The sequence below is a fragment of the Pyrus communis genome, chromosome 12, assembly GCF_963583255.1.
Source record: "Pyrus communis chromosome 12, drPyrComm1.1, whole genome shotgun sequence".
NCBI lineage: Eukaryota > Viridiplantae > Streptophyta > Magnoliopsida > Rosales > Rosaceae > Pyrus > Pyrus communis.
The window spans coordinates 1265963-1410141 of record NC_084814.1 but is presented as its reverse complement, the minus strand read 5'-3'; the positions used below and the strand labels follow the sequence as shown (position 1 = coordinate 1410141).

Here is a 144179-nt window from a genome sequence, read left to right as displayed (position 1 = left end):
CATGAACCGCGGCCGCAATCGTTCAAGAAAGCTTGTGGAATCACAAACTGCCTCTCAATCTTTGTCAACTGTGACGTCAGACAGTGTGATCGGGAGCTCCAGCCACGGTGGGAGCTTCCAGACCATGCCCTTACACTCAATTGGAAATAGTGGAGGCCTATGCTTTGGAGGCAATGGATCTGAGTTGAAGATGGAGGCTACACCCTATGGGGTGTCTAACAGGGGAACCAGGTATATCCGTTAGGTTACTTTTGTATTGGTAGAATTGTAATGTCTCATGAATTTGCGCTGCATTCCGATTATTTCTCTAGGACAAGAAGTCTTTCTCGTGCATAATCTATGAATAGTTGCTTATTTCCCGAACATCACTGACAAGGCCTAAGACGGGAAAGAGGTTATCCAATACATTTGTAGCTGCAGGTGGGGATTTAGATGGAGAGTGTTTATGATAATCACCTTAGAGATATAGAAAGTAGAAATAGAGGACCAGGAAAGCCTTATATTCTTATTTGGGGAGTGATGGGTTGTATATTTGATTGTTAGGGGCTTTACTTGTTAGTTATTAACATCAAATTTATGCTTGAAAATTGTAAGAAGGTTAAGGTCCGTTTGATCACTGTTTGATTTCACTGTTTTCACTTTTTGTGCTTGAGATATGAGGAAGGTATATATATATGGGGAAAATGAGTGATGAAGAAGGATGGAGCGAGTAAGGGGAAGAAAACGAGATGGATGAAAATAAAATCTTGAAAGTGAAAACAACTTAAAAATAGCTTTTGATTTTTGGTTTTTGTTTTGTTTCCTTTTTCATTTACATTTCTTTACATTCTTCCCTACTCTTCCTCAACTTCACCATATACTTTCCTCACACCTTAAGCACAAGAAGTAAAAACTGAAAACTAAGAACCAAATGGTTATTAAATGGGCCCTTACTTTTTAAGGAAAACTAATGAAAAGGGCTTGAAAATTTTGAGTTTTAATCAAAAGGACAAAAAGGTGTTGGAAGTGAATAGTACGAGGAGTGAATTTTTAGAGTAAAAATGTCCTTTTCGTTAAAAGTGAATAGTACCGGAAGTGTTTCGTTAAAATTCCCTACTTTTTACCATGTTTTTAGCCACGTGCATTTGCATTTCTTTTTTATTTGTTACATGTCTCTCCACAAGTTAGCAAGATAGAAGCGTTGAAGAATGATGCATGCATGCAAAGTGAGGAGCAATGATATTTAAAGTGTGTTTGGGTTAGGAATTTTTCTTCCTCTGAATTGCAAAATGAATGGATTTAAATTGGGTGATTTTTAAAGTTGTTTTGGTTAGCCCGTTGCGAAATGGCATGTGGGTGATATTGGGTGGCTATAACAGCAACTGACTTGTTTTGTGATGTTTGTACCATTTACTCCTGCTCTAACACTGATGCATCTCCAAATTGAATTCCACTGGGAAGTCATTATCCATATTATACAGAATGGTTTACCCATTAGTTTCTTTCCTGTTATTTGATGAAAATCTAGAAAGTGGAGAAGCATCCATATTGTCGTTGATACACTGATTATTAGTAATATGTTCAATGGTTGATTATTAAGGAGTTTAGCCTAACTTAGGTCTGTTAGCTTAAATTAAGGTCTAATTGTTCAATTTGCTAATATGAGGTTTATTGTTGAATAGTTAAATTCTGCATGATTAACTCAGTTTGAGGCGAATCTTTAGGACAGATTTATGTCTTGGTGTCTTATAAACACCCATGTACTCTGTTGATAACGAGTGCAATGCAATGTGTTTCTCTTCTATTTTTCAGTTTCTTGTTACACGAACTTTCCTATCCTACATCAATATATCCACCAATACAAAGATGTCTTGAATGTGTCTTGGACTATGTTCGTAGTATGTTAGAATATGTATTACTACTGGATTCATGCGAGGAACTCATGGGTACATTATAAATTTACCTACAGCACTTTTGGCATAAAGCATCTAGTGAGGTAGATTAGTTTACCTACAAGCTGACTTTACATCGGAGGATCATCCAGTAAGTAACCATCATCATACTATAGAGACCACTCCATTGGATGAGGAGAGCTTATCCAAGATAGCCTGTGCCTCTGGAATGCCCAGGACATATTTCCTTTGAGACAAGTAAAATACTTGTTAAACTGAAAACTCTGTACAAAGCCTCATAAAAGAGTATATACACTACGGTTGCAGTAGCCCTAGCATCCTAGGCCATAATTACTTAAGTAACTGTTAAATTCTATCCCTCCAAAGTACTTAAATGATCATCTACGAAACCAAATGACCAAAAAATAAAAGGAAAATAGGGGAACAACTAAGGCCGTAAACTAGCTAGAAGCGGAGCTAAGAGCCAAGTTGGTTATCTAACCTACTCTCTGAAGCTTTGTAGAAGCTCCTGAACCAATTTGTTGAAGGTAGACTGATGTTGGATGCAGTGTCACTTGCAAATAAATGGCACGGTATAGTGATTGGGATTCTTACATGTTTTTGGCAAGCTAAGGTTTTGGGAGTAGCTAGAGAAGATGTTTCTGAAATCCATCTGCTTTCAGGATGTTTCTTCTAGAGATGCTAAGAGTTATCGTCATGTCTTTTTGAATCGTCTTTTAGCTCATATTTTTCCGTGGTATAATCCAGTAGAATTTGGTCACAATACATTCTGGCAATGGCATGTTATGGTCCTTTGCTTTCTCTTCCTTTTTCTGAGATGGACAAATTCGTTGTTTACTCTACCTTTTTCCATTCTTAAATTTTGTTTCTTATGCAAATAAAATTTATTGAATCAAAACAACAAAATCATTTAATTGAATATGTGATTAAAAGTAAGATATTTGCATCATTATGGTGATTGATGCATATGAAAGGTTTGTGATGGTCATCTTAGGGGGATATAAGAGGAAAGGAATTGAAAGAAATTTACAAGATTGAGTTTAGTTGAAACGGGCCAATGGGCTAGTCCAGACCCACAAGTGGGCTGGTCAATGCCCAATGACTCATGGCCATGGACCTTTTGGTGATGGTGCTTTTTGGCAACGACTGCAGGCATCGTGTAATTCAGTTGCTGATGGGTAATTTTATTTAGACCTGAGCTTGATTATTTCTTAAATTGTATCCATGACATTGCTTTAGGTTTTGATGCACCATGATTGGTTATGATTTTTAATCGTCACTTTTTTGTTGGAACTTAAAAATAGTAGTTTTTGATATGCAGTTAGAGACAGATTTCTTAGGAACCAAAAGGGTGTGCTAATTTTATGCAAATGCAGGGGGTGCAATAGATCTGGATCAGAAGAACACAATTTCATGTCAGAAGCTAAGAGGTGTGTTCAGGCGCACAGTACTGTAGACAGTCCGTGGCGTCTAATGGAGCCTCAAGTTCCCTTAAAATCAGAATTGAGAAATAGTTCTCTTTGGCTAAACAACAGCTCTCAGCTACAGACATTACAAACTATGGAGTCATTGAGCGGTGCTGCTGCAATCACCAAACAGGAGTATGTTGGTGGAGAATTTGGCTTACCAGGATCTCAAAAACATGAACAAAATTCTCTTCAGCCTTTATTTGATGAGTGGCCCAAGTCGAGGGGTCTGGGGTTCCATCTGAATGATCATAGATCAAACACAACTGAGCTGTCAATGTCTAATGCAGGGGCCACCCCTAAATATTGCACAAGGAGTGCTGAGTCACCCAGTGGTACGTTATTTTCATCTAGAACATCTTGCAGATACCCTCCTCCATCCCCATGACCAAGGAAAAGATTGATCGTTCGATTTATGTGTTGATGCAGATGCCTATACTTGAACCTGGGAGCTGATATACGTGCGCTTTCTCGTGCATGTCCGTGTAGTGTACTTTGCCGAGTTCCTGTTTCCCTGTAATCTAGACGTCACCATTTCTGGGGTTTCTTAGGTTTGTATTTTCCACTCGACCATTCTGGTTATACGATTCCTGGAGTGTAATAATGTCTGTGCTATCTACTCTTATATGTCAGCATAGCACACTCCGGAGATATTGCTTTTGTTTGCTGTTGCACTTATGACTGCTATGGATTTCTTGTGATGCTTGGACATGCGCTTTGTCACCCACTATGTTATTTGCTATTGTTGTTTCTTAGGGAACTAGCTTCAGAAGCGCCCGGCTCGGCCGGTGAAAAACCGCTTGCCAGCTCCTTTCCATTCTAACATTTTCCTTGGCTGGCTTGTCATTCCATTTTGAGCACTTTCCGTGAGAGGAACCTGACTACGTACTCTCCCTAGTTTGAATCAGTTTCCCGTCTCTCCTCACTGTTATGCATGCCATTGTCAGGCTCCTCTGAAAGTTGAAACACACACCAACTTCATTCCCATCCCATGCTTCGAATTCAAAGCATTGATCGATAAAATCAAAAATCAGAATATCGCTATCGTTTGTTAAAAAAAAAAAAATAGTATGAAAGACTGACCGCAATGAATAGTTGAGTTCTGCCGAATGAACCGCGTGTATTATCAATGTATGGTAATGTTCGATAGACTAATTGTTTAGGCGTAATTTCATAAATCGTATGACGTGGTTGTCGACGATTAGATTATTATTTAAGTGCCGCGTGTATTATCAATGTATGGTAATGTTCGATAGACTAATTGTTTAGGCGTAATTTCATAAATCGTATGACGTGGTTGTCGACGATTAGATTATTATTTAAGTGCCGATAAACGTGTTTATTTTGTATTAGTGACACATCACATGATTTGCAAACTTGGTTTAAAAAGTTAGTCTACCTAGCATTACCCTTAATTTATCATTAATTATGTACATAGGATTAATTATATACTTAATGATATAACTGATTTTTATTTTCAAACGATAGAAATTTCAATTAAATTCGAAGTGAAACATTTACATCACATGCCAGACTGTTGAACAACCACTTCGGTTCAAACTCATTCCAACTATGAAACCCACCTTCCTTAAACACAAGATACCACTAGATGCGCTGCCCTATTGCAAACACGGAGAGCAAAATGAAATTCTACGAACCTCAGCTATTGTTGTAATTGTCTAATATTCAATAGGATACCTTCAATCATTACCTCCGGTTGCAAAGTACCATTAATCTTCCCTATAAGATTTTTTTTGAGTTAGATTCGACCTATTGTTGGGGCCTAAAAATGTCACGCACCAACCCAACCAAGTCTCAAGGCCCAATTGTCTTGCAAAGCCAACATTCAAGCCCAAACACACGCCAAGGTACGGAATTGATGAGGAATGTATTCACAAACATGCCATGCCACGCCATGCTTATGCCTATTCATTACGCCATGCTTCCTTAGCCACAAATCATGCTAAGCCCAAGTCACATAATCGGGGCTTGCCAAGTGGATTGTGATGTGGATGGTTACGGAAGGTTATCAAGCCTATGTTAAATTAGGGTCATGGAAGACTTTGGGTTGCTTAGGAGCTCAAGGATCCAAGCCCATACCTTTTGTATTTCATACAGGCATCATTGAGAGAGAATTAGCCTAGTTTATCCCTTTCCCTAGTAGGCCAACTCCATTAGTTAGGATTAAACTAGATTCTTGCATTAAATGCATGATAAGCTTAGCAAGCCAGGCATTTAATGCTGAATTTCCCTTCCCAGCTTGCACAGACAGCCAACGCGTAAAAGCCGTGAAGCGCGCTACCAGATTTAGTGCCTGCGGAAGGCCATCCCGGGAAAGCCGCGTCTTGGGAAGAAGCAATTTGCAGGTCTCAACAGTGCATCTAGTTTACACCAAAAGGGGAATAATAGGATAGCTAGGGAGAAAAGGAGGGAATACCAAGCCACAAGGGGATATTCCCTTGAAATCTAGAGAAGAACCCTTCACCTACATAAAGAGGGAGAGAAGTCATTAGAGAGGGATTCAGAGGAACACATAGAGAGAAATAGAGAAAACCCAATAAGATAGAACCACCTAGGAAGAAACCCAAAGAGTTCCATTTTAATCCAAAAGCTTACTCCAAGCCTCAAGCATCATCATCCATGGAACCTTACTAATTCCCACTGCCTTCTATCAAACATCTCGACCATTAGAAGCCTTACTATCACCCTAGGAAAGTCCAAATCAAGTAGCCAAGAAAGTCATGCAACCATGCAAACCTTCTCTTGCATGTAAACTGATAATCTTTTAGCTTCCACATTACGCTTCACTTGAGCAAGTCATTATCTTGATCTTTCATGCTATCTTTGAGCTGTTGATGTTCGGGGTATTTCCTAAGACAAGTTATCTCTTTTGAGATATCCCGGGACTTGTTGCGAACCCACACCAAGGGAGACAAGAGAATGTTCCTAAAGCCCAAGTCCATCTCGACCTAAAAGTCCCCCAACACCTGTACATCCAAAAAACCTCTCTCCATAAAAGCTACAAGGGCCGTCCAAACTGCATCCACTTCCGCCATCAAACTAGATGCGCAAGGATAATTTCCAATCCCACCAGCAGCACGGAAAATCCCGGCAAAGTTCCTTGCCACCCACCCAAAACCACATTTTTCCTTCCTCCATGCACCATCACAATTCATCTTAACAATACGGAAAGGAAGGCGCTCCCACGAGGACTCCACAACAGCCATGGGAGTGGTCACAGGCTGCCGGTGCTCATCAACCCTTGCCTCTACCCATTCCTCCATCTTCCCATACTCCCATCGTTGTTGACGCAGCAGCTCCACAGCCTCAATCGGAAGTATTAATTTTTTCTTAAACACCATGGTATTTCTGTAAGAGATCACATAGCCAAGATCCAGATTAAAGTCACAGTAAACACAATCAAGAAAGCATAAAACTGTTGAGATATGAACAACTGCATTCACACTAACCTGATGAACCTCCATTGGAGAAAGCCATTGCCGCAGCTGTACAGATTCTGTATGCTGCAACTCTTCTCCTCTCTGGTGGAACTCTTAATGCTCTAACTAAGAATAGGGCTTAGTTCTTGACTGAGCGCACGTCCCCGAGAGCAGAGATTACAGCACGTATATATACATATACCTCTCCTAATCCAAAGAGGATTCCCTATTACAATCCACTTAGGAAACAACTCATGTTTCCTAGCCTATATCAGTTCTTCTCCATGACAGATTCCTCTATCAACAAGAACTCACATTCATCTTCCTATAAGGCTTTCTTATATTAATCGGACCAAATAGCTAATGCTAGTTCACCAACCACTCATGTTCATATTCTTACATTCTCCCACTTGAACATGAGACATTGAACGAGCACAGCCTTCACCAATTATAAGAAGTGATCACATAGCCTTATTCAAGATTTTATCATCATGACCAATGTCCCATCGCATTTCAAAGCACAGAAGTCAAGAATCTCAGATTACTATCCAAAACAATCATTGATTCAAGACTCACATGTATCCAATTTGCAATTATGACACATGATTAACAATTCCAATCCAGAACATGCTCCCACTTTTCAAAAGATTACTATCTATATCAATCTTTAATGAAAACAGCATTTCAATAACGGAATAAGATTCACAAAACATATAAACTTTTAAAACAAACACATTGTTCTTGCAAAGCATCATATGAATCTAACTAGTCTATCATCAAAACCTCAGCACTCCATAACGGAAGTCTTAAGTTTCGAAACAAAGACTCTTATCAAAATATAAAATAAAAAATAAAAATTTAACAAACTAAAATATCTCAGTATGCTAGCTCAGACTAAAATGTAATCATAGTCCCAAAACTGAATTACTCACCCAGCAGCAACCTTCAATGTTTTTGAAATGGATCAATTATTCCCACTGATCTAAAGTTTCCAACACTCCCATCCGAGATACATGTTTCTGAAATTCTCCAATAGGTAGTGCTTTAGTCAAAGGATCTGCAACCATTAAAACCGTGCTGATGTGCTGAACTTCAATCATGCCCTTCTTCACTTCCTCTCTCACTTTAAGGAATTTTACATCCATTAACCTTGAGGCAGAAGTTCTTCTATTATTTTTCGCAAAGAACACAGCAGAGTTGTTATCACAAAACATCCTTACTGGTTTCTGAACCGAATTCACAATTTTTAAATCAGTCAAAAAATTCTTCAACCACACAGCTTGTTTCATTCCTTCAAAACAGGCTACGAACTCAGCCTCCATAGTGGATGTGGCTATCACAGTTTGCTTAGCACTCTTCCAAGAAACCGCACCACCATTTAACATGAAGATGTAACCACCGGTTGATTTTCTATCATCTATATCACCAGCCAGATCAGAGTCAGTGTATCCTTCAAGTTCTAAGGATTCGCCCTTTCCATAAACCAACATGAAATTCTTGGTTCTCTGTAAATATCTTAGAACCTTTTTGGCAGATATCCAATGTGCTTCACCTGGATTTGATTGAAACCTTCCCAGCATTCCAGTTATAAAAGCAAGGTCAGGCCGTGTACATATGGTTGCATACATGAGACTTCCCACCAGAGAAGCATAAGGTTTACCCTGCATTTTCTCTGTCTCCAAGTCAGTCCTCGGACATTGACTCTTGGAGAACTTATCCCCTTTATGAACGGGAACTTGTCCACAACTACAATTCTCCATATTGAACCTGTGTAATACTCTATCAATGTACCCTCTTTGTGATAAGCCAAGTAATCTTTTCTGTCTATTCCGTACAATCTCAATCCCTAATACATAGTGTGCCTCTCCTAGATCCTTCATATCAAAACTTTCATTGAGCATCTTCTTAGTTTTCTGTAATAACTGTGGACAGGAACTTGCTAGAAGAATATCATCAACGTAAAGTACCAGAAAGATGAACTGAGAACCAGAAATTTTCAGATAAATGCAATCATCCAATTTGTTTTCTTCAAATCCCTGAGAAGAGACAATCTGATCGAACTTTAAATACCATTGCCTAGAGGCCTGTTTTAACCCATAGATGGACTTATTGAGCTGGCAAACCATGTTTTCCTTCCCCCTTTCAACAAATCCAGGTGGTTGTTTCATATAGATGCATTCCTCTAAGTTGCCATTAAGAAAGGCTGTTTTGACATCCATTTGATGCAGCTCTAAGTCAAAATATGCAACCAATGCCATGACAACTCGCATTGAATCTTTAGAAGAAACTGGGGAAAAAGTATCGTTGTAATCAATGCCTTCTCGTTGAGTGAAGCCTTTTGCAACTAATCTTGCTTTGTGTCTCTCAATTTTACCAAGAGCATCTCTTTTGGTCTTGTATACCCACTTACAACCTATAGGCTTGATTTGAGGGCTAGATGCCACAAGTGTCCACACATTATTTTTATACATTGATTCTAGTTCCTCTTTCATAGCATCCTGCCATAGAGTTGACTGTGAACTTTCAATGGCCTGAGAGTATGAAATCGGATCATCCAAATCACCAATGTCAAAATCTGCTTCTTGCAAGTAAACATAATCACTCATAGCAGTTGATTTCCTGACTCTTGTAGACTTTCTGGATTCAATTGACACTGGTTGTTCAGAATTTGAAGCAGATGCAGGTGCAGGGAGTTGATCATCAATTTCCATAGTTTGGTCAGTGAGAGGATCCAAATCTGCAAGTGTTCTTTCTCTTTCATTACTTGACGGCTGACTGAATAAAGGGACCTGAGTGTAATTAAGGGGTTCTTGGATGTCTTGTAACTGATCCACCTCTTCAAAAATGAAAGTTTCCCGTGATAAATCTGTAACATCTTGATCCTCCAAGAATACTGCATTGTGCGTTTCTTGGATCCGAGTGTGATGTTGAGGAATGTAGAATCTGTAGCCTTTTGACTTCTCAGGATATCCTATGAAGTAACAAGATTGAGTCCTTGAATCTAATTTTCTTTCATTTGGATTGTAGAACCTTGCTTCTGATTTGCAACCCCAAACGTGAAAGTATTTAAAATTAGGTGTTCTACCATGCCATAACTCAAAAGGTGTGGAAATAACAGATTTGCTCGGCACTCTGTTCAAAATGTAATTTGCTGTCTTCAATGCTTCCCCCCACAAGAAACCAGGCAATTTTGATCTAGACATCATGCTCCTCACCATACCTATGAGAGTTCTATTCCTTCGTTCCGAGACTCCATTTTGTTGAGGTGTCCCAGGTGTTGTATACTGAGCTACAATGCCGTTTTGCTCTAAATAGATTGCAAATGGTCCCTTCTGTTGTCCTGATTCAGTGTACCTGCCAAAGTATTCTCCTCCCCTATCCGATCTAACAATTTTAATAACTTTACCTAACTGTTTTTCAACCTCAGTTTTGTAAACAATAAAACATTTAAGGGCATCAGATTTTTCATTAATCAGAAAAGTATAACCCAATCTAGAGAAATCATCGATAAAGTTAACAAAATACTTGTTTCCACATATGGTTTTGACTGGAAAAGGACCACAAATGTCAGTGTGTATGATTTCAAGCAACCCTTTGCTTCTTTTGGCATCTAGTTTTCTAAAGTTTGTCATTTTTCCTTTCAAACAATCAACACATTCTGTTACAGTGTCAGAATCTAGTTTGGGAATTAATTCAGCTTTGCAAAGCTGAAGAATCCTTTCTTTAGAGATGTGCCCTAGCCTCTTATGCCAAAGAATATAAGAGTTGTCAGTTCCTAGCATTCTTTTGAAACCAACATTCAAAACCGAGTGATTACTTGACTCTATTGAACATTCTAAACTCCACAGATTGTCAAATAGAAGGGCAGTACCTAAAACAGAATCCATATAGTTCTTTTTAAAGATTTTCAAACACTCATCATCAGCAAAGAAAGCAAAACCGTCTTTGACAATTTTAGAGGCAGAAATTAAGTTTCTTCTCATCTTTGGCACATAGAGCACATCTTTTAATTTTAAAACAAAACCAGAAGTTAACTTTAAATTCACAATCCCTATCGAATGAACTGCAACCCTTGTCCCTTCCCCTACATAAACATTGTATAAAGCATCATCAACTTCCTTTTGTTTTTGAAAACCATTTAAAGAGTTAGTTATATGTACTGAGCATCCAGTGTCAAACCACCAAGAATCAACAGGTACTTCACAAAGGTTTGATTCAATACAGACAAGTACTTGTTCCTTTTCTTTACTCTTTACATAATCTTTGAAAATTTCACAGTTGACTTTTAAATGCCCTTTAGTCTTGCACCAAAAACATTTTAGTTTAGACACATCTTTAGGTCTAGGTTTAAAGTTGATAGATTTTCTAGGGGAGTTATTTACTTTAGCATACATGTTGAATTTGTTAGAATTCTTAGTGAATTTAGAATTCTTACCAGGACCTGAAGAGCTGCCATTAATGAATGCTCTCTTCTCTCGACCAGATTGCACATAATTTGCTTCTTCGATCTCCTTGCCTTTCTCTTGTTTCTGCCGAGTTTCCTCTTGCACACATTGTGCAATCAATTCATCTATGCCCCAGTTCTTGTCCTGAGTGTTGTAAGAGACCTTTAACTGATTATACTTGGTAGGGAGGGCTTGGAGGATCATGAATACAAGCTGCCTTTCACCAATGTTTATTTCCATAGAGTTTAGCTTCTCGGCAGCATCTGACATTTTCATTATATGGTCCCTTATTGAACCAGTACCTTCAATTTTGTATTGAGTCAACACAGACATATACTGGCTTACTTCTGCCTTCTCGGACTCCTTAAACTTCCTTTCAATTGCAGCCAAATATTCCACAGCAAGCTCTGGTTTCTTAATTCCCCCTCTGATAGTGTCAGTCATTCCAGCTTCTATGATGGAAAGTGCTACTTTATTAGCTCTTGACCACCTCTCAAAATCTGACTTCTCAGCTCTGGTGCTTTGATCACTCATAACAGGCTTGGGATTTTCAATTGCTATATCAAACTCATTGAGAGTCAATAGCAAGTTGATATCCCTCCTCCACTTCTTGTAATTACTACCACCAGTAAGGATCGGAATATTTGCTAAGTTTAAGGTCTTCATAGATATTGCAGACATCGATGAACCTGAAATCACCAAATGAACATTCAAAATTCTGATTTCGTTTCACAGTCTATTGCACATCAAAGCTTTATAACCAATATCCATATATACAATCTTAACAACAACCAGTTGATAGGCGCATATAGGATTATTGATTTTAGAATAGATCATAAACTGATCACCATATATTCAGAACCAACCATCACACTGATTTGTTCCATACATCTCAGTTTATGATCTGATTAGAGACAATAAATTTAACCAGATATAATCATCTTACGAATGACTTCTTTCAATACACAGATCATTTAAGATGCAATATTTCAGAGACTAAATCATATGCTAAGAATGACTTCTTTCATGCTCATCAAAATTATTATACAAAACCTCCATACAAGATTCTTAAATATTCATATTTCTGATCCGAGTTTTGAAGATTACATACCTTTTAAAGAGACAACCATCAATACACAGCAGCGGAAACAATTTTGGACATGTATTGAATACTCAGTAACAAGATTTGATTTACTCAGATTGCAAATAAATGGGTCAGAATGAGAGGGACGAGTTAGAGTTCTCTTTTGCAGAAGAACAAAACTCAGAAAACCCCCAACTGAAAGTCGCATCGTTTCGAATACCAACAGTCATATTAAACTAACCTAATTTTATTAAAACGCGCCGTTTTAAAAGGAATTGTTTTGAGATTCAAAACCGGTTTCGAAACCTGATCATGGTGATTTTCATTGACCCGTGCTTGATTGATTTTAAGAACTTAAATCTAAGGCTCTGATACCACATGTAAGAGATCACATAGCCAAGATCCAGATTAAAGTCACAGTAAACACAATCAAGAAAGCATAAAACTGTTGAGATATGAACAACTGCATTCACACTAACCTGATGAACCTCCATTGGAGAAAGCCATTGCCGCAGCTGTACAGATTCTGTATGCTGCAACTCTTCTCCTCTCTGGTGGAACTCTTAATGCTCTAACTAAGAATAGGGCTTAGTTCTTGACTGAGCGCACGTCCCCGAGAGCAGAGATTACAGCACGTATATATACATATACCTCTCCTAATCCAAAGAGGATTCCCTATTACAATCCACTTAGGAAACAACTCATGTTTCCTAGCCTATATCAGTTCTTCTCCATGACAGATTCCTCTATCAACAAGAACTCACATTCATCTTCCTATAAGGCTTTCTTATATTAATCGGACCAAATAGCTAATGCTAGTTCACCAACCACTCATGTTCATATTCTTACAATTTCTACATTTCCAAGGCCTCCAAAGCCCAAACACTAGCCACCTACTAATCTCATCAGAGTCCTTCTCACGTGCTTATTGTTTAACAAGCCAATTCCAACATTCATAAAAATCTCCACCCTGAACCATGCTAGACTCAAGTTGAATGGGGCTACCAAACCAAAAGACCTTCGCATATGGGCAATGAAAAAATAGATGGCACTGCGACTCCTCCATTTGTAACTGAGGAAGCACCTCTGCCTAGCAGTGAATACGGATGTGGACGCCACCAACAGCACCTTCAGGTTCCTTCTCTTTAGACGCCCATGTTATTCTCCACAGTTGAATCCCTCCTCATGTCTTTTCATCCATCTTCTTCGGTTTTTCTTTTTTTACTTTGGTTTCGTATTAATCGTTGAACATGCGCTACGTGCTTCGTCATCCTAATATTTCTTGTTTATTTCCAAATGCTTACGCGACAACTCGTTGATGCTTAAGCTATAGCATAGCGTATTTAATCTGCTATCGCAATTTAGAACACTGTTTCAGACTGCTGATACGTGTAAGAAATGCATCAAGAGAAGACTTTAAGTTATAAACTCCATGATCGGCTTCAAACGTATTGAGTTTCACAAACCCATATACGGAGCTATTATTGGAACGCCAAAATAATCATCTCGGGCTCCTCTCTAAAGAAAGAATAAGGGAAGGAGGAGTGCAAGATGACTATTTCGGAGTGCTAAACTGAGAATGAAGACCGCAAGACCTGTGGCACATTTGAAGTTGGTACAAGAGATAAATTCGTGTTGGAAACTATTGGAGGTACATTACCTGGTTCGGGAATTTGCACGAGTAATAAAACAAGGTCTTCTGCACAACTACTGAAACAAAGGTTTTCTCGTACTATAGAAGCGCTGCTCCTCTAAAGGCTGCAACCAAAGTATCCTTAAATGGAACCTTCCTCCCAGGTTTCTCATTTACATCAAGGATGATAATAAAAAGAGACGATTCAGTGTAAGAATGCTTAAAATCCTTATAGTATATCCACCAGACAATCCAACTCTCCACGCTGTTAATCTTTTGTACCTGAAAGCAAAGGAACGCGGATATATTATTTTGTTTTTCTTCCAAGAGTGAACAAATAAAATAGAAAGCTGACCAAGCAAATCGAAATCAGGTCTAACGAGACATTTACTGGGCCTACACAAGATACCGACCAAATACATCAGTGATTGAATGAGAACTACATCACAAAGGACAGCTAAATGCAAATGCCATCCCTCTGTATTTCAAGACTTTGTGATCAAAGTGCTGGTGGGAAAATAAGGGGTGTAGAAATCGGAAAAAGGGTGGGCAATTATGTCACTCTTAGCAGGCTTGGTATTAATCCATTGCCATGCTTCTGAAAAATCCTTAAAACTTCTCAAGCAATCAGAATAATCTCAGCTGCAGTATTTTGGAGGGAACCTAAAGGAAAGAATGAGGCGAGAACAATTTGTTATCGACAAAGTTTGTGTATCGGGCATATCTCAGTTTTCTTTGTACGAAAAAAAGCTGATAATGTTTCATCTTAGCTGTCTAAATTCTTACAAGTAAGATGGTTGAAAACGTCTCGAGAGACTATCATTTCCATCCTCTCGTGTGACTTATATAATTCTGTTCCACAATGAAATACGGTTGTCGTTTAGAAATCATCAGGAATTAGCCAAACAGAGGACAGATATTAAGTCCATTCACTCCTATAACATGTGGATCAACCAAAACCTAACACACACATTTTCAAATATAAGGGTTTTCTTTGGCAGATTACATTACATATAAAAAGCCAGTCTGCAAGCAGATCAAACATCTATAGCAGGCCATTCTGTTGGTTTGTGAGAAAATGGCATTGCCCGCTTGCCAGCTAACCAGTAAAATGACTAGACATCAAGCAGCCAATCATCAATTACCACTTTTCGGGTTTGATCGTTTGAACTTAAATCGTTGTACTGACTGAGGTACGATGACAGAGAGAATTTGTTCCTTTTAGAATTTGACAAAACCAATCCTTTGGAGAATATATGGTCGCGTATGGTATAGATGATTGATTGGAATGGATAAGATATTATTTTCAAGGTACGTTGAAGGAAGACCAAGTTGGAGGTAGGAGATGGATTGCTTGAGACGAAAACTTATCCATCCCAATCCTCCCCAAAATGGTAGGATCAAGAGAGAAGTTTCATTCATGTCAAATCCCCTTCTAAATTTCTATCCCCTCAAATTGGAAAATCACTTTCCTCTAACTTTATTATGCCTTGAATTAGAGGCGTATCCATTCCAATCCAACCCTTGATACCAAACAACGCCTATAGGTCCCTTGTAGTCCAGTAAACATGGGACTGTCTTCCCTGCTTCAGACTAAGCTCTCCCGTCCAAGATAGAACTAAACACAGTATAAGACTAAACAAACCCATGCGCTAAACTGGTCCTTAAGGTCCTCCAGTGTATTGTGTAGCCGTAATAACATTGTCATGTGCTATGAAGTCAGACTCTTTCTTTCTTAATTTTTTACTTAATGCAGTTCAAATTGGATGGTTTAACAAAAGAACTACCGCAATGGAGGCATTAATAAAACCAATAACAGAGAGTTACACGTTAACCGTTAACTACAATGCAAGAGGTGTGTGTGGGCATATATACCTTTGGGAAAGTGGAAGAAGCGTCCGCGAAATTCTTCGACACCTTGGGAAAGAGACCTAGTACCGACGCTTAGGCGGCTCTTCAAGTCAGATAAATCAACCCCTTTCTCCAAGGCCAAGAGATGCTGGTCCTTAAAGCTAGAGAATCTTCCACCGGCATCCCTTTGCAGGTTTGTGATGCAAGGTGCAATGCTGTTCCAGGCCTCCCCTGCAATGCTTTTGGGGAAAGGAAAGCCACTAGATTGGCCAATCTCCAGTGCACTACTTCTTGCTGCCATAACAGCTGAAAAAATAAATAAAAAGCTATATCAGTACTGAATCCCGCTCTCCGTAGTTTAGATTAAATTAATTAGAATATCGCTCGAAAACATCCACATCACATCACTAATGAAAAAACAAGCAAATACAGAAGTTAAAAGGGAGTAGCATTAATCACTCTCCTCGTAATTTAGATTAGATTAAATTAGAATATCGCTTGAATCATAAAAATTGCACTCAAAAGAAAAACTAGAGATTGAAAATAAAAGGAGATACCAACCACTATACGGAAGGTGAAAGAGCCAATTGGCAGGGAGACCGATTCCGGCACCGAGCAGAGTGAAACCGACGGAGAAGCCAAGACCGCAGCCAGCTCCGACATAACCAATTACCTCAGGCCCGAAACCAGGACCCCATCCAACCCCACAACCAATGCCTACACCCAATCCCCAAAACGCTCCACTCGTTGGATGCACTGGGTTCCATCTTTCGTACCTCCTGAACACTCCTTTTATGATCATTACCACCCAATCTTCTGGGTATTTTTATGAATTTCTGGGTATTTATGGGTCTCTCTGCGAGAGAGACTGAGCTCTGAGACTGAGATAGATATGGAGGCTACTGCAAATATGGACATATTTGTCAATTTTTAAAATAAAAAGTTTTCAATTAATTTTCGATGATTTAACTTTATGCGTAGCTAAGCTCGCTTAATTCTTCATATCATACCAGCTAGAGGTGTTTTTTTTTATTTTTTGTTTTTTTTTGGTCAAAGATCAATTTTTTTTTTTTTTGATCAAACAATATAAATATTAAATTAAACATTAAATTAAAAAGCTCATAGGGTTTGAATCCACGTTACAATGCAAGAGTAATACTCTTCTTTCACTATTATGGCAGAGGACTACTTCCAGAGATCAACTTTAGTTGACTTTTACTTCAACTTTAGTTGACTTTTACTTTTTCCTATATACTAGAGTCAAATAAGAATTTGATAGTATTTTAATAAATTTAAAGTTTAGTTGTAGTTAATTAAGATTTTAAAGAAGGGTTTTAAAAGATTTAGATATCATGTTCTAGTCTGACATTTAATTTACTAAAAGTTATTGTTTGATAAAAAAATTAAAAAAAAAAATCATATTCTAGTCAAATTAAGATTTTTGAAATCTTTCTGCACCTAGAATCCTGATTAGCGTATCTGTGACCTATTTCATATTGGATTTTAACAAAGAGCAATGTTAGGGAGACAAAATTTGCAAACAAAATTTGCAAACTAAATTATGTGTCACCAATAAAATATGAGCACAAATGCACAGACAGCAGCTCTCCAATAAATAAATAAATGTGAGAGGTTTTGGGTTCGATGTTCTGAACTGGTGAGTCTATTTGATTGTGGTCACGGACAGGTCAAAATTCCCGATAACCTCTCCGAGCACGAAAATGTTGGATAACCGTGCTTGCTACTAGTTGTCTTCCTTTTTGCACAAAATCGTTTATCAGAACACCTTCGTAAAAAAGGAAAGAGAAAAAACAATACAAAAACTTTCTTCTTAATTAATGCTGGCTGAAAATAGGAAGGAATGGAGATTCGGTATCTCTAATTAGATTTTTTGTGGTGATTTTGATCAATTAACAACGTATAAGTAAAGAAAGTAAAACAAAAAAATCATCAGTACGATTTTGTTACCTCTTTGTGATAAGATGAAAGCGCTGTCTCTTCTCTTATATAAAGAACCATAATCCTCCTTTTTATCTGCATTCGATCTAACCTAATCTAAAGAACCCTAAACCTCCCCTTTTTTTTAATCGGTTCTAAGTTCTAACCCTAAATAGTGAGAAGAGACGCCATCAAGATTTCAAGACTAATTAAGGTATTATTCATCCTTAAATGTAGCTATTAGTTCAGTTGATACATAGTGTCTTAGTGTTGTAATTTTTTTCCTAAACTTGATTAAGGGATAATAAGAAGGAAGACTAATCGGTTATGAGATTTGTCCTAAACTTGATTAACGGATTACTGTTCATATTGACTTTATATGTGTCGACCTAAACTTGTTTACTGTTCCTACTTTGATCTTATCTTTTAGTTTTTTTTGTTCTTTACTCTATTGTATGAAAATAAATCTTATTTTCTCAGATTAACTCTTTATCCCATCAGGTTTGAAAAATTACACTATCATGGGTCGACGCAAATCAAAGTTACCTTTAGATCTAATACCGAACGAAAGTTCGCGCAAGGTTACTTTTCGAAAGAGAAGAAATGGATTGTTGAAGAAGGCAGGTGATTTGAAAACACTTTGTGATGTGAAGGTGTGTGCTATCGTTTACGAGAAGAAATCCAAGGGAAAACTGAGCACAGCAGCAACTTTTCCTAAGGAATTTAAAGATGTCAAGGAAATAATTGATAAGTACAAATCGAATTCATCGAAAGTAAAGAGAGTTCAAAGTTTGGGTGACTTCTATGCCACGCAAACGGTTCAAGTGAAGAAAGAGATTGGGAAACTGCGTGGTAAGATTTGTGAAGAGAAGTATCCTGCATGGGATGATCGTTTCAATGCATTTTCAGCAGAGCAAATGCTTGACCTTTTGAGAAATTTGGAGAACAAAATTGTAGCTGCTCATGATATGCATAGCACGATGAAGGAATCAAAGCAAATTGTTGTGCAAGAGATTATACCACCAATGGTGAGTGCCTCTAATTGCCATTTGTATTTCTTTAGGTATTTTTCGACGAATTTCTGTTTTTTTTTTTTTTTTCTGTGCTTAGGGCATCATCTGGTGCATGTTTAGGATTCGATTGAATTTAATTTATGTATTTATTAAATTTAATGTATGCATTGTCGTTAATTTTTTTATTTTGTATGAGTTCAAGATATAAGATGGATTAGCCACAAAGGAAATTAATCATCCTACCAATTGCATGTACATTGGAAGGGTTTCATGACTAATCCACCTTCGACCTCCAACTTACACAAATTTTGAAAGTTGACATCTATTTATCCGTGCAATGTCATACATTTAAATCTACTGTTATCAAATCCAAACCCATCTAATCCTTGGCACCAATGCCTAAGAGTTACTAATCAAAGCTAGCGCAGATAAAAAATTAACAATACATATCTACCTTCCTCAATAATGTGCAGGCCATGTTTCAAAGCAACCAAGAGTATTCCCAGATGCTTGGATTATCTGATCAAAAACCCAGTTATTGTTCAATGATGATGAATGATGATTGGACTCAATTTGCAAGCACATCACAGACCAACAGCAACATTCAGTACACTCCTTCAGCTATTGCTTCGAACTCCAACTGCAAAACATCTACGTGGGAGCATGATCAGATCTTTAACAATAATTATATTTCTGCAGCGTATGGAAATATGGACGACAATGCAACTTTCTATAATCCCACGCAGCAGCAACCATGCATGTACGACTCAATATTTTCAAGTGCTGCATCTCAACAGCAGCAACAACAAGCAGTTGTTCCAAGTGTTGAAAACCCTAACCCCATCGACGCGCTTCCTCTGAGTACTGTTTTGTACGAGTACGATCATCCCCTCTCTGTGACAATGCAGCCGAGTTATCTGGAGTGTCCAATTTCAGCAAGTGCTTCTGCTTCATCATCCGGATACGATCAGCAGTTTGGTGCATCTCAATCACAGAACACGTTCTATGATGACGTATTCTATGATAACTTGTGGCATTTCGAATAAAACAACATTTGGAGGGCTCGGGATACTTGATTGATGCATGTTTTAGGGTTGTAAAGTTGATTCATGTTTAAACATTACTTGGAATCGGATTTCCTGAACGTATGGTTTTCTTATTCCTTTGGTGGCCATTGACTCCTTTATTTATGAGTGGTTTCGTGGATACTAAATAAATGCTTTGGTCTTCTAAAAAAATTAGATGGGAGTTTAATGAAAATGGCTTAGCATAATAAAAATTTAGTGAAAAACACTTAATAGAATTTTATTAACATTAAGGAAAAAAAAAAAAAGTGACATTATCGTAAATAAACTGAAGTTTGTAAAGAAAAAACAATATCATTTTTTAAAACAAGTTAAATTTTGATGACACCGTGACTGTTTTTATGTTAAAAAAATTTATTCATTAATCTAAAGAACTTTTGAAAAACTATTATCGGTACCACCAAAATTCAATTTATTTACCATACTGTCATTGCCTATTTTTTATGTTTTCAGACTTCAAATTGTTCATGAAAATGTAAATGTAATTACGCTGCTATTTTCAGAAAAAAAAAGAAGATGAAAAAAAAAAAAAAAAAAAAAAAACTCATCATCAACGTATTAGATGTTATGTGCGGAATCCAACGGCCTTTAAATCACCACGGACCCGCAAGTGCAATATGGCTAACCTTATCCTTTCTGCAAACCAACATGTTGTCATACTTCGTGGCCCTTCAAATCCCCGCCATGGTAAATGCTCTTTGCTGTTTCTAAACCAGAGCTTCAATTACCAATCCCATGGCTGCAATTGCAGCAGGGCTCGCTTCATGGTCATCATCCAAGCCCTCCCTGATTCCTTCCCAGCACCAAATATCATCACCATCATCATCACCTAATAAGGTATCACCATCTCTCTCTCTCTCTCTCTCTCTCTCTCTCTCTCTCTCTCTCTCTCTCGTGTAGGTACATAATATATGTTCGCTTGATTCAGAAAGAAAAAGAATAAGTGCAGTAGATTATGTAGTTTTTCTTGGATTGTTTGAGGTTCTTATCACTGAAAAATGGCAGTAAATGTTTTATTTTTATGTGCCCCCAACCCCTAATCACTGAAAAAATATATTAGTAAAAATAAAATAAATAGAGAATAAAATAGGAAAGGGAAAATAGTATTTGTATTTCAAAAATATGGAAATTGCAGCTTGTTTTCACCTTGTTTTTGTGTAATTTAACTTAATTATAACAGATTTGTCACTCGCACCTAAGTTTGAATCTTTTTCTGCAATTTATATTGAATTAGAATATCGCTCGAATAAAAGAAGTCTTTTGCTCGTAAAGTTTTGATCTTTAAAATTTCCCTTGCAGGTTGACGCTAAGCCTTGGAGCCTCTCCATCACCAGCAGTTTAAAAGAAGATATAAAAATCCAGTACCCAATCTCCACAACAAAACAATGCCCAAATACTCAGAAACAATTGAATGCCACCTTGAGAAGCCCAAGAGGCTTCGGACCCTCCCCAAGGAAAAAGAAAAAGATTACCGAGAAGCCGAAGAAGACCCGAAACAATGATAGCGACGACGACGACGACGACGACGACGAAGATGAAGATGAGGAGGAAGGAGAGGAAGGAGTGATACCAGAGGTGGTGACCAACAGGATGATTGGAAGGATGGGCTTCACAGTTGGGCTTCCATTATTTTTGGGCCTCTTGTTTTTCCCTTTCTTTTACTATTTGAAAGTTGGTCTGAAAATTGATGTTCCCACGTGGGTGCCCTTCATTGTGTCATTTGTCTTCTTTGGGACAGCCCTATTGGGGGTCAGCTATGGGATTGTGTCCTCCAGCTGGGATCCTATGAGGGAAGGCTCCCTCTTGGGTTGGACTGAAGCTCAAAAAAATTGGCCTGTATTTTGGCAGTCCCTTCGTGGTGGTGGATCGAAAAAGGACTAAGCACACAAGTCCAAGTTACAACTAAATTTAGAGTCATCGTTGTAGCATCGTCTTCTTACTCGTACAGTCAATTTTGAAATATTTTAAATCTGTTCTTATTACAAACTATTGTTTCTTTTGGAACTTGCTTCATAAATTAAGAGACCTACGGGGACGGAGTTGGGATTTTATACGGGATTGAAAAAAAATTGTTGGAATTAACAAAACATGTTATCAATCGAACATATGACATAGATGATTGTCATGTATTCAAATAATATATTGTTGAAACTAATATATTGTTTCAGTGGCACCACATATGACATGGATGATTGTCATGTATTCAAATAATACATCATTCATTCGTTTGGTAGTTGTCAGGTGTGGTCAACGATTGCAGGAGAAAATCTCTCGTCTCAAAAACATTCGACTTCTAATGTATTAACATCAGATTTATTTGCATACCCCATATTTTTTAGGATTTTATATTATTTTTTTCAAATTAAAAAAAAGATTAGGCGAGATTAGCTTTTCGGCAACAGTCACATGCGAAGGCACCTACCCTCCCTCAAAGTTGAGAGGACCATTACACCTGTAAACCCCCCGTCCGTTCCTCCCCCACCAAATTTATTACTAATGAAAGTAAATAGATAAAATACAAACGGGAGACTATACCAAGACCCGTTAATAAAAAAGGATCAACAAAACGATCCAAGCATATTGGAGAGTGATGATATATACATTGGAGTAAGTAATGTTCAAATTCAAAAGAAATGTAGAGTTAATCAATGTAATCAAACATTGGAAATAGGAAAAGGGTTGGGGATTGCGATGGAGATCTACTTTGGGGAGGATCGCTGAATGGCTTTATAATCCCCTTTTCCAAGTACATTATTATAAACTTGAAAACAGAACATTCCTAACGTTAAAGGTGGTCTTGTCCACGACCATGCTTCTCATGTATCCAGTATCATCATATACTTTTCTCCTTATTGTTTTTTCTCCTTTTGTTTTCTTTAATTTTTTGACACAGTGAGAGAGAGAGAGGGGTTTTGAAAAACTCAGTAACCTACTTACCACGTCAGCTATATGTATTGGACAACTAATTGGTTCCTTGTCGTGTCTGAATTACCGGATTTACTCCCTTAACTTGATTTTTAATTTGCATGAATGACATGGAATTGATTTCACTGCTAATAATACCAAGAATCTTTGTTCAAGAGAAAAGTGGTATGGTGTAGAAACTAGCTAGGAAGTCAAGAATGGTTGCCTCATTTGTATGATTCGATGAATTTTTTTGTAGTTGTACTATGCAACAAGAGGTCTCCCATGATTTGGACAATGATAAGTGGTAAACGTGTCGTGTTTTGCTTTACCCTTTTTAATTTGTGTTGTAGTCATTTCAATTCACGATTGAATAACAAGCAAAACAATATGAAAAATATAATATAATAATGCAAAATCTCATACTATTTGGGCTTTTCATTTAAAATGATTCTTGAGATTTAAAATCGATAGAAGTGGCTCTTGAGATTGTCCACCGTCAATCATTTTGGTTCTTCTGTGGAAACACTTGTTAAATTGAGTGTATTTCTGTCAAATCAACATCTTCCCTTGAATTGGTGGTTTCTTCAATTTAAATGAGAGTTTTCACTAACGGATCAAAATGATTGACAATAGACAATCTCAAGGACCACTCCTATCTGATTAAATCTCAAAGACCAAAATGAAGAATTATGACAATTTTACATACCATTTTAGCTAATAAAAACCTTATTTATTAAGTGAAAAAAAAAATCATTTACTAATATTAGTTGCACAGTATTAAATTTGTACACATTCGGCGCCCCAATAATTAACTCACGATGATCATTTGTACATTTCATGAAGATTAAGGAATACTGCCATGAAACAAATGGAATATCATATGTGACAGAATAGCTCTCTTTTACTCCCACACATAGAGAGTAGACAAGGAGTAGTGACAAAATAACAAAGTTGTAATAAAAGTTTGAGACATAGTTTTGAATTTGCTTCCCAGACGACCAAGCCACAGACTCACAGTACAAGTACAAGAAGGATGGACAAGATGAGGCCAGAGAGGAATGGCTAGCTCAGCTGTGTGGTCCGTCAGTGGACCTTGACTATGCTTTTCTTTCTCAACAAGATCTTGGAAGGAGGCAACCTCTTTCTCTTTACTTACTAACTAAAAAGCTTTGATCTCTAAATCATGACACATGGGCATGTAATGCAATACAAAAACTCATTATTTATATAGAGTAACTTATATGGCGCATATATATTATCACGTGACATCCTGTGTCAATGAAATAAGGATATGTAGACAATAACTTATATGACACGGATATATACTGTCACATTCTTTATTTATTGATACAGAACGTTAGTGTGACGGTGTATTCGTGCTCTATATGTTCATTGCTATCAAAAGAGAGAGAGAGAGAGAGAGAGAGAGAGAGAGAGAGAGAGAGAGAGAGAGAGAGAGAGAGAGAGAGAGAGAGAGAGAGAGAGAGAGAGAGAGAGAGTTGGGTTTTGATTGTCCCTATGTATGTTCCAAGCAAGCATTCTTTGCTTAAAGAGAGGTTAGCCCCAGGAATAAAGCAACCGAGTGACAATATACAGCATGCAGAAGCTGGTTAAAGTTAAAGCATATGGCTTCCTTGGCCATATTGCCAAAGCACCAAATATATAGAAACCCTAAAACCAAGGGAACCCAAAACCAACACCCATGCATGCCAGCTGACAACCGACAACAGCCAGTAATATATTATCACTCTCTTCTCCTGGGAGAACTTACTCTGTTCCCAAGACCGATTAGTCACCGGTCCCAGCCGGTTTAGAGTGCTTCATTGTCTCATGTCCGTACTATTTTCCCTCTGACTCAAACGCAGCAGCAGCAGCAGCTGCAGCATGAAAATGCATATACAATGCCGTTTCGGTCAGACCCAGAGAAAAATGAAATAGAGAAAACTCAGTGACTAGGAAATTTTAAGAAGAAGGTCGTTTGAATGAGACAAATACGTAACAGAATCTTTGGTTGGTTGGTTGGTTGGTTGGTTTGTTTGACAAGATTGTAAGATCTTCCAACATTCCAATTTGGATATGTTCGTAACCAAACAGACCACAGTGCTGAATGATCCCTTTCACTCAGCGGCGCATCTCATTGATAACTCACTCACTCGTGCATTCTGATTGGACCATACTGTCTCTCTACGGATTATTTTGTGCTCGTGACCTTAGCTAGCTTCGAATTATAATTCTCTACTTGCTTCTTCATCGTCGTGGTCCTTGTAAAGAGATTCGATACGTCAAATGTAAGTGAGGTTATGAGTTTCTACTCTATGGAACGTGTACAAAACTCCCACTCGAGCTGGGGATATGAAGCGATTACAAGACAATACATGAATACAAAAGATAAATACACAATGATCTTGTGGATTAGGTAGGAGCCTTTATTTACACTGACAGAAGAATAAGCCTTTATTTACACTGATGAAGTCTAACGGACAAGAAGAGTTTAATTCTCATAGTTAACTAACCTCGGATTTGATATCAATGATTCAAATTAAAACACTAAAATTACTTTCACGTAGTCTCTCTACCTTTGATATCAAATTCAATGGTGAGTGATCATACAATCCTTGGTTATAGGGTGACCAAGAGAACATTTCTTAGGACAAGAACGCAAGGGAAATTAGACACCATGTTGGTGAATGGTTAGGGAGGACAAACACTTTGTGTATATATCGGGTAACTGATGTTTAGAAGGAACATATGCAGTCATTAAAACATGTTGAACAACCTTATCTCTAACATAACGGAAATCATTTGACCATGTTATTTGCGAAAATCGAAGATGATATTTGAAGGAATGAAATAGCACTTTGTTTTATAAAAAAAAAAAGAAAAAACAAGGGGAAAAAACCTAGATAACCAAAGACCATATCCAACCGAAGAAGGGTCAAAGGGCTTGGTTTAGCCCTTTGGTCCTCCAAGAAATTAATATTTTAATGAACAGTGCATAGTCATATTTCTTACGGTCTCCAATCGAGGGCCAGGCCAAGCATAACCTTGTCACAAGGGCCAAAGGGATATAGAACCAAACGTAATTTATTATTTTAATTGAATTACTATGGTTACTTAAATCAAATTACCTCAATAATTTTATGTTATGGATTGTCAATAATTTTCATGTTGTTAAATGTTTTTAAAAATGTTATTTAAGTTTCATGTTGTTAAATTTTTTTTTTATGTTGTTTAATATTACTTCATGTATTTTAATATTGTTTAATGTTGTTTCATGTTACTTAATGTAAAAAATAAAAAATAAAAACTATTAAAAAAATAAAATATGACGTCAGGATATGGCCTGGCCGGTTGGCCTTTTGGCCTTTTTTCTAGTGGGGCCCACAAGCCCTTTGGCCTGACCCTCGGTTGGAGATGGTTTTCGGGCTATTTTCGGCCCTTTGGACCCTTCGGTTGGAGATAGTCTAACTAACTCAAAGTATCAGAACAAACATATCTCGTTTTATAAATACCAAGCACATCATTGATAAGAGCAGACGCAATCCAAGCAGAGGATCATGAAAAACAAGGCTGCCCAAATCAATATTGAAACTCCACTTCGCCATCTAATCATCAATACATTTTCACGTCTTGAAAATACGGTTCAATGACATATGACCGAACTATTCATCATCATCATACAATTTGTCACAATTGTATAAAGAGGACGAAATTTATCAGATTGCTTGAGCAAAATAATAGTAGATAGAGAGTCTATTTCAATGATGAGACTAGTTACACCTTTTGCAATCACAAGCTATTTGGCGAGCCACCACTTTCAACCATACTAACTATTTTAGTATCATTTTTCCCTAAACTTAACAATCCAAGTCCTTTTTTTTCTCTTGAGGTCCACAAACAATGCAATCTTATAATTTCTAATATTTAGCTAAAATTAACTTTCTTTCTCATCTTAGCTAAATCTAGCTAGTTACTGTTCACAAAGTAAAGTTAGCTAGTCATTTAGCTAGCCAATTGGAGCTTAATTTTTCTACATTTTTTTTTTAAATAGCAAAAAGATCTCATTTAGCTACGCTACTCTAGTAAAGTTTGTGACCCATTGAGTTGGGCTTAATATTTTTCCTTAAATTAGATAATTTTGTTTCCTAGTACAACCCAAGTCCAACTTAGTATTTGTATTTGATTTAAATTTACCAATTGAGGGTATAATTGGAAATTCAAGAACAAAAAGTTAAGAGGGTTTGGATTCGGTACATTGGGATGTCTATAAAAGACACCCCCCAAAAAATTACAGGAGCCTTTGTTGTTCTCTTTCGTTCTTCGTTTCCCGTTTCTCATTTCCCGTACGCCTCCAAACAGAGAGAAAACAGGGTCTCTCTTTCCATCTCTCTCTCTCTCTCTCTCTCTCTCTCTCTCTGTGAAGCTGAAGGCCAGCCACCAGTCTGCCTGCTGCAACTTGCTCGAGTCATACCATGAGGAGCATGATCAATGCCCATTCCATTGACATGGGGATGAGGATGGGCTGAGACTGAGAGCCGCCAAACGAATTCAGGCTGTGATTGAAGACCCAATCGGCCACAGCGGCAGCCGGTCCGCCCGTTTAGCCTCTGTGGTGCGATCCAGATCCCGCGTCGGAAAGGTAATTGATGAACCATGCAACTCCGGGACGCTGCTAGAATTGTATTCAAAGTTTATTTTGTTTTTGAGAATTTTGAATTCCCTACACCACATTTTTCTAATTGTGTTTCCGGTCCATTCAGACAGGGGAGTGAGATTTCGACTGTTGTTTTTACTTTTCTGTTCGGTAGTGAAGCTGAAGGTTGAAGGGGGACTTGGAAGAAGGAAGAGGGGACAAGATCAAAAAGCAGAGCCGGGTTTTGCTTCGGTAAGTCGCTGTCGAATAATAATGACATTCAAGTTTTTTTATTTATTTCAATTTATTTTCTGTCTCTTGGTCCATGCAACCACCGCTTTCATACCCCAACACCTGTCCCTTCCCCCCCAAAAAATAAAATAAAATAAATAATTCAGAGTGCTGCTCCCTCTCTCTCCTCTTTTTCTCTCTCTCGTTGCCTTTGGAGTTTTGGAGGAACAAAGTTACAAATTGTCGACGAGATTTTACATAAAAGGAAAGAAATTTGGAAAAGAGAGATAAATGGAAGAAATTGATTTGGTTTGTTCTCTATTACAAATGTTGTCGTTACTTTCTTTTTTTGTAATTTATTTGGATTTTTTTATTAAACAAAAAATATTAAGAATGCGGTTTCAAGCTTCATTGCACGTATTACTTCGAGTGTTTTAACGGTTAGATTTGATTTTCTCGATCGTTAGAGCCTCTAAAATCAATCTTATCCATCCAATTTCGTATCACTCGGTGTTCCCCAACACCGAAGGAAAATTGAGTTTTGAGACCACTTTGAAGTTTTTAATTGCGATTTTTACTCCATTTTTCCCCTTTTTTTTTTTTTTTTTGCTTCTTTTCAATTATTGACTCATTATATTTAAGGGATTTTCTCGGTCTTGTTCTCTGATCCCGAGCTCTTTTCCTTTTTCACTTTTTTTGTTCTTCTTTCTCTTTCTTTGGTCCCATTTGTTTCCTGGGGAGAATTCAAGGACCAAAGAATAAACAACTCGAATCCTTGCATTTCACACTTGCTCTCATATTTCTCCCTCTTTTTGTTTTTATTTTTCCTTTGTATTTTCTCACATTTTCTCGCCAACCAAACAAGTTTTGGGCTTTTGGCGGGCAGTGACTCTTTTGGTTTTCGCAACTATTATCTATCTATTCTATTACGAGAAGAGCGCTCGTCAACTTTTTGCCCCCTTCTATTATTTTGTTTAAAACTCTCTGAGGATTGCAGTCCATCCAATTCCAAGGATGTTCCACACAAACAAAAAAACAAAAATAACACTCAGCAGCGCACGCGGACTGTTCTATTTCCCAGTAAATTGTCCCAATTGCCCCCGTTTAAATTCCTTACTTCTAGGGTATTACTGTAATTAGCCACACCTTGTCTTTTTTGTTGCAAAAGATAGAGCTTGGACATTCCATCCCCTTTATCCATCCGTCAAAAAAAGATAGATGAATTTGTTAAGTTTTGTTTTCATGTGAATTTCATGTACTAAACTGAAATTACGTGGTTTGTTCAGGGGTAAAAAGGTAAAAGCGAGGAGCAGGAAGGATGTTTACGTGCATAGCATGTACGAAGCAAACGGACGATGGAGGAGAAGAAGGAGCAGCGCGTGGCAGCGGCACCCCAAATACAAAAGAAGCCGTCAAAAGCCTGACGGCGCAGGTTCCTAATCAATCTCTCTCTCTCTCTTCTGTGTGACTGTGTCTTTCTCTCTCTATCTATCTCTTTCTGTCTCTGGATGTGTGTCGCTTGCTTGCTTCACCAGTTCACCTACACAGCCTTTGCTTTTTCCAGTTTCTTTTTCCTTTGAAAACACTAAAATAATAAAAATTAAATAAAATCATAAGTGCATTGAGAAGGGGGGGGGGCCGGGCGGGTCTGATATCGTGGGGTCTACTTTTGGCATCTTTCCCCCGTATATATGAACATCCTCCACTATTGGTTTGGCTTGCTGTTTTCTTTCAAATGGATGAATAATAATTCGTGTAGTTGGGATAGTGTTGATGGAGTAATCACTTGTGTTGTTGGGAAAATCAAATGCGTCGTTTTGGTGGCGTCATCTTTATGTGTTTAAATATTACTTTAATTATTCGTTAGATATTTAACATGTAATGTTATCGGTTACTGGAGCGTATTTTTGCAAAATCTAATTTTGAATTTATGAAATAAAAATACCTTTTGATACCTATACTCCCATCCTACACCTGCATGGCTATAACCTAATTATCAATAGGCACGGGGACTCAAATTGGCAGTGAGCCCAGTCTAGATTCTGTATTGTGACAAAATAAAAGAGGGGAGAGAGAGGGAGACAACTCTCAGTATGTCACATGTCAACTTTGAGTATGTCATGCAATCAATCATTTTAACCACTTGTTTAGTTACAAACTTCCGATCTTAAACACAACGCATAAATAAACACAAACATGTGAAAATTACTATCCTATTTTTATAGTTCACAAAATATATATTTATTTTGTAAAAACGATATTCACAGATAATGAAATGACAATAATCTCATTTGTAGGAGTCTTACAATCGCTGTTAAATGCAGTAGTGGGTTTATAATATTTTTTTTGGTAGGGTATCTATGCATCCAACTATTAATTTTTTATGGAACAATTCGGAGGAATGCACCAAAAATTTGTTTATTTTTTTTTATGAAAAACAAAGTACCATATGTTATTTATTTTGTTTGAATAAAGAACCAGGTAGACCAAGTCCAAAAAAAAGAACCAGGTAGACACTGGCCTCTAAGTGAGCAATGGTGGGACACGTATACTTTAACTATCATGTCATTAGAATATATAATATATGTAATATCGTATTAATTTATCATACGATGTCTACACACGTGACTATTATATTCATTTCAGAATTTTTTTTTGGTCTGATTTATAATGTTTTTATCTGACTTGATTCAAAAATTCTTGGGTGCTCTATAGTACCCGGTATCCAGGTGTTTACATCGTTAAATCTTGATTTTTTTTTATATTTTAAACATATATTAACGATTAAAACATCATGATACTGACTTTTCAATCTAAATGGCTTCCCATTTGATATTAATCATGGCCTAATATTTTACTTTTCATTTATTTAGTCTGAATTGTTGTGAAAATGATTAATTTAAGCTCTTTTTTTTTTTTTATCAACAAATATATAGGAAATGTATAGTAAAAAGTTGCAATTACATTAAAAATGTCAATTAGTATGAGTTTACACAATAAGTAAATGGATGGGTTGGGATTGGTTGGGGTGTCGAGAAAAGACAAATGGTTACTTAAATTTGGAAAAAGAGAGACTGCTAATTGATGTCCTTTGGTGGTGACCCACCTTTGAATTCTTGTCTAATCACTGCATTTCTAAAGTAATACATAGAAAATACAAATCCAGTAGATGACAGCCCGACCCAGACGGGTCATGTTATAGCAGAAGAAAATAAAGTACATAAAATCATCCAAGATTTTGTTTGATCATCTGCCTTCACTTTGGGGCTTTTTGCTAGCACGACTCACTTTTCTAACACAAGGAATGCTACAGTTCGTTATCCACCTGCTCCAAAGATTCTTTTGTGTCACCGATTGTATGTTATACCCTCATCGAGGGAGGTAGATTGTCTGCTCTCCTGTTTGAGTATCATTTCTATCCCTTCTTATTTTGTGCGGTCACGGTTAAGCTACGTCAATATTTTATATTGATTTTTTTATAGAGGCAATACGATAAAAAGCAATAGAAATATAAAATGTTGACGTGGCTTAACCGTGACCGCACAAATAAGAGGGGATGGGAAGGGCATCCAAACAGGAGGGCAGACAATCTGCCTCCCTCATCCCCTCATCGAGAACCCACATTTTCCCTATCCACACGACATAGTTCTTCTCATGAAAATGAAATTTAGTTTTAGTGGAGACACCGGCTTGTAAATGCTTGCCGTGTATTTAAAAAGTGCATTATTTGTTTAATAAACGATTGACACATAATAAATAAGTGATATGGGAGAATCTCTTTGTGTATGGATGTCTCAGCAAGACCAATCACAAAAATTTGGTTCCAAATAAATACGTACTTTCCATTATTCCACAGTAATTGTTGTTTTGCTTATGAACTATGCATCACATTTCTACACTTTGATAAACTACATGTAAAGAAAGTAAAATGTTTGCTTCTTCACATGGAACTATCACGTATAAACTGTTTTCATCCATTTCTATGTTATGTTTTTGGAGGAAAATTTTCTATTTTTCTGCTAAATATTCAAAACCTACTCTACATTATTGACATGGAAAATTCATAATGATAGAATGGGGTTTGTCTTCGGGCATCCAACCTACCAAGTAGCTTGACTGTTTTAACAATCTTCACCGTTTGATTTCTTAGAGTCAATCTTCACCGTTAATATTTTGGACTACCCAGTAGTCCCAAACTATTGAAAAAAAAATTGGGATAAAATGTATGTTTCAATTAATCATTGTAGAGCTTTCTTGGACGCTTGACCAACCCCATTTATTAACATTTTGTAGATTAAGGATATGGCACTGAAATTCTCTGGTGCGTACAAGCAATGCAAACCATGCACAGGGTCAAGCAATTATAAGAAAGGACGGCCGAGATACCCGGATTTTGATACTGCTTCTGAAGGGATGCCGTACCCCTATATGGGAGGTGCAAGCACAAGTTCTACACCTGCTTGGGACTTCACCTCTAATCATCAGTTGGGTGCAAGATCGGACTCTCGATTTACTAGACCATATGGTGGCGGTGATCGTGCATCAATATCAGCACAGTCTTGTGATGTTGTGCTAGAGGATGAGGATGAGCCTAAGGAGTGGATGGCACAGGTGGAACCCGGCGTACACATTACTTTTGTATCTCTTCCTAATGGGGGAAATGATCTCAAACGAATTCGTTTCAGGTATGCCAATGACCTTCATTTATACAGACAAGCATATCTCTTTGGAGCGTATACGGAACATTTATAATGTTTTGGGACTTTAATTTGATGTGGCTGTGATTCTGAAAATGTCGTAAAATCTAGTTGTTGAATGTTGATTACCTGTGTGCCATAAATTGATTATATATGATTTGAAATTTGAAGCCGAGAGATGTTCAACAAATGGCAAGCGCAGCGATGGTGGGGTGAGAATTATGACCGCATCATGGAGCTCTACAATGTCCAGAGATTCAACCGGCAAGCTCTTCACACTCCCCCAAGATCCGAAGATGAGGTAATGAAAATTAATGTTTTCTTTATCATTTTTTCATGTTTTTGTGATAGAGTTCTCTGCTCTAGACACTAGAAATGAAAAGGGTTTGTGGTGGTTTATGAAGTTTGTGTAGACCAAAATGTTATACTAACCGCTTGTACTCAGCAGCAGAGAGATTCTTCTTACTCAAGGATGGGATCTGCTATGGAAAGCCCTATGGCTCCATCAGTGAACAAAGATTGGACACCGAGGCACAACTATAAACCGTCTGGAACTGGAAGTAGAGGGTATTTCCCCTCTGATGGTTTGGATCATGGTGGTGGCAGTGGTGGTCACTACTATAATGCTGGTGGGTCAAGTGCTTATGGAGCAGGTGGCCACAAGGGAGAGGCATCATCTTTTGATGCATCGCGGACAACAACCTCCTCTCGAGATGAAGCTTCAGTCTCAATTAGCAATGCTAGTGAAGTGGAGTCGGAATGGGTTGAGGAAGATGAGCCTGGGGTGTATATAACCATTAGGCAGCTAGCGGATGGCACTCGGGAGCTCAGGCGTGTCAGATTCAGGTAATGGATCCACTGCCATGTTCATTCACTTTCTAATTTGAGTCATTCATATGGTACTTACAAGTTTTCACTGCATTTACTTCCATTCATCTAGTTCTTTATCTTGCTTAGAAACCTAGTTTTTTCTTGCTCAACATTTACTTCCTTATTCCATACAACCAGTTCTCGATTCTGTTTTCATGATTCATATTTTGTAATTTCTCATTTTGTTGGCGGAGAGGCAGCTCATGACCTTATTTCTGTTATTTGCACAGCCGCGAAAGGTTTGGGGAGATGAATGCGAAGACATGGTGGGAAGAAAACAGAGAGAGAATACAAGCACAATACCTTTAAATTCTAACACTGCATGACCAACATTTCTGGTGGAAGGCATGAAAGATTTTAAGATGCATCTGGATGTCTCAAGAAAGCTGGAAAATAGAAGATTTCAATGGAGTCTCCAATGGAACTAATGATGGTTGGAAATTGAATTGACCTTATATGGTCTAAAAGGGCGACCCCAAATCAACAAGGCTCCCCGGTTTGCGAGGGTTGGGGGGAATGTGTATCTTACACAGCCTTATATGTCTAACACTTTAAATTACAATTTTTTTATTACCTTCCTTATCATATATAGTGATGGCCCATGAGGGTGGTAGTTCATTCACATGGGATGGGAGACCCAGATGTGTCCATTTTTGCCTTCGATTGTCTTTGGGTCTTCTTTTTTGCCCCTTACCATTCCTCCTTGTTATATTTGGAATTTTGGGATTACGTGGCTCACATTTGAGTTTGTTCTTTGTAACACATATAGTTTGAGAAATGGAATTTCATTGATTTGCGGTTATATCTATGGATGTCTTGTACTAATCTGATCGACGTTAAATTTTGAGAACCTATTGATCAAATATCGACAATATAATGACTAAAGATTGTCAACAAAGACAACATATTGAAAAGCTGATAATTTAGAAGTTTATAATTTTATTATTTTGACCATTTTACCTTTATTTTTTCACATAATTTGGCTTCTATTCATCCCTCTTTGTTTTTTAAGAAAAATGATAAACATACCTTTTTTAATTTTCTCACACGCTCATATTTATTTTTTTTATGTTGTTTTCATTTGATTTATTTATCGATGACTAAAATTAGAGAGGGAAAAACTTGTTGAACCCTTACATAAAAGGAGAAGATCCCTCCATGTTGTGTTCACCTGGGAAGTTAATTAGAGTAACTAGGCATGTAAGTTCTCCTAAACAATTTTTGACAATTAAGCAATTTCGTGAATGCGATAAAACTAATAACGACTGCCCCACGTACAATATAGTACCCGTTTTTAGAGAGTTTGGTAGCCAGTATATGTTGGACTCCATTTTGTGTGCACGAATTGTAATATTAAGTGTTATATATAGTCTATTAGTAAATGTATTACGTATAAGAGATCTCTTTTGTTAATATATATGACATATGAACTATGGTTTCGTTTGGTCTTTTAAGTAGAATTAGAATGGATGATTCATCGTGCTCAAAGTATATTGAAGGTAAACGTTATGTTCATTTTGACACTTAATATTGAAGTATCGTCTTTTTGGAAATGAAATGAAATATTGCCTTTATGTTCTTAGTTTGTCAAACTTTGGAAATGAAATGAAATATTGCCTTTTTCCTTATAAAAAAAAGTTGAAGGTAAACGTTATGTTCATTTTGAGGGAGAATGGAACTATACTAGAAAACTCATCCTTTCTAATACTCCCAATTTTTTTTAGGAGGGGGGGGGGGGGGTGGGAATGTATGAAACAAATCGACAGTATTGATACTAAGTAAACCGTATATTTGTTAAATGACTAAATGCTTTTTAATTCAAATGATTTGTTCTACTAATGGTGTTAAAGAAATTAGACGATTCTAATTATAATATTTGTAAAGTAAAAATACGTTATTTGAAAGGGATGAACATGCACGTGCATCCAAATGGAATAGGTGCAAATATTATCCCTATATGTTGATGTCAAGAGCGGATACATTAACATTGTATTTGTTACCTACTCCCATATATCTTTCACGAGTCTTGTTAGAGTAAGGTAGAACGTATGAGACAACAATTTCGATCCGCGCACGATCTGCTAGATTGATCGTTTGACTAAAGAGCGAAGCACTGGCGGATGCAATAGGTGTCAAAGGACCCCTTGAGACTCGGAATATCTCCCATTGAAGCTATATATTGACTCCTTGGAGTCCCCTAAACTTGCCCTCATGTTCGACAAAATATACAGTGTGCTATCTCTTTCGAGTTGGCTAGTGTCTCCTGCATGCATGCTAGATGATGTGCATGCCATATGAGAAACCCAATATTTTAGTATTCATCAAAAGAAGAAATTTTTTATTGTGACCGGAATACGGATGGTACACTATCTGCTTTTATAAGTGGTCAGAAATTTTAATATTTAAGTTTTTAAGTTTTTAACACACATATCCCACAATTTGTATATATAATAATACGTGGTGTACCATCTCGTGTTCCGATCACACTGGAAAATCTCTACATTGAGAGGGAGGTGGTTGTGGAATGTGGCACTTCAAGGACATGGTGTTTTTATCAAATTTAAGTGACACAGATTTTCCTCAAAGAAGTATATTATGACGTTAAAATAATAATTTATTATTTGATTAACTCAACGATCATAGTTGATTATATTTATATGGAGTTTTATTTTGGTTAATTGTTAAGAGTTTTCTGTTTTGATTGATTGGTTGTGCTTTCTTTTGGTTACTTAGTATCAGGTTTGTGTCTTAGCTAGTTAACTTGTCTTGGACAATGTTAGCTTGTTATTTTGTTTTTTTTTTTTTTTAATTATTCTTCGGTAGTTTGGATAATGAACGGTGAAGTTCGACTTTACCAAATTAAAATGTTGATTTTAAGAAATTGAACAGTGAAGATTGTTTCTGACACACCCCGTCCCGAAGGAGGGCATGCTGGCCGTCACGTGAGAGTGACGTAACCATTTACACAGTTCGGAAGCTTTAAAATATACAACTTCTAAGATGAAACACCCGAAGGTGAGTCCTCATTTGGTCCATTCTGTCAGAACACCGTTGAACTTCCTCGTAGTCACCACACATTTGCAATTCTTGAACCTGGAGGGGTGCAAAACAAAGTTGAGTGGGTCAGCAAAACAATTCTTTTCCAAATCCAAACACTTCTCAAAACTTTGTAACCCCTCGCCGTAAAACAAGTATAGTTTCCCAGAAAATAACATATATACGTATGTATGGATATGCCAACATGCTCAAGGGTATATCATTCATGCTCAAGAATATGCCATTCATGCTCGAGAATATGCCACATCAATAGAGCTCCACGCTCAATAAATGCTCAAGCGTAATCCACATCAATAGAGCTCCACGCTCAATAAATGCTCAAGCGTAATTCACATCAATAGAGCTCCACGCTCAATAAATGCTCAAGCGTAATTCACATCAATAGAGCTCCACGCTCAATAAATGCTGAAGCGTAATTCACATCAATAGAGCTCCACGCTCAATAGATGCTTAAGCGTAATTCACATCAATAGAGCTCCACGCTCAATAAATGCTTAAGCGTAATTCACATCAATAGAGCTCCACGCTCAATAAATGTTCAAGCTACTACTGAATACAAACATGAATACCACTTACCTGGCACTTACCTGTGCGTCCACAGCACCAAATACACATATATAAATGTATACTACTACTAATGCATGTGATGATGTATTTCATACGTATATCAAATGTATTTCAAATGTAGCTTACCTGGGCCTCCTCAGCACCATGCAACAGTATGCATAATTATGGTAATGCACATATTAAAATATGATGCATATATGACAGGATATTTAATTCGTATTTCTTTTAAAATACGTCAAGCATACGTATATATATATATACTGAAAAATAACTGCCCACTCACATATCACATCGACGTCTCGTAGGTCCCTGAGCCTCCCCTAGATTGGTTACACTCTTCTTTTGTATAATTTTCACCTATACAAAAAGTAACCAAATTGACGTTAATTAACGCACATACACCAAACATTCGTCCATAACTTTCTCATACGTTGCTCAATTTGGGTGTATGAATATACCACGGTGATCTACACGACGTCACGAACGCGTGACAATTTTTAGAACTCAATTTGGAGCTCTCACGCGCCCCCACGCGCCATGTTCACGCGCTGCCCACGCGCGCGTCTTCTTCCTCGCGTCGCCGGACTGGTTTCGCCGGCGGTGGGTGTTTTGCCGGAATTTCTGGGTAAACTTCAAAGTGTCATAACTTCTTCATTTCTTAACCATTTTCAACGTACTATATATCAAAATGAAGGTATTGACGAGACGAACACATCCATACCTGCCTTGACCCCTAACTTGCCGTGGATTCGCCGGAAAAAGCCTCGAAAGCTCCGGCCAACTTTGACCACGATGATCCCGACGTCCAAACTTCTCCAACGAAGTACTCCGAGGTTCCTTGGGACCTCACTAACACATCTACAAGCTTCAAAAGTCCAAAAACTAACTAGATTAATTTTGCATGAACAGTACTCGAATCGGCCAAAGTCGAAACGACGTGAAAACGAATGATTTCTTACCTGAAAATGGTATGGTTGCACTCGTACGAGCTTCACGAGTTCGATGGTGTCATTGGTTTCTTGATTCGTGAAGGTTTGAGTATATGTGTGTGTTGTCCGTATGTTGAAGAAAGAAGAGGAAGAACTTGGGGAGAGAGAGAGAGACAGACAGAGAAAGACAGAGAGTGAGGGAAAGAGGGAGGGAATCCCGGGAGAGAAAGAGAGTGTATGAGTGTGTGTGTGGTCCTACAACACCACACAACACAAAACTACACGTAAAGTAACGAACTAGGGGGTAAAATGGTAATTTCACACGTACGTTTTAATAATCCCGGGACGGGATGTCACAACCTACCCTCCTTAATAGAATTTCGTCCCGAAATTCAAAACAACCACATATAACCCCTAGTGATCGAAGAACAATCTAGGATACAAATCCCTCATTCGATCTTCTGTCTCCCATGTAGCTTCCTCGACTGAATGATTCCTCCACAAAACTTTCACTAAGTTCACCGTCTTAATTCTCAATACATTCTTTTTCCAATCCAAAGTCGTCCTTGGTTCCTCAACCAGTCTAATCCGGATTAATTCTCAACAGTTGCACCGGAACTTCATGTGACGAATCTGCCACCTAGTGACAACGCATCGAAATATAATACATTATGCACCTTAGCCAATTCTGAAGACATCACCACTTGTATGCAACTTCATCGATTCCTTTAGTGGTAAAAAAACGGTCTGATGTGTTTAAGACTTATTTTGTCTCCTTTCCAAATCTCACTATTTCTCTTCGTGATGAAATTTCTAAAAATGTTGAATCATGAAACACATCATGCTCTTACAATAACTCTGGAAGTAATTCAAGCAACTTCACTTACTCTTCGATGATCACATAAAGTCCGAGGTACTTAGGACTCAATTTGCTTTCCTTTCCAAGCCGAATCATACTTTTCTAAAGCGAAAACTTCAAAATTATAAGATCATCTACGTTAAACACTTGATTAGTGACATGTTCAACTATTAATCTCTTTTGCCAATCCTGGCTACTCTCAGGTTATACTTAATCACCTGAATAATTTGAGAAGACTCATCCATAGTTTCAGGGCCTACCAAAATTCTTTTGTGATCGAATCTTCTCTATCCAGAAGCATTTCTTCCACAAATCAGCCAAAAATCGACACGTTTCATGGTCCTTATGGCGTTACATCGGAAACTGCGCAACCAATATACTTAAGAAACTCAGCAGTTCCGTAACCCAAATTTCTTCTCCATAAAACATATAAGTATTGTTGCACTGTGGTTGTTACTCAACACTGGAGTAAATGTACTAACTTGGTACATTGATCAACTAACACTTCAAGTTCAATCATAACCATCTTATTCTCAAACTCAGCAATCTTTCTTTTTCCCTTCTTTCTTTACCTTGGTTAATTCTTAATTTTCTTCGTTAACCATTTGAGTCTTGAGTACGACCTTACTAAAAAGACTTAATTTGAAAATTAGCAATTACAACTTCTTCTCAAACTTCCATTCTCAACTTTACTTCAGTTGATTTCCAATCCACAAGAAGACAATCTTGGCAAGCGTGCCAGACATTAACTCTTAACACAGTCTTTTCACCAAGTGCATCAGCTAGAACAATTTTACGATCACCCTGGTCGTACAATCATGTTCATTAAACAATTCAATCCACCTTCGCTGCCTTATATCAAAATCCTTCCAAGTAATGGATATTGGAGACTTTTTGGATTCGTAAAAATCTTGCATTCTTACCACAAATAATGTCTTCATAACTTCACAGCAAGAATGGTAATCATGACTTCCAAATCACCAGTAGGGTAATTCATTTCATGAGGTTACTTTCGTCATGAAACGTATGTAATCACCCTAACATTTGCATCAACATGCATCCCATACCATTCAAGAAACATCACTAAAATTTATGATTACCACTATCTTCTGGGAATACTAAAATACGTGCATGAGTGAGGAAATACTTCAGTTGTTGAATTCTTTGCTCACAATTTCCTTCCCACTCATACATAACCTCTTTTCTCAACCATCTCGTCAATGACAAAGCAATGACTGAAAAATCTTTCACGAACCGTCCCTGATAGCTTGTTAAGCTAGGATAACTCCGAATCCCAATCACGATTCGTGGTTGTTCTAAATTCTCAATTTCTGCTACCTTTTATGAATTCACTTGAATACCTGAAGCAGATATAATATATCTCAAAAATGCTACTTGATTCATCCAACATTGGCATTTGCTAAACTTAGCATACAATCGACGTTCCCTCGATCTTTGCAATACCGATTTAAGATGTTTAGCATACTTTGCTCTTGTCTTATCAATCTTTTCAATAGCAACAACAACAAAACGGTCTAGATATCATTGGAATACTTTATTCGTCAAATTCATAAAGTAGTAGATGCATTCGTCACTCCGAATGGCATCACCAAAACTTGAAATGACCTTAACGAGTCCTGAAAGTTATCATAAGGGCATCCTCACCGATAATCTTCAACTAATAATATCCAGACCTCAAGTCAAACTTAGAAAATACACAAATACTTCTGAGCTGATTCATTAAACATCAGTACACCATCATGGATCACGGTTCTCAATCGTTACCCGATTCCATGGTCTATAATCAATGGATAGTCTTTAAAGTCCATTTTCTTTCTCACCAATAAACTGGGGTTCCCCCAACGTAATGTACTAGGTTGAATAAAAACCTTTATCAACCAATTTCCAATTCTCTTAGTTCAAAAGGCACATTCTATAATATATGGTTTGTACCTGGAGACAAATCCATAGTGAACTCTACATCTTTGACTGGTGGCAATCCAGGTAAATTCTCAGGGAAAACGTCAGGTAAATGTTTGACTACTCCCACTTCTTCCACACTACTAGAAGTGACATCACTTAGCACCACATGATATAAATATCCTTGGCAGCCTTTTGATAATAATCTCTTTGCTCTCACAGCATAAATAACGGCCTGCCTCACTCCACTTTGCATACTTACATAAGTAATCTCTAGTCATCCAGACCGATGGAAAATAACTGGTTTCCCGTAGTAATCTATCTTGTCACGATTATAAAGTAACCAATCTATGTCTAGAATAACATCGAATCTACAATCTAATGGAACAAAAGTAGCTAGCAACAATACATACTCTACTAATACTGAGCACTCTGAATAAGTACGATACTAACATAGGATAACCTACCGGTTTACTTGCTTAACGAATCCACGAATAAGTTATTAATATTACGGTCTGCAGCCCGCAATACTGATAAATCATCGTTGTCTCGATAAGTAAGCAACAACTCTTGAGGGTGTAATATTACTATTTTGCCACTCATTAGGAAATACATACCCACGTCTCAACCGCGTTTATTTACTACCTTCAAGGCAATAACATTAATAACGTAAAATTTCTACATTATTAACAAATAGACTCTAGCTAAGTCATTAAGAATAATTATCGTACCCCTAATCAAATCCAAATAATTCTGAGTATCTTGCAGTGATGTGTGGTTAACACATCCCTGGGCTTGTTGTTGTCTCCCACAACCTCTATTAGTGTAAATACTTCTTTCATGTACACCACGACATAACTGACCATAATTAATAGATCCAGGAACTTGCTGGATCGGCGCCAGTTGTGGCAAAGAAAACTGCTAGGGCTTCTGTTGGCTTTGGACATAATTTGCAATTCTATGTCCCATCTATCCACTTGTAAAGCGTCCACTGCTTCCTCGCCTACATTCTCAAAGGTGTCCATTATTGTACCTACAGCCCAAAGGTACATTTCTTTTACCAAAATCACCTTGTCTCTGAGATCTGGGATTACCAATACATCTATCACTTCGCCTCTGGTCAATGGCATTAAAACCTTTGCCAAAAGAACTAGAATTAGCTTCACTTCTTTTGAAGTTCCGAATCTTTCTATATTCTTGTTATGACGAATCATTAACTTTATCGTCCTCTTTTGATTCCCATTCTTTTATCATTCTTCTTTACTCTCGCTGAACATGTTCTCAGAGTCCTTAAGGCTCAACAACATCTTGTATACTCCTGATAAGAATTACAATGGATAGTGGTCACCCAAAATACCATTGCCTTAAGCCACCCAGCCTAAAACAATATAACACTTCAATCAAAATAGCAGCAATATTCAAGTGGGACGAGGCAAGTCTGAGAACTTTCTATAATACTCATTGATCGTCAGCTTTCCTTATCTCACATTTACAAACTCTTGCTTTCTACCATCATAAGATGCCAAAGGAAATAATTCTTTTCTTTAAACAAGTCCTTAAACAATTCTCAATCGGCTGTTTCCTTCGGTGACAACGAATTATACTCCTGTTTCCACCAGGATACAAGTTCATAACTCAAACCAGGTAGTCGTCTCAACCCTTCTGTCAAAAGGAAGATTCCTTTGACTTGCATAATCTAAAACATATTTTCCAATTGGTTAATCCATCACTTTGCTCCCTCAGGTTCATCATTTCATAAGGTGATTCAAATTCAACTCATAACCCATCTTAAAATGTCCCTTTTTGATAATATACTGAATCACCAAAATAATAATTTCCCCCAACAGCTAAATCAGGGAGACTAAGTTCCTCTAACTACGTGGTTTGCTACGAGGCGGTGTAGTTCTGACAGAATTCACTAGAACTTCTCAAGATGTCCAAGATTGAAACTTAGGCTCTGATACCAACTGACACACCCCGTCCCGAAGGAGGGCATGCTGGCCGTCACGTGAGAGTGACGTAACCATTTACACAGTTCGGAAGCTTTAAAATATACAACTTCTAAGATGAAACACCCGAAGGTGAGTCCTCATTTGGTCCATTCTGTCAGAACACCGTTGAACTTCCTCGTAGTCACCGCACATTTGCAATTCTTGAACCTGGAGGGGTGCAAAACAAAGTTGAGTGGGTCAGCAAAACAATTCTTTTCCAAATCCAAACACTTCTCAAAACTTTGTAACCCCTCGCCGTAAAACAAGTATAGTTTCCCAGAAAATAACATATATACGTATGTATGGATATGCCAACATGCTCAAGGGTATATCATTCATGCTCAAGAATATGCCATTCATGCTCGAGAATATGCCACATCAATAGAGCTCCACGCTCAATAAATGCTCAAGCGTAATCCACATCAATAGAGCTCCACGCTCAATAAATGCTCAAGCGTAATTCACATCAATAGAGCTCCACGCTCAATAAATGCTCAAGCGTAATTCACATCAATAGAGCTCCACGCTCAATAAATGCTGAAGCGTAATTCACATCAATAGAGCTCCACGCTCAATAGATGCTTAAGCGTAATTCACATCAATAGAGCTCCACGCTCAATAAATGCTTAAGCGTAATTCACATCAATAGAGCTCCACGCTCAATAAATGTTCAAGCTACTACTGAATACAAACATGAATACCACTTACCTGGCACTTACCTGTGCGTCCACAGCACCAAATACACATATATAAATGTATACTACTACTAATGCATGTGATGATGTATTTCATACGTATATCAAATGTATTTCAAATGTAGCTTACCTGGGCCTCCTCAGCACCATGCAACAGTATGCATAATTATGGTAATGCACATATTAAAATATGATGCATATATGACAGGATATTTAATTCGTATTTCTTTTAAAATACGTCAAGCATACGTATATATATATATACTGAAAAATAACTGCCCACTCACATATCACATCGACGTCTCGTAGGTCCCTGAGCCTCCCCTAGATTGGTTACACTCTTCTTTTGTATAATTTTCACCTATACAAAAAGTAACCAAATTGACGTTAATTAACGCACATACACCAAACATTCGTCCATAACTTTCTCATACGTTGCTCAATTTGGGTGTATGAATATACCACGGTGATCTACACGACGTCACGAACGCGTGACAATTTTTAGAACTCAATTTGGAGCTCTCACGCGCCCCCACGCGCCATGTTCACGCGCTGCCCACGCGCGCGTCTTCTTCCTCGCGTCGCCGGACTGGTTTCGCCGGCGGTGGGTGTTTTGCCGGAATTTCTGGGTAAACTTCAAAGTGTCATAACTTCTTCATTTCTTAACCATTTTCAACGTACTATATATCAAAATGAAGGTATTGACGAGACGAACACATCCATACCTGCCTTGACCCCTAACTTGCCGTGGATTCGCCGGAAAAAGCCTCGAAAGCTCCGGCCAACTTTGACCACGATGATCCCGACGTCCAAACTTCTCCAACGAAGTACTCCGAGGTTCCTTGGGACCTCACTAACACATCTACAAGCTTCAAAAGTCCAAAAACTAACTAGATTAATTTTGCATGAACAGTACTCGAATCGGCCAAAGTCGAAACGACGTGAAAACGAATGATTTCTTACCTGAAAATGGTATGGTTGCACTCGTACGAGCTTCACGAGTTCGATGGTGTCATTGGTTTCTTGATTCGTGAAGGTTTGAGTATATGTGTGTGTTGTCCGTATGTTGAAGAAAGAAGAGGAAGAACTTGGGGAGAGAGAGAGAGACAGACAGAGAAAGACAGAGAGTGAGGGAAAGAGGGAGGGAATCCCGGGAGAGAAAGAGAGTGTATGAGTGTGTGTGTGGTCCTACAACACCACACAACACAAAACTACACGTAAAGTAACGAACTAGGGGGTAAAATGGTAATTTCACACGTACGTTTTAATAATCCCGGGACGGGATGTCACAGTTTCAAAGTCGGACTACTTGGTAATTTGGAACACCCAAAAAATCCCTTAAGTTTATCCTAAATTATGAATGAAAATAGTATTGTTTAATGTTATTTTCGTCTATTTAACATGGGGCCTGTTAATAAGTAGTGTTTTACATGTGAAATAAAATTTCAAAAGACACATTATACATATTAAATAGAAAGTTTCAACGAAACACTCTCGGTATTGTTCACTTTTAAAAAATGACATTTTTACCTTTCCTGATACTATTCACTCACACCTTTATTTGTTATTTTCCATTAAAACTAAAATTTTAGAAGACTTTTCGTTAGTTCTCCTTATTAAATAAGTGTAATCAAACATTTGAAATAGCAAAAAAGTTGTAATTACGACAGAGATCTACTTTAGTGGTGGTGGCTGAATGGCTTTATGATCTGGTTTTTCTAGTATCCATTGTTAACTTGAGAACAAAACATTCCTAACGTTAAAAGGTGGTCATAGTCCACGATCGACCATGCCTCATGTTTCATATACTTTTCTACGTCTTTTTTTCACTTTTGTTATCTTTTTTATTTTCTTTTTCTTGAGGAAGAAAGGTAAGGAGTTCTGAAAAACTTGTTAACCTACTTGCCACGTCAACTCTACGTAACAACTGATTAATTCTTACTTTCAGCATTTGATTCATCTGTTTGTATATTTACAAAACTAATGAGTCATGTTCGGGTTATCCATCTTTCCATTTATAATGAATACAACCAAGTCACAGAGAGAGGGGCTAGGGTTTTGTTTGTCCCTACTAGTGCTAGGAATATACAGTAGGATTATCTCCTCTTATATTCTCATTCTATTCCTTTCTCTCCTCTTACATTTTACTTTTTGTATTTTTATTTTTATAAAAAAAATCAATGTAAAATATTAACGTAACTTATTCGTAATTGTTCAAGAGAGAATAGAAGGAGACTCCCAAGAATATAGCAACCAAGTGACAATATTGCCAAAGCACCAAATATATCAACCCTAAGACCATCTCCAATGGTTGGGCTAAAAGCCAAATTTTTTAGCCCGGAAAATTTAGCTTTTAGCCCAGAAACAACTTTTCTGCTCCAACCATTCTAGCTTAAAATTTTAGCCCGGAATTATTAAAGAATGAATTTAGGCTTTTTTTTTGTTAAATTAATTATTTTTTTAAAAAAAATAAATATGTAAACTATCGTAAATTAATTTTATGAATATTTTAATCTAAAAAAATTTAAATTCCGATAAATATTGGGTAGAGTCCACTCTAATTTCTGGGCTAAATTTTGGGAGGAATTTGGCATTGGTTTAGCATTTAGTATTTAACCCAAAATTTCTCCTTGGATTGGAGTGAGTTTGGGGGGAAATTTTGAGGGGTAATTTGACTTTTAGCCCACCATTGGAGTTGGTCTAAAACCAAAAAACTCAAGCATGCTAGCTAGCTGACAATCGACAACAACCAGTTATATATATATATATATATATCTGTCTGTCTATCTATCTGTCTATCTATCTATCCATCTATATATATATATATATATATCAGTCTGTCTATATGTCTGTCTATCTATCTATCTATATCCTGTGGGTGAAACTTACCCACTGCCAAAGACAGACAGGAGAAAAACCGATTAGTCACTTGCCCTAGCTGGTTTGCAGTGCTTGACTGTCTCCTATCCGTACTATTTTTCCCTCTTGCTCAAACCAGGAAAGGGTATGGCTCCTTTTGGAGACCCTGGGGGGGGTCTGCGTTGCACTCCTGACTCCTGACTCCTGACTCCTGACTCCTGACTCTGACCCCTCAAACCAGGAAAAAAAAAAAAGGAAAATTACAGAGAGTACGTTGAATGTATGACCCCTCAAATCGGAATCTAGTTTTGGTTTGTTTGATAAGATGGAGTATCTTCCTTTTTTTTTTTTTTTTGTCAGAGATGGAATATCTTCCTACATTCCTATTTGGATATTTTTGTTACAATGCTGAATGATGATTCCCTCACCCAACGGCGCAACTGAGTACCTAATTCTTAATTCGTGACCTAACCTTTATATTACAATTTTGTGATTTTTATTTTTTTATTTTTTATCAAAGATTATTTAAGCAACATACATAAAGCATTTAACGGTTAAAAAGCGAAAGCTTGTTCATATGCACTAAAAAATCAATCTTTAACTATGAAATTTGAAACTTAGTAAGTGGTGAACCAAACTTAACTCAAATTACAAGAAGGAGTTGAGAATTCATTTTACCTTTATAGATATCTCTTTGCATAAGCAAATGCTATTTACTCATGAGACAACTTTCATTACCTTGCCCCTTGAATCCTTGGATTTGGATGGCAGAGTAGAATCTCCATAAGCCACCGATGATGGTCTTTTAGTTTCTTCACCGAGGAGAGATGTGAAGATGAGATGAGTGATATAGGGTTGAGAGTGGTGCTAGCAACACCACCCTATGTGGCCAACCTTATAAAGAGAAAATGGAGAGTGATGCTTCTCCAATTTCTCCAAATTACATAACCCTTAATGAGGGTAAGCTTATAACTCCCTCTATATAGTCCCTTCTTATAAGTGACTTAAGGAGAAAACCTAGCTCTCTTTTGGTGTAGGAACAGGGTTGTCAAATTTATCGAGCGTCAGCTTATGTCTCAAAAGACTTAATTCTTTAGTTCTATATCTTGTTCATTTCCTCTATCTTAGGCAAATCACATTTAGACGATTATAATGAACAATCCAACAAACAACTTTGTTAATTGGTTTAGAGAAATGATATCCAAAAGTTTATCTAAGAATATCTCACAAAACTGTACTCAACAGACATTGCTCTTAACTCATATGCAATGGATCACGCTGCCTAAATGTCCTAATATTCCTAGGTGTAAACATATCAATTTCGGTGCCAAGAGAGATACTCTTGAGTAACCACAATCGTAACATTTCTTGAATCTGCTCTGTTAAGCGGAACAACATGATTCTACTAATACATTGTGTTATAACAAAATTACTATGATATCCGTCAAGATGTTAACTCGCTCCGCACAACTTGCGAACCAAATTCGATCTGATATGGGGCACAACATTCCGATTCTCCAAAATTGACAGGACAAGTTGGGGTCGCAACGCTCACTTAGCCCGCAGATGGTGCACAAGAAACAACAATTTCGATTTCAGAAATTCGAAGATCCGATTGGAGCAACAACGCACTTTGAAAGGCAACTTCGCTGGACATTCGATCTACTAAGACTCAAATCAATCACTCCGATTAGATCTAGTCACTCCGCAATTTGGAATCAACTATCTCAATCCAATTGTGAAAAACCCCAGTGCTGCAACAGATACGAAGATACCATAAAATGTCTACCGTTAATATGATAGCTTGAACATCGTTACATTAATGATCCGTTATCTACACAACATGTTCAACATTGTTATAGTATTAGTAGCAATCAAGCTTTCTTTTATACTAATTATCTTTCTAGATTCTCTCGTAGATTAAGAGTGATTACTTCTCTACAAGGACTCTCGAAATCTCTATAAATACCCAAGTCAGAGTTCTTATGAGGATCATCTTTTTACAACACACACAGAACTACACGTGATTTGATTCTCCCTCTTCGGCAAGGGAATAGGTAGGCAATCATTTCCGGTTTCAATCACATGCCCCCCCCCCCCCCCCCAAACAATCCCCCTATTCCTTGAAGTTCATGGGATTCTGACAATTATTCATATACCAACGATTATGCATAAATTTGGTTCCAACCGTTATTATTTGATTGTTCAATTTGGGCCTTTTGTACGACCTGGAATCAACCCGAGGCATTAAAATATACAATTTTTACTCGTGAAATCGACATCGATCATGGAAAGGGGTACTCTCCAGATCCTTTCCTCCTAATCTACCAAGTCCAGAGATCCGGGCATTGAAATTTGATTTAACAACTAAGGTTATTATAATTTTTAAAGTAAACTCATATTTATAGCCGTTATATCAAATTTCAAAAGTCCGGATCCTTAAACTTGGTGGATTAGGAGGAAGGGATCGGGAGAAATCCCTTCCCCTCCATCACTACTAAAAATGAAAACCATTTTAAACACCTGTAGCACCCAATGCTAAGTAGCATTAAAGGACTAAAGTAAAACATTGTCAAAGTTATGTGGGCAATTGTGAAATTAACGTCTTTTCCTTAGTTTGTCTTAGGGTTCACAAAAAGGGGTAAGGGCCGGCCTGCTCTTTTTCCAACCCGATCGTATATTATGAAGGACGAAGGAAGCTGACAATACACAAACCCCTCATCCCTCTCTCGCTTTGGAGCCATGAGTCTCTTCGGTCTGGGCAGGCAAGTACAAACTTTTGATCTGCATATCTCCTTTATGTCCCCAGAGATGGATCTTTCTTCCATGCTTGTTTCATTTCTAGTGTTTTTTTGGTTCTGAATCTTTTGATGGATGTTTCTATTTCTTTATTTTTCTTTTCTGATCAGTTGATTCCTGATGTGTTATGCTTGAAATCCTTTTACTTGATCTATGAAATTTGTGATTTTTTGTGTTGATTAATGGGTTTTATCTTTTTTGTTGTTCTACCATACTGAATCACTGATACTGTTGGGGTTCTGTAAATGCAATATATGGAAGGTGTGGATAGCTTATTAAAGAAAGTCGATGATTTCTATTCGTCTCGCCGCTGTTAGTTATTAAATTTTAGTAATAGTGATAGATGATGGAGTTTGGTGATAGAACCCGCTTATTTCTGGGCGTTGTAGCTCAGGAAGATAATAATGGCAAGAGGGTTGATGGTGGATAACTTGATGGATAGATAGTTAGATAGATAGATAAGATAGTAACAGCATTATAGTTGATGCATCACATGGGTTGTACTTGTGCGTGGTCGTTGCATTATTTGGAAGTTCTGTTGTTTCTTTGCATAGTTTTTCATAATGATGATTTGGTGTTTGGACCATGATGGATGGTAAACTTTGTACTCAATATGTTGTCGTTCCTTGGTATTGAAATGGGATCGATATGTCGCATGCAAAGAAGCTTTGTGGCAGGTGGACAAAGCTCTTTTTTGTCGAAAGGAAGAAGGGTTTCAATTCATTGAGTAGTTTTCAATCTATTGTTTTTTCATTTTACAGTTCCAATTAAAGTATGAAAATGGTTAGAAAAGTTAGTGAGGAATTTACTGTGGGAAGCTATTGAGAAAGTGAGAGCACTTGATTAGATGGGATGTAATAATATATAGAATGAAAGAAAAGGATGGTTTTAGGGGAGGCTGAAAAATGTGGTGCTGCAAGGAAGTTGGCTGTTGGGAGGGCGGGGGAAAGCATTTTTGTCAAGGGTCTATGGCCCTTCGAGCCAGGAGTGGACATCATCATCATCTGCAGATAAATCCAGATCCCATTCTTTGTTCATTCTTTTGAGATGTTATTTGATCAGGAATGGGACTGAGAGATCCCGCCCCTCTACATCAATCTCGCTGTGCACTTTGCCAGTTTATTATCTGTCTCTCTGTAAAAATCTAGTAAAGTAGCAAAATAGTTAGCAGAGTTTATGGCAATTTCTTGGCGGACGGTATTGAGGAAGGGAGAAAGGATAGATTTGTCTGGGTGTAATATCTAGAAGGAAAGCAGAGGGTGGTTTAGGGGGTGAGTGATTCGGTGAAGAAAAATGGGGAGCTGCTTGTGTGATGGCTGTGTGGGTTTCCTTTGGAGAGGGTTCTCATCCACTGGAAAGGTTAAGGTTTTTGCGGGGATGTAAAAAGGTTGAAGTCTTATCTTATGGAGGTGTGATGTTTTGTCTGATTTTTGGTGGTATTTCTTGTAGAGGAAAGTATGATTTTTGACATTTTTGGAGAGGAAGGTATGGAAGTTTGCAGAACAATGTTCTGTTTGGGTTTTCCTGGTGGGTTCAGTCTATGGACATTCCTTTTTCTGCTGTATACTGTTGTTTTTGTAGGTGGCAGTTTCCTGTAATATTTGATTGTACTGGTTTTTAGAATTTAAAAAATTGTTACTTAAATAAAAATTAATAAAGCTGATTAGTTTATTGGGATTTGGCAATGAAGAGGAAGTGGGTGCAATTTGTGATAGAGTTAGACTATTTGCTTCTGTCTGGGCTTCTTTGCCAAAACATTTCATGAGTGTGATTTTCTTGATTGGAGGGGGAGTTTTGAACTGACTCCAACCTGAGATTTTCTTCTGTCAGTTGGTTTAGGTTTTTTCGTTGGTTTTTCCATTTCTTATGGTTTTTCCGTTTCTTATGTTGTTTTATGTGCTGTGTAGGTTACTTGTTCATGCTTCCTGTATTCCTTTCGTTTCCTCTTAATAAATATTGTGTTTGTCATAAAAGAATAGTAGAAGGCAGTTTGTAAATGTAAATGACAATAGAGTACATTGCTGTGAGAAGAGGCTAGATCAAAGAATTTAGGGTGCGTTTGTTGCACCGGACTGTCTCGGACTGGACTAGCTTCAGGGACTAAGCTGGATTGGCTTAGACTAGACTAAGCTGGACTAGCTTAGTGAAGCGTTTGGTGCAGTGTCGGACTAAAAAACTGGACTAACAATAAATTTTATTATTATTATTATTATATTTTAATTTATTTTCTATTAAAAATATCAAAATGAATAGATGGAAAAATAAAAGGGTGTAGCCCTCTTCTTCTTCACGAATTGCAGGTGCTTCTGCAACTTGTAGAATTATCAAACTTTCAACGACTCAAATTGATAGGCAAATACCAAATTTGCAATTTAGAAGATGAACGAGCCTTGTTTAAGATTTCTTGAACATTGGTTTCACCCTCACCCTCACCAACAGTTCCACTCAATTCGTTGGATTCTTGTAAGACTACCATAAACCTTAATGTAAAAGGTACTAATTAACTAGGTAAGATCATATACCTGCTGAAATTAATGAGTTAATAACAAAACAGATCAGAATTTACATAGAACAACTTTGTACTTCATTTCATAAAGTAGGAAAAAAAGTAGATAAATTGAAAACAAATGGGTAGCAATCAAAACCCAAAAATCAAAACCCAGAAACCAATCAAATCTGAGAAATCAATCAAACCCACAAATCGATCAAAAACAAAAATCTATCAAAACCTAGTAATAATTTCACGAATCTTCAAAACAAAACTGAAGAAAACTAAGAAGAGAAAGTGGCAGAGGAAGCCGTGATTTACGTGGATGCGGCGGTGGTCCTAGGATGGTCCAATGAGCTTGTCAAGCAGGATGAGGAGTTGAGTGGGACGACGCGAGAGAAAAGAGGGGTCTTAGCAATCCGGTGGTAGTCGGGGGGTCTCGCTAATCAGCAACAACATAGCACCAAGCAAACCCATGTGAAAAAAAAAATTAAAAAATTGAGGAAAAAAAAAAAAAAAAAGCAATCGTCTTTACCTGATGGGAGAGGTTGCAGAAGAATAAGAAACTTGGAGAGGATGGAGCAGTTTTCTTCAAGGATTTGATTGGGAAAAAATTATCGGCATGTTAGAAATGGTGGGGGAGACCAAATCGGAAGTGGGTATTGGAGGCCTTGATGCGTTGTGGGCTGAAGTGTTGGGAACTGAAGCTTGCAAGGGCTTGGCATCCATGGCGGTCACGACGACGCTCGAAGCAAATTGCCGTCACGATTCCCATTTCCTCCCCACAATCTGCAAATCGAAGCAAATTCCTTTGAGATCCAAAAGAATGTAGCCCATAACTCGTAGAGGGGCGAAGCAGAGATGAGGAAGAAGATGAAAATGGATGCGGGAGCGGAGAAGAAGAAGCAGGGGCGAAGCGAAAGGGGCTAAGCGAAGATGGTCTTAGCGAGTCCTGTGGTTTGTGGAGGGTCTCGCTAAGAACTCCTAGCGAGGCCTCTAATCCACGCGAGTCCCCTTTAGTCCCATTTAACTTAGTCCCAATGCAAACCAAACATGGGACTACGTTAGTAAGTAGTCCAGTCCAGTCCAGTCCCAGCTAATGACGCCAAACAAATGCCCCCTTAGGGTTTATGAAAATGGTCATGTTCTTGTTTAGTTAATCTCTCGGTAGTTATTACTTCGTTATTATTAATGAATGGAAAAATCAAGACATGCGTATGTATTAAAAAGTTCAAAGAGTAGATATATTATCACGGGCTGTGTGAACCAGAAACCCATAATTTAATGTCACCAACTTTCTAGTTTCTAAGCACTCCCTCTACCCCTCTGCTAATTTTCCTGTGTTAGTATGTGCATGTACAAAATACATTTTTATTTTCTTCTAAGCTGCTTAGTACATTATGATTTTAGTTACTATCAATTTTCTAAAACTGAAGTTTGCTAATGATGCAGAAACCAGAGGACATTCCGCCCGAAAAAAAGCGCACCTTCAGGGAGTAAGGTTGTTCCCCTTTGCTCAACTTTTTCTCCGAGTCTATGTATGTATGTATAATTCTATATTGGTACATCGTTCTTCCAAAATAGAAAACTTTTATTGAGTTTTTGTGGTCGTTTATACCCATATTATATGGGCATAATTTCCTATGTAACTTTCTTCTTTTCTCATCTGATTCTCCTTACTACAAATTGAATTGTACTCTGAAATTTTTCTGTCCTTGCATTTACTACTACATATATGTTCTCCTAGTGTTTAATTCTCATGATGTGGGATTTAAAACTTGAAATTTGTATGGTTTAAACCTGTACCTGTGAGATTTAAATCTCTTAAATGATATTAAGGACAACTTGGAATGAGAAAAGGAGCATGTTAACGGTGTTTAGAACCTGAATTGAATTGGAAAATGAGCATTCACGAAGTTGTAATTTAAAGATGCAAAGTGAAAGTAACTGGGACTAAAAATCCAGAGAGAAAAACAACGAAGGAGCTGTTCGGATCTTATACTACAATCATATGGTGTAACTGAATTCGTTCATTGAATTTTTCTCTTGATGCAGGGTGCTCAGCTTAGAAAGCATATTGATGCTACACTTGGTAGCGGCAACCTAAGAGAGGCAGTAAAACTTCCAACTGGAGAAGATTTAAATGAATGGCTTGCTGTTAACAGTTCTCTCTCTCTCTCTCTCTCTCTCTCTCTCACACACACACACACACACACTCTCACACATCACAAACTAGTGCCTGTCAATTTTTAGTTTGTTTTGTCCATTATATGGTTGATACGTGGTTAAAAGTTTTGTTTCTTATCAAAAGAACACATGGTTGTTTCATAAAGCTCTGTTTAGCTTGTTGTGGGATGTTTTAGACAGTAAAAGTTTCGATGTAAAAGGATTTACATGAAAATGGGACTCTTTCCTCCGAATTTTTTTTTATTGGATGCAACTTGAGATATTATTCGAAATTATATTTATATTTTCATGTGTTTCTTTTAGAAAGTATTATGAGAAAATAGATAAGACTTTAAAAAGCAGTTGAAAGGGAGTGACTTTACTTCTTAATATTACTGTGTTCCAGACAAAAACCAGAAAACTATAGGGCTTGCTTTTATGTTTCTTCCAATTAAAGAAGAGAAAGAGGAGAGAAATAAGGTACTGAAGAAAAATGAGAGGCGAGGAACAAAAAAGTTGGAATAGATAAAACTAAAACTAAAACTAAGTACAAAGACCATTCTACATATTCTTGCTCCTTCCTTCACATCTGATCTCCTCCCTCATGTCCCCACATCCGACTGAAAGAATAAAAATCACAAAAAAATAAAAAGCAGCACCAATTATGTGAATTTCATTTTCTCTGGTCTTTTAGGAAAAATAATCTTTGTTACAACATTCTAGTACCTCCTTTCCAGCAATTTATTGTTTAATTCAATCCCTCTTGTGTACTCTATTTCTAAAATCTTGTCGTCGGTGTTAAAATTTCAGCTGTGGATTTCTTCAATCAGGTCAACTTGTTATACGGTACCCTCACAGAGTTCTGTACTCCAGAGAATTGTCCTACAATGACTGCAGGCCCCAAGTATGGGAGTATATCTTTCTTTTATTAAACCGTTTTGCTCTTTCTTTTCTTAAATCTGGGCCTTTTACCATTGTGTTACTGGCTTCTTGTCTTTCTACCAAAAGTCTCCAGGGGAACATGGAAACACTCTTAAGTACAAGATGTTTCAGAAAGCTAGACTTATAATTTTATATTAATTCTGAAATTAATAGCAATTGATTCCGTTTGCAATTAGGTGTTCTCATGTTGATAGATATTAAAATAAACTATTAATTTGACTCTTTAATACTGACGTGTTTAACACAGGTCATCAACACTACTATGAAAAGGATCAAGTATTCAATATCAATATTCTATAGATAAGAGAAAATGAATGAAGCTCCTCCCTATCTCTACCCCTTGAACCACCCTGTCCCAATCTCTCTGCTTTGTGGGAAACCAACCTCCTCTTTCAGACAGTATGTGGACCTTTGCATGCCTCAACTTCCCCTTTCTCTTTTGGGTTGTATACCTTTCTCTCAGCACCCACAACCCAGTACTTGCATAATCTCCTACATCATTCTGGTCATTCAGAATGTGGTTTGTCCGCTAACCAACCTTTGCCTGCTAGCTCTAGAGTTACTTTTCAGTTTCTGTTGCATAAATTCAGTATTGAAATATTGCCAGCAAATTTCTACATCTTTTTCGTGTAAAACCTTTGAAAAGTTATGTACTCCCAATTTCTCTTTTTACTCGATGGCTTGGACAACTTTAACGACTGAACAAATTATGCCTTCTATAATTTTTATTCTAATCCAGCTTCTGTTTGTTAACACTCTACAGGTATGAGTATAGGTGGGCAGATGGTGTACAGATTAAGAAACCGATTGAGGTTTCGGCTCCAAAATATGTTGAATATCTAATGGACTGGATTGAATCTCAACTTGATGATGAATCCATATTTCCCCAAAAGCTTGGTAATGCTATTTATGACAATATCGTTTTTTCCCAATGTTGTGTTTTTCATTTGACTAATATAATTCATTCTCTGTTCACTTTCTTTGTCTTTCAGGTGCACCATTTCCCCCCAATTTCAGGGAGGTTGTGAAGACGATATTCAAAAGACTGTTCCGTGTATATGCCCACATATATCACTCTCATTTCCAGAAAATTGTGAGCCTTAAGGAGGAGGCCCATTTAAATACTTGCTTCAAGCATTTCATACTATTTACCTGTGTAAGTACTCTTACTATTGCAATAACTGTTTTCTTTTCTCTTCTTTTTGAAATATATCTAGTTGTACGTTTATTTGTTTAATCATCGTATCTTGTTGATAACGTCGATAACATTCTGAAATTGATTATATTCTTAATTCGCCTTATAGATTGTGGTCTAGCTGTTGGTACCTTGAATTTATAATAATAGTCATAAAATAGAGTACAAAGACTCGGGGAACAAGAGGCCAACCAACGTTTTGCTACAACTCATAGAAACAAAACCAAAACACACCTCTGACATTCTAGTCAAAACTCTCAACTACAGCAGCTTCCCGATCTAATAAAATTATAGAAAATAAATATCTCTACAGGGTAGAGAGGATGGAACCTGGAAGGAATCTGTGACTTTTTGCAAACAACGTTGAATTGTAACCGAGGAAAAACCCACGAGGAAAAACCCAAACTAACCCGTGCAACCTCAACCAACTACTACCTCAGACCCCAGTGCATATGCTCAATGTAAGAACAAGTGAGTTCCAGATTCCGTTTCCTTTTTTGGCACAAAATACATCAGTTGGGAGACAGACATTCAATTCATAAAGTGGTATAGGTTGCTAGTTGTTTGAACACCTGTCATGGCCTTATTGTTATCCAATAGAAGTTAGATTCGAGGAGTGATATTACTAATGCATAATAGTCATGGTTTTATCTTACTTCATGGACAAAGTTCCTACTTGGTAAACTTGTAGGCTGATTCCATTATACTGCGCTTTTTGCAGGAATTCGTGCTAATTGACAAGAAGGAGCTAGCTCCACTTCAAGAGCTTATAGAATCCATCGTCGTTCCTTATTGAACCCGGTTTGCAGATCCCATTAGGGAAGCATATTTGAATGAAATAAACTCTAGTGATCTTTACAGTCTCCTACGTTGCGTGTTATAAATACTTTTTTGTGCATATGCTGTGTGCCTTAGACTTGAAATGTTTAATTCTCTCCTAATTTATTTCGATCTATGATATTGTGGAAAGCAAACGGGCAGCAGTTGCTCTTTTGTGTAAGCGGCTGAAGCGGAAAAGCTGAAGTCGATCAGCTGAAGGTTTGCCTAGCTGGTTTTACATTATAGAAGCATAAAAGTGAGTGTTGTATTTGTATTTCTTGGTTTTACGTCAAAACTAGCGGCTCGTTAAATTTAGTTTCGAACAGATTTGGCTATAAATTGTGAATTGTGTGGAAGCGATATGCAGTTTTAATTAGTTTTTGTTTGAATATTAATTACCATTATCAAGCAGTTGAAGGCTAAATCACCTTGAGTATCTCTGGAACTTTAGTATTGTGTGCATTTCTACAACGATAATCCTATCGTCCTTTTGTTTAAACCGCCACAAAGTGCGATTAAGCCCAATTTAAATGGATCGGTGGCACAAAACAGACATAATCGACGACAAATATAGAAATCTTGATGTTCTTGCTGTTTTGGTTTGCATTCTTTATCTCTTGTCTTGCTATTTGTTCCACACAACTCGAAACAAATGGCGTTTCGTGATAGTGTTGGGCTACCACACTTTCGCGTTTTGGTTGCTTGTAAATTTCTCGCCAACATCGAGATAGCTATGTTGTAACCCATGCTAAATCCTAACTCGACATCATTTTAATGAATAAATACATCAAATATTATATAGATCACAATAAGTTGACAAAATTCGACACCACCAACAACAACAGTCTTTTCCCACTAAATGAGGTCGCTATATGAATCCTAGAGAGCCATTGCGCTTAGTTTTGTGTGATGTAATAGGAAAAGTAGGGAAGAACATGACCTTGAACAAAAGCCTCTTCATTATTGACAAAAAAAGCTCCCCTTGTATCTTTGATGTTATGAATGCCAATAACTCCACGACTCGTAACTCCATTTGCTTCTATATCTAAAAATTTATGTTTCGATCTTTCCTCCGGTAAACATTATATTTTCTTAGATCTGCATTTCAAACCTGTAAAATCACAGAAATCGGGTTGTCAGAAGAACAGCTTGTATTGCAATAAACGCGGACAAGGATAAGCTAGCGTACCCCTATGTCGATCATCAACCAATACATCTTATACTGCACGCAAGCTCCGTTGATCAGAATGCCCAAATCTTGAGGCAACAAAACCATATCCTCCCACAACTGCAACAAGCAAGCTAAGAACCATGGTAAAGAACTGGAAGTTTGCAAGCAACTCACCTCGGACCTCACTGTCGACAGAATGACATGAGATCATATCATCCTTGAGCTGACAACCATCTGGCATCATGGGGCCGTAGAGAGTGAATGCAGTCTGATAAAACCAGAGGCCTTGGAGAGTTATGGCAATACCGCTACATAAATCAATTGGAAAGCTGGTTGGTAAGAGGGCTCCAGCCACAGTTGATAATATGCAGAGCCCGATCAGGAGGACAAGGAGGATGTGGTAATACCCCTCGAGGCCTTTATGAGTTGTTGAGTGAAAGTAGAAAAGGAGATACTCTGCACAGAATGCTGTAGCAGCAATCAGAGCAAGAGCTCCTTCAGGCATCGGAAGAAATCTAATTGCATGACATTAAAGGAGAAAGAAAAACAATTAGCCATAGTACAAAGTCATCGCATAACAGAAAACCAAGGATATTGCATAGATGATGTGTTGGACGGTTAAAATTAACAATTAACAAACAGTTGCGTAAATAGGGGTTAACGTCTGATGGGTAGCACCTGATATTTGAAGCACCCGTAACTATAAAAATAGTTTCAAAAGTAATTCTACAATGATCCCACAGAAAAGGAGTCAGTCTGCAGACACAAGCAGGCCGCTAGAAACCATCATGGACTTGGGTACTGGAGCTTCTTCAGCTCTCCCTGATTAACATGAGCGAATAGAAAACTGGAATATATATATGAGAGTTGAGGATAACCCTATGTTAACAAGCCTAGTGGAATAATTAGTCTTGTTAGCTGTAGGTCAAGAGCTGTGGCAGCTTTTTCTGGGAAGGGATCAGGATAAAGGAAGGATATCTACTGGGGTTCAACGTTTTAGATGAAGCTAAGTGGTGATGGGGAGAGGCTGTGTTGCTCCAAAGGTGGGTCCTGAAGAGGCCATGGCTGATGATGGCATCAACATTGATGGAAGACCAGTAGGTCAGAGAGAGGGGACGGGAGACTGGAACCTAGATCAAAGAGGGAGCACCTCTCTCTTGTCAACTGAAATTCCAAAAAACACAAGTGCTATCATCAGACATCTGCCTCTTTATTGTAAACATTTTCACATCACTCTGAATTCCTGGGGAACGATTGCAAAACTTTTGCTGTCTGTTGACATATATCTAAGTTTCATGAGTTAAAACTGATGCTTACACAATTATATACGAATTAAGCAATCATATTAAGATAGTATTTTTTTCTTCTATTCTTATTTAGCTATCATAAATAGTGGATAAAAGTGTTGCAATATATCACAACAAATAATTATGAAATCCCTTATTCACTTCCCATGGAGTATCTAATTGCAAATTACCATCCCCATCTAATGTACACAAGAACAGATAGTCATCATATAAGCAGCTGCCGCAGTCATCTAATCATGCAAGTACTATTATCTGAACGATTTTGATTGCTAGCATCAAAATTAAAATCTTTAAATTGCAAAGAAATAGAGGAAGCATGGATCCAAATGCCTCCTAGTCCAAGCTGAAAATTTGAATAAACTTTTAGATGTGCACTCATTTTGTTAATTTGTTTCCGGTGCTATAGAAACATCCACTTGAGCAGGTAAAAAAATGCAACACTCTTAATTGATCGGAGCAGCTACTTCATCAATCTCATATATTTAAAATCTAAGAATCAGTGGCTTTATTGCTTTTTCTATCCTATCTTTTTCCGACGAATCAACAAGATTGTTACACAACATGATATAAAAACGAAGAAAATGGCAATCAATATAATCAATTGAGCATGACCATACCTTGTCTCCTGTGAGATCAGGGTGACAACCCCAAAGATAAAGAACATAAGAAGCATCCCCGAGTGCTCGAAATCATTCATGTGATGAGGGTTCAAGACTCCATCTACAAAGAACTTGAGATGGGTCGAATACAAAAGCTCGATACACATATCAATGAAAGCACCAACTGCTATAAGATAAAGCTCAAAATACTTAAGCCTCCCATCAACACCGGGAATTGGGTTCCATACATGTACCCGAAAGGACTTGGGGTTTGACACATATCTCACCAGCGAGCACCATACGTGCCACACCCCAACAACCAAAAACAAAGTCCCTGGCAGAATATGACCTTTGAAAGAACCCATCTTTCTTGGTTGATGGATATATCTATATATGCACCGATCAATGTCCGCCTCTCTGAGATTTCCCTTTATTTTTTGGTCAATATCTCCCTGAGATTTCAATCTTTTTCTTGTCCAACAAAACCCATAATTTCCTTTTCCAGGAAAAACACTATGAAATTCTTTTCCTTTCCGCTGGCAGACTGTGTTCTTGGACTGAGATTTTTGGGTTCTTCTAGAAGTGTTTTGAAGGCGAAAGACTTAATCAATTTTCCAATTTCCAACCTTCCCAGAAAGCAAGGTGTAGAAAGTCGTCTTTCTTTTAGTAAAGAAACTAGGAAAACAAGCAAAAGCCTCACCAGTAGTCAAACTTCAACATCTGACAATGAGAACATTAATTACGATTTGTAAGCACATAAAAACATAAAAAATAAATAAAAACAAGATCGAAGCAGTAAAAAAATGGAAATTGACACTAAACCCAACATTTTATACACGAAAAACTGCATCGCAATTCACAGTACTAGCTAAAAAAATGGTAATTGAATGGCGCGTAAAGGGAAATCATCACGATATTATTAGAGAAAAAGCCAAAAAGGAAGGGGAAAAAAAAAACGAAATCGACGTACTTGGGAATACTTGTAAGCGTATGATTGATTCATCAAAGGCTTTTGCTTTTTGCAAACCCAAAAGGCAAAGGCAGTGAAAGTGAGCGAGGGAGAGTAAAATATCTGCTGTAATGTGCTGATGATGATGGGCGGAGGTGGTGGGGATCCAAAAGAGAACGATGATTATGGGAACGGAATTGTCAAGGCGATATACTGTTCTCACGCTCCGACTCCTGGTGGGTCCATCATCTACACCGTCCGGTCAAAGGCCTATCTTTTATTTCAAACGACTCTCTTGGATGCTTCGACGATTATTGATTTAAAATATCTGATCGTGTATTCAAATGGGATTCTGAAGTATTTTAATTTTTTTTAATAAATTTAGAAGTATTCAATATAGATTTAAGTTGACACACCCCGACCGAAATCAGGGCATGCTGGCCGTCACACGAAGGTGACGTAGCCATGTGCGCGTGCGGAAGCTATTAAGATAGTAATATAAAAGTACGAATAATTAAAAACTAACTAGCATACAAAGTACTAGTGTATGTGAGACACAATTCAGAGCAAGTCTACAACAGTCTAAAAGGAAAAGATACGACATATATACACCCGAAGGTGACCCTACAATGGTGAGTGTCTGTCAGAAATGCCGGGACGCCCTCTGGGATAAACCACCGAACTTGCTAGACCACTAGAACCTGGAGGGACGCAAAACAAAAGCGTGAGTGGGCAAAAACAAAGCTCTTTGAAAAGTCTTTAGCAAAAATACATTCTAACCCCTCGCTGTAAAACCTGTATACTTCCCAGAAAATGAACATATATACGTATGTATAGATATGCCAATCATGCTCCAAAATATGCCATTCATGCTCGAGAATATGCCACAACAGAATCTCATAATCAAATATAAATGCTCAAGCATAATTCACATCAATAACATATAATCTGGCAGCCGGGAGTCACCTAACGTGACCTGTACGGCTGCAGATAGAGCTCCAATCTCAACTCAATATCTGAATCTGCACACGAGTCGGAACCACCTAACGTGGTCTGTACGACAGGACTGGGTGTAATATATACGCTCTAGTGCTACGATCACGTGAAGACTGTGCGAATAATCGCGGGTCACCTACGAGTCGGAACCACCTAATGTGGTCTGCACGACAAGGCTTGCACCTAACTTGGATCCAAGGCGAGCGTGTGGTGCGGGTGAACATCACGTGAAGGACTATGCCCTGGCCCTGGGCGGGAGCACTAACACCGGGGTGCAGATTATGAGCTCTCTAAGCATTTCAAACTACTATTGCATAACAACATGAATACCGCTTACCTGGCACTTACCTATGCGTCCACAGCACCAAATACACATATATATATATATATATATGTATGTCACTACTAATACATGCGATGATGCGTAAACAACATTCATATGATGCATGGCATAAAACAAATAACCTTTTCTATTTAATTTCTGGGAATTAATATGTATATAGGTATATACGGAAAACAAAAGCCCACTCACTGGTAATTAGAAGGGTCGTAGCCCCCCTGCCTCGAGTGTGAACGCTCGTCCTCGGAAAACGAATCACCTATACGCGAAAAAGCTACGAAAACGTTAATTTAAAAGCACATAACCAACTTCTCGTAATAACTTCTCATACATTGCTCAAATTGGACAAATGAATATACCAACGTGCTCTACACAACCTCAGGATCACACCCATATTTTTAAAATAATTTTTGGACCACGCACGCGCCCCCACGCGCCGTCCTAGGCACGGACCTACGCGCCCCCACGCGCGGCCACGCGCCATGCACACTGACGGCGTCAACTGACGCCGTCAGGAATATTCCGTTAAACTGACGGAATATTCCGTTAAACTGACGGAATATTCCGTTAAATCTAACTGACGCCGTCACTGCCGTTAGGAATATTCCGTTAGACTTAACGGAATATTCCCCTTTCTTCTCCGGCGAGACTCCGGCGCCGGAAAACTGGGAAAATTTCAAATCGTGTTTTCTCCTTCGTTTTTCAACCAATTTTCACGATCTTTATACCAAAATGAAGCTTAGGACTAGTAGAACAACGTTAGACTAGTTTTAAGGCCTAAAAATTACTAGATCATACCTGTCTTCAAGCTCAAAACTCGGCCAACTTTGAACAGGACGATCCCGACGTCCAAACTCGTCCAACGATACACTCCGAGGCTCCTTGGGACCTCACAAACACAACTACAAGCTTCAAAATTGCAAAAACAAGCTAGTTTAAGGGTTGCATGAACAGTACATAATTCGGCCAATGTCGAAACGACGTGAAAACGTTCGAATTCTTACCTGGAATTGGTATGGTTGTGCTCCTCACAACCTCACGAGTTCAATGGTGTAATTGGTTTCTTGATTGGTGAAGGTTTTGAGTATGTTTGTGTGTGGTCCGTATGTTGAGAAGAGAAGAAGAACTCGGGGAGAGAGAGAGAGAGAGAGAGAAGACAGAGAAGACAGAGAGTGAGGGAAAGAGGGAGGGAATCCCGGGAGAAAAGAGAGTGTATGAGTGTGTGTGGTCCCACAACCCACACAACACAACACTAAGCGTAAACGAATATATTAGGGGTAAAATCGTAATTTCCCATGTACGTTTTAATAATCCCGGGACGGGATGTTACATAAGTGATTCTCTTAAATTCAAAATTGTATTTAATAAGAATTTTAAGATAATTAATTAAAATCTTTGGAAATCCGGGTTATTCAATTAGGATTTTAAAGCAATTTATAACATTTCGTATGTATTCACTTAGAAGTTGATTTTAAAGAATTTGAAAAAATTGAGGAATTCGAGGGAATTTAAGAGATTTCGTAGTGTAATTTAAGCATCTACAAATCTCGCATATCTCAAATTTCAAGGGAATATTTATTTAATTTAAACTCAAATACAATGGTTAAAATTTTTTATATTTGAAGGGGTGAAAAGTATTACAAAGAGTTTATTTTTGTTGAAAATATTGGTGGATTAATGAATGCCCACACCGATATTGAAAACATTGGTAGATTTTTCAATGCCCACACAAAGTGATATTGACTTGGGAAATGAAGGAGGATCGTATTGTCAAAAGGTGTGTGCTGTAAATTTCAATGTATAGTTAATACTTTGTGTAGAGTTGCTCTATAAATATAGTGCTCCGTATGCTTTCAAGATACACAGAGAACAAGGAAAGATCAATAATATCATTATCTATCCCTCCATTTTTTATTTGTCATCCCCTTGTATTATAGTTACAGTGTAATATTTAATACCTACTTCGCTCCTGTCACTAATAAAGGTTGTCTCTCTAACTTTTACCTATTTATAACAATATTTACTTTATTTATTTATTTATTTTTTATTTTTAACGGATAGTATTCGACAGCTCCTAAATTCTTAAACAACTTACACGTTTGAAGTAAGCAAATTACATTTGAAAAAGTATAAAACCACATACATGAATAATTGTAATTGTGACCTAAAGAAAGCAAATTTATCTGTCGTCATATTAGCTTAATATGATTAAGGATATAATTGAGTATTTTTTGGGAAGTGAAAAAAAATTTATACAGTAGCAGCAAATATCCATGGAATTTGAATTTCTTTCATATTGCAGCAATCCTAACATTTGAATAGTAAAACTTGCCCAATGTCAATGTAAAGCATATTGTAGAAGGCTAGAGAGAGAAGAGGAAGTTGTGAGTTTAAAGAGAGAGCTTAGAGAAGAAGAGCTGTAAATTTTGATATATTTCCTTGATAAACAAGTTATTACCATTCCTTATATAACAACTCTCTGACAAACTAACTGTAACTCATTTTCTAATCAATTGACACTTGTCATAATCTAGTGCATACATTTGTATACTCTACCATCCCTATAAAAGTCGTGGTTGGAAGATCTAAGCATAAGATTATGACAGTATGAATTGAAAAGATGAGCACTAAGGCCTTTTGTAAGAATGGATGCAAATTGTTCACTAGAAGACACAAACTGAACCAGGAGATTTTTGTTAGCAACTATTTCTCTGACAAAGTGCAAATCAATCTCAATGCGTTTAGTCTTCTAATGTTGTACAAGATTAAATGGAAAATTGTTATAGTTGATAGATTGTCACAGAACAAAACATGAAGATTAGGCAGCTGAATTTATAAGAAATTGAGTAGTTGTTGAAGAAGCTAAGTAGTTGTTGAATACCATAGGATGCAGTACCTTTGAAGATCCTTAATATACTTCTCTTGAGATAAGAACAGTCTTGTTGCAAACTTGATCATTTGTATCCCCAAAAAATATTGCAGAGGACCAAGGTCCTTGATGTCAAACTCTTTGGTTAAGTTTGTGGCGCATTAGATTCTCAGGAGGGTAGATCAACAAATATATCTTCATTAGGGTTATTATACAAAATGGTCTCTGAGATTTGCATGATCAATAGAAATGATCCCTGAGATTGAAAATCAATAAAAATGGTCATTGAGATTATCCACCATCCATAATTTTGGTCATTCTGTTAAAAACGATTTTGGGCAATTTTCAAAGTTTTGTAACTCAATTGTTTCTTAACCAAATTCGACCCATAATATATCAAAATGAAGATAGGAAAATGTAGAATAAAATTATACCTATTTGGAAGCCCAATGGTTGCCAGAGATGGCCGGAAAACATCCTGAAAGGTGACTGGTCCATGGGAAAACTGGAAAACTCGCCGAAAACTGGGTAAACTTTAAACGTTCATAACTTCTTCAATACTCAACCAAATCGAGTGATTCAAAAATGAAAATAATAATTCTTGACGAGACGAAGAGAATGATACCTTTTTTGAAGGCTAACTCGCCATGATTTGGTCGGACAACGGCTCAAAATTGGCTAACTATTTTTCGAGCAGTTTTCCAGCCAAACCACGGTGAGTTGGCAGTAAAGAAAGATACCATTCTTTTTTGTGTCATTGAGAAGTATGATTTTCGTTTTTGAATCACTCGATTTCATCGAGTATTGAAGAAGTTATGAATGTTTAAAGTTTAGTCAGTTTCTGACGAGTTTTCCAGTTTTTCCGCCGACCAGTCACCTTTCAGACTATTTTCTGGGCATCTTCGGCAATCATTGGGCTTCCAAATAGGTATAATCTTGTTCTAAACTTTCTTATCTTCATTTTGATATATTATAGGTCGAATTTGGTTAAGAATCAATTAAGTTACGAAGCTTTGAAAATTGCCCAAAGAGTTTTTAACGGAATGACTAAAATCATGGATGGTGGACAATCTCAAGGACCATCTCTATTGATTTTCAATCTCAGAGACCATTTCTATTGATCATGCAAATCTCAGGTACCATTTTGTATAATAACCCTCTTCATTATCTTCCCATGTAAGTTGCCAAGCTCTGTGACAAAGTGGGAGTTCAAAAACTTTTCAGAGGTAGTAATCGATCTCGTAAACACCATTTGAAGAGCGTGAAGTTGAAGTTAGAGGTTTAAAAAGTTGAGGATAACCTTGGATTCTCGCAGGATGTAAAAAAGAACTTGAAATGGTGTTTATAGGCGACCTTTAGACAACAGGCTTCCGAATTCGAAAGGATGTGCCTCGATTCAGGTTTGAACTCAATTGTTTATTCTCGATAACAAAAGAGATTTTTGGTTTTATTGAGATTAATCTTAGATGCTAATTAAAGGCATCCCCATATTTGGGAATGTCCATGGTATTACAAATGAATGAACAACAAGGATCTCTACCTTCAAGTAAAATGCAGGTAGAATACTCTAATGCATGTGATTATGATAAATTTTTTTGTCAAAGTATTAAGACGGGAATTAAGTACGAAACTCATTGTCTTAAAATTGGATTTAATAATAGTATTTAATCATTCTTAGGTCTTTGATTTTACTACAGTGTCGTGAATAGTATTTGTTTTGAATTGTTTCAATTTCATTGCGTGTTTTTGTGCTTTTATTGTTCGTGTTTTGACTAAATGGCTCAATATAATCATATTGTTGTTATACATCTTATTGGAACAAAAAAGTGGATAATTGATACAACAGCCAATGATCATGTAACTGGTGATCCTAGAGTGTTTTATGAATTATGTGATTATGTCTATGATCTGTATATTACTAGTGCAAATAGAGACCGTCACCTGATAAAGGTGAAGGCACTATCTCTCTTACTCCGACCTTATCACTGGTCCATGCTCTAGTTGCCCTTGATATTAAGTTGAAAGTTCCGTTGGTAGGAAAACTACTTGATACCTTATATTGTTCCACTCACTTTTACCTCATATATTGTTATTTTCAAGGCCTTAAAATTCAAAAGATAATTGGTCATGGTAAAAGAGTTGAGGGTTCTGTACATCTTGATTGTAGATGATACAAATGTTTCAGATTAAATTAATTATCAAATTCTAAATACCAAACCGAATGACAAACATCAATTTTGGTTGTGGAATCGACATTTGGGACGTCAACTAGCAGATCTTTTCATTAAAGCTATCTCAATTAGCTTTAGTTAGCAAGTTGGTCGTTGGTGATTTCTATGCATGAACGTGAAAATGAGTGTTAGAGTAGGTAGCCTTAGTGTTTTGTTCTCCACTTTTTATAGTATGTAAAGGGAGATTCTATAGTATAGAGAAGAAGCTTGATATAATTAATTACTTCGCTTGTATATCACCCTTGTATTTTGTATATTCCTCCTAATAGAGAAATACAATAAAATCTCCTACATATTTTAGCACCATTTTCCTTCTCTACTTCAAACAATGAATGGTCTCAAACTCAATTGTGGCATTGTCTAGAATTATTCAGTTCTGTACGATATGAAGGCACTTTGATATTCAGATATGATGCAAGGCAACACCTTTTTTTTTTTATCTATTTGTCAAAGTGATTGAAATAATCTTGTATATCACATTACACAAGACTAAAATGGAATGAATTCTACAACATTTGTAAGAGAAATAGTCTTGAAATAAGAACAATCAATTTATATTAAAACGACTCATAGTTGCAGTACCAACATATCATCCTACTATCTAAATGACAACCTTGCCAATTGGATACGAATTTTGAAAACTCATCTAAATGGATCGTAACTCATTTGTTTGATGACATAATTGCCGTCTCTGAGGCTCGAATTATTTATAATAATATTTGTTTTGGGTGATGTACACCCTTCCATTAACTAAAAAACAAAAAATTATGAGGTGATTTTCCTCGGACGGTCCGCGATGCTCGCATAGCAACCAGAGACTGCACAATCCCCCTTTTAAAAATTTTGCCACGGCATTTACACGGCGCCAAGACACACACAACCTCCAAATTCCCATCACGTTTTTCCACGTGGCAAGCTTTTGCGAGGACACGCCTTTTTTACTTACGTGGGATCTCCCACTTTCGGCCGTCAGAAGCGCACTCTCAAATTCACTGTCGTGGGATCATACACTCCCTCGCTGACCTCCCCAAGTTATACGTCGTCGTTTTGCATCGTCGGCTCTCGGCCATTTCACCCACTTCTGAATAACACCGCCACCTGTTAACTGTTTCTCTCTCCTCTCCCTCTCTCCTATTTCTCTCTCCTCTAGATCTCAAGGAATTCGAAATTCCACCTTACTTTGATCTCAATGTGGAATTCGGAGCACTAGGTCGAGATTTGCTGGATTTTTCAGTAATCTGGTTCGAACGATGAGTGATCAGATTACATAGTGAAAGAGTGGTCTCGCTGGAAGCGAAGGTTGCGATCGGAGCTTCCGAGTCGGTGAGAATTTCGGTTTCAAAATTTAGATTTCGGACTCCGGCAGCGTTTGGATTGAAACGATGTCGTCCAAGGTTGTCTACGAAGGGTGGATGGTACGATACGGGCGGAGGAAGATCGGCCGGTCCTTTATTCACATGCGGTATTTCGTGCTCGAGTCTCGGCTACTCGCCTACTACAAGCGGAAGCCTCAGGATAATCAGGCAAATTCTCATTTACTTTTTTCACTTTTTGATTCAGTGAATCTTTAGGTGAATGAATTTTCAGCTCAATTGTAACTTTTTATTGTTTTGTAAGACTGTAAATGGTGTTTTTGTTGCGTGTTTTGATTAGGTTCCGATCAAGACGCTGTTAATTGATGGAAATTGTAGAGTGGAGGATCGAGGATTGAAGACTCACCATGGGCATGTGAGATAATCAATTTGTTTGTTTTGAATCTGTGCATTTCTTACTTACAGAAACGCATATATATCTGTTTATGCGAAGAACATCATGTATATTTGAAAATGTATATACATATATGTGCATATTTAAATGCTTGATACTTGATGTCGGTTAGTTTAATACCGAATATGTCATTTAGTTAGAAGTTCTAAGCATTGTTTGTTTTCATCATTTATTTCTCGGATGGGATGGGAGGGTGTTTAGTTGATGGAAGTTTTTGAACACTAATTGACGAGAAACCGTGGGCTTATACATGTGAGTTGCAAACATGTAGCATTGTTGCATGATCAGGTTAAAGTAGATATGTTGGCGTCAGTAGAAATCGCCTAAGGGGTCAAGAGGTCTGGATAAAAGACATTGAATCTGAAAACGTGATTTATTAATGTGGTGCGTCTTTTGTAAAGAGGGGGAGGAAAGTGTGGATCATGTATGTGTTTCACTGTTGTCACTCCTTACATTTGTGGTTGAAGCTGTTTAAATTATTCATTATGTGCTGGGTTATCCAAAGTGGTGCTTTGAGCTGTTAAGTATTCAGTTCAATGCTTTCCAAGGGGGTCTTTGGTGTTTGCAATATTTTGGGTCATTTGGATGGAGTTTAATATGAGTACCTTTGATGATTACAAAGGGGTTGGGACGGAAGATGGTGTGCATTTTGGTTGTTGGTTTCTGCAGATTTTGGGGGATTCCTTGTTCATGTATTTTTTGGATCTTCAAGCTCAGTTTGGTTCTTTAATGATGACTTGTTTAATTTGTAAGGGTGGAAGCGTTGCCTAAATCCTAGTGTTCTTAACATTTTTATACAGCTAATATTTAATTCTCAGATCATGTGATCATGTGTTTTTAGGTGATTGTTGGATGATCTTGTCTAAAGGAGTGCTGTAATTGATTATACCGTGTTCTCAGAGTGCTATTTATGTTCATACTCCTTTGAAGAATTAGAACTTCAAGAAATATTTTTAGAGGTTATGCGTATATTTAGGGGCAGCTGGGTGAACATGCTTATGTGCCACCTAGAATGTTTCCAGAACAAATAGAAAAGATTTTTTTTTTTTTTTTTTTTTTTTTTTTTTTTTTTGGTTTTTTAAATAACTGTCTGATTCTTTGATGGTTGAATGTTGTATTTAAATCTGTTTTGGAAAATTAGTGGATACAAGTTTCCTTAGGATATTGAAAAAATCAGTTAGCTGTAAGCCTGTAACTTAATATTGGCTTTTGCTGTACTTGGACCTGTGTTTCTGTTGCATCTACTTTTTGATTTACATTCCATCCTAATTATGATAGTTCTACAGTGCTTTTGATATTCATCCCAATGATGGATTTTTTTAATATATTTTTTTTCTTTTTCTGAAAGAGATTATTTTGGTGCAGATGGTATATGTTTTGTCTGTTTACAACAAGAAAGAGAAATACCTTCGAATCACGGTGAGGGCCCTTTCGCTTTCATATTTTGAAAGTGCATGAAGATACAACCTTTGATGTTGTTTTAGTCATCTATGTTCATATATATGCATGGTTAAAAAAGTTTAATGAGTTTAAATTTTGTACATCTGTAAACTTCATTTTCTTTGTACTCATTCCTATTTATTGTTGATTTCACATGGTATGATGGTACATAGAATTTAGTTGGTGTTGTCAATAACATTTGATTATCTTAGGGTCAGGATCATTTGGAAGCGATTTGTTTGTTATAAGGCCTAATAGATGGTACTCATGTACCCTTGTGTTACGAGGAGCATTTTATGTCTATGTTTCTGCAAAATGACAGTTTCTATCATTCTTAAGCTATAAACTATCTGTGCATGAGATAGCTCTCGTTATTAAAAAGTTATCCATATCCTTTATGGAGCATTGACCTGTCTGATTTTGGACTTTATTAAGGGCTTGGGTGGAGCCTGATATAATAGGGCCTATTTCAAAGTGCTTTCAGGTAAACAAAAGTTCTTTGACAGGGTTTGGGGGTGTGACCATGAAATTACTTTCTCATTTTAATTATATATCTTATTAAAGAGGAGGGTTTACACCTATCCGTTTCTCTTTAAGCATCCAATGAAGAGGAGAGATATATCTTTTTTGTCCTCTTCTCTAGAGATAAAACCTATTTTCTCCTGTCCTTGATCATAGTGCGAAGTTTTCTCCTCTCTAATTTGTTATGTTATCAGGAGCTGCATAAATGGGCCCAATAAGAAAAAGTTGTTGCATACGTCTGAGAGTAGGAGACTTTTATTTTAATGGGAATTGCCAAAAGTAGTAAAACACCTTCTGTGGTTTATTCCGGTTATGGACTTAGGTTTTTATTTTAATTTATTATTATTCTATTTTATTTTTAAGTGTAGCATTTTGTAGTTGGTTGTTGTGGTGTTCTCGTATTTATACATAACTGTTTTGCTCTGAACTCCTGACATTCACCTATACACGTGTGTACATTTCTTCTGTTAATTGTTTTGAATCCTGAGTTCTGAAAGTCATACTGCTTAAATTTTGTCGCGAATACTTATTCATTTGGGTACTGTCCTGCTCCAGATGGCAGCATTTAACATCCAGGAGGCACTATTATGGAAGGATAAAATAGAGTATGTCATTGATCAGGTAGTTACTTTTGGACCTCATGCTAGTGAGACAATAAGTTTCCTCCCGATTTCTCATGGGCTAATGGATACAGGAATAATTGCATATTGATCTGTGTGCAGCATCAAGGTTCACAAGTTACAAATGGTAACAAATATATTTCTTTCGAATACAAATCTGGAATGGATAATGGGAGGACTGCTTCTTCATCCGACCATGAAAGTCAGTAAGTACTATAACTTATGGAATACGACCAGACATTGTATGCTGATGGCCAGTGGATCTTTTGTCATTTCTCCTTTCTTTGTGCTTCATGAGCATTGGCATGTCCCTTTAGTTATTTATTTTTGAAAAAGAGAATTTTATCAAGAGAAAAAGAGTACAAAAAGTGAACAAGATGTCCACCAAAGATCAATTGCTATAAGGAAACTGACCAAAAGCTATAGCTCCCAAACAAAATTATATGTATATGTTTTTGATAAAGAGACAATTTTATAGCTGCCTTCCAATGTAGCAGAGTAAAAATAAGAGAAATGTCTCTGAACTCTGACGTTATAGAACCCCAAAGTGAAGACCAAAACCTCCTGTTACCCAGTGTTAGGGTTTAATCTGAGCCGACAGCATCCTCACAATACTTTGGCCCTGTTTCCTTTACCGTATCCAACATTACTTTTACTAAGCAATGAGTAGCACCTTTATGGTACTACCCAATTCATTCCAGCCTCTCTGAATAATAAGACCTCTTTTGTTTAACTGGAATGGTGGAATGGAAATGCAATCACATTCAATTCCGTAATTATTCTAGAATGGAATGGTTTAAATTATTGCTATTCTAAATGTTTGGAACAACTGGAACAACTAAGGACCCGTTTGATAATCATTTCGTTTTTGGTTCACTTTCTGTGGAGATACGAGGTAATGGGAGAGAGGGATGAAGAAAGGTGATAGGAGAGAGAGAGAGAGAGAGGGAGGAAGAAAATAAAAAGCATCCATGAAAACAAAATCTTGAACGTGAAAACAACTCAATATAGTTTTTGGTTCCTTATACTGTTTGTTTCTACATCTCTACCACCATCCTTGATCCACCAGTCCTCATCCCTAATTTCCCTTCTATCTCTAACATAACAAGTGAAATAAAAAAACTAATAGAGATGGTTATGAAACTCTGAACTTGTGTTGCCAATTTTTCATCTCAACCATTCTCATCATGGTTTTCATATTCACTCCTTTACTACGTGTCAAAAAGACTCCCTTAACCTTGGAAATTTGCGAAGCCATTTTCTTAGAAGTACAAGTCCCTTTGTTGTCATAAGAAAAAAGGAAAAGGAAAAAGGAAGTAAAGAAGAAAGAAAAATTGATAGTTGGACCTATTCTTGGGAATTTGATGTGCTTGTCATATTGGCCCCCAGCTGTGGATGCAACTATATTATCTTAATCTGTTTTTTCTTAATACTTTGCAGATTTAGCGCCCAGGAAGATGAAGATGATGCTCATCCTAATTTGATGAGGAGAACAACAATTGGAAATGGTCTAAACTGATATCTTTCTGTCATTGAGTTTTGGATCGATTGGTGGTATCTTTTCCTGAAGTTCACGGTTTTGATGACTGCAGGTCCTCCAGAGACAATATTAGACTGGACGAGAGATTCAGATCTGACAAACCAGAGTAACAACAACCAAGCATTTTCCAAAAAGCATTGGCGTCTTCTCCAGTGCCAAAATGGTGAACCACTGTCATGTCGTAGAGCTTTGTTTGTTATGCTAGAAATGGAATTTTGGAAAATAATCATCTACCCTATTTGGTAATGGTTTTCATGGTGCATAATGATTTATTCTTATTCTTGTTTTGGCACAGGACTCCGCATTTTTGAAGAGCTGCTTGAAGTAGATTACCTTGTATGGAATTCTGTCTTTGTTTACACTATGTACGTTATGATATTTTACCATCTATCAGCTTGTTTTAGGTTGCAACGGCAATTTATAATTCTGTATATGCAGCCAAGGAGCTGTAGTAGAGCCATGAAGGCTGTTGGAGTGGTGGAGGCTACTTGTGAAGAAATTTTTGAGCTTGTGATGAGCATGGACAGAACACGGTTTGAGTAGGTGTTTTCCTTTTACAATTTTACTTTTTATTTTTATGAGTTGCTATAATAGCTTATTTTATGTAGTTTATTATGCAGATAAAAGAATGAAACTGCACTCTACTTTTTATGTTAATCCTGCTTTGGTTTTTTAATCTAAACTTGTCTGGCCTGAACTAATGGTATCAGATTGAAAGAGAGAATACATTGGTGGTGTATTGGATAGAGTTACATATTGCAAGAGGTTAATCATATAAAATGAAGGATGGAAGGGAATTGAACTTGTGATCCATCTTTGGGTTCTCCTTGGTCGAGGCATGGGATTATAAATTGTATCATACCTTCAAAATGGTCAATTTGCTTTATTTGAGCTTCTGATGGGGGAAAAAATAGTGCAATTATGTTGTAGAGAAATGTGGATTTTAACCCTGTGATTTAGGATGTTTTCTTTTTTGGGTGGGTAAAAGATGGTTTCAGATGGCTGCTTTTGTGTTTCAAGAGCACACTCCCTTGATACCATGCATCCAACCTAAAACCAGTTGGCAATTTAGTGAGAAAGCACACAAAGCTTAAGCTTTACGATTACCAATCGTGAGATTATACATTCTCAACTGCCTAATATCTTTGATCTATTCTTTTTCTTATTTTCCTTTGTGGCGAATGGCAATGCCAACATGTTTGTAGTATCAGCTGTCATATTTTTATGATTGCAGGTGGGATTGCAGTTTCCAGTATGGTAGCTTAGTTGAGGAGGTTGATGGACATACAGCAGTACTTTACCATAAGCTTCAGCTAGATTGGTTCCCAATGTAATCTCTAACTTAAATTTCCTGTTTCTTCAATCACCACGTTCCTGGCAGCAGCTTCATATTCTGTTGTTAAGTAAAATGTAGTAGGAGATAATATTTAGTAGTCTATGAGTAGATGGTTTCTTAGAGACTAGGTGGGTATTTGGAAACTTGGGGGCCTGTTTGGTTCATGGTTTGAACTTGATTTTCAAAGACTTACAATTTGAGTAGTCTGTTTGTATACAGATTTTTATTTATGTTAAATATGAAAATATGTTTGGTTTTAGTTCTGAAAATTGTTTTCATAATGTAGAGTAACTTTTCTATTGATGAGTGCTTCTGTATTTTGAAAACATTTTTTTTGGTACGGGTATTTTGAAAACATTGAAAAATGATGTTATTTTGTGCATTTCCTAAAAAGGGTTGTTTTTGAGATTCTTATTTTTAGAAACTATTCTACCAAAACAGAATTTGTTTTTCAAATGGAAAGCGGTTTTAAAATCCTATACCAAACGAGTGGTTTTAATTTACACCAAGTATGACTTAAAAATGGACTATACGGTAACTAAAATTGGATTTTTTTTTTAAAAAAATCCTATACCAAAAGGGAGGTTAAATTTTGTGAATAATGACTTGTGTTTCATGTTTTATTATGATTCCCCTTATCTCTTCAGACCAACTTTGAAGAACGTTGTAATTAAGAATGAAAGGTGCTTGACTAATGTCCTTATTAGCAGTGTGCAGTTATAGTTTTGTTGCTCAAGACTCCTTTTGGTTGCAGGGTTGTGTGGCCGCGTGACCTTTGCTATGTGCGCTATTGGCGTCGAAATGATGACGGGAGCTATGGTATTTTTTATGCTTTTCCCCATGCTTAAAATTCTGGTTAATTGGTGTATGGAAATTTTCAATTGGTGCTTTTCATGGTGCAGTTGTGTTATTTCGTTCTAGGGAGCATGAGAACTGTGGTCCACAGCCCGGATATGTGCGGGCACATATTGAGAGTGAGTTCTGTACATTATTTAGAGGCGTTATCATGCAAAGGATGAGAACTAGTTGGGATCTTTGCCCTTATGTTTTAATTTTTCAGTTCAGAAACCTGATGCGTACTGATTTTTCCAGGTGGAGGTTTCAACATTTCCCCTCTTAAACCTCGAAATGGGAGGCCTAGAACTCAGGTGCAGCATTTGATGCAGATTGATTTGAAAGGATGGGGTGTGAGTTATGTCCCATCCTTTCAACAGCATTGTCTTCTTCAGGTGTTGAATAGTGTCGCTGGTAAGTTCCTTGTTTACTTGTTATAATTTCTTGTCCTGTGTGTTATTCCAATACTTAGTGATAAATACAAAGTTTTGAGCATTGCAGTTTGGTATCACTTTCCTCGTTGATTTCCATTTTTCCTGTTCAATTAGATACCCTTTGTCTATATTCCCATTCCTCTTTCATCGAAGAACAGAAATTTTATTGCTTAAGTTAAGCTGCTTGGAAGCCAAAAAACAATTCATAAAAGATTGTCGAAGAATATTTTTCTTGTAATGGAATTTAAAGTTGGGATTCTATTTTTCTTAAACCTTGTTCCTTCTGACGTGAAAAAATCAACAGGAAGCTATCTCTTGTATAATTGAGTCTTTGCTTTTATGATAGGACTACGTGAGTGGTTTTCCCAAACAGATGAAAGGAATGCTCCTCCAAGAATCCCCGTTATGGTCAATATGTCCTCAGCTTCTGTTTCTTCACGTAAGGGGCAAAAGTTGCATGATTTTTCTGTTAATTCCGCAAACAGAAATTCTGTGATGATGGATGAATACTCGGACGAAGATGAAGAATTTCAAATTGCTGAGGCTGAACAAGAGGTGTGATTCAGACGAGTGCTCTTTTTCTTTCCGCATATTCTTTTTAAATATGAGTTATTTATTGGAGTTATTATTTTCTTTATTAATACTTTCAGGCATACCAAAATGGTCTTGAGAACGATATGAAGAGGACAGGTATACAATTACTTTTTCTGTTTCATTCTAAACTATGATCCTTGTTTGAGTATTTGGGTTTAACACCTTATCACTATGTTTGTCATGATAGCCGTAGAAGAAGAACCAGCTGATCAAATTGATTTATCCTGTTTTTCGGGTAACCTACGGCGTGATGACCATGATAATGCTCGTGATTGCTGGAATGTTTCTGATGGTGGCAACTTCAGAGTTCGCAGCAAGCATTTTTGTTATGATAAGTCAAAGGTTCTCTTATATTGGCCCATTCCTATATGGTTTCTTATTTTTGTGGATCATCATTTATTGATAATGACTTTTAGGCTTTCTCTGATAACATTGTTGGCCATGTCTCTCTGAAGATTCCTGCAGGGAAGCATTTAATGGATCTTGTTGCTGTTGATTGGTTTAAAGACACAAAAAGAATGGACCATGTTGCTCGGCGTCAGGGATGTGCAGCACAAGTATGTATTAGAAGCTCCATTCCTTCTTGGGTTGATTCAACAATTGAACTACACTCTAATCAGTAATCATTATAGAGCATTAGCAGATATTCCATTTTGGTGTTAAAATATTGAAATTTCACAGTGTCATATTATACTGTTGGGTTGTTTTTGTCTTGTATTGCCACTTGATTTACCTATATTGGGGCATTGTCTGGACTTGGATGATATTCCTTACCTATTATTTTGTTGTTAATAACATCTGAGTTTTTCTGTAGGTTGCCTCAGAAAAAGGGCTTTTCTCTCTAATTGTTAATTTGCAAGTAAGTTGCTTTATTCCATCTGGTTCAGATCTAGAAATGATTTTTGGGAATCTAGGGAGTGACAAAAATCTATACTCTTCCAGGTCCCGGCATCAACACATTACAGTATGGTATTTTATTTTGTAACAAAGGAATTAGTACCTGGATCCCTCTTGCAACGGTTTGTTGATGGTGATGATGAATTTCGTACAAGCAGACTGAAGCTTATCCCTTCCGTTAAAAAGGTATTAATATCAGTTTCTTTATATATGAAAAAAATAAATGCTCATATCAAATTTCAGGACTGTTGTTGTCTGACCACCATTTTGAATTTTGGCTCATGAGTTTTATATGAATCATAGTATTGATCAACTTTTAGGAGATTCCTTTACTTAAAAATGTGCTTGTGTACTATTTATGCATATAAATAAAGCAGAATTTATACATATAAATAATTTCTTGAAGGATAAAGTTACAAAAACAAGTATATCTGTTCATAATGCTGCGATATTTCGGAATTTTTGGGGCATAGAAATCGGAGATAATTTGGATGACATATCTGTACCGTATCATTCCTGGTTCACTACAGAACAAAAATACAAGGGACACATACTCTCCGGGTAGAAAAGAAGGCCAACACAGCACCAAGGGGAAACAACAAAAGAACAAACAAAATCTTAACAAGGATTTCTGTACAATGGATAAAGGGGAGCTAAACAAAGTAGACAACAGCCACAGTATGGGGAATCGTATACTTAGGCTAAACCTCATCTTAGAGCTGAAAAGACAGCAAAACACAAGAACACATATAAGAATAGTGCTTGTACACTACCACTTGCAGCTAAGGAAACAGAAACAAACAGCTGCCAGAGTACTATCCCTGAATCCTGTTGCAACAATGAAACAAGGACCGGTGAGTTTCCATTTTAGAACGACCTGTGATGACTAGGCTAGTTCTTGAGCTTGAGAGGGTATGTTCTTTGTGAATCAAATTAGTTCAATACCTGAGCAATATGGTAATGATTAGGCTAGTCCTTGGGCTTCACAAAAGACTTATCAGGGAACTAATGTAGGTTGAAGATCATTAGTAATGCCAACTTACTCTTGAAGGGTGTCAAAAGGGTTGCAGGTGGGAATGTCTAGTTGGGAGATGGTTAGGAAGGGATTAGGTGGTCACGAGTCACGACTCACTTACGTTAGGGTTTGAATGATTTCACCCGACCTTGTCATTTTTGTTGGGTTTTTCCAACCCATGATGAGTTGTCCCAAGTCTATTAGAAATTATAGACTTAGAGGATTTAGTTGTTTTCCCAAACAATTTGAGTTGGTTTTCCAATTAGAGGTTTTTTCCCAATTGAAGTTGTTTACCTAATTGAAGAAGACCTTCTATATAAAGGGTGCTATTGTACTAGTTTCGAATGGGAACAAAACAATATTTTGTGTACCATTCAAGGGATTAGAGTGAGAGAATATTGTAAGGGCAAAGTGTGTGTGGGAGAAAAGAAAAGAGATAAAGAGTGTATTTCTTGTTCTTGTTCTTTCAAGTTTATCGTCAAGTTCTTAATTTTAGAGACTTGGCAAGATTGTTGGTTGTACTCATTATTGGTATAGTGAAAGATTGTTGTTGCTATCCCGTGGGCATAGGCACATGTAGCTGAACCACGTTAATTCTTGGTGTATTTATCTTGGTTATTTTGTTCGATTTCTCGAGTTAGTTCTGCTTTTCCCATTCTTAAACGCGATATTCACAACAATTTTCATCCTTCATTTGTATTAAGAATAAGATGGCCAATATGTCAATTGATAGTGTCATATTAGCGTACACTTTCTGCTAATAAAATGTTAGCTGTGGGGTTACTGATATGAAATTTCTTTTCCCTTCATTCTTGTAACAGAGTTGATTTTTTGTGTTTCTCACGACACTTCTTCCTTCTTCTTTTTTATTTTTATTTTTGTTCTTCTTCTCTTATATTCTTTTTTTACCATATAAAGAGGTTCTTTTATGGATGTATATTATTAACATTATTTATGGAACCATGCAGGGTTCATGGATTGTCCGCCAGAGTGTTGGAAGCACTCCTTGTTTGTTGGGAAAAGCTGTTGATTGCAACTATATCCGTGGTCCTAAGTACTTAGAAGTAATATATTCTTGCCAGATATTTTTTGCATTTTTATTAACTTATTGGGTCTTGTGGTTGGCAAGGTTCTTTCAGTATAAATACGTAATTTGGTTTATTATTCTGCAGATTGATGTGGATATTGGTTCATCCACTGTCGCTAATGGGGTTTTGGGGCTGGTAATTGGCGTAATTACCTCATTGGTGGTTGACATGGCTTTCCTTGTACAGGTATGCTTCTCGTAAAATATGTTATCATAGACCATGGAATACTGTACTGTTCATCAAAGGCATGTTCAGCAATACATTTGAACTAGTGAATGAGTGATCGATTGAATAATAAATGAGGCCTAGCCCCTAGTTTATGTAGTTCAGATTGAAATAATAATAGTTTAGGCAATTAATATTATTAAATAAATTTCCAGCGTCAAATATAACTTGGGTTGGTAGATCTGGTTCAGATATGGTTTCTTATTAGGTTTCCCCATCAAGCTCAGATATATCCTTTAACTGTGAATGTGTATGGCCTGACAGTATGCATGCAATTAATTCTGGGGGTTTTAGATTTATTCTATCGCTTAAATATAAATTACTTTTTCTTTTTCTTTTTCATTTTTTTTTTTTCAGTTGGGTTTGGTATCTCTTGCAACGATTTGTTTGCTGATTTCTTTTAGCTCGCTGTTAACTTTTGAGAATGTTGCTAGCTTTTATAAGTTTCAAAACTTCAGATAGTACTTATTGCATTTTCTGAGAATCAAAATTGCATATATGCTATTCTATAACTCAGAAACTCGCATTTACCAGGAGCCCCAACTAACGTTTATAGTTCCTGTAGTTTTAATTTCTGGAAACTAAGGAATATAATCTGTTAAAATCTGTCAAAACCGTTCTGAAAAATCTATTAAATGTCTGGATGGAAAGATAACGTGCGTAGCATGTGTGCACATGGTTTCCAGACTACCCAAAGTGTGTATTTTCTCTTTGCACATTTGTAAGTTCGTATATTCATCCTCCCATTTGATTGATTTAACGGATTGAAGTTGATTACAAGTTCAAGCAAACAAAACTGCATTCTTTCAATTGCTAAACTTTAGAGTACATGGACCGAAGTGGATATCTAGCGAAACTACAGATACAATAAATGTCATTTACCCCTAGCTCAACCTACCTATGTCAGACTTTGATCAAATTGAATCATAAAATAGATGTTAATTTGTCGGAACATGTCTTGAAAATGATATAATATGCAAGACTCTGAAGATTACAGTAAAATTTTTACCAGTTTCTGTTTGTGTTTGTTACCCATAACATAATGATCCACGTTTATTGTCACGTGTTGGGTATCCTGTGTTGCCTTTGATAAGGTCTCGTTTCTGGCAATGGGCACTTAAAAGGTAGAAAGGCCAGTTTCTCCTAGTTTTTCTTGTTTATGAGTATTCGCGCAGGCAATGTCCTTACAGCCTCCTTTTAAACGATTCCAATGGAATTGATCTCGCTGCGATGCTTAGTTTATCACTACGATACTAGCTTCTCGCTATTTCATTGCTTGATTTAATGCTTGCAAGCTCACGTTAGCAAAATATTATGTTGTATGCTGACTATGAACTGGTTACCTGCAGGCAAACAGTACAGATGAATTGCCAGAGAGGCTAATTGGTGCCGTTCGTGTTTCTCACATAGATCTCAAATCCGCCATTGTACCAAAGCTGGAACCGGATCCATCATGACCAACAGAGACAAATTAACCGCTCAGTTCTTCCATACAAAATCATTTGTTCATCAGATACGCATATAATGCCTCCTGATTTCATTGCCATATCTCACTTCAGGAATGGTCATCTGATTCAAGTGCAATTTTTTTTGCATAAAATTGTGACGAGTTTTATAATAAGTACAGAACAAGGTAAGCCTTTTTTTTTTTTTCTGTTTCGAGCCTTTCAGGACACTCACGTATTTTGTCGTGAGTTTGGGTGGTGTTTGAGTGATTGGTATTGGTAAAACCTGGTTTTATGGCGGGTACCCATCTTAGTACGCCTTTGTGAGACGTTATACAAAATGGGGACCGCATAGAGCCGTTTTTTTCGCGTTCCAACACGTATGGCGTGACATAGCCGTTGACATAGCTACTTATGGTGTTATGCATCGAAGAGATGCGACTTCTTGACTGGTTTTGTTGCAAGTTTTAACAGACGAAATGATCCTGGTGAATGAATTTGAGGTACATTAATGCCAAAAATTCAATAAGAGAACACAATTGGGGCAACCAAACCAGAGATGATCTGCTTATTCGGCTAATTTTACTCATTCCCCGGACCGCCGTGGAAAGAGTTTGGTTTTTGCTAGAAAACCTTAAGCCTGGCCTAACATCTGGCATTTTCCATCCATGCTCTTTTATTTCACTCCAACCATGCACATTAGTTTGGGGAGACTTTTTAGTGTGTCGGGAACACAGTCAGGTAAGTCAGGTACATTAAGTCTTAAGTAGTTGGATATTTGAAAAAGAAAATTGGTGATCATCAAAGACAGAAGTGGGGGCACCATTGTTGATCATTTGGTAGACACTGATCGACCATTTTAAGGTAAATGTTGTCTTTAGCATGGTCATCTTAGATCATGAAAAGGTTTCCTTTTAAAAAATGGCACACGATCTCTAAATCTCAGGACCTGCCTTTCAACAGTTTCATGGTAGTAAGTGAAGATTTAGGAAATTGGAATTTGGTCCGTTATTAGATTGCCAATATTGTGTCACAACGTCATGTGTAACGCAATGTTGTTGACCGAGTGATATGATTATTTTTTTCCATGACCCGTGAATTTGACTGGTAAATCCGAAGTTTAAGATCAACCCGTTAACTAGTGAAGTCTTTATCGGGTTGTCTGTTAACATAACGGTATAACACGAAAATAACATGAAAATGACAATCACGACCAGTTTGCGATGTCTAGTCACCACCACTACCCTAATCTTTCATATTTGGGCCTCGTTAAAATAAGAACTTTGGAAAGATGATGACGAATAAGAAGACTTCAAGTAATTCATAAAAATATGAGTCCTGGACAGTTTGGCGTATTTATTGCTTAATCGTATACTGTTTGGTGCCAAATAAAATATGTTCCAACAATAAAAAGACCATGAAATGAATAAAGGCACAACTAGCTCAAACTTTCTTCTTTCTTCATATGTTTTTTATAAGACATTTATTCTTCTTGCATGTGAAGATATCTCAAGATATTTCTTTATATATACCATCTCTAACAGAGATAAGGCCCACCAACACATGCAGAACTCATCTTTATTAGAAAGATGGTACAACGTGCTATGAAAAATGTGGTATTACCATTTTTGTTATATTTTATACAAATCCATTTTTACATGAGGATCTTATAGATGGTTGTCGCATGCGTATCGAGGGTAGTTCACTGGGCATGTGGTGTTGAGTGAAGTAGGAAATGGGATCGGTGTATCCGCTTCCTTCAATGGAATGCTTCAACATGTAATAAATACTCGGTGATTTCAAGGTTGATCATATATGATATAAACAAACACATAACATTCCAAATTGTAGTAAGAAGTGTGACATGTGTAGTAAAATTACACACATTCATTATACACTGATAAGTGATACATTGAAGAACAGTGAGAAATCAAACAAACAATCAAACAAGAACAAGCTGATCACCAAGACGCTGCTTTTGGCTTTTGGGCAACAAAATCTCTAAAAGCATCCAAAGCAGCAACTGAACTCGTTGGAAATCCATGCCCAAATTTCTCACGCAGCTCCAAAGCTCGTCGTTTCATGTCCTCGTCACTTATCAGCATCTCGATTCCCTTCACTATATCTTCCTTCTTAATTAATATTTTCTCGTCAGGAATAGGGATGTGATACCCTACCTTCAGAAAGCTCGCCACCAATTTGGCATCGTGGTGTTGGTCCCCTCTGATTGGCCACGCTAGGATCGGGACCCCACGTCCGATTGCCTCCACCGTTGAATTCCATCCACAGTGTGATAAAAATCCACCCGTTGATGGATGGCTCAGGATCAACAGCTGTGGGGCCCATCCGTGTATTATCAAACCTCTTTTCCCGACTCGAGCCTCCATTCCGTGTGGATAGTATCCTTCTTCACCTTCCGAACCGGCCCGCGGGGGACCCGGTGGTCTGCCCGAACCGGATTGCACCACCCATATGAAAGGCTGGGTGGATGATTCCAATGCCTCAGCCAATACTTTGTACTCCTCCACTGTAGGTCCCACCTCACTGCCGAATGACACGTAAAGTACTGATCCGGATAGCTTCGAGTCTAGCCACTCGACCACCTCGTCTTCGGTGATGTTTGACCGTCGGGTGCTGGTTCGGAACTCGCGGTCGTGGAGAATTGAACCGGCCGATTTCCAGTATTGTTCGGGCAAAAGCGGGCCAACTCCCCAGACCGGTTTTCCAATTTGCTCCGCAATGTACTTAAGGAATGGACGCTCCAGATCATCACACGTATTGATCATCACCGCAATAGATCGGTCAGCATCTTCTGTCCACGGTGGTTTACCTCCTGGTTGCGGCGGGCCCCTTCTTCCCCGGCCAGGTCCATTAAGAGGCGGGTCGGGTGGAGGCATACCGTGCCCCGGTCCAAATGGAGGAAAACCAACTGCATCTTGGCCCGGCAGAGGCATACCTGCATTTGGGCCAAATGGAGGAAAGCCACCTACACCTTGGCTCGGTGGCGGAGGAAAACCTGCAGCTGACCCTGTTAGTGAGCCGCCACCATGACCTGGTGGCGGAGGAAAACCTGCACCTGGCCCTGTTGGTGGGCCGCCACCATGACCGTGTGGCGGTGGTCCGCGAGACTGTCGTTTAACATCAGATAGAGTGAGAGCCATTTCCTCGGGTAACCCGGGGAGCAAACGGGTCTCGTCGGATTTGATATCCAAGGGCCGAGCCTTCCACATGGCATACTCCATGGCGGCAGAGCAAGCACCAGAGGTGAAGAAAGCTACGGTTGGAATTTCAAATTTCTTAAAAACTTCGGCAGTCCAGCCCATCATGACGTCAAGCACGGCACATACGGGGGGCGCAGAATCCGAACCCTGGCATCGGGTCGAGAGGAGTTTCTCAAGACCGAGAGCCATCTGGTTGTGTTGATCGTGGTGGCGGTGGAGCGGCGGAGGAGTTGGCTGAGGCGGCGTTGAAGGGTCAGACGATGGGATTGATTCAGGGATTTCGGCGATTTGGACAAGCGGGTGTTGGCGGAGGGAAGAGGGGACGGAGGAGGAGAAGTTGGAAGAAATAACGAAAACGGATTTGAAGTCTCGGGAGGCTATTTGCTTGCAGAGCTCCATTAGAGGGAATAGATGTCCCTGCCCAAAAAATGGAACAATCCATATCTCATTCGCCATCTTTTCAATATTTGTGTTTTGAATTCGTGAGATCGTTGGGGATTTTATAGGGAAGAATTAACAAAGAATCAGAAGAAAGCCTTTTTTTTTTTTTTTGGGTCAACGATACCGACACGAGATACGACACCAGAATACATTAATTTTTTTAAAATTAAAAACAAAGTATGGTATAGTTACAGCATTTTAATTTTTATCTCATAAGAACGTATTCAATAATTTTTTTTTTAATGGGATAAGTCTCAGAACTAACCATAATAATATGTTCAAATTCGTTTTTAGTGATAATCAAATCTAAGACCTCAAATTTACCAGATCTAGTTGCCTTGTACCTATCAGCCTTCTTCGACCAGATCGAGTCAAAGGCCATGACCGGGATATCCGCAAACCATCGGATTCTTGTATTTAAACTGTCAAATACTTGTATTTATCTTTTAAATGCCGTATTGTCAATCTAGTTACATATTCAATACGTAACAGACCGTATTACCGTGTACTATATCTATTCTTGTATTTGATACGCAATACGTGACAGAACTGCCGTATCCGTGCATCGTAGGGAGTAGGGTTTGACTGTTAGGTTTGTTTAAATAGTTAAGAATGAAACTTGTAAAGCATGCAAATTATGGTCGACAAGGTGATGTAATGCTTTGAAACTTTGACACCTGGAAATCAAGAGTCATACTTGTTGGTGACGGTGTCATTATCTTAGTAATTAAGTTTTTAAAGGAGCGAAACCGAGTCAACCGACTATTGAGATTAGGTCGGTGACAACGATGTCCAATGAATGTAAATTTTCTTCATGAACACGTATTGTAAAGGGCGTTGACCGTTAGATGGAAAGGTTCCTAGTCTTCTGACTGTATGGTAAAACTATTATAGCTAAGTCATGTTAATTAGGATTACTGCTTTTGTTGCCTAATTGAGATGGATGTTCTCTTGTCTTGTACACGTTTTTGATGTATTATTGTATTATATCGAGTTCGAAAGCATTTTAAGTCGTACTCGTAAGATAAGGTACACTTGTATGGGAGCATTGGCGATTGAAGATTGTATTTGAAGATAAAACTTTATGGAGTGTTATGTATATCATTCAAAGTTTTAACAAGGAAGTTATGCCGTCATTAGCCAGACTGCTGATTTTGTCTTGTGTTCTACAGCCTCAAGCAGAGTTTCTAAATTTGTTTTGATGCATTTTTTTGAAACCCTAAGTTAGCCTCCAGCACAAACTCATTCTGAACAAGCTTTTCTGAGTTTGGGTAGTAGGGGTTTGATTGACACAATGTTCTTTTGGTCATTAGGTGTCTAAAGAATGTATAGTCTCTTATCATTGTAACGTGATGTCATGGTGAAAAATAAATGGATGTGATTTTAATGTTTTAATCTCAACTTCTGATGTTAAATCCAATGGTTGGTGACTATGAATCCCTGAACACTAGGTGACTTTCAGAACGGATCTTAATGTCAATCCCATCTTGAACCAAACATAAGATTATTTAAGAACTGGATTAATTAGCATTATACATTCACTAACATGACTTATTTAAGAACTGGATTAATTAGCATTATAGATTTCTCGTAGTGACTGAAGATTAAGTTTCAGTACTCCACAAGGCTGCATACATGATACATGTAATGAATGAATTAATTGGAGTCTTACAATGGTATATTCTTGTCACACCCCAGCTCTGGCCCGCACCACATCCCGGGCTCGACTATACTGTAGCACGATATTGTCCGCTTTGGGCCCCGACCACGCCCTCACGGTTTTGTTTCTGGGAACTCACGCTAGTAGTTTGTTTTTTATTTATTCGTACTTTTATTATTATATTTTGCTTCCGCACTGTGCACATGGCTACGTCACCCTTACGTGACGACCAGCACGCCTTGATTTCGGTCGGAGTGTGTCAATTCTGGTACGCTCAAGCCGATGGAAGACTATCTAAAGCAAATTCCTCGAGCGATGACATAGTTCCTTACTTTTCGGAAGACATCCCATGGACCTGTGTAGCTCCTAAATGTCGCACAACATAAATAACAAAGAAAAAAAAGGGTAAATAATGTACTCGTTTCGCAGATATATTGACAAGAGGAACTAACAAAAATCTATTTCTTGGTTTGTACGTCACTGAAACAAATTCGGTATCAGTAGCTAGCAAACCCGAAAAGGGTCCCTCCGTGGAATCCCTTAAAATTGTGAATGTAGTATACAGTCTCCTTAAGTGGAATTAGTGGTCTCGGAAAGTGCAGCGAGCTTAGGGTAGAAGAAAGCCAGATAACATGTAATTGATAAAGTCACTAACAGGGCCGGTTTAGAGATTTTTGAGGCCCGGAACGACGCCAAAAAATATGCCCTCATTTTATATAAGAAAATTATTTGTTTTCATACGTAAGACATCGATAAAATTATACTTAGAAAATCACTTAAAACTTAATAATTTAAAAACGTAGAAAAACTAATTTGTTGTTTCGTGAGAAGGAAACAAAAAAACTTCTAGTTTACAAGTAGATAGATATGAGTTTTATTTTTCATCTAAACTTTTAAAGTGTTTTTGTATAAATCGTGAGGTGTTTTTTCTTGTTTACTAACCTTGTCAATATGGGATTAAAAAAATAATGATGGTTTTTAGTCTTTAATTGATATGTGTAAGTAATAAATGGGTACTAAATTAAATTTTTTGATGACACGTCATATGATTTGCAAATTTGATCAAAAAATTTGGTCAACGCATTACTCTTTGTTGAAGATTATACTTGAATTGGAACAAATGTTTTAAAAATAACAACCCACATAGCTATTAGTTACTAATTAAAAATAAATTAACAACCAAACAAAAATTCGTAAAAAATGAAAAGAATAAACATGCACTTAGCATTTCGAACTCAGGACCTCTCGTTAATTTTAAACAACAAAAACCATTGATTCTGATTAAACTCTTGATCATTTAGCCAAATTATGTATATTTATACTTTTATGAAAAGAAATTTGTAAAAATTGAAAGATAGATAAGCGCACATGGTGTCTTGAACACAAGACATCCTCATTAATTTCAAGCAACAAAACCACGGGTTCTAGTTACATTTTTTTGTCACTGGGTCTAATTTTATAAATTTATACTCTTATGAAAACATATATAAATATATGGCCTTAATAATTTTGGTGCCCCTAATTATCTTGGGCACCGGACGGTCGCTCTGCCACTGGACCTGGGCCGGGCCTGGTCACTAATGAATGGTTACAAGTTATATGCTTCGCGGATTTGATTCCTGTCACTAATGCTCTACCGCTTACTTGAACCTCCAGTTTGATTTATGTAATGCATTCATGGCTAGTGACGGGAAATAATATGAGGACATTGATCTATCAAAACTAAAGGAAATCCCCGATACCTGGCGGGGATAAATATGTACTCATGCTGCACATCAAGGTTGAGCAAATGAACAATTTGAAGGGTGAATGTGTTAAAACACAAAAGGAAACAAATTGGAATATTTGCTATAATCCTTTTGCAGCGAACAGATTCGTCGAGAAGATCACTGCAGATAACCTTAAGCAGCGAAGAGTACCCTCTCGCAAAAGTGTCGACGAGGGATTTTATTATTATTTCACGCTTCATCGAAAAAGGCTCTTGTTGGAAATACTCCAACGTTTTCTTTGTTGTCCCATACTCGACGTGCATTTTCAGCTATGTTAAAAGTCCAAAAAAAGGCTTATCCTGGTGCATATGGGTTTAGGAATTCCTAATTATTAAAGGATTTTAAACAAAAAAAAAAAGAAAAAGAAAAAAGGTTATTAAGGGATATTGAATACAGGTCTAGCTAGGAATCCCTGGTAGGGGAGGGTGTGCAAACTGTAAACTAATATAGATAGAAATATAGAGAGAGAAAGTCAAGAGAATTTAGAGAGAGAGAAGTATAGAAACTGTAATCTTCAATATATTTTCTTAACCTCCAAGCTAGTACATCTTTCTGTATTTATACATCTCAGCCTTCTTAACAAACTAACAACTTAACGAACTTTCTAATCTCCATACAAGTGGCAACATCCTAGCCTTTCATTATAATCCCTATCATCCCCCCACAAGCGCATGTTTGGAGGATACTAACATGAGATTGGTACAATGAAAGCGAAACAAAGGGGCACTGAGGCCTTTGGTTAAAACATCAGCAAACTGTTCTTTGGAGGATACAAACTGCACCAGTAGCTTGTGTTTGGCAACCCTCTCCCGCACAAAGTGCACATCAATTTCAATGTGTTTGGTCCGTTGATGTTGAACTGGGTTGAAAGACAAGGCAATAGCAGAAAGGTTGTCACAAAACAGCACAGGTGTCGCAGAGATGGGAATATGCAGGAAAGTAAGAATCTGTTGAATCCAGTCCAATTCAGCTGCCGTGGTAGATAAAGCACGATATTCCGCCTCAGTTGAGGATCGTGAAACTGTTTGTTGCTTCTTGGATGACCAGGAGATAGGGTTATTGCCTAAGAACACAGCCAGACCAGTTGTTGACCAGCGATCATTGGGATCCCCCGCCCAATCAGAATCGCTAAACGCATGTAAAGTCAAATCACCCTTAGAGTAGTTGATACCAAACTCCATGGTGCCTTTCAAATAGCGCAAAATCCTTTTGACAGCAGTGAAATGAGATACCATCGGATTCTGCATGAACTGGCAAACTTGGTGCACAGAAAAGGCAATATCCGGCCTGGTAAATGTAAGGTATTGAAGTGCGCCCACTACACTTCTATACATGGTAGGATTAGCATAGGGTACCCCATCATCCGTGAGTAATCTGGTGTATGGAAGACAGGGTGTATCACACGGCTTGGACTCAAGCATTTCTGTTTTAGCAAGTAAATCCTGCACATATTTCTGTTGTGACAGAAACAGACCGTTTGGGGTTTTAGAAATCTGAATGCCCAGAAAGAAGTGAAGGGGACCTAAGTCCTTGATATCAAATTCAGAAGTTAAATCCCGAATCACTTGTTGGATCTCAGGAAGATCACTGCCTGTGAGGATAATGTCATCAACATAGAGCAACAATATCACAGTATGGGCACCAACAGTCTTCACAAATAAGGAGGAATCAGAGTAAGTGTTATGAAATCCCAACCGAGGCAAGAAAGAAGTGAACCTTTCATTCCATGCCCTGGGTGCCTGCTTCAAGCCATAAATGGATTTATGTAACTTGCAGACCAAAGACAGATTCTGAGGATCCTCAAATCCAGGTGGCTGTGCCATGTATACTTCTTCTTGCAGAATGCCATGAAGAAAGGCATTCTTGACATCGAGTTGATGGAGTGACCAATTGAAATGTGCAGCAAGAGCTAAAACAATCCTCACTGTGGTGGGTTTGACAACTGGGCTAAACGTTTCACTGTAATCAAGACCCGGTTCTTAACTAAAACCTTTGGCAACTAATCGAGCTTTGTGCCTTGCTATGGACCCATCTGAATGCCTTTTGATTTTGAAGATCCATTTACAGCCCACTAAGTTTTTATTGGCTGGTAAAGAGACTAAACTCCATGTCCCTTGCTTATGTAGAGCACTGATCTCATCCTTCATTGCTTCATACCACACTGAACTCTTAAGAGCAGATTTATATGAGGCTGGTTCACTTAGGGACAGATCAATATCATTAGAGGTCTCAAGAGTGGAAAGGAACACCTTCTTCTTTATAATACCACTCTTACTTCGAGTTTGCATCGGATGTAAGTTGAACTGCGGGATAGAGGAAACCACGTGTACAATATCTGGACTATGATCAGGAGCCACAGGGATGGGAGATGTGGCTGAAACTGCACCAGTAATGGATTGAGGTATGGAGGAAGACACAACAGATGGTGGACTGGGGGATGGTTCAGAGGGACTTGACGGGCTGGAATTAATAAGTGGAGAAGGAGATGTGACTATATTCTGAGATGTGACCACATGAGATGAAAAAAGACCATCAAATGAGGCAGAGGATTTGGTTTGTGTTTGTGCCAAAAGAGTTGTATAAGGAAATTCATACTCATTAAACATCACATGTCTAGACACAAAGAATTTATGTTGAGACACAAGATAACAAATGTACCCTTTGTATTTGGAAGCATAACCCAAGAAGACACACTTGGTAGTCTTGGCTTGAAGTTTAGTGGAGTTATATGGGCGTAATAAAGGATAACAAGCACACCCAAAAATTCTCAAGTGAGTAATGACTGGGACAGCACCATATAGGACTTCAAAGGGAGACTTGTTAGACAATATGGGAGTAGGCATCCTATTAATAAGATAGAGAGCTGTTTGACATGCAAAAGACCAAAACTGGGAGGGTATTTTGGCTGTTTGTAACAGTGTGACTGTGGTTTCAATGAGATGTCTATGCTTGCGTTCAGCCATGCCATTTTGTTCAGGGGTGTAAGGGCATGATTTCTGATGGGAAATGCCTTTTTGTAAAAGAAAGGATTGAAGAGATTTGCTAATGTATTCACCACCCCCATCACTTTGCAAAACTTTGATACTTGCAGAAAATTGGGTGAGAACATAAGCATGAAACCCAACAAAAATGGCACAAAGATCAGATTTATTAACCAATGGGAAAATCCAGGAATATCTGGTACATTCATCAATGAATACAACATAATACCTATACCCATCCACAGATTTACAAGGTGCAGGACCCCAAAGATCACTATGCACCACTTCAAATGGAATTACAGATTTATTGACACTGGAAGAAAAAGGTAGTTTGCAAAATTTTCCCTCTAAACAACTTTGACACATGACAGGACTAGAGGCTTTGGGAAAAACAATATTAGACTTATGAAACATGAGAGATACAACAGAATTGGATGGATGTCCTAATCGATTGTGCCAGACATTAGAGTTAACAAGCTGACCAATGAAAGCTTTAGATGGGACAGAACTGTGAGAAGTTGCAGGACAGACAGTGGCCGGGGAAGAAATGGGATAGAGTCCATTACTGCACAACCCTTTGTATAGAATCCTCCCTGTGGCCTTGTCCTGAATCCAAAAACAGAAGGCATCGAAAATAAGCCAACAGTTATTGTCCAAACATATCCTATGGACCGAAAGAAGATTCTGTGTTAATTTGGGAACATATAACACAGATTTCAAGTGGATAGGATAAGCAGAAGGTTTAAGAACAGTGCTACCAATGTGAGAGACATGCAAACCTTCACCATTTGCAGTTTGGATGACTTTATTAGTAGGATAAGGAGATGTCAGTGATAAGTTGGAGAGATCAGCAGTCATATGATTCGTGGCGCCAGAATCAGTGATCCACATTTGGGAATTAGAGGTAGAAGCAGGTGAAGGAGTTGATTGTGAGACCATAGTATGATAAGCATGCAGGGGAGCCTGTGAGTGAGTCCTTTGTGACGGATAGGCAGCAACTGGAGAGTACTGATACCCTTGCTGTGAAGAGGACGCCATCGGGGAATAGGCAGAATGAGCAGCAGCACCAATATAGTTGGGACCCTTCTCATTATAAAAACAGAACCATGTAGTGTGATTGAATCGGCCACAAATTTGACACCTTGACTTCTCAGGTGGAGCAGAAAGAATAGGCTGCTGTGTATTGGGAAATTGACCAAGAATACCAGGACTTGGAGTTTGAATGACATGTGTCTGAGTAGGCATATATTGTCGAGGTGAAAAAAGTCCTGGTGTAGTGATTGAACCTGCCCTTGCCCTTGTTCTTATTAACAGTGAACGGCTTGAAACCACCAGGTACATAGCTTGGGTGAGAGAATCCTCTCGGAGGTGGAGTATTGGCAACCATGGCTGTCATAAATGGTGCATTGATAGTGGACTCGAGAATAGCTTCTTCAGCCAGTAATTGTGTCCGAAATTCCTTCAGAGAAATGACACTCTCACGTCCCCTTATCACAGTCCGAAAAGTATTGTACTCTGCGGGTAAACCATTGAGTGCAAGTATAGCAATGTCCTCATCCAGAAAATTAACCCCAGCAGCAGAAAGATAATCTCTGGCTTCCTTTATCTTCTGCAAATATTGAGTAATGGAATCAGAACCCTTCTTAATTGTTTGTAGATTCGATTTCATCTGAAAAATGCTAGTCTTCGAGACAGTGGAAAACTGCTATTGTAATCGAATCCAGAGCTCTCGAGAATTGGTATTCCCAATCGCACAAGACATGGCTACAGGACTCAAGGATGCAGTAAGTAATTGCATCAAGGCTTTATCATGCATCATCCAAACCAAATACTCATCACTATCAGTGGAAGACAACAAATTATCAACAGAATCGCCAGATATTGCGCTAAATCGAGCAGGACAGGGATGAGATCCATCAACAAACCCTAGGATTCCATTACTTTCAAGTAGTAATTTCATTTGAAAGTGCCAATTCAGATAATTCGAATAATCCAGTTTAACACTCACAGATGTGGAAATCGATGACACCAATGCAGTTATCGGAGATTGAAGAAGCTGTAATTGAGAGGCAGTTACCATTTTTACACTCGTGCAGGTCGAAGACTGCTGAATTTGGCAGAAATGTTGCTGAGACCAAACACCAAACACTTGGAGTGCACGAATTGAAGAAGACGAATCGCAACCAGTAGTACAGTTGCAGAACCCTAGGGATGAAGATAAACCCTAGATTGCAGAGTAAACACAAAGAATTCAACCAGAAATTACCAGCAAGAAGCAGAAAGAGAGATGAAGACGAAGAATCAGAGCTGCGGAAGACTTGGATCGAAGATCAAGCGTGAGCTTTCATGGCGATTGATACCATGTAAACTAATATAGACAGAAATATAGAGAGAGAAAGTCGAGAGAATTTAGAGAGAGAGAAGTATAGAAACTGTAATCTTCAGTATATTTTCTTAACCTCCAAGCTAGTACATCTTTCTGTATTTATACATCTCAGCCTTCTTAACAAACTAACAACTTAACGAACTTTCTAATCTCCATACAAGTGGCAACATCCTAGCCTTTCATTATAATCCCTATCATCCCCCCACAAGCGCATGTTTGGAGGATACTAACATGAGATTGGTACAATGAAAGCGAAACAAAGGGGCACTGAGGCCTTTGGTTAAAACATCAGCAAACTGTTCTTTGGAGGATACAAACTGCACCAGTAGCTTGTGTTTGGCAACCCTCTCCCGCACAAAGTGCACATCAATTTCAATGTGTTTGGTCCGTTGATGTTGAACTGGGTTGAAAGACAAGGCAATAGCAGAAAGGTTGTCACAAAACAGCACAGGTGTCGCAGAGATGGGAATATGTAGGAAAGTAAGAATCTGTTGAATCCAGTCCAGTTCAGCTGCCGTGGTAGGGGAGGGTGTGCAAACCTCTATATAAACAGATACCCTGCACATATGCCAGAGCACACCACAACATACTCTCTCGAGTTTTATCAAGGCCTGTGAGAGTTACCTCTCTCGAGTTTTACCAAGGCCTGTGAGAGGACATTTAACTCTCTCTCTCTCTCTCTCTCTCTGCAATTCTTTTGCTATTGAGGAAAAACCAACCAAAACCGAGCAATGGCAGTCACATCCTTTGGCTTCACTCGCCTGCTGGCCTGAAAAATTGGATGACTACTTGCTTGATCACAGTTACATCACTGGCTCTCAGGCTTCCAAGGATGATCTCACTGTGCATGCAGGTCTTTCTAAGCCACCATCTTCGGAATTTGTGAATCTGTCTAGGTGGCACAACTGTAAAAGCAACCATATAAGCTCTATAACAAACTAGCCAAGAACATAAGATTTAACCAACTAAATCACAATCATCACTCCAAATATTCTGTATATGCAAATACTGAAGTAATACTGCAACACATACCAGCAAACTGTTTGCCGAAGTCTTTCCCGTGTGTTCTGTCATAATAGTCCTTCATAGTTTGTTGTATGATCTCCCTATCCCACACATGGTGAAGATTGGATTTGTTTCTGTACCAACGCAAGGCTATCGTGTTTCCTCCCTCATCTGTCCTGAACCCGACATGCATTGGCTGATGAATATCTCCCACAAAGTGTGTCAAGAAAACCAAGGTCTTAGCCATATTATATCGACGGTCAGATGTGCCTTCTGTGTAGTGTGAAAACTGAGAGGTGAAGTTTTGGACGGCACCAGCAACACACATGTTCTTTACGGCATTGATCACAGGAAAGAATAGTGCTAGACACCATATCATAACTACGTTCAACAAATTAGGATTAAGAGCCATTAGAGAAATCTACACACAATCTTCTCCTCTTTGCAAAACTCAATGCTCTCCAAGTAGTAGGTACTTGGAACAATAAGAGCGTGTTTTTTGTGAGAGCAGCGACTTGTGGTTTTTATACTACAAAATATGGATTACCCTATAATAATCCTACAAGGAATACAAGACCAAATCCTTGTACGAGTTCTATTCTTAAGCTTATCAACACAGAGTTTCAATCCAAACCAAAGTTGAATTAACTCTCATAAACATATTAAGACTTGTTGATAGCAATCCGAGACAACAAGGATTATTACCAAACTGTATGAATCACACTCATACTCTAACAACAACCACATTGCTGCTCTTTTTTCTGCTGTTTTTGGAGAAGTATCTGGTGTCATTATCGAGACTGGGGACGCAGCTTCTACTTATACTCCTTCCGTAGCTGAAACAAAGGCCTCAGCTGACGATGGTGACGATGTTGACATCTTTGGCGAAGAGTTCGTTAATGCTGATCTCTTTGGTGAAGTGACCGAAGAGGAGAAGAAGCTTGCTGAAGTACGTGTGGCAGCTTTCGTCAAGGCACATAAAGAGAAGAAAGAGTCTGGCAAGTCATCAGTTTTGTTGGACGTGAAGCCAAGGGATGATGAAACTGACATGAACTGCTTGAGGAGGCTGTAAGCCTGTAAGAAGTGTGGACACGGAAGGGTTGCACTGGGGAGCATCCAAACTTGTTGATGTTGGGTACGGGTAAAGAAGTTGCAAATAATGCTTACAATTGTTGACGACCTGGTCTCTGTCGACAGTCTTATTGAGGAACATCTTACTGCTGAACCAATAAATGAGCATGTGCAGAGCTGTGATATCGTCGCCTTCAACAAAATATGATTGGAGCTTGCAGATCTATGGCGAGAGACGATAAATATATGCTGGGATTGAGTTAATGCAAAAAATTCAGTAAGTGTACACAATTGGGGCAACTTAACCAGAGATGTTTATCTGCTTATTTGGCTAATTTTACTCATTCCCCGGACCGCCGTGGAAAGAGTTGGTTTTTGCTAGAAAACCTTAAGTCTGGCCTAACATTTGGCATTTCCCATCCATGCTCTTTTATTCGAAGGAAAACTAACGAAAAGTCCAAAAAAACTTCTTTTTTAATAAAAAGCCATTTTTAAAGGTATAGTGAATAGTACTAGAGAAATGTATAAATGTGGTTTTTCGTTAAAAGTGAACAGTACCGAGAGTGTTTTGTTAAAACTCCCTTTATTTTACTCCAACAATACGCACTAATTTGGGAAGACTTTTTGGTGTGCTGGGAACAGGTACATTAAATGTTAAATGGTTTGATATTTGAAAAAGAAAATTGGTGATAATCAAAGACAGAGGAGGGGGCACCATTGTTGATCATTTGGTAGACACTGATCGACCATTTTAAGGTAAATGTTGTCTTTATCATGGTCATCTTAGATCATGAAAAGGTTTCACTTTAAAAAATTAATGGTACACGATCTCTAAATCTCAGGACCTGCCTTTCATCAGTTTCATGGTAGTAAGTGAAGATTTAGGAAATTGGAATTTGGTCCGTAATTAGACTGCCAATATTATGTTACAGCGCCATCTGTAACGCAATATTGCTGACCAAGTGATATCATTAAAGTGTTAAATTCATTGGTTCAACCCAATCAATTGTGCTTAAGCTACTAAAATGATGTTAAGTGGAAAATGTTTAGAAATAGAGAAGAGGAAAGTTTGCTCAACATACTCCTGCATTATCTAATGTTTTCATGTTCAGCATAAATTGGCATGTATTCATCGCTTCTCAATGGAACAAAGTTCCAAGAATCCGAAGGAATCAATAGAAATTCTAGGTTTGATTTATATTCAACGGTTGAGATTAAATCTCAATAGAATCCGACAGCTATTAAAATTCTAAATATATATTTAAAAATTAAATAATATATATGTTTTTCGGTTCGGTTCGGGATTACCGAAATCCTGAAAACTTGAGACTGATTCCCGTACCGAAATTTCGGGATTGGTTAGGTATTGGGTACCGAAATGACGTATGTTCCAACAATAAAAAGACCATGAAATGAATTATGGCACAACTAGTTCAACTTTCTTCTTTCTTTATATGCTTTTTTATAAGACATTTATTCTTCTTACATTTGAAGATATCTCAAGATATTTCTTTATATGTACCATCTCTAACAGATGTAGAGCCCATCAACACATATAGATCACATCTTTATTAGAAATATGATACAACGTGCTATAAAAAAGGTGGTACTACCATTTTTGTTATATTTTATACAAATCCGTTTTTACATGAGGATCTTATAGATGGTTGTCGCATGCGTGTTGAGGGTAGTTCACTGGGCATGTGCTGTTGAGTGAAGTAGGAAATGGGATCGGTGTATCCACCTCCTTCAATGGAATGCTTCAACATGTAATAAATGCTCGGAGATTTCAGGATCGATCATATATGATGTAAACAGACACATAACATTCCAAGTTGTAGTAAGAAGCGTGACATGTGTAGTAAAATTACACACATTCATTATAGATTGATACATTGAATAAAAGTGAAAAATCAAACAAGAAAAAGCTGATCACGAAGAAGTTGCTTTTGGCTTTTGGGCAACAAAATCTCTAAAAGTATCCAAAGCAGCAACCGAACTTGTTGGAAATCTGTGCTCAAATTTCTCACTCAGCTCCAAAGCTCGTCGTTTCATGTCCTCGTCACTCATCAGCATCTCGATTCCCTTCACTATATCTTCCTTCTTGATTAATATTTTCTCGTCAGGAATAGGGATCTGATGCCCTACTTTCAGAAAGCTTGCCACCAAATTGGCATCATCGTGTTGGTCCCCTCTGATTGGCCATGCCAAGATCGGGACCCCACACCCGATTGCCTCCACCGTTGAATTCCATCCACAGTGTGATAAAAATCCACCCGTTGATGGATGGCCCAGGATCAGCAGCTGTGGGGCCCATCCGTGTATTATCAAACCTCTTTTCCCCACTCGAGCCTCCATTTCGTGTGGATAGTATCCTTCTTCGCCTTCCGAAGCGGCCCGCGGGGAACCTGGCTGTCTGCCCGAACCGGATTGGACCACCCATATGAAAGGCTGGGTGGATGATTCCAATGCCTCTGCCAGTACTTTGTACTCCTCCAGTGTAGGTGCTACCGTGCTACCGAATGACACGTAGAGGACTGATCTGGACGGCTTCGAGTCTAGCCACTCGACCACCTCGTCTTCGGTGATGTTTGACCCTCGGGTGCTGGTTCGGAACTCGCGGTCGTGGAGAATTGAACCGGCCGATTTCCAGTATTGTTCGGGCAAAAGCGGGCCAACTCCCCAGACCGCTTTTCCAATTTGATCCGCAATGTACTTAAGGAATGGACGCTCCAGATCATCAACGCAATAGATCGGTCAGCATCTTCCGCCCACGGTGGTTTACCTCCTGGTTGCGGATGGCCCCTTCTTCCCGGGCCAGGTCCATTAAGAGACGGGTCGGGTGGAGGCACACCGTGCCCCGGTCCAAATGGAGGAAAACCAACTGCATCTTGGCCCGGCAGAGGCATACCTGCATTTGGGCCAAATGGAGGAAAGCCACCTACACCTTGGCTCGGTGGCGGAGGAAAACCTGCAGCTGGCCCTGTTAGTGGGCCGCCATCATGACCGGGTGGCGACGGAAAACCTGCACCTGGCCCTGTTGGTGGGCCGCCACCATGACCGTGTGGCGGTGGACCGCGAGACTGTCGTTTAACATCAGATAGAGTGAGAGCCATTTCCTCGGGTAACCCGGGGAGCAAACGGGTCTCGTCGGACTTGATATCCAAGGGCTGAGCCTTCCACATGGCATACTCCATGGCGGCAGAGCAAGCACCAGAGGTGAAGAAAGCTACGGTTGGAATTTCAAATTTCTTAAAAACTTTGGCAGTCCAGCCCATCATGACGTCAAGCACGGCACATACGGGCAGCGCAGAATCCGAACTCTGGCATCGGGTCGTAAGGAGTTTCTCAAGACCGTTAGCCATCTGGTTGTCCTGATCGTGGTGGCGGTGGAGCGGCTGAGGAGTTGGCTGAGGTGGCGTTGAAGGATCAGACGATGGGATTGATTCAGGGATTTCGGCGATTTGGACAAGCGGGTGCTGGCGGAGGGAAGAGGGGACGGAGGAGGAGAAGTTGGAAGATATAACGAAAACGGATTTGAAGTCTCGGGAGGCTATTTGCTTGCAGAGCTCCATTAGCGGGAAGAGATGTCCCTGCCCATAAAATGGAACGATCCATATCTCATTCGCCATGTTTTGAATTCGTAAGATCGTTGGGGATTTTATAGGGAAGAATTAACAAAGAATCAGAAGAAAGCTTTTTTTTTTTTCGGTCAACGATCAGATGAAAGCTTAGCTGCGAAGGAATGGGTTGGATTTTGAAAGGGAGAGAGACGAAAGTAGGCTAACCGCTACGACGCATGGACAGATACACGAGCCAGAATACATCAAATTTTTAAAATTAAAAACAAAGTATGGTATAGTTACAGCAATTTATCTCATAAGTATGTATTCAATAAAAATATTTTTTTTAATGAATGATAGTATTTACATTAAAAAAAAGGAATAAGTTTTAGAAAATACTACTAAATTGTAGTATTAAGCGACATTTAAAAATATATTAACAAAAAAAAAAAAAAAAAAAAAAAAAGACTTGCTAAGAAACTAATTTACCTATCTGCCTTCTTCCACCAGATCGTGTCAAAGGCCATGGCGGGGATATCCGCAAACCATCGGATACCCGTATTTAAACTGTCAAATACTTGTATTCATCTTTTAAATGCCATATTTGTTAACCTAGATACATATTAAATATGTGGCTGGCCGTATTAAAGCGTACTGTATCTATTCTTGTATTTGATACGCAATACGCAACAGAACTGGCATCGTAGGAGGTAGGGTTTGACTGTTAGGTTCGTTTAAACAGTTAAAAATAGAACCTGTAAAGCATGCATGTTTTGGTCGACAAGGAGATGTAATACTCTGAAACTTGTAAAGCATGCAAGTTTTGGTCGACAAGAGATGTAATGCTCTGAAACTTGTAAAGCATGCAAGTTTTTGTTGACAAGGAGATGTAATGCTCTGAAACTTTGACACCTGGAAATCAAGAGTCATACTTGTTTGTGACGGTGTCATTCTCTTATTAATTAAGTTTTTCTTCATCAGCACGTATTGTAAAGGGACTTGACCGTTGTGAAAAGGTTCTTAGTCTTCTGACCGTATTGTAAAACTATTATAGTTAAGTCATGTTAATTAGGATTACTTCTTTTGTTGCCTAATTGAGATGGATGTTCTGCCGTCTTGTACGCGTCTTTGATGTATTATTTTATTGTGTCGAGTTTGAAAACATTTTAAATCGTACTGGTAAGGTAAGGTAATTGTATGGGAGCATTGACGATTGAAGAATGTATTTGAAAAAAACTTCATGAAGCATTGTGTATATCATTCAAAGTTTTAACAAGGAAGTTATGCCGTCATCACTCATCAGCCAGAATTCTGATTTTGTCTTGTGTTCTGCAGCCTCGAGTAGAGTTTTTAAATTTGTTTTGATGCATTTTTTGAAACCCTAAGTCAACCTCCAGCACAAACTCATTCTGAACAAGCTTTTCAGAGTTCGGGTAGTAGGGGTTTGATTGACACAATGTTCTTTTGGTCACTAGGTGTCTAAAGAATGTATGGTCTCTTATCCTTGTAACATGATGTCAAGGTGAAAAATAAATGGATGTGATTTTAATGTCATATTCCGGTACGCTCAAACCGATGGAAGACTATCTAAAGCAACTTCCTTGAGCGATGGCGTAGTTCCTTACTTTCGGAAGACTTCCCATGGACCTGTGTAGCTCCTAGATGTCGCATAACATAAATAACAAAGAAAAAAAAGAGGTAAAGAATGTACTCATATCGCAGAGATATTGAAAAGAGGAACTATAGCAAACAACTATTTTTGTACGTCAATGAAACAAATTCGGTGTCAGCAGCTAGCAAACCTGAAAAGGGTCCCTCCGAGGCATCCCTTAAAATTGTGAAAGTAGTATACAGTCTCCTTAAGTGGAATTAGGGGTCTCGGAAAGTGCAGCGAGCTTTGGGTAGAAGAAAGCTAGATAACATGTAATCGATAAGGTCACTAATTAATGGTTACAAGTTATATGCTTCATGGATTTGATTCCTGTCACTAATGCTCTACCACTTACTTGAACCTCCAGTTTGATTTATGTAATGCATTCATGGCTTGTGACGGGAAATAATATGAGGGCATTGATCTGTCATAACTAAAGGAAATCCCCGATACTTGGCGGGGATAAATATGTACTCATGCTGCGCATCAAGGTTGAGCAAATGAGCAAGTGATATATATTTGAAGGGTGAAAGCGTTAAAACACAAAAGGAAACAAATTGGAATATTTGCTATGGATCCTTTTGCAGCGAACAGATTCGTCGAGAAGTTCACTGCAGGAATCTTAAGCAGCGAAGAGTTCCCTCTCCCAAAAGTGTCCGACGAGGGACTTTATTATTATTTCACGTTTCACCAAAAAAGGCTCTTGTTGGAAATATTCCAACTTTTTCTTTGTCGTCCCATTCTCGACGTGGATTTTCAACTACGTTAAAAGTCCAAAAAAGGTTTATCCTGGTGCATATGGGTTTAGGAATTTCTACTTATTAAAGGATATTGAATTAGGGTCTGCCTAGGAATCCTTGGTAGAGGAGGGTGTGCAAACCTCTATATAAACAGATACCCTGCACATATGCCAGAACACACCACAACATACTCTCTCGAGTTTTATCAAGGCCTGTGAGAGGACATTTAACTCTCTCTCTCTCTCTCTCTCTCTCTCTCTCTCTCTCTCTCTCTCTCTCTCTCTGTGCAGTCTTTCGCTCTTGAGGAAAAACCAACCAAAACCGAGCAATGGCAGTCACATTATTTGGCCTCAACTCGGCTGTTGGCCTGAAAAAACTGGATGACTACTTGCTTGATTGCAGTTACATCACCGGCTATTTGCTTGATCGCAGTTACATCGCCGCCTCTCAGGCTTCCAAGGATGATCTCACTGTACATGCAGGTCTTTCTAAGCCACCATCTTCGGAATTTGTGAATGTGTCTAGGTGGTACAACCACATCGCTGCTATTTTTTCTGCTGTTTTTGGAGAAGGATATGGTGTCATTATTGAGACCAGGGACGCAGCTTCTACTTATAATCCTCCTGTAGGCTGCAGCTGAAACAAAGGCAGCTGACGATGATGATGATGATGTTGATCTCTTTGGCGAAGAGTTCGTCGATGTTGATCTCTTTGGCGAAGAGACCGAAGAGGAGAAGAAGGTTGCTGAAGAATGTGTGGCGGCTTTCAAGGCATATACAGAGAAGAAAGAGTCTGGCAAGTCATCAGTTCTGTTGGACGTGAAGCCATGGGATGATGAAACTGACATGAAAGTTCTTGAGGAGGTAATAAGAACCTTGTTCTAACCTTCAACGCATGGCACATAAACTCTGTCTGTATTATTACTCAATAATATACTTTTCTCATCATAACCTGCCTTGCACATTTAGTATACTATATATATCTATTTCAGACTTGCAGGCTAAGTTTCTACAATCAATAACCACCCAACTAACCATCCAATCCAATGACAAGTGTCAAGCATCTAATAAGGGTTCCATGAGCTAACAGAATATACACATACCTATTAATTTGGATAACCCTTCTTAGTATCCTATCATTACCCCACCCAAAGAAACAGACCTTGTCCTCAAGGTTGAAAACTAGGAAATCGACGCTTGAAATCTTCATATTCTTCCCAAGTTGCATCGTCCTTAGAATGATTTTTCCAATGAACAGGAACTTCAAGAATCTGAGAGTTGGCCTTAGTGACCACCCGATGCTGAAGAATGGCTAATGGAGTTGATTGTAACAAACCTTCATTAGTGACATCAGGGAGCATAGTAGCAGGGGCCATACCCACACGGCACACCCAACTGCTTCTTCAAACATGACACATTAAAAACAGGATGTAATTTGGAATGAACTAGAAGTTTGATTTTGTAAGCTACTGTCCCAATCTTTTCCAACACCTCAAAAGGCCCATAAAACTTCGGTTGTAGCTTGCGAAATGGATGACAAGCCAAAGACTAGTGCTGGTAAGGAACAAGTCTGAGGTAAACCATATCACCGACTACTAAAGTGCGTTCAGTACGATGTTTATCCGCCTATTGCTTCATCCGCACCTGAGCAGCTTCCAAATTGGTCTTGAGTTGAGATAAAATCTGTGATCGAGTTTGCAAACACTTATTGACCATATCCAATTTGGTGGTGCCAGATTTATACGTTGGAACCGCAGGAGGAAGTTGGCCATACACAATTTCATATGGTGTGAGCTTTGAAGAAGAGTGATAAGAGGTATTGTAACTCCATTCAACCCATGATAACCACTGGAGCCACTTCTTTGGTTGCAGGCTACAAAACAGCGCAGGTATATTTCTAGACATCTGTTGATTACCTCGGTTTGCCCATCAGATTGGGGATGATACCCAGAGCTTAGACACAATTTAGACCCTTGTAATACAAAGAATCCTTCCAGAAAGCGTTGAGGATCACAGGGTCTCGGTCACTAACAATTGTTGCAGGCATACCATGTAGCTTGAAAATGTGATCTACAAAAATCTGAGCAACTGAACGGGCTACGTAGGGATGAGACAGCGCCACAAAATGTGCATATTTAGAGAACCGATCAACAACCACAAAAATAATAGTCTTCCTTTTGCAAGGTGGCAACCCAACAATAAAATCCATGGAAATGTCTGTCCAAATAGTTTGAGGGATTGGCAATGGGTTCAATAGACCTGGAGAAGCCAATGTTTCATATTTATTTTGTTGACAAACTTGACATTCAGCAACCATTCTTCTAATATCAACCTTCATGCCTAGCCAGTAAAAAGAGCGAGAGATACTTTTATATGTCTTTAGAAAATCGGAGTGTCCTGCCATCAAGGTGCTATAATGTTCATGAAATATCTTATCCCTCCAATTGGCAGTCGGACTCAACACAATTCTGCCCCTATGCTTAAGAAAACCATTATCATAATGGTAGTTAGAAGAAAATGTATTAGTAGCACCATTCAAAACAGAGGGCTCCTTGAGCTTAGAAATAATCCAAGGCTTCTGCTCCAAGTGTCGGTGCAAGTCGTCTAACCAACCCATGTAAGGATAGGAAATAACACATAATTGAGCCTCCGAATGCAATCAAGATAGTGCATCAGCAGCCTGATTTTCAATGCCTTACTTCTTCTGGATTTCGTAATCAAATCCCAAAAGTTTAGAAATCCATTTTTGTTGGAATGGAGTATGGGCCCTATTTTACAAAAAAAAAAAAAAAAAAAAAACAAATTCAGACTATGATGGTCTGTTCGTATAATAAAATGGTTGCCTTGAAGATAATTTTGCCATTTTTTAATAGCATGAACGATTCCAAGCATTTCCCTTTCATAAGCTGACATAGCTTGAGATCAAGGCCCAAGAGCTTTACTTGTAAAAGCTATAGGTTTGCCTTCTTGTTGTAGTACAGCACCAATGCCCATGTTAGATGCATCTGTCTCGATAACAAATGTCTTCAAAAAATCTGGAAGAGCTAGAACTGCTAGGGACAACATCACTTCTTTAAGCTTATTGAAAGAAGCCGTAACCTCAGAATTCCAGTGGAAGGCATCCTTTTTAGTCAAGGAAGTTAATGGCCCACAAATCCTTCCATATCCTGGTATAAACTTTCGGTAATACCCAGTCAAACCCAAAAATCCCCGCAAACCTTTAATTGAAGCATGTAAGGGCCAATCTTGAATAACTTGGAGTTTTGAAGGGTCCGCTGCAACTCCGTTTCGAGATACCACATGCCCCAAGTGCTCGATATGTGATTTACCAAAATCACATTTTGATTTCTAAACAAACAACTTATGCTGCTGCAAGACTTGAAAAATTGTAGTGAGATGTAGCAGATGCTCTTCCCAAGTAGAACTGTAAATCAAAATATCATAAAAAAAAATACCAGAACAAAGGGGCACAAAAAGGGTCGAAAACGCTCATTCATTAAACTTTGAAAGGTTGTTGGAGCATTTATGAGTCCAAACGGCATTACAAAGAACTCATAATGTCCATTATGAGTGCGGAATGTTGTTTTTTTTTATATTTGCAGGGTGAACTTGAATCTGATGATAACTGGCCCTTAAATCCAACTTGGAGAAGAATTGAGCACCCAACAATTCATTAATTAATGGAATGGGATATTTATCCTGGATAGTCAACAAATTCAAAGCTCGATAGTCCATACACATCCTCCAACTATTATCCTTCTTCCGAACCATCAAAACAGGGGAAGAAAAAAGACTATTACTGGCTTGGATAAAACCAGAATCTAATAACTCCTGAACACATTTCTCGATCTCAAACTTTTGCACAGGATTGTATCGATAAGGTCTTGCACTAGGTGGTTTACTTCCTTCCATAAGTGTGATCTTATGGTTATGAGACCTTGATGAAGGTAAAGTGGTGGGTGACGGAAGATTGATTCAAACTGAGACAATAAATCATCCAATTCAGCTTGTTGAATGTGAGATAAATCTCCCATTACAGTCACTTCAATGTTCGGAGCAATAAGAAACAAGACTACACCAAAAGAACCTTGATTCAGCAGCCGTTCTTGTGAATTTTGGGAATTAAATCAAATATTTATCGGGTTTGAATTTTTGTAATTTATCTTTAAAATTCGTTGACCTTTTAAGTTCACAATTAATGTTTTTGAATAGATTTCAAAACCACGAGCACATAGGTGTAGGCCATTTGTGAATCGGGACGAGAAAAGAGATGTTACAGACGTTTAGAAGTTTCTTAAATAAAATAGGATTTAATATTTTTAGGGGTTCCTACTAATTTGGGAAGAGAATAATTTAAAAAAAAAAAAAAAAAACAGATTAGACGTTGTCTAGATGGCAGCAAGAAGATGAGGGGGAAGGAAGGTAGTTGCGGAAAAAGAAGGAGGGAACAGGGGGACGAATCAGAGGAGCAAAGAGGAAGGAAGGAGGCCAATCAGAAACAAGAGAAGGGAGAGAGGTGTGGAACACCAGATTCCGTCGACCCGTACACCCATACACCCAACCCGTTGGACCCGATTAGATTCTGGTGGTTCCTAGCATTTTTTAGGCGAATTGCACTCAACCATCACCTGAAATCACCACCACACTTCTTCTCCTTCATTGTTCATTCAAGATTGGACATAAATTGGGCCAATTTGTGGCGTTTTGCGACGGGACACTGAAGGCTTCATCGGCTGCGATCCGCAAATTATCAAGTTAACTTTGCCAATTACCTCAACCTTAGGAACAAAGCCCAAGTAGTGGTGGCGGTGTCGGAGCGAGTATGGAGGTCGAATTGAAGCACACCCAATTCTAGGGTTCCGGCAGTTCGTGGGTGATTTCAGCCGTTTCCCGGCTGAATTGGACTTCAGCCTAGGTATGAAAATTCCTCCCCTCACTAAGATCTACTTGGCTGTAAAATTTGGTAATTTTTGGAAATAGTTGAATTTTTTGGCAAGTCGGGGCTGTCGACCGCCACGTGCAGCGGTGCATGGGCCGAGACCCCACCTGTCCTTCCTAGAATAATTTGGATACCATGGTTCCATATGTGACATTCAATTGACGAAAACCCATCGTATGACTATAGTTTTGACAGAGACCGCCGCTCTGACATTATATGAATTGACGATCCGATCGTTGGATCAGCACCAAACTTAAATAAGTTATAGAACATAACATTTGAGGATATTAGGAACTGAAAGATTGGGAATCCAAGTATGGATCTTCCCGGATTGGTTTCCTAAGTTTGTAAAGCTAAACGTTGGCCGCCACGTAGTTTTAGCGATTGGCAGAGATCCAACCGTTGGATCTAAATGAAATTTTAGTATGTTATTCCAGAAGCATAATGTGGACTTTGGAAAGTTACGGATCAGAAATCTGATAGGCGGATCTTTCGGTTTATATTCTAGGTTTGTGGACCCTACTCTCGATCTTGATCAACGGTTGAGTTTTTAATGAACTAGATCGAGTTATTATAGCGTATCGTTTATCTTAGAGTGATGTTGAGAACTTATGGAGCTTAGTGGGCTCATCGTGTTGACGTGTCTTTCTTGGTTGACGTGCATCTCGATTTATGTCCTAGTGGCACCATATTGAGTTATACATGTTTATTAAATGTGATTTCTATTGAATTGTTATTTTTATTTTTAGCCATCGATCTATGTTTATTAATTGTGATTCAACTGTAACTTGGCAACATTTATGAGATGTGGTTTGATTTGTAAGCTTGGTATGATGTGTATGATTGTTTTTATGATGATGTGAACCTAGAATTTTATTAGCAATATTATGTAACACTTTTATGCCTGTATGACAAGATAGTTAGTGGTCATGAGAAGTTGATAGTGCAGGTGCCTACGTTGTAAATCATAGGGATTGAGGTAGGGGTAGATTGTGTGCTGAACTGATTACACTAAGTAGCAGTGGTACTTAGATGGTCCTGCTTGGTATATCCGCGATGAGGGACCATACGTATTTCAAGGGTGATCATGCTTGGTATATCCACGATGGGGGACCATAAGTATTCAAGGGTGATCATGCTTGATATATCCGCGATAAGTGATCACTGCCTGCACGATGAGATTATGCCTAGGTTCTGTTTGATATATCCATGATGGGGGACCATACGCATTCTAGGGGAGATGAGGATTAGTTGTACTTGGTACATTTGATAGGCGATCATATTTTAGTTTGGTTTAGTTGAGTGGTCCGGAACCCGAAGTTGATGGATTTCGTTGAGTGGTTCGAAATCCCATTCTTTGGAGAAGTAGACTTGGCTTAACTGTGTCACTCTAGCCTTAGTTTTAGTATATTTGTGAACAATGGTTTTGAGAATCTTGTCAATTGAATTAGAAAAACTGTTGGACGTCTAAGTGACTTATTTGGGATTTTTTACGATTCGATTATGATTTCATAAAGTATGAATTTAGAAGATATGGATATGATTGTTATTATTGGTATTGTGCTTTGTCGGTTCTTTGATATGATATATGTTGTGAATTGTGGTATTATGTTGGGACATAGTGGTTTATGTGATGAATACTTGAGTGTAGTGAATGGTGAACTACGAATGGCTTGATCCCTATTGAAGGTACGTAGGCAGTTTAACGAGAAGGTTAGATGCAACCATAAAGTATACAAAAAATTACTATGTGATTCGATTCTCGAGTTATGCTTTGCCATATCCCAGGGGCGGGGTATGTTAGACATACGGGTATTTGGTGACGTCACGTGTCAATCCTGGACGTAAGTCGGGATCGAGGTGTGACAATTCTACTTGACAAGCTATTACTAACCTTGGTGCAAGAGGAGGAGAACTATATAAGCAATATTGTTGTTGGCCCAAAGTAAATTCCATCTTTAATTTCTTGATTTCCCAGAGAATGGGTCCCAAAATTCTCAGCCATTGAGATCCTAAGACAACATCACAACCCCGTAACTGCAAAACATACAAATCTAAGATGTATTCATAGTCTTGAATATTAATTTTGACCTGAGAACAACACCCCATACTGGCAATTGTACCCCCATTGGCAATCATCACATCAAATTTCTTAAGTGGATCTATCATCCAACCCATCTTCTTGGCCAAAACAAAGTTAATGAAATTGTGAGAGCTACCCGAGTAAAAAAGAATCATTGCAAGACAATGTTTAATAGACCTTAAGACCTTCATAGTTGGAATACTATCAGGAGCAGAGACATCATACATAGCACAAGCAGTAATACGAGCATTCGATAATTCATCATCCCCATCTACCACATGATTAACATTAAGAACCTCTTCAGATCTATCAGACAAATCAAGTAATAAAATTTGCTGATTTTGGCAAACATGTCATTTAAACCATTTCAAAGGACAATAATCACAAAGACCATTTTTCCAGCGTTCCCTAATTTCCTCAAATGTCATCTTCTTAACATTGCTCTGCTTAGGAAAATTAACAGAAGAATTGGGAGTACTTGGATCCGTATAGGTTGGTGTAGCCTTATTGCCACCCGAATTATGCCAAGAAATAATTGGGGCTTTCGAGAATGATCTTAGAATCAGCAAGTTTGGCATCGATTTGTAAGGCAATAGCCTAAGCCTCATAAACATCCAGTGGCCATATAAGCTTCACATTGTGACGGAGCTCCAGCTTCAATCCCCCGATGAAAAAACTTTTAAGCACATTGGAGCAATCTTATGGGTCCGATTGGCCAAACGTCTGAACTCTGTGATGTAATCCCTAACCAACCCAGTTTGCTTCAATTGAACCAAAGCTTTCGAAAAATCCTCAAACTTCGAAGGGCCGAACTCTCCACAGAAAATCTTAACAAAATCAGGCCAATGGGGAAAAATCTTGAGGCAATTCCACCACTGAAACCATTGAAGGGCTTCACGATCAAGATGAAAGGATGCTAATTGAACCTTGCGATTGTCGGCAACTGAGAAATAGTAAAAAAAATGTTTCGCTTTGTACACCGAAGCTAAAAGATCGTCACCGTCAACAAATCGTGGAAATTCAAGCTTGATCGGCGGTTGGCGAAACTGAAATTAAGAATCTTGATGGTGAAATCAGGGATCTTGACGCTTGAATTGAAAATTAGGATCAAGATTCTGATCGCTGAAGGTTTCGTTTGAATAAATGGGATTGCCCCCCAATTCCAACGAACCCACACGGTCACGCCCTTGTTCTTCCATGGTAGCAGAATGAGATTCGACCAACAAGAGACGAGTATCCATTGATGCCATGAATTTGGACATTTGGACTGCGATATTTTGGACCGATTCTTCGATTCTGGAGTTCGAAGCTTCAAGGGCACTGACGCAAGCATCCATCTTTGTGGCACAAGTGGTTCATCTCGGTATACGCAAGGGAAACGTGGGATCTTACAATTGGCTGATACCAATAATAAGAACCTTGTTCTAACCTTCAACGCGTGGCACATAAACTTTGTATGTATTATTACTCAACAATATACTTTTCTCATCATGACCTGCCTTGCACATTTAGTTTGCTATATATATCCATTTCAGACTTGTAGGCTAAGTTTCTACAATCAATAACCACCCAACTAACCATCCAATCTAATGACAAGTGTCAAGCATCTAATAAGGGTTCCATGAGCTAACATAATATACACATACCTATTAATTTGGATAACCCTTCTTAGTATATCCTATTAGGAGGCTGTAAGAAATGTCAACATGGAAGGGTTGCATTGGGGAGCATCCAAACTTGTAGATGTTGGGTATGGGATAAAGAAGTTGCAAATAATGCTTACAATTGTTGACCTGGTCTCTGTCGACACTCTTATTGAGGAACATCTTACTGTTGAACCAATTAATGAGTATGTGCAGAGCTATGATATCGTTGCCTTCAACAAAATATGATTGAAGATTGCAGATCTATGGCGAGAGACGATAAATATATGCTAGGATTGAATTAGATTGAATTAGGGTTTATGTTGCTAGGATATTTTGTGTCTTGTTTGTTCTTGCTGCAAGATTTGAGACATATTATCTTTGGTTTTGATCAAAATATTTACTCGGTTTTATATGCTTACCGTTTCTTTTTAATATGCACGAAAGGAGCAAGTTCTTGTTCTTGTCGACAAGCAATAATTGAAGATCGACTTAATTAATCGCACTGCAGAAACAAAGCGTAAAATTTTCGAATGTAAAGCTTGATTAGATCAAAAGGTTTGAGCATAAGTAGGGTTTTGAGGAAGAAGGAAAAACTTCCTTGATATGCAAGGGAGTCCAACACTACTGTATATATATTTAAAAAAAAAAGAAAAGAAAAGAAAAAAACACACTAACTTTGGTTCTATCAACGCTACTGGCGTCAGATAATGTGGTGGCGGCATTGGAAGATTTCATTCTCAGTGGTGATGCGATAGAACCAAATTGTTCTGTGCAATCTTCCCTTGCTTCTTGATTGTCTCGATTTTCCAAATTGTTGTAAGCCATTCGACGGTAGTGATTTGTTGGTGGTGCTGAAAAAGCAACCAAAATTTTTGCCACGTGGCTTGCTGTTTCTTTATTCGCAAGAAGAACAGGCTGGATTAGTGCCACTTTTATATCTTTTTTCGTATTTGTTGAGCAAAAAATTTAGGATAAATTACATTTTACCCTTTCAGATTTGGGGTCGATTTCAATTCCTTACAACATCTTTAAAATATTTCAATTTCATCCATTTACTATCATTTTATTTCAATTTCATACATCCTCATACATCTGTTAGAAAATCCGTTAACTAAACCGTTAAGTGATGATATGGCAAATATGAAATTCACATTTATGCTGACATGACTACCAAATTTGTGTCACGTGGCAAATTTTTTTTTATATACATTTAAAATATTATAATAATTTACCTTATTATAAAAAATAAAAATAAAAATAAAAAACCCATCTTCCCCAAGCCCTTCCCCTACCCTGCAACCTAAACGCACCATCCCCCCCCCCCCCCCCCCCCCACCCCCGCCACCAAGCCTATTCCCCATCCCCAAAACCTAGCCCATTCCCCTTCCCCAAAATTCCATCCCTCCCGCCTACCCAACCCTCCCTCCATTCTCTCTCCATGGTTGTCGCTCAAAATGCAAACCCGGATTGAAAAACCAGATATGGCGCAAGCTCTTGTTCAAGCCATCGCTTACGCCGCTGGTCTCTCCAGAGAAGATGACGGTGTTTCTCGAACTGGATGACACCTTGGTGCACGCACAGGCCGATCCACTGCTGGAGAAATTCGATTTCATATTGAGACCGAGGATCGATGGAAGTTAGGGGCGAAGAGTGGGTGCAAAGGAGAGAAGAAAGGCAGGGAATTTTAGGGGTTTTGGGAAGGTGAAAAGGCTTAGTGGCGGGGTGGGTATTAGGAAGGGGAAGGTGGGTGGGTTAATCACATTCAAGGGCAACAGTAGAGCAGCAAAAGCACGCAAACCTTCGAACCCAAGACCAAGACACACTCTCAAACCCAAGACCGAGAGGTATGATGCAGGAGCACTTTACCATCAGGGTGGGAAGAGGGTTGGTGGGAACGTGGGTGGGTGAGGGAGGGTGGGTCGGGGGGAAGATGGGTTATGGGTTTGGTTTTTTTTTTTTTCTTTCTTTCATTTTTTTTTTTTTTTTTTTTAAGAAAATTCAGGTTTTTTTTTTTAAATTAAAAAATTATTTTATTTGCCATGTGGCTGACATTTGGCAGCCACATGTCATATATGTGGTAACCACGTCAGCATTTAACAGATCAATGGATGGAAAATGTAACGGATGTATTATTTTGAAATAAAATAGTACTTAAGGTATGAAAGTGAAATGTTTTGAAGATGTTGTAAGAAATTGAAATAGACCTCAAACCTGAGGTATGAAAGTATAATTTACCCAAAAATTTATAATGGTTTGGAGTACTCCGAGCTTTTTTTAACGCTTAAATTTTAAACAACATCCAGCGTATATAGAATACCATAGAAAATGCTCAAGTTGTAACTACACATGACCTCAATATCTCATTTAGAACCAGAAGAAAGCCTCACTGTGCAATTTACTCACTTTAGTTTTGAAGGGGTTTGATTGATTTTCTTTCATTTGGATCACTTTTCTTCCTGTAGCAGATAAACACGGAGTATAACCAATCCACTCATGTTATAATACCGAGCGATTTTGAATCCCTCCCAATTACAGAACCTGGCTTTATTTTGATATGGGTGAGCTTTATTTTGAATTTTTTTAAAGGAGTGGGAGTCAAATCAATCAAGTTGTGGATGTATGGCTCTACTGTTCTAAAAATTCCCATCTAAGTGTTAACGCCACATTTATTTTCTAGGCATTTTAAAATTAAGAAAGAACGTCTAGATTGGCTCTAGTGGCCCACCTAGACGCTCGTCTAGGTCGCGATTTTCACTTAAATAGAAAATCGATAACTTTCATTTTGTATTTTATTTATTTCAATAAAATGTAAGAGACTTGTTTAATACTAGGATAACACTCATTATATACTTGTTCTTCATATTTTCAATATGTTCTAATACTATGTAATCTATATGTCAATTTATTTTGCAATTTATATATCCAATACAATTATGTATCTTTTTAAGTATAAATAGGCACTTATTTATACGATATTAATAAATTTACTTAAATTCACCTACGCCCCCGTCTAAGCCCTGCCAACCGTCTAGGCGCTGGGCTCTAGCCCACTGCCCGACTGGTGCTTAGCGTGTTTGAGAACATTGGATGGATCATTTGAATATGTGATCAACAGGAACTCCAGTGATGCCACATCCTCCATCGACTTCCAACCAAAAAGAAAAGACAATCCAATTGAATTCGTCATCCAACCAGTCAGTTAGTAATAGCAGCCCCAATATGCGGTCACACACATTCTTGGTGTCTACTTAACAGAGTGGATGTATGAAATGTATAACTGAAAATCATAACTCACTTGGTGGTCCTGAAGGCCAAGGACAAACACCGGCGTAAAAAGGAAAGGACCGTCAATATTTATCTACTCTTCAATAACAAAGAATCAGTTCTGAACAACCTCATAATTCTCCGCTCCATAAAGCCGCCTGAGAATAACAAAAAACAGGAAGAAATTGTACAATTAGGCAATTAACAGAAAAATGGGTACCAAAGACCTTAACTCCTACGCACATAAATGACACTCTTTTGACCAATTAAAATGACACTTACGCAATATCTATCAAGGATTCTGATTTAATCACAGCCTTTCCTTCTGCAAGTTCAAGGGACGAATGATGCGTTATCATTTCCCTCAGTGTGTGCTTTGTGCTTTTAATGTCATTATCCCACAAGATGCTCTGCGGTCAGAAGTTCAAGAACACGTCAGCATGCCTAGCTCCAGTCAATCATAACATGAAACACTTTGATTGCACCAAAGGGAGCAAGAAAAGAAAACGTAAAAAAGGTGGTCAAGAAGACGACCAAACACGAAGGCAAAGGACAACAGAACTCTCTTGAGCCAGAAACAATAATAAAAGATTACACCACCAAGGAGACCCAATCCCGCCAAATGCTACAGAAAGGAATTAGTCTAAACTCTATAGAAAGTTAGAAACAGAAGCCCAAAGGGCTTCCCAGAACTGAATTTCATCCCAAGCTCATAGTCTTCAAGAACTCTCTTATTTCTTTCTGTCCTTTGTGTACTTCCACAAAGAAATCCGTTAACTAGGGAAAATGACCACTAGCTAATTCCATCATGCACAACTGACAAAACACAGCACTAGGAGACACTTACCTTCCTAACATATTCCCTCTTCACGTCTTCCCATGGTAATTTACCTTTTGGACAGAAAATTGAAGCATTCCAAAGTGCTCCTCTTGCAACCATCACAGATGAAGTACCTTTAGCAATTGTGTGCACCATCAATAATCGTATTCAAGAATACACAGCACATACACGCTCCTAATCTTTAGTTCCGTTAGGGATGTGAGATTTCAAATCTAAATTTTTGGTTAAGGCTTATTCAAAATACACAAGTATAATCTTAACACTGCATAAAATTTGCATAGGAAGACAGAAGAAATATACGGATTAATTCAACTGAACCTAGGTATCTCAAATAAATTGCATATAGTATTTTTAGGGTATTCTAACTCACGTCAAGCTTACTATCAAAATGCAAACCCATCTATTACACCTTTGTATCCGAATTGAGCCTTTCTAGATTTTTCCATTTTACAGAAATTAGTGCCATTTTTACCATTTTAATGACAAAAAAAATACATAAAGTGCATGGTCACATATGTTGCAGGCTTCTAAGATACTCATGTGATAACAAATCGTATAGATTAAACCCTGACACAAATGATATAAACCCAGCTAGTATAAATAACATGAAGGCTACTTGATCTAAAATCTCAGCTCGGGTATTTCTTTAGGACCAAGATATAAGTATTGTGGTGCAAGAAAGGAAATAACAGAGGTAAGATTTTGTATCCCCAACATGAAATATGATATGGTCCTAAAGAAATTCTAATATCTTAAGATTACTTGAATAGTCTTATTGCTACCTGTAGCAACTTTGATACGCTGAAAATCTTCATACTCAAAAACATCGCCATTTGCTATAACTGGAATGGATAAGGATGCTACAACATCAGCAATTTCCCTCCACTTAGCTGGATCCCGCGGCCTATCCTCAACTTTTCTGCATTTTATTGAACAGAAACACGTTAGACCAAGAATCATGCAATTGAGACAAGAATATTGAGGTTATTTTACTTTTATAGAAGCTGGCAACAAACCCTCCTGCATTAAATAATGTTATGGAATGCAAATATTTCTTATTTCCTTTTATTTTTGGTGACTCAATATGACAGGAAAACCCTATCATCACGCAGTCTAATTTTTCCATTCTTTATAATGTGACATGCAAAGCCATAGTGTACATAGATATGCCTTTCTATTTTGTTTAACATTTGTTATATCCAACTTTGAAGCTTGTTTTTATTTCCCTCTGTTGCTACGTATATCATCCCCTCTGCTAATACACTTGTTTTTCATGACCCACTTGAAATTTATGGTTGTCAAAAAGTAGAATTAGGGTAGGCCATAAATGTTCGGTCATAAGTGTTCAGTTCAAAACGTAGGCCCTAGGTGTTCTCATTTTACTTCACTCTCACAAACTCCACAGTTGATACTTTCACTTCCTCACCTACTCCAAAAATTTCTCCTCACTTATGTTAGCAATGTCTCATCCTGAACTTCACATCCTTCTCCCACAATCCCGGAACCAAATGTTGTCAGAAGACTCAAAGCTAAAAGCACAGGACTAGAATGGTGTTAGCCTCCTAATGATGGACCCCCAACAAAAACTACCATGAAATTTCTTCTTCCTCAAATACGCGCAAATGTTATCCGCCTTTTCCTGTTCTTTTCACTAAGCATTTTTACTTTTCTTTGTTGGGCCCAATTTTATTAAGCTGTTACAACTCAAGATCTAATCACTTACATACTAACATATTAGAATGACAACCTCTACGTAGGACAGCAAAGCAGATGTAAATCTTGGGATCTAAAGGAATTTTATTTATATATTTATCCAGGACCCGAAACAAACAGTAACTGCGGGTAAGGATGGCTTGTTTGTTGGTTTCCAATGTTGTTGATATGGTGAGCTTAAATATGGTTCTATTAAAGTTCAACTATGGCTTGCATGTTACGGTTAGGAGATAATAAGGCAGGGAAATCATAACAGAAGAGATAGTTAATCAGAGTGCAATTTCATCCATTTATATAGATTCCATCCATAACCATACAGTTGGGCAAGGGCGTAATTAAAATGATAATGTAGAAATGTACTAGACAAAAAGCCAAACTTTACCAACAGGGTATATGAGAGATTACCTTCCATGGACAGCAAGAGCAGTAACTCCAGTTTTTTCAATTCTCCTAGCCAATTCAACAGTATCCTGAGATGATTTTAGTAGTCGAATCTTACAAGTTACCGGTATACTTAGGTTTCGCAATAATGTAGTCAAAATCTGAACTTAGAAAGGAAAAGAGGAAGTTAGAAATTAACTGCAAGCACTCTGCAGATGGAAAGAAAAAGAATCTTAAGTGGATAAGATTATTTACATCATGAATAAGATCTGGTTTGGTCAACAGTGCAGCACCCATTCCTCCACTCACAGAAAATGACTTTGGACAACCCATGTTTATATCCACTGCTGCGACATCTTTACACCTAAAAGAAAAAGGTCCATAAGTATACTAGCCACAGTTGAGACAAGCATTACACTGAGATGGACACAGACCCATATCACACATATGGGTGTTTTGTCCAAAATGAGTATGCAGAATCAGATTGGACATGAGAAGAAACAGATACGCAACAGGTTCCTGTGGGAAGAGAAGATACCAGACCACTGCTATATGAATGAAACCCAAACAAAGCTATAGTCACATTTTGAAAACCAATTGTAAGCTCAAACCTGATACTTTCAAAGAAACTAGATCCAAGGTTGATCCAATTCTATCCAAATCTTTGGAGGATTACCATTAAAAACAACCTTATTTATCACAAATCTTGGTAGACCTACCACGGTTATATACATTCTCCCATTTAGTCACATGCATGCATTAGTATGACAAATAAACCAGGCTCAAGCTAACAGAAACAACCCTAATAACGCTTGCATTGACTACTCATTCACACATTTAGTACTTTTTGGCACCCACATTTACTAAATAAGGTAGAATAAGGAAAAATAAAATGTGGGTGAAGTTTCCTCTCCACCTGTACAGATTTAGACCATTTCCATATCTTTACCATCAAAATGACAATCTGTTTTCTAGGTGAACAAACACAATATTTTAAAACAAAGGAATATCACTTTTTTCTTTCAAATGCATATACAATTCTCATTAATGTATCACTTTCATAAATTTCCTTAATACTACCATGTCCAACATACAACGAAATATGTGGAAGAATCAATAAATGAAAGTCAAAATCGAAACATATAACTTAGAAACATGATATAGTTATAGCATTTTTCTTCCTTTTTAAGAAAGCATGTTAACGTATAATAACTTAAGCAAAAGTTGTGCAAATACAGCTATTCGATTACTAAATGCTTTAACTTGTTGATTTATAGGCTTGTATGCTGAAATCCATGTATTCATGCAACTACATCCTGATCTACTTCAAAACTTTGCACTGTCTACACAAGTAATAAGTGATTCAATATGAACCCCAAACTCAAATAGCAAACCAATCAAGTCAACACTGAGTGTATGGAGAGCACAGGTGCATACAGTCACTTCCCATACCGATCGCGTGATCCTAATAACTTAGATTGATACCATATTGATCACAAGGCCATTGATCTAAGTTCCACAACCAAAAGACGACAGACTTTCAAGTTAAAGTTCCAACATAATAACTCTGTCTACTAGTACCTAATTACATTTTTACGATAAACACATAAAAATACTAACTTCGAAAGAAAAAGAGAACGACGCAATGCAACAATCAACTCACACGATCTCAGCAGCTTTGAGAGCCCTTACGGCATTGGAAGTACCAATCTGAAACACCACTCGATTCTTTTCCGCATCGCATGTCCTGAAAACAACACTTCCAGTACCTCTCTCCACAAAATCAACGGATCCTAATTTCTCTAAGCAACAAACATTACACAAAAATTCCCAAAATTAAGCACCCCACAACCAAAATGGTCAAATTCTTTGCTCCATAAATCTTCAGGAAACAAATATATATATATATATAGTAATTTGTGAACAAGTGAGAAAAATGAAAAAGGTTATCATACCATTGAATCTGCGGTCGCATTTGACAAGTTTATGGTCGATAATTTCTTCACCGTAGGTTATATCAGCTCCATATTCAGCAGCTAGTAATCGAAACGGCAAAGTCCCCTAGCCAATTTCAAAATTTGTACGTAAATAACATGAATTAGAAGGTTAATTTTTCACTGAAATTCAAGCAAAAAAAAAGAAAAGGAAAAAGGGTTTAGGGTTTAGAAGTACTGACGACGCGAACCATGGGAGCGAGGACAAGTTTGTTGCGGTACTCCATCTTCGTCGGCCCCGTCGGATGATTGGATGGTCTGGATGGCCTTGACCAGGAGAGGAGACCCTGCTTCTCTTTGCAGGAGAATCCGGAGGACCAAATTTGATAAGTGCGCCGTTTAAAACACAATCTTCCCCCGAATTATTCATTTTCTAAAATTATTCTTTTTGTTTTTAATATATAAATATATTTCATTATTTCTTATTGTCCAAAATATTATAGGTAAATTACAGTTTACCATCTCAGGTGTAGAGTCTATTGTAACCTCATACAACGTCTTTAAAACATTTTACTTTCATTTCTCAAGTACTATTTTATTTCAATATAATACATTCGTTACATTTTTCATCCATTGATCTGTCAAGAGTTGACATGACTGCCACATTTGTGCAACATGGTAATTTTTTTTATTCATTAAAATATTATAATAATTTACCCAATTAAAAAAATTTAAAAAAAACCTATCTTCTTCCCAAAGCCCTTCCCTTTCCCTACAACCCAAACACCTTATCCCACCCCATCCCCTGCAACCCCCATCCCCCCCACCCCACCTCCCTTCCCACCTATTAAGGGTAGTAACGTAAAATGATGCTGAGTAGTGTTGTTAGAGTTGTTGTGAGAAGTTTGCCATACCTTACTTAGTCAATAAGGTAGGTACTTATCCTATATGTAAATGATGGTATATATACCGAAGTGTAACATTATTCAAGTAATGAAAACATACAACTTCATTTCTCTCTTCTCTTTTTATCTTTCTTATTGAATTTTTCTCTAGATTCTAACATGGTATCTATCATCGGTGTCTAACGACCTCTGACGATCTTTCGTCTCCCTGCGTTCTCTATGGTCTCTCTTCTTGATTTTCTACACTACTAACAATGGCAGTGTCTCCTTCACCTCTCTCTGATTCTACATCACAGCCATCTCCTGCAAATTCTTTAGCCCCAAATTCGTGCCCTAATTCGATCAATTCTTCGATCACAATTCAGAACATTGGCTCGCTGGTCCCGATCAAACCGACAACTACAAATTGGATCACCTAGAGTGCTTTATTTGCATCGATCTTTCGTCGGTATAATCTCATTGGACTAATTGATGGTTCCATGGTGGCGCCGCCTAAGTATCTTCTTGATTCTTCAGGAAATTGCACTTCGACTATGAATCCTTAATATGTAACGTGGTTTGAGAACAATCAGAACATTCTGATCTGGATCAATTCCACACTATCGGATTCTCCGATCCCTTACACTGTTGGTGTTACCTCTGCTCGTGATCTATGGGCAAAATTGGAGTATCGCCTTGCGACATTATCTCAATCCCACATTCATGAACTTTGTTCTCACCTTCGAACAATTGCTAAAGGCGATTTCACTGCGACTACTTATCTTCAACAAATTGAAGAAATCGTTGATGCTCTTACGACTGCTGGTGCTCCGATTGATGATTCGAAACTCATCTATGTTATTCTTCAAGGATTACCGCCTGAATATGATGCTTTTGTTGATACTATTTAGTTTCGTCGTGGTTCAACCACTATTGATGAGTTACACGGCTTGCTGCTCAGTAAGGATATTTAATTGGCAAATCACAAGAAGGTTTCTCCATCAACACCATTTTAAGCTTATAATTCCTCTGTCGGCATTCTTCCTACACCACTCGGTGACTCCAATTCTCAGGCGTATTATGTTCAACAGAGCTCCAATTTCAATTCTTCACAAGGACGTGGCATGGATTGAAATTTTTCTAACCCTAGAAATTTTCAGCATCGCCACAATAACTCTCGATCCTACAATTCTCGCCAGAATTTCTCCCGTCCCGGTCAACAGAAGAATAATCGTGGCTCCATATCCAATTTCAATAATTTCAACAGAAGAAATTCATGTCAAATTTGTCGTCAATTTGATCATGAGACTATTGATTGTCCGCATCATGTGAATCCTAGTTATGGCAACAAGAATTCACAGACAGCATTTCATGCACACACTTCTTCCACTGCTCCAACATGGCTTCTTGATATTGGTGCCAATTCTCATATGACCAATTCTTACACAAATCTTGAAAGTCCTGAATCCTACAATGGTCCTGAGCAGGTCTATATTGGCGATGGCAAAGGTTTACCTATTACTCACTCTGGTTCTTCTAGTCTTCATACTTCTACTCATACATTTGATTTGAACAATGTGCTGCATGTTCCTGATTTGAAACAAGATTTGATTTCTGCAAATCGATTTATAGTTGATAATTGGTGCTCCATTCATCTATATCCCTTTCACTTCATTGTGAAGGATCTCACTTCGGGGAATGAGCCTTTTAAAGGCCCTGTCAAAGCTAGATTTTATCCTTTTCTGGCATCTTCTGTTGCTAACCATCATCATGCTTATGTGGCCAGTACTAAAGTTTCTCAGGGCATCTGGCATCAACTTTTAGGCCATCCCTCATTCAAGATTTTAAATAAATTAACTTCAAAGTCTAATATCTCTCTTTCAGATAGGATCAATAAAGTTGTGTGCTCCAGTTGTGCTTTGGTAAATGTTCTCGAAAATCATTTACCTATGTTTCTTGTAACGTAAGCAAACCTCTTGAGCTATTGCACATTGATGTATGGGGTCCTGCACCCATTTCTTCTGTTAATGGATATCGGTATTATCTTCTATTGGTTGATGATTTTACCAAGTATTCTTGGTTCTTTCCATTGAAGTACAAATCTGAAGTTTTCAGTACATTTGTTCATTTCAAATCTGTGGTTGAAAACATGTTGGGATTCTAGGTTATTACTGTGCGATCTGACTCTGGTGGTGAATTTGTCAATAACAACTTCTCTGATTTCTTTAAAACACATGGGATCTCTCATCAACTCTAATGCCTTTATACTCCAGAACAAAATGGTTGTGCTGAAAGAAAGCACAGGCATTTGGTTGAAACTGCCCGGACTATTCTTGCAACATCTTAAGTTCCTCACATCTATTGGGTTGAAACATGTTCAACAACACTTAATCTCATCAATCGAACGCCCACTGCTGGTAAACCATCTCCTTGGGAACTATTATTTCATAAACCACCAGATTACACAACTCTTAAGGTCTTTGGTTGAAGGTTTTTCCTTGGTTAAAACCTTACACATCCTCTAAGCTTGATCCTAAAAGCAAACCTTGTGTATTTTTGGGATATAGCCTCAATCATAAAGGCTATAGATGTTTGGATGCTCACACTAGAAAACTTTATATTTCCAGACATGTAATCTTTGATGAACACACATTTCCATTTCATCATCACCAATCCACTGTGAATCATTTTCCTCCAATTCAACCTATTTCCAATTCCCCATCCATCCCAACCTCATTAACTTTCACACATTCCTTTAATCCTTTTTCATCATCTGTTTTATTAAACCCACCCCCACAATCCAATCCCTTACCTACTTTGCTTACTCCTTCACTCTCATATTCCTTACCTCACTCCTTACCTATTCACCCTCCTCCTCCTATAACTAATATTCATCATATGACAACTAGGTCTAAGTCTGGTATTTTCAAACCTAAGGCTCTTTTAGCAACCAAACATCCTCTCCCATCTCATCTATCTCTTGATTACACACTTTCCACATATCTTCAAGCATCTAAACACTTGCACTGGAGGCAAGCTATACAGGAAGAGTTCAATGCTCTACTTCAAACTAGTACATAGTCTTTGGTACCTCATGATTCCTCTCAAAACTTGGTAGGGTGTAAATGGGTTTTTTGTATTAAAAGAAAGCCTGATGGTTTAATTGACAAGTACAAAGCTCGTCTTGTTGCTAAAGGATTTCATCAGCAACAAGGTCTGGATTATAATGAAACCTTCAGTCCGGTTGCAAAACCTATTACCATTCACCTTCTCTTAACTCTAGCAGCTAAATTTGATTGGTTCATCAATTAGTTTGATGTTAGTAATGCATTTCTTCATGGTAATCTCACTGAGTCTGTTTTCATGGTTCAAACTCCCGGGTTTGAAGATCTTGCTCAACCACATCATGTTTGTAAATTGCACAAGTTGTTGTATGGCCTCAAACAGACTCCCCGAGCTTGGTATGCCAAGTTAACAGCTGCATTACACTCTATTGGATTATTTGGCTCCTAAAATGACCATTCTTTATTGGTCAAGAAAGATGCTTCAGTGGTATATGTCTTAGTGCATGTTGATGATATTTTAGTTACTGGACCAGATTCTGCAGCATGTAAAACTGTGATTTCTCAACTCTGTGAGTTATTTCTTGTTAAGGATTTGGGATCACTTCATTACTTTTTAGGCATTAAGGTCAAGAGATCTTCCAAGGGTATATTCATCTCTCAAACTAAATATATTTTGGATCTTCTCAAGAAGGCACAAATGGAGGGTGCTAAACCATGTGTCACTCCATTAAGCACAACTAAATTGGATCACTCTTCTCCATTACTGTCCAATCCAGAAGAATACATATCCTTAGTTGGAGGGCTTCAATACTTAACCTAGACTCCACTAGACTTGTCTTTTGTAGTAAATCTCGTCTGTCGGTTCATGCAATGTCCACGAGAATCTCATTTCCAGGCTGTCAAACGCATTTTCAGATATTTGAAGGGCACTATTTCCCTTGGTCTCTGGTTTCCAAAATGCTTTGCACCTCTCAGTATTCATAGTTTTTCATATGCAGATCAGCGATCCACAGGTGGTTTCTATATTTTTCTGGGTGATTCACTTATAAGTTAGAGTGCCAAGAAACAACCTACCGTGGCTAGATCATCAACTGAAGCGGAATACCTATCTTTAGCTACCACTGCTGCTGAGTTAACTTGGATTTGCAAATTGTTAGTTGATATTGGTCTTGTTCTTCCTTGTCCTCCTAAACTTTGGTGTGACAACATATCTGCTATTTCTCTTGCTAAGAATCCCCTTTTTCATGCTCAAACCAAGCATGTGGAGATTGACCACCACTTCATTCGGGAGAAAGTCTTGGCAAATTCTATCACAATGCAATTTGTCTGTACAAAGGATCAAACTGCAAATATTTGCACTAAAGCATTATCCAAGGATCGGTTCCTTCTTCTCTGAGACAAACTTTCTCTTCGGCTACCTCAACTTAGTTTGAAGGGGGATATTAAGGGTAGTAATGTAAAATGATGCTAAGTAGTGTTGTTAGAGTTGTTGTGAGAAGTTTTCCATACCTTACTTAGTCAATAAGGTAGGTAGTTATCCTATATGTAAATGATGGTATATATACCAAAATGTAACATTATTCAAGTAATGAAAACATACAACTTCATTTCTCTCTTTTCTCTCTCTATCTTTCTTATTGAATCTCTCTTTAGATTCTAACACCACCCCCATAAACCCATTTCCCAGAAACCCCTTCGCTCATTCATTTCTCCCAACAAAACCACCACACACCCCCATTTTTGATTCCTGAAAGCTTGAGCCTCCATCAATGGCGATTGCATCTCCATCCCTTTCGACCTTCTCCGCCTCCTTCTACTGCACCTTCACTTGCATCCTTTCCATTTTCTTCTGCTGCTGGAGGCTTAGTCTCACCGGACAATGGCGACCTCCAATAGGACCTCTTCCACGGCTTCTCGCAGCAGCATTGCCGAAGAGGATCGTTGGTGTTTGTCATGCTGCTTGTGGATTCTGTGGGGTCACGAGGCGTAGTCCAAAGGCCCAAGACCATGTTTCAATCGTTGAAGGGGGAGGTGGGGGTGGGTTTTTGGATGAGAGGGGAGGTGAAGAGAGTGGAGGAGAGGGAAGTGGTCGGGGGAATGGGTTTTTGTGTTTTTAGTTTTTTTTTTTTAATTGGGTAAATTATTATAATATTTTAAATGAATAAAAAAAATTATTTTTTTGCCACGTGGCATAAATTTGGCAACCACGTGGCATAAATGTGGTAGTCACGTCAGCTCTTAACGAATTAATAGATGAAAAATGTAACGGATGTATTATATTGAAATAAAATAGTACTGGAGGTATGAAAGTGAAATTTTCTAAAGATGTTGTATGAGGTTGCAATAGACCCCAAACCTGAGGTGGTAAAGTGTAATTTACCCAAATATTATTCATTGTTTTATTTTGGTCCAGAGTATTAGGGCTTTTTACATTTAAGCCCCTTCATAAGGCAATAGACCCCAAATCTAAGGTGGTAAAGTGTAATTTACCCAAATATTATTCATTGTTTTATTTTGGTCCAGAGTATTAGGGCTGTTTACATTTAAGCCACTTCATAAGGCATTCCTACTCTAATACTTTGGAAAAATTAATTGCCTTTGTAACGGGAAAGATATTAGAAATATTATGAGTTTTGATATGTAAGCTCTTGACTGCTTAGAACTCAATGATTGATAGAAGCATGGAGTTTTCCTTATGTTTTTAATTTATTTTGATGGCGCAACTGTTACTCGCAAGAATGTATTTATCTCATTATGAGGTTGTTCATTTGTCCCGCAGCTCATGTCGTCCTATTCTGCTCTAACTAAGATAAGTAAGTTTCACTTCTATCTAATAGAACATGAGAATCTTTGCCCTTGGCTTCTCAAATTTTCCATGTTATCCTCATTTAATAAATTTCTAGTCTCTTGTCATCTTCTTAATTAAGAGCATTTGTTGAGTTTTTAAAATGTTAACCCAAGATAAATTTACAAAATATATGATGTGTTACCAATAGAAAATAAACTTGTTAGTCAACACCAAAATAATAATACGATCATCAACAATCACATCATATGATTACAAAATTATTTTAAAAAGTTGGTTTCTAGCATTACCCAGTTGAAAAAAGAAAAAAAAATCCAAGGGATGAACTGCTTATTTTATTAGTAGCGAAGAAATTGGATCCATGACGTAAAAATTACTGAAATTAAATAAAAAACAACATCCTTCTAGTCTACATACTTAAAAAATAAATAAATAAAAACAAAAACAAAAAACAAAAAAGTCTCCCTGTGGTTGATCTCAAAAGAAACCTGCGTAAAAGAAATGACATAATTATTAAAAAAAAAAACTACAAAATTAACTCCTTGTGTAGTTCATATCACAAGAAAACTGAACAGTACGCCGACGTTCAATGAACTGCTTATTTTATTAGTAGCGAAGAAATTGGATCCATGACGTAAAAATTACTGAAATTAAATAAAAACAACATCCTTCTAGTCTACATACTTATAAAATAAATAAATAAATAAAAACAAAAACAAAAAACAAAAAAGTCTCCCTGTGGTTGATCTCAAAAGAAACCTGCGTAAAAGAAATGACATAATTATTAAAAAAAAAACTACAAAATTAACTCCCTGTGTAGTTCATATCACAAGAAAACTGAACAGTACGCCGACGTTCAAGGGTGAAATGGATTAGACCACATAACATGGTGGTTCTAACTCCCAAACTGCAGAAATTTGTCCCCAGTGTTTGCTCCAAGGCCCGCCATCTGCTCTTGCGGCTGCTGGTCTTGTGGAGTCATTATCTCCATCGGTGCAGCCGACTGAGCTTGTTGCATGTGCATTATTCTGCCACTAGTCGCTGGTGGTGGTGGTGGTGGTGGTGTTGGTACTACTTGGACATGATTGTTCTCGTTTTGAGCCAGCTCTTCCTGCACTTTCTTCACTTTTCTGTTTATCTCCTCCACTTTGTGGTCAACCACCCACCCTAGGTCATTCAGATCCCCCATATTCAGATCTTGCAGGGACCTCTCAGTTAGACACTGACTCATCAGGATTGACATTTCTTTCTCCCGATTCTCCTTCTTCTGTTTCCTCAGCTGGTCCTTTGCCTTCTCGATCTGCTGCCTCAGAAAAGCCTCCATGTTCAGCTGCTTTTTGGTCTGCTCCATTGACGGCATTGTCCTAAACTTGGCGTATGTGCTTTGTACTCCCGAAGGAGATGGCCAAACCTCAGGCTGAGTATCGTTCTGTCCGTAAACGACAGCACAGGCCTCAACATCACAAAGGGTAGTGATTTCACTCATCTTTTTCATGAAACCCTTCTTTCTTTTTTTGAATGTTAGTTTTCGAGTCGGGTGGTTTTGGATGTAGGCAAGCTTCACCTTCTTTCGAGACATGGTGGCTAGCTAGGGCACAAGTACGTGCCCTAGGGTTTGCTTAAGGAGGAGCTCTACAGTTTGCTTAATTGCTTGCCTAACCCCAACTCCACTGACCGGTATTTATACTACTTGCAAGGAACCTCCTCATAAATTTTCTTAGATTTACTCCACGTTAGAAAGTTAATGCTCTTAGGTTGCATGATATACAAAAATCAGTAGAGACCATTTTGATATATATACATTGGATGTGAAATTTATGACTGCCAACAAATTTACAATGTGAAATTTGGTGGAGGGAATCATATTAGCAAATTAGCAAATTAAATTAAGAAAAAATTGTAAAACGTGAGTTTGTTGGATGAGTATTTGATATTATCCACCCTTGGTTTTATATGGAAGCCTTTTCTATTAGTTTCCATGCATGCATGAATATTCATGAATCTGGACATAGATTTTTTCGTGGCTCATTCATTTATTGAAAGAATATTATTATGTCTAACTTTGGTAATTATCATTAACAAGGTAAATCTATCACCCTCTTTCTTGTTGATAAGGATGAGAGTTCAATTACAAAGAACACAACAACATACTTATACCAATAACTATTCTAAAAATCCCCGCCTAGTGCCGGCTAGGCGCTAGGTGATTGGTCACCGTCCCGATTAATGCATAGGCGTTTGAAAATTTAGAAAGGGCGCTTAGACCTACTGAAGCGCCCGCTTAAACCGCCTAGGCACCTGCCTAGCCCATCCAAGCACGCCTAGACACCCACCTACGTTGCAATTCACTTAGACAGAAAATAGATAACTTTCATTTTGCATTATTTTTTTAATACGTTGTAAGAAACTTATTGAATACTAAAATAAACACAAATTATATGCTTGTTCCCCATCTTTTCATTATATTTCAATACTTCATAATATATATGTCATTCTATTTTATAATTTATGCTGTAATTATATATATTTTAAGTATAAACAGACACTTATTTACACAAAATATAACAGATTTACTTAAATCTGCCTAGACGCCCGCCTAGGCACCTAAGCGCTAAGCCCCAACCCATTGCCCAACTAGCGCCTAACGTCTTTTAAAACCTTATTAACAAACAAATATAAAAACGTTATTTTGATGCAAACTGTCTCTAAAATACAAGTTTGTGAATAAGTAGCCAAGATTAGTAATAGCACCACAAGAATATTGACTAATTCTCAAAAAATGTGGCAGCGTGAAAACCGATCGGAAGCTGAGTGCAAAATAGCAGATAATGTTAGAAATAATTAATTTAAGCCTCAAAGAAATTGAGCAACGATCATTCTTTTTTAGAAATTTGTTTTGTTATGTCACTTCTCTCTAATGATTCTCTCTTTTGTTAACTTGCAAAACCTTAAAACATATCTTTGGATTTTTTTTAATAACAAAAAGTTCTTTTGGTAACCATTGGATTTGACCTCAAGGGTGGAGATAAATTGACATGCTTTTCATGTGTGTTTTTTTTTTTTTTTTTTTGAAGAAGGACGATATATATTTCATAAAGCCAGAAGGCTAACGAGTACAAGGTAGAGAAACATCCTCTAAAAGAAGATCACTAAGTATAAGAGGAGGTTCATTGAACCAAGTAAAATCCCCTCCAGTATGGAGGGCATAACGAGCCAGTCGGTGTGCTACCGAATTTGCTTGACGGCGGATGTGGGCAACAGAAGCTTCAGCGATCAGAGTCAGCAAGAACTTGACGTCTTCAATGATAGGTCCCATGGGAGACCGATTCACCGAGGATTCCAACACTGCCGAAACGATCTGAAGCGCATCACTCTCGATATCCATCTTGATTAAACCCCTCTCAACCACCAGTTCAAGATCCATTCTTAAGGCCAAGGCTTCTACCTGTGCCGGAGCAAACACTACCTCAAGCACACGGGTAGCCGCACCAACAAAGATTCCTTCAGCATTTCTAATGATAATCCCTACACCACCAATGCAATGCTCCTTGTCGCAAGCCCCATCGACATTTAGCTTCATTCTACCAGACGGAGGGCAGAACCCCGAGGGGGAGCCCCCAGATTATTTGGTTGGGAGGGAGAGCAAGTCACCCGTAGGAAGTCTTGTCACCAATCCACGGCTCAACTCATAACCGTTCGAGGGTCCGGACTCGGAGTCTTACTCCACAGCTTTGAATTTCTTGCCGTCCAAATAGCCCAAAGAAGCATAAGGACACACTCAAAATCTGTCCGCTTAGAATTCTGCACCACAGTTAAAGCCCATTCCTTGAGGGAGCCACTGTTCCGGTGCGGAAGCCGGCAAGATAATGGTGCTGCTCATCACACGCCAACAGTAAAAGGGCACTCCATCATGAGATGGTAAGTCGATTCCAGTGCTGAATCACATAGAATACACATCTAGTCTGTTGGAACTCTCCGCTGACGGAGGTTGTCAGTCGTTGGGACGATATCCGAAATGATTCTCCATGCCATCATCTTCACTTTGGGAGGAACATTGACCTGCCATAAATTATTGCACATAGTAGAAAATGGGCTAGTAGAGGATGAGGAAGATGCCGAGAGGGCGGGAGGGAGGATCCACAGCCGAGCCACATGATAGGCACTTTTAACAGTAAATTTGCCCTTCTTATCAAAATGCCATATGAGGTTATCACTTTTCATGTCTTAATCGTAACCAATGATATAAAATCTAATGGTGAATAATTATGAATCCTTTGTTACCTGCAGGTGGCCATTATACTTGCATGTTAAATAGCTCAACGAAACACGAGTTAATTAACAGAAGACATCGTAAAACGAGCGACATTGATCAAAATACCATATTGAACTACAAGGCCATTGATCTAAGCTTCACAACCAAAAGACGAAAGACTATCAAGTTAAAGTTGCAACATATTAACTCTGTCCACTAGTACCTAATTACGTTTTTAAGATAACAATTATGCAATGCAACAATCTACTTACACGATCTCAGCAGCTTCGAGAGCCCTTAATTACGGCATTGGAAATTTGGAAGTACCAATCTGAAACACCACTCGATTCTTTTCCTCATCGCACATCCTGAAAACTACACTTCCAGTACCTGTCTCCACAACAAAATCAACGGATCCTAATTTCTCTGTGCAACAAACAACGTACAAAACGTCCCAAAATTAAGCACTGGATCCAGAACAATAAATCTCCAGGAAACAAATATTTATATATATACATATGCTTATGTTATATATCATAATTTGTGACAAAAACAAGTGAGAAAAATGAAAAAGATAACCACTGAATCTGCGGTCGAATTTGAAAAGTTTATGGTCGATAATTTCTTCAACGTAGGTTATATCAGCTCCTTATCAGCAGCTAGTAATCGAAATAGCAAAGTCCCTAACCAGTTTTGAAGAAATTTGTACGTAAATAACATGGATTATAAGGTTAAATTTTCACTGAAATTCAAGCAAAAAATAGAAAAGAAAGAAGAGAGGGGGTTTAGGGTTTAGGGTTTAGAAGTACTGACAACGCGAACCATGGGAGGAAGGACAGGTTTGTTGCTGTACTCCATCTTCGTCGGCCCCGTCGGATGATTGGATGATTTGGATGGCAATTGACCAGGAGAGGAGACCCTGCTCCTCTTTGTAGGTGAATCGGCAGGACCAAATTTTATAAGTGCGCTATTTAACACAGTCTCCCGCGCACACCACACCCACCCACCCACATATTCTTCATTTTCCAAAATTATTATTTTTTTCTTTCGAAAATATATTTCATTATTTTATTGTTGTTAAAAATATCATTCATTATTTTGTTTTGGTCCAAAATATTAGGGCTTTTACATTTAAGCCTTTCGTAACGCATTCAACTGCTTAGAAGCTTAGAACTTAAGATTGAGAGAAGCATGGATGTTGTTCGCAAGACTGTATTTGTCTCATTATGAAGCTGCCCATTTATCCTGCACTTCATGTCGTTCTATACTACTCTAAATAAGATAAAAAGGCTTAACTTTTCTCCAATCGAGAACACGAGAACCTTCACTTTTGCTTGATCTTGGTGTCTCACATTTTCCATGTTATCCTCATTTAATAAATTTGTGGTCTCTTGACATTTAAATCATCCAACTCCAAAAAAAATATATTTAATATCTTATAACAAAAAAACTATTATGCTAACATAAATTTATCTACAAAACATTATACCCTAACTCAAGTAACAAATATATGAACGTATATAATACCTATACGTGAGATATGTAACCTAATTAAAAGGTAGAAAAAACATAACATACGTACAAGCAAGACACATTAATTTGTGACAGATTGATTATAAAAAAAGAATTTGTCATATAGGTAGATAAATATAATTAATCTGTGATATAGGTTGATTATAAAAATTAAAAATAAAATCTATAAATGGGGTTTAAAGTAGGAGGAAGAACGAGAAATAACAAAAAGATAAATAAAAAGAAATAAGCAAAGAGATAATTGGGAAGAAATTTGATTTTTATAATAAATCTTATCATTCAACAGATAACTATTGATAATTAAATAATTAAATATAAAAAATTGGACTTATTTTAATAAACTGGACTATTCCTACTATTGGCTCAAAAAATTGGACTTATATCAAGTTTCCCCTTGAGTTTTTTTTAAATTTAACCCAAGATCTTTCTTATTACATACATATATATAGATATATATATATATATATATTAATGCTAGAAGGAATTTTTTTTATAATAATACGTGAATTAGTAATCGATAAATTTCTTGCATAGAATACAAGTATCGATCATAGATCCTTTTTTAAGTTGAAAAAAATGTACTTCTTCGCACAATAATTCTGGAGATCTTTCCTCTCCACTTACTTGTAATAGGCTTTCCCTCTGTAGAAGACTAAAACTATTTGATTTCTTCTGAAGGATACATTCTTTTTATTTTCTCCTTCAACTTTTATGAGAAATACAAACTTGTAGGACATCTAGACCCACACTCCAATCAAGTAGTTCTTTATGCAAAGTGTGGATGCAAATTTCTTCCTTCTTATTCTTGGACAAAATTGCACCTACAAAACAAATAACACCTTAGGTCAAGGCCAAGAGTCTCACACGCCTACGATGATTTTTTTTTTTTTTTGTTGGGCGGGGGGAGGTGGGGGCTTTGGCCTAAGAACCTCCGATGCTAAAGTTAGAATTTTGAGGGAAAAGTATTTGGAGAATTTAGTAAGAGGATTCAACTTGGGTTTTGGAGAAAATGAGGTACTATTTATAGGGGTGTGGCCGGCCCCCTTTGGAGAAGTGGGAACCAGCCACCTTTGGTATTTTTTGGTGTTAATCACCATCAATTAGCTAATTAATAAATTAATTGAGTAATAAATTAATTAATTAGCTAATTATTATAATTTGAAAGAAATAATTTGGGAGTTACCTTGTGGGGAAGATTTGATGAGGGTTGATGAAATAGGTTTTGAATTAATACCTATTTTGATCACTTTTGACCTTGATTGAGGGATGATTGTCTGCTGCTTGCACGTAGAAATCCTAGTGTGCTTTGAGGGTAATCTTGTCTTTTTCACCCAAAAATCCACGTGTCGCCTCCATATTTTTCTTGATTATTTTTTGGCTCCACAAATGCCCCCACACATGTTGGGCTACTCACAAGAAAGGGCAGCAAGTGTAGAGATCTTCTTGCTTTAGGAAACGTAGGATTGTTTCCTATTTTGATATAGATTCCCTCTTTAATTGGAAATTAGATCATTCTAGGAAAGGGAAATAAATCACTTCTAAAGTCTATTTAAGTCTACCTTAAGTAGATGATTAAATCAACTTTAAAGAGTAATTTATTGTACCCTAAAAGAGAGAGAAAGCTAGAGGACACTTGCCCGTGCAAAGCACCGTCTTTCGTTGCTTTATTTGTCATCTCCACGCCGTACCAAGGTAAGAAAAAATTAATTTTCCTTATCTTCTTCTTGGATAGTGTTGTTGCAGGGTAGCCGTCTGGGTGGTGCTGCACGTTGGCTGACAGAGGCCAGGAGTTGGCTCGACATAGGCCGATGAGGTGTTATGGCAGGGACTACTACTTAGACTGCTCGACTTAGCTAAAGCCAAGGACAACTTGTGTGGATGGGGCCACGGATCCAGGCGTTGGGGGCAGTGCTAGGCGAGCCGCATGGTTCATGTTCTTTGGGCTCTTGGACCTGACGCTGGCCAGGCCGGCAATTGAGAAAAATAAGAAAGTCGTGGGCCTCATGGGCTGCTAGAATGCTTGGCATGCAAGCCTCCTGTCTGCTGGTCTGAGAGAAAAAATAAGGGAAAAGCCAATATGGGTTGAGTTCCCCTGCTAAGTACCGTGAATGGCGTTGGTTGCTTAGTCTTATTCGCCGTGAGAAAAGTGGGTTGCTCTCGAGAGATGAGGTAAATATGATTAAGGTGGATGTATTAGCTCATCTAATCGTTGTCGTGGAGCCTACTATGAATGAAGGTGGAAAGAAGAGATATTCCCCACCTGCTCAAGAGATGCTGATTGAGGAAAAACTGAAGACTTCTTCTGCTGCTCGTGAAGGTCGGCATGCTACCGAGAGGCCTGTGATTGACATGACTTCTTCCAATGGGAAGAAAAATGACGCTGCTAAATATGAGCATGTGGCGTTTGCCATGTCGAGAATGGCTAGTACGATTGCTGATAAAATTGTTTAGCGTAGAAGCCCTATCATGCTCCTAGTGCCGAAGTCTGTACCACGATGTCCATTAGGAGCTAAATTTGGTTCACCTTTGGAGAGGCTTGCTATTATGAAGAACAATAAGGTGGACTCTACTGCTAAAGTGGTGCAAGGCCCACTTCCCCTGCTGTTGAGACTTAATCGCCTGCTGGAAAGGAGGAGACTGCTTGCGTGGGTAGCTGTGAGAAATCCGCTAAGCCTGCTTTTAGGGAGGCTGCTAAGATCTGTGTGCTTTTGAAACCATATATGCTTGAAGACATTGATGTTTTTGCCAAGTTTGTTGATGGCGTTAGAAGGGTTGTTTGCCCAAGTTCCTTTGCGAAGCATACGACCGAGTATAGGAAGACTGTTCTACTTGCCATGATACAGACGACGGCTATTTTGGCAACCAAGTCTATGATCCTTTACCAAAAGGATACCAAGGTTGCCAAGGAGGTGGCAAATGCTGTGGCAGCAGAAGCTTATTTTTCTGCCAAGAAGATCAAGAGGTTGGAATCTGAGCTCGTCGCTTTAAAATGGTCTAATATCTTTACCTTCACTTCTCTGCAGCTTGAGACAGCTCGCCAAGAGATTGTTGACTTGAAGACTAGGCTTGACGCGATCCAAGTTAAGTATAAAAGTGCAGATAAGGAGATCGGATGTTACATACCTCAGATTCAAGATCTTAAGCATGCTGTTTCTAAGCTTCGTTCCGCTGCTTATGCAAAGGATGAAGAGTTTATTGCTGCTTATAACCAAATAATCTACTTCAAGAAGGTCGTTGATAGGCTTAAACCCCAAGTGTTGGAACTCCAAGGTGCACTGAAAATCAACGACAGTTTGAAGAAATAAGTGGATGAGCTGCAGCACATCTGTGTTGGTCTGTTCAAGGAGAACGAGCAGCTGAAATGTGAGAAGGCTAGGCTCGAGGCTTCGCTTGTTCAAAGTCAGACGAATTTTTACAAGTTGGGTTATGTAGATCATCTCTTTAGTAAGCCATCTGACTTCGAGTTTGCTGGGGAAGACTTCGAAACCTTCTCTATTTCTTCGGAAGGCTTACTTGCCTTTTGTTTTGAGGCCTCCATTGGTGAAGTAGTCAGAAAGGTTGATGCCCAAGCTAGAGCAACCGGGGTGAAGTACCGGATGATGTTGTTGTTGGGAGCGTTGCGGCTGCTGAAGATGTGGCGACCGAGTAGTCGTGGAATGTCCAAGTTGCTGAAGGGTAATCTTCTAGGTAACCTTTAAGATTTTCTTTGTTTTCCTTGTTGCTCTTGTTTTTCTTGAACTCCTTTGGCCTTTGCTAGTCGTTTATCAATTTTGCTAGAAAATTTAATAAATTTACTTCCTTCGCTTTTATCCATATTCACTTCTTTAGTTCATACCTTAACCTTAGACTTTATAGACCAGTGGCAGGCATGCTGCTTTTCTATAAGCAGACAGGCTTGCGTAGCCTATGCAATCATAAGTGTTGGTTTAGAACTTTGCAAAGTTGTTAGCCATATGGTCGGCAACCGGACGCCTTACTTACAGAAGCAGACAAATCCTCGTGACCACTAGGCTGTTAACCTTAGCTTTCTCCAATTCCATAGGTTGTGTAGCAAGTATCACAACACTTTAGGACTTGGTGTAGGTCGTTTCACGCTTTGGCAGAAATGAAGCCCATCGACGGCGTATCATGTCGGCAATGGACGAAGCTTCGTATATGCACGCCAACTTATTTAACCTTTCATAGAAACGTGCGGTTGTATAAGTTTAACGCGTCTTACTGCTCAAAGGGCAAGCTATAGGCAGTCTTCTAGAAACCGTAGGCTACTTTAAAGTACTCGGTAGCAACTTTAGGGTTCCAAGGCAGCTGTCCGTAGGGCGTACTGCGTAATGTGCCCCCTCCATCTCTAAGGTGCTGTTCCCCTAGGATTAGGCCAAGACCCAAAATCCTTCAGTTAGCTAAGCCTTGAAAAAGACCATTGTGGCTACTTTTAGGAATCCCGGCGCAAGCTGTCATGCATCTAATATACTAGGGCAACCTAGCTCATCCACGTCTGGATATTTGGAGTGTAAAGTTTATCCTCCCCCTAGGAAAGTAAACCCATGTAGGTATCGGGGAATTGGTTTACCCTCTCGCACTGGAGAGCATGGTTGGTCTCTCGGGGTGCGCAATTCCTGTAATAAGTCCTTAAGAATGGTGCGGTTTTCTTTTGAAGTGCAGGAGTGATCAGTTGTTGTAAGCATGCAGCCGAGCCAAGTTATAGATTACTTCTGAATTCCTCATTGAAAAATGAGTGAAACAAACGAGAACTTAGTTGTAAGGTATGAACTGCATAACAACTGGATAGTCCTCAGCTTGTGAAGTGGTGCCCGTCGAGTTGCTTGAGTGTTAGAGTTTTGATGTGGTGGGATGTCACACATGGTACTTCCTTAGATTGTAGGCGTTCCACTACTTTTCGATCTCTTTGTCGTTCTTGATGGCGAGGGTGTAACTATCTTTGCAGCCTACTTTGCTGATCTTGTATGGACCTTTCCAGATGAGATCCATCTTTTTGGAGCCTTCTTTGTCGGCAGTGATGAAGGATTTTCTTAGGACTAGATCTCATGGTTGAAACTGCCGGATCTCTCAATGCTTGGCAGTAGAGTGCTGATACTTGGCACGAAGACAATTAGGAGAAATGATTGCTTTTGAGCCAAATGCCAAAGAGAAAGAAGTCTCACCGGTGGCTCGTCATTTGGTCGTGCGATATGCCCATAGACATCCGGCGAGTTCGTTTAGCCACTTTCCCTTCTTGTCGAAGAGGGATTTCTTGAGGTAGTCGAGAATCGTCTTGTTGGATGCTTCGGCCTACCCATTGCCTTGAGGATATCTCGATGTGGACATGTGCTACTTGATGCCATACTTTTGGAAGAACTTCACCAAATCTTCGCCAACGAATTACAGGCCGTTGTCGGTGACGATGGATTAGGGATGCCAAACCGGGAAATAATGTTCCTCCATATGAAGCGTTCTATGTCCGCCTAAGTCGTGGTTTTCATGGGCTCAACTTCTACCCATTTGGTGAAGTAATCGGTTGCCACGATCAGTATGCCTCTGCCTTCAGTAGCAGGCAACATTGGCCCTACCAAATTGATTGCACACTGCATGAACGGCCAATGACTTGTCTGCAAGTGTAGTTCGCTAGCAGGCAGTACTGGTACTGGCTTGTAGCGTTGGCAGCGGTCATACTTTTGCACTAACTCCTTAGCGTCTTGATGCATGGTAGGCTAGTAGTAACCTGCGTTAAGAGCCATCTACGCTAATGATCGGCATTCGGAGTGATTTCCACAAACGTCTTCGTGGATTGAGCTTAGAACCTTGAGGTCGTTAGGAAGCGCTAGGCAGCGGAGATGTGGTCTAGTGTATGATCTCTGGTAAGAATGTCATTCCACATGTAGTAGTGTGTTACTTTTATTTGGAGCTTTCTATACTCCAACCTTTCAGTGGGGAGTGTGTTATTGACCAGGTAGTCTATAATAGAACTTTGCCAGTTTGGAGTTGTACTAACCTGTGACACTTCGGCTGCTAGCTCCACCTCTATGCTTGGCTTGTTTAGATATTCCACTGAGATTGAGCGTTTGAGTTGGTGGTCGAGGGCAGAGCCTTGGCCAATTAATGTGTCTACATGGATGTTGTCTGCCTGCAGAACTTGAGTGAAGATGTAAGTCTGAAACGCCTCAAGTTGCTTACGTACTTTCTCTAAGTATTGCGTTATCCTTGGATTTTTGCCGTGTACTCCCCAATAGTCTGGCTGGTGATTAGCTAGGAATCAAAATGAATTACAAGCTTTTTTACTTCCAAGTCTTTTGCCATTCGGAGGCCTGCTAGTAAGGTTTTGTACTCTGCTTCGTTGTTAGATGCCTTGAAGCCTAGAGTAATCGCCTGCTCGAGCATTGAACCGTCTGGGGTGACAAGGACCATGCTTGCTTCTGAGCCTTTGTAGTTGGATGCGTCATTGACGTGCAAATACCAAAAGTCTCCATTGAGCGAAGCAGGCATGGCTAGGGCATGCTCGGCTGCCTCCAAAGCGTCTTTGAATCACTCTATTGCGTCATCTAGGCTAGGCATGAGGGTGCGGTATGGAGTCATGGAGCTGGGACTATGTTACACGTAGCAGGAGATGCTCAACTGCCGTATCAGGCCGCTCTAGAGTTGAATTATGGAGCAAATGTCGGCTGGGGCCGTGTTACGTGCAGCAGGAAGTGGTGCTCAACTTGCTGGTACATGTTGCTCATATGTAAAATCTTCTGGGGAAATGAGGACAAAACTTGTTTCCGAGTGTCCTTCTAGTGTTCGTCTGCCCTTAGCATGCTTTTTGAGCTGAGTTATTACGTTCGTAAAAAAAACTTTGCACCGTCAGTGTCTACGCATTTATCGTCACACTTCTGGATTGGGCAGAATAATGCGTCATAAGGATGACTGCATGCGTCTGAAGGTATAACTTAAGCTTTCGGGTTACAACAATTGTCGCCAAAGTTAGCTTTTGAATCTCTGGTAGCTGATTTCCGCATCGATGAAAGCTTTGAACTATGGAATACAGGTAATTGGGCCCCTAGCTCTTATCGTATGAAGGTAGAGCTTATTGCTGCTTCTGATGCGGCTGCTCGTCCAGTCAAATCTTGAATCTCCTTTAAAGTAGTGGGGGACTTCATATTCAAGATCGCTCGGATTTGCCTTAAATATGCATCGACGAACCTTGTCCCAAAATGCATGATTTTCTGCCAGAGCGAAAGAATCTAACTTTCAAAATATGAGTGTGTAAGTCATAAATAATTGGAAGAATTACGTATGATTGTTAAGATGACAGCAGAAGCCTAGTGCATTTACAATTTAACTTTCAAAAACCGTTTTTTTTTTAGTTTATTTCATTTTGTCGATTTTTTTAATTATTTCTATTAAATTCGTTTTTATTATTTTAAATCATAAAATCACCTTTTTCTCAAACTTTGATTTAAATAATTAATTAAACTGTGCTAGAGGCAACTATACTACGATTACCTTGTATACTTGCAAGTATTTTTTATCTCTACTTTCGTAGATAGTAAAAATCTTATCATATGTTAATCTGAAAAACCACAAAAAAAAAAAAAAAAAATCATTAACAATGGATGAACTGCATATTTTATTAATAGCGACTAAATTAAAGTTACATCCATCAAATGTAAAAATTACTGAAAATAAAACATCCTCTTTCTCGTTTACTTACTTAAAAAATCAAACAAAAAACTCTCCTTGTGGTTGATCTAAAAAAACACTGGATAAATGAAATCACATAATTTTTAAATTAAAACACTGCGGAAACACCATGTGGTTCATATCATACGAAAACAAAACAGTACGTCGCCGACGTTTCAAGGGTAATATGGAGTATTAGACCACAGAGCTTGGTGGTTCTGGTTCCCAAAGGGCAGAAAGTCGTCCCCGATGTTTGCTCCAATTGCTGCCATCTGCTGTTGCAGCTGCTGGTCTTGCAGGGTCATCATCTCCATCGGTGCAGCTTGAGACTGAGTTTGTTGCATGTTCATCGTTCCACCACTGATCGCTGGTGGTGGCGGCGGTGTTGGTACTAGTTGGACTTGATTGCTCCCGTTCCAAGTCAACTCGTCATTCACTTTCTTCACCTTTCTATTGATCTCCTCCACTTTGTGGTCAACCACCCACCCTAAGTCATTCAAATCCCCCACGTTCAGATCGTGTAGGGACCTCCCAGTTAGACACTGGCTCATCAGGATTGACATTTCTTTCTCCCGGTTCTCCTTCTTCTGTTTCCTCAGCTGGTCCTTTGCCTTGTCAATCCGCTGCCTCAGAAAAGTCTCCATGTTCAGCTGCTTTTTGGTTTGCTCCATTGAGGGCATTGTCCTGAACTTCGCGTAAGTGCCTTGTACTCCCGAAGGGGATGGCCAAACCTCAGGCTGAGTATCGTTCTGTCCATAAACGACAGCACATGCCTCAACATCACAAAGGGTAGTGATTTCGCTCATCTTCTTCATAAAACCCTTCTTTCTTTTTTTGAATGTTAGTTTTCGAGTCGTGTGGTTTTGGATGTAGGCAAGCTTCACCTTCTTTCGGGACATGGTTGCTAGCTAGGGCACAAGGAGATTCCCTAGGGTTTGCTTAAGGAGGAGCCTTACAGTTTACTTGCTTGCTTAACCCGAAGTCCACTGAGTGGTACTTATACTACTTACAAGGACCCCCCTCCTAAATTTTCTCAGATTTAGTCCACAACAGAAAGTTAATACTCTTAGGTTGCAGGATATATAAAAATCAGTAGAGACCATTTTGATATCTGTATACATTGGATGTGAAATTTATGACTGCCAACAAATTTACAATGTGGAATTTGGTGGAAGGAATCGTATTAGCAAAGTAGCAAATAGTGATTTAAATTAACAAAAAATTGTAAAACGTGAGTTTGTTGGATGGTTATTTGATATTATCCACTCTTGTTTTTATATGGAAGGATTTTCTATAAATTTCCACGCATGCATGAACATTCATGTATTTGGACACAGATTTTTTCGTGGCTCATTCATTCATTCATTGAAAGAATTTAATTATGTTTAACTTTGGTAATTATCATTAACAAGGTAAATTTATCACCCCCTTTCTTGTTGATAAGGATGAGAGTCCAATTACAAAGAACACGACAACATACCTACGTACCCAACAAACAAACAAATATAGAAACATGTTTTGATGCAAATGGTCTGTGAAATACAATGAATTGAGCAGCCAAGATTAGTTAAACATCCACAAAGAAATTGGCTAATTCTGAAAAACATGTGGAGGCATGTAACTAATTAAAAAATTTGGAGGAGGAAATTTAAGATTACTAAGGAATTTTAAAATGACGGATTTTTTTTTTTTTGTTTGGTTAACCTAAAAGAACAATGAAATTTGAAACGAAATTTGATATTTTTAAACTCTCACTTACACTATGTTTGGATGAGGGAAATAAAATTGGAATTTGGATAAAAGTCAGAATTTATAAATTGACATATACCAATTCCCTTATTTAGATTCTTAAACATAGAAATTTAGAATTTCCGTGTGGAAAAAAAACTAGGTATTTGGAATCTCCAATTCCCAAGTTTAAATTTCATGTAAATATGCGTCATTTCCTAATTTTTATGATTAAGAGTTTAAAAATAACAAATTATGTATTCAATTTCATTGTTCTTTTAGGTTAACCAAACAAGAAAATTCACAAATTCTAGAAAATAAAATCTAGTCATTTTAAAATTTCTTAGTAATCTTAAATTTCTTCATCCAAACATAGTGTTATGGAAATTCGGAAATGACCCTATTTACATGGTATTTAAACTAATTGGAGATCCCAAATTCCACTTTTTTTTTTCCACACGAAAATTCTAAATTTCTATATTTATAAATTCAAACAAGGGAATTGGTGCATGTCAATTCATAAATTCTAACTTTTATCAAAATTCTAATTTTATTTCCCTCATCCAAACATCGTAAGTGCAAAATAGCCAATTTTAGAAATGATTAATTTAATCCTCAAGGGAAACGAGTAAGGACGGTTCTTTTTTAGAATTTTTTTTGTTCTACGTCTTCTCTCTAATGCATATCTCCCTTGTACTCTGAAAACCCTAAAACCTATTTTTGGATTTTTTTTTTTTTTTAAGTAAAAAAAAGCTCTCTTGGTAAACATTGGATTTGATCTCGAGGGTGGAGTTAAATTGACGTTCTTTTCTTCATGTTTTAATCTTAATCCATGATATAAAATCTAATGGTGAATGATTATGTGAATCCGTTGTTACATGGTGACCATTATACTTCCATGTTAAATAGCTCAACGAAGCACGAGTTAATTACCAGAAGACATAGTAAAATGCTTAACATGGATCAAAAGTAGACATACGAAGCACATTTCAATCGAACTAATAAACTTAGGATGAATATGATATATTTGTTCATCAAACCTTTCCCTTGTCGGAGGTAATGCCGATTGCAAGTAGTTTAATCCATTTCTACTGTCGTTAAATATTACATTTTGCAATGAGGGCAAATAATGGCGGGCAGCCATGCATGATCATACACGCAGACTGAACATCCTAAAATATGAAAGACGAAACATTTGTTATTGTTACCTCAGTGCAAAGCTTTGCCCCTCGTCTGTTCGTCCGTAGGTCTTCAGAAGAGTGAAAAATAACCGTCTCAGTTCTCTGCAGGCGACACCTCAGATTCAGCAGCTAGTAAATAACATGAAAGAAGGTTAATTTTTCACTGAATTTCAAGCGAAAGATAGAAAACAAAGAAGAGAGCACTCACAATGATAGAAAACAAAGAAGAGATCGAGCACTCACAAAGCGAACAATGGGGGCGAGGACAAGTTTATTTTCCTACTCCTCCGTCGGCGTGTTGTCGGATGATTGAATGATCTGGATGGCCTTGACCAGGAGAGGAGGCCCTGCTCCTCTTTTCAGGGTAATGTCCGTACGCAGTACATACACACAGTAAAGAAAAAAAATTGGTCAATGCACCTAGCAAAATTTGATTAGTGCGCCATTTTATTCAATGTTTCATTTTTCAATTTTGTTGGTTAAACATTTGTTCCTTTTAATACTTTAATTTAAAAAATTGATAATTTTATTAGAGGTATATTTGCTTATATTGGTACATTTAATTACCTATAATATTGGTACATCTGATTTTATGGTATATTCGTATTTATGATATATTTTGTTTATTGGTACATTTAAAATCTAACGTACCAAAAGGCACGTTTATTTTCAAATGTAGCATAAGTTTTATATACATTTTTTCTTATGTAATTTATCTGTAAAATTTTAACAACTTAATGAAGTTTATGTATGAAGGGATTAATGACTTTTTTTAATGACGTAAGAGACTAATAAAATATAACAACATAAATAAAAAGTTACTTTTGTTTAGTGATAGTGAGGAATTAGTTAAATTTATATTTTTTTAATAAGGCACAAATTAAAATTTTCTAAATTGTAACAATTCAAAGTATCAAAATCTCACTAAAATAATTACCAAAAATAATAAGAATAAGGTAAAATATATAATATAAAATTGACTCAACAAGTAGCTTCTCTGTCTGAGGGATTCCTTGACCAATTCTCCAAGATCTTACCAAAATGTCTCCTTCGTACTCTTATCCAACCCACTTGAGGTGTATACAAACTAATTACATTGAGGAGTTCTTGTCCTAGTATAATTTTGATTGCTATAATTCTATCCTTGACCCTCTTAACATCTACAGCATATTTTGTTAGTTTTATCCATGATGATGTCAACATCGTTTCTCAATATGTTTGTACCCGAATACCAAAGTTGTATTCGAGAGCTTTCGCCTTAAGGCCAACCCACTTAGTTTCATCGAGGCACATAATGTGGAGTCAAAAATAATCAAGAAAATTATGGAGGCGACACATGGACTTTTGGGTAAAAAGATAAAATTACCCTCGAGGCACACCGAGATTTCCACGCGCAAACAGCAGACAATAACGGCTCAATCAAGGAAGAGTCAAAGGTGATCAAAATGGTATTTATTCAAAACTCTCACATCACTCCTCATCAAATCCCCACTCAAAAGGTAACTCCCAATTCCTTATTCTAATTGGGATTAATTACCAAATTAATTGCAAGATATTATTTGACATAATATCTTGCAATTATATTCAAAAAACCACCATAAGTGGTCGGTCCCTATTTCTCCAAATAGGGCCAGCCACACCCTTATATATAGTCCCATTTTTCTCCAAGCACTACACCACACGATCATACACCGAGCACTAGCACTTCTCCAAGCAATGAGCCATACGGCTCGCCTAGCACTGCGCCACAGCGCCTCAATCTGCAGCCCCAGCCGTACAGCTGCCCTTGGCTCTAGCCAAGCCGAGCAGCCCAAGCAATGGTCCCTGCCACAACGCTTCTCGGCCTATGTCGAGCCCACTTCTGGCCCCTGCTAGCCGATGTGCCACACCACCCCGACGATTGCCCGCGACAGCACTATCCAAGAAGAAGACATGGAAAATTAAATTTTTTTTACCTCATAACGGCGTGGAGAAGACAAAGAAAACAACGAAAGACGGTCCTTTACACGGGCAAGTGTAGAAGATTGCTAGGGGAGGGAGAACGAATATCCTCTAGCTTTCTCTCTCTTGTAAGGTAGAATAAATTGCTCTCTGAAGTTGATTTAATCATCTACTTAATGTAGACTTAAATAGACTTTAGAAGTGATTTATTTCCCTTTCCTAGAACGATCTAATTTCCAACTAATGTGGGAATGTACATCAAAATAGGAAACAATCTTACGTTTCCTAAAGTAAGGGAAGACCTCTACACCTACTGCCCTTTCCAGCGAGTAGCCCCACAGGTGTGGGGGGTATTTGTGGAGCCAAAAATAATCAAGAAAATTATGAAGGCGACACGTGGACTTTTGGGTAAAAAGACAAAAATTACCCTCAAGGCACACCGGAATTCCCACGCGCAAGCAACGAACAATAACAGCTCAATCAAGGACGAGTCAAAAGTGATCAAAATGGCATTTATTCAAAACCCTCTCATCACTCCTCATCAAATCCCCACGCAAAAGGTAATTCCCAATTTCCTTATTCTAATTAGGATTAATAACCAAATTAATTGCCAGATATTATTTGACATAATATCGTGCAATTATATTCAAAAAACCACCATAAATGGCCGGTCCCTATTTCTCCAAATATGGCCAACCACACCCTTATATATAGTCTCATTTTTCTCCAAAAAGCTAAGTCCATTCTCTCCCTAAATTCTCTAAACACTTTCTCTCTCAAATTCTAATTTTGGCATCGGAGATTCTTCGGCCAAAGCCCCCCCCCCAAAAAAATCATTGTGAGCGCATGACGCTGTTGACCTTGATCTTAGGTGTTATTATTTTGCAGGTGCATTTTCATCAAAGGAGAAGAAGGTGGAAATTTGCATCCACACATAGTACTTACTGTTCTCCTAACCATAACTTCTACTACTTCCATAGATTTTTCCCATTTACATTCCTATATTTCACATTCCTAAACGCATTCTACTCGCTTGAATCCTACCATCATGTCCAAACTTCTTTGGCCTCACCCATCCAGTAAGATTAAATACTTCTTTTGCATGTCTTGGTTAAAGTTGATGCCAGTAGATACTTCCAAACAACTTTGAGGGGAATC

General features: G+C 38.1%; 11 protein-coding genes and 3 pseudogenes across 15 annotated transcripts in view; 7 read left to right on the top strand and 7 right to left on the bottom strand.

Moving 5' to 3' along the window:
• LOC137711271 (growth-regulating factor 5-like) overlaps positions 1–4145 on the top strand; it is a 4885-nt gene extending 740 nt beyond the window's left edge. The window contains exons 3-5 of one of the 2 annotated variants that reach the window (XM_068450504.1): positions 1–231; positions 3269–3693; positions 3788–4145. The exon at positions 1–231 is cut by the window's left edge and continues 124 nt beyond it. In XM_068450504.1, the coding sequence (XP_068306605.1) occupies positions 1–231; positions 3269–3693; positions 3788–3801 (670 nt within the window). In that variant the 3' untranslated portion in view covers positions 3802–4145. The remainder of the gene's footprint in view (positions 232–3268; positions 3694–3787) is intronic. The other variant, XM_068450503.1, reaches the window with a different exon arrangement.
• A 9801-nt stretch (positions 4146–13946) lies between these two features.
• On the bottom strand, positions 13947–16708 carry LOC137711615 (cadmium-induced protein AS8). Its single transcript, XM_068450870.1, has 3 exons — positions 16373–16708; positions 15836–16117; positions 13947–14242 (listed from the first exon to the last, which is right to left on the bottom strand). Exons 1-3 carry the CDS (start codon positions 16611–16613, stop codon positions 14229–14231), a joined length of 537 nt encoding a protein of 178 aa, XP_068306971.1. The 5' UTR covers positions 16614–16708; the 3' UTR covers positions 13947–14228.
• A 3798-nt stretch (positions 16709–20506) lies between these two features.
• On the top strand, positions 20507–21898 carry LOC137711462 (protein PAM68, chloroplastic). Its single transcript, XM_068450708.1, has 2 exons — positions 20507–20684; positions 21147–21898. Exons 1-2 carry the CDS (start codon positions 20583–20585, stop codon positions 21726–21728), a joined length of 684 nt encoding a protein of 227 aa, XP_068306809.1. The 5' UTR covers positions 20507–20582; the 3' UTR covers positions 21729–21898.
• Positions 21899–27123: 5225 nt separating this feature from the next.
• On the top strand, positions 27124–33977 carry LOC137711648 (protein BREVIS RADIX). Its single transcript, XM_068450902.1, has 7 exons — positions 27124–27393; positions 27515–27639; positions 28905–29050; positions 31912–32303; positions 32487–32616; positions 32764–33161; positions 33416–33977. Exons 3-7 carry the CDS (start codon positions 28937–28939, stop codon positions 33492–33494), a joined length of 1113 nt encoding a protein of 370 aa, XP_068307003.1. The 5' UTR covers positions 27124–27393; positions 27515–27639; positions 28905–28936; the 3' UTR covers positions 33495–33977.
• Positions 33978–48713: 14736 nt separating this feature from the next.
• LOC137710341 (MOB kinase activator-like 1B) lies at positions 48714–56827 on the top strand. The gene is made up of 7 exons (XM_068449293.1): positions 48714–48827; positions 52802–52850; positions 53405–53513; positions 54326–54419; positions 55221–55354; positions 55450–55613; positions 56374–56827. Exons 1-7 carry the CDS (start codon positions 48805–48807, stop codon positions 56446–56448), a joined length of 648 nt encoding a protein of 215 aa, XP_068305394.1. The 5' UTR covers positions 48714–48804; the 3' UTR covers positions 56449–56827.
• Positions 56828–57240: 413 nt separating this feature from the next.
• Positions 57241–60754, bottom strand: LOC137710340 (uncharacterized). The gene is made up of 4 exons (XM_068449292.1): positions 60519–60754; positions 59567–60268; positions 57661–58157; positions 57241–57582 (listed from the first exon to the last, which is right to left on the bottom strand). Exons 2-3 carry the CDS (start codon positions 59911–59913, stop codon positions 57689–57691), a joined length of 816 nt encoding a protein of 271 aa, XP_068305393.1. The 5' UTR covers positions 59914–60268; positions 60519–60754; the 3' UTR covers positions 57241–57582; positions 57661–57688.
• Positions 60755–67937: 7183 nt separating this feature from the next.
• Positions 67938–80893, top strand: LOC137710369 (protein ENHANCED DISEASE RESISTANCE 2). The gene is made up of 22 exons (XM_068449325.1): positions 67938–68456; positions 68587–68661; positions 70066–70119; positions 71218–71283; positions 71385–71488; positions 72723–72790; positions 72875–72985; positions 73118–73158; positions 73261–73361; positions 74057–74152; positions 74913–74977; positions 75061–75132; positions 75251–75406; positions 75773–75981; positions 76077–76116; positions 76208–76362; positions 76476–76577; positions 76835–76879; positions 76963–77103; positions 78901–78996; positions 79105–79206; positions 80595–80893. Exons 1-22 carry the CDS (start codon positions 68316–68318, stop codon positions 80700–80702), a joined length of 2148 nt encoding a protein of 715 aa, XP_068305426.1. The 5' UTR covers positions 67938–68315; the 3' UTR covers positions 80703–80893.
• A 1591-nt stretch (positions 80894–82484) lies between these two features.
• LOC137710389 (scopoletin glucosyltransferase-like) lies at positions 82485–84405 on the bottom strand. Its single transcript, XM_068449358.1, has one exon. It carries the CDS (start codon positions 84365–84367, stop codon positions 82652–82654), a length of 1716 nt encoding a protein of 571 aa, XP_068305459.1. The 5' UTR covers positions 84368–84405; the 3' UTR covers positions 82485–82651.
• Positions 84406–93879: 9474 nt separating this feature from the next.
• On the top strand, positions 93880–95432 carry LOC137711737 (elongation factor 1-delta-like; annotated as a pseudogene).
• Positions 95433–97030: 1598 nt separating this feature from the next.
• Positions 97031–99038, bottom strand: LOC137711189 (scopoletin glucosyltransferase-like; annotated as a pseudogene).
• Positions 99039–101506: 2468 nt separating this feature from the next.
• On the top strand, positions 101507–110091 carry LOC137711721 (elongation factor 1-delta-like; annotated as a pseudogene).
• Positions 110092–112716: 2625 nt separating this feature from the next.
• On the bottom strand, positions 112717–118387 carry LOC137711428 (uncharacterized). 4 transcript variants are annotated; one of them, XR_011065056.1, is made up of 10 exons: positions 118221–118387; positions 118000–118105; positions 117708–117846; positions 116300–116408; positions 116069–116205; positions 114733–114869; positions 113957–114063; positions 113392–113519; positions 113141–113267; positions 112717–112990 (listed from the first exon to the last, which is right to left on the bottom strand). XR_011065056.1 is itself a non-coding variant. In XM_068450668.1 (9 exons), exons 1-9 carry the CDS (start codon positions 118263–118265, stop codon positions 113225–113227), a joined length of 951 nt encoding a protein of 316 aa, XP_068306769.1. In that variant the 5' UTR covers positions 118266–118387; the 3' UTR covers positions 112717–113224. The 4 variants fall into 4 exon arrangements, 3 of the variants coding, with proteins under 3 accessions (XP_068306769.1, XP_068306771.1, XP_068306770.1); XM_068450668.1 differs by having other exon boundaries at positions 112717–113267; XM_068450670.1 differs by having other exon boundaries at positions 112717–113267; positions 116069–116133.
• Positions 118388–125628: 7241 nt separating this feature from the next.
• LOC137711253 (agamous-like MADS-box protein AGL80) lies at positions 125629–126312 on the bottom strand. The gene has a single exon (XM_068450484.1). The coding sequence runs from the start codon at positions 126310–126312 to the stop codon at positions 125629–125631; it is 684 nt and encodes a 227-aa protein (XP_068306585.1).
• Positions 126313–138347: 12035 nt separating this feature from the next.
• On the bottom strand, positions 138348–139070 carry LOC137711252 (agamous-like MADS-box protein AGL80). Its single transcript, XM_068450482.1, has one exon. It carries the CDS (start codon positions 139068–139070, stop codon positions 138348–138350), a length of 723 nt encoding a protein of 240 aa, XP_068306583.1.
• Positions 139071–144179: the final 5109 nt, after the last annotated feature.

Coding starts and splice junctions, on each gene's coding strand:
- LOC137711615 (XM_068450870.1), bottom strand. CDS start 16,613: ATGATCATAAAAGGAGTGTTCAGGAGGTACGAAAGATGGAACCCAGTG. Junction 16,118..16,372: donor CTTTCACCTTCCGTATAGTG/GTTGGTATCTCC, acceptor TTATTTTTTCAG/CTGTTATGGCAGCAAGAAGT.
- LOC137711462 (XM_068450708.1), top strand. CDS start 20,583: ATGGCTGCAATTGCAGCAGGGCTCGCTTCATGGTCATCATCCAAGCCC. Junction 20,685..21,146: donor CATCATCATCACCTAATAAG/GTATCACCATCT, acceptor TTTCCCTTGCAG/GTTGACGCTAAGCCTTGGAG.
- LOC137711648 (XM_068450902.1), top strand. CDS start 28,937: ATGTTTACGTGCATAGCATGTACGAAGCAAACGGACGATGGAGGAGAA. Junction 32,617..32,763: donor CCCCAAGATCCGAAGATGAG/GTAATGAAAATT, acceptor TGTACTCAGCAG/CAGAGAGATTCTTCTTACTC. Junction 33,162..33,415: donor CTCAGGCGTGTCAGATTCAG/GTAATGGATCCA, acceptor TTATTTGCACAG/CCGCGAAAGGTTTGGGGAGA.
- LOC137710341 (XM_068449293.1), top strand. CDS start 48,805: ATGAGTCTCTTCGGTCTGGGCAG. Junction 53,514..54,325: donor TGAATGGCTTGCTGTTAACA/GTTCTCTCTCTC, acceptor TTAAAATTTCAG/CTGTGGATTTCTTCAATCAG. Junction 55,355..55,449: donor CATATTTCCCCAAAAGCTTG/GTAATGCTATTT, acceptor TTTGTCTTTCAG/GTGCACCATTTCCCCCCAAT.
- LOC137710340 (XM_068449292.1), bottom strand. CDS start 59,913: ATGGGTTCTTTCAAAGGTCATATTCTGCCAGGGACTTTGTTTTTGGTT. Junction 58,158..59,566: donor CTGATCTCACAGGAGACAAG/GTATGGTCATGC, acceptor TCATGCAATTAG/ATTTCTTCCGATGCCTGAAG.
- LOC137710369 (XM_068449325.1), top strand. CDS start 68,316: ATGTCGTCCAAGGTTGTCTACGAAGGGTGGATGGTACGATACGGGCGG. Junction 71,489..72,722: donor TCATCCGACCATGAAAGTCA/GTAAGTACTATA, acceptor AATACTTTGCAG/ATTTAGCGCCCAGGAAGATG. Junction 74,153..74,912: donor CAGCTAGATTGGTTCCCAAT/GTAATCTCTAAC, acceptor TTTTGGTTGCAG/GGTTGTGTGGCCGCGTGACC.
- LOC137710389 (XM_068449358.1), bottom strand. CDS start 84,367: ATGGCGAATGAGATATGGATTGTTCCATTTTTTGGGCAGGGACATCTA.
- LOC137711428 (XM_068450668.1), bottom strand. CDS start 118,265: ATGGAGTACCGCAACAAACTTGTCCTCGCTCCCATGGTTCGCGTC. Junction 118,106..118,220: donor TCGCTCCCATGGTTCGCGTC/GTCAGTACTTCT, acceptor GAAATTGGCTAG/GGGACTTTGCCGTTTCGATT. Junction 114,870..116,068: donor GCTCTTGCTGTCCATGGAAG/GTAATCTCTCAT, acceptor AATAAAATGCAG/AAAAGTTGAGGATAGGCCGC.
- LOC137711253 (XM_068450484.1), bottom strand. CDS start 126,312: ATGTCTCGAAAGAAGGTGAAGCTTGCCTACATCCAAAACCACCCGACT.
- LOC137711252 (XM_068450482.1), bottom strand. CDS start 139,070: ATGTCCCGAAAGAAGGTGAAGCTTGCCTACATCCAAAACCACACGACT.